The following is a 136772-nucleotide window of genomic DNA, read 5'->3' on the forward strand; positions in this document are numbered from 1 at the left end:
GGAATTTATGATGAAGTTTTAGGATTGCTAGATAAGATGAATATGGGAACCATTTGTACTAGGCAATATGATCTTTATCTAGATTTAGTGCGACATTTTATGGCGTCTGTTAGGATTACTTATTGCAATGAGCAGGCACCAGATGCATTTGGGGGAGAGCTGCATTTTTTCATTTCAGGAGTACCTTGTCGTATTACTTTTGTTGAGCTTTGTGATTGCTTTGGTTGGGTCCGTTGGTATCAGTCTGTTGCTTTGCCCAGACATTATGAGGATCTCTCTCCTTTATGGTCTTACATAGGACTTGGAGAGTATGATTCTAAGACCGCTCTTCAGTCCGAGGTCCGCCATCCGGTGCTCAGGTATATTCTTCGGGCTATTGGTACCACTTTTCAGTGTAAAATGGAGCCTAACAAGATGAGAGCAGCAGAGCTCTATTTCTTGAGTGTGGGATTTGGCGCCTTGATTCCTTCTCTTTATATTGAGCAGCGTCGTGACCCTATGTGCATGCACTATGGGGCTATTTTCGCACACTACTTGGTTGATCTGCAGACCAAACCATTTTTGGGTACTAGCACTAAGAAAGAGGTTGTGGGGAGCCTTATTACCGCTATTCTTCAGTTCATGCGTATCCCTCTTGATGGTTACAGTTGTGTCACTAGGAGACTTCTCATGGACAAGACATATTTGAAGAGTTCACATTGGCTGAAACTGGGTTTATTGTGGAGATTTATTGATGATGCAGGGGAGCACTTTGTTCGCCTTCCGCGACCTGATCTTACTACCATTGGTAGTGATCCGGAGCAGTTATGTTTTCTACCTTCTGCTGATGTTTATGTTGCTCATCCTCCTTCCCGTCGCCATCGGACTTTGCCGCTGCTGCACCTGCTGAGGATTTAGACGGTCCTGACCCTGCTGGGGGTTTTGAGATTGGGTCATCTTCTGGCACTACTGCTTCACTTGAGTTTCCAGAGCCACCGGAGGATCCCGCCACTATGTCTCGGGGAGCTCACAGGCCTATGTGGTTACTGCTTTGCGTTATATCTGGAATGGCATGGCCAGGATGTCTAGTTGCTGCATTCGTCCTACTAGGCCCAGATCACCTTCCGCATCTTCACCACCTACTGATTTCGTCTCTGATGACGACGATGTTTCTGCTAGCTTCTGATCATGGTTTTCTTTATCTTTTTCTTTTTTTAGGATTGAGTCATTTTTATTCTTGCATTGAGTCAGTTTGTGTTTGAAATTTGTTTGAACTTATGAATTATCTATCTATCATGTTGCTTTTAACCTGTGTTTGTGTTTGAGTGCTTCTTAACAGAATTAATATCAACGGAATGATCAAACAACACAACAACACAATTAACTGCAACTAACAAGGAGTTTCGACCAATATTCACTGTTCGCCGAGGGTGTCGATCGACACCACACTGGCATCGGTCGACACTGATGGGTAACCCGAGAATGTTCATCTTTTCTTTACAATTTTTCAACATATTTTTGTTTCTTTACCTTTCCCTTGCTTGAAAACACTGGGGACAATGTCGTTTAAGTCTGGGGGAGGTTAGTACTAACAACTAACTTGTAAACCGTATTTTGTTTTTATTGAGTCAAATTTTTCAAATTTTTGGAATTATGATCTCTAACTAATGGTTGCTGTTCTTTGGCTAACATTCTAATGATTCTTGACTAAGCTTGTCCTCAATACTGAAGTGTGGAAAAGACTATGAGCTGTATCAACAATCCCGAAAGCCCTTATTCAAAGGATATCTAGTTCAACCAATGTTGTCTCAACTTTTCTCAGGATTTTAACCGGACTTAATCTCTTGCTTTGGGGTTTGAGATTAGTGGACTAGACTTCTTCTTCAGGCCAAACAAGACAGTGCAATTTTTCAAAGTATGTCTCCCCTCTCTCTTCCCTTCAGTACTTACAAAAAAAAAGGAGAATAAAAGATGAGATGATTTTGATCAGTTTAGAGAGGTAGGTAAATTACATGTGACCTCATTATTCTACTCTTGAGTCAAATGATCACACAAAGCTTGGAAGCGAGGGGTAGGTAAATTACCGATGACCCTGGTATTCGCTTACACCTTTGATTTAAAAAAAAGAGAAAATTTCTAAAAAAAAAAAAAAAAATCAATCCATTGGAAGTGAGAAAAGGGAGAGGAAAGGAGATGTATGAAGAATGTCTTGGCCTGAAGAGAGTCCATATGCCACTGATCAATACACCAAGGTAAGAACTCACATGTATTTGCTTTAATTTATGTAATGAGATGACAATGGTGAGATTAGAGATTCCTAAGGATTGTGGGATTTGAGTAAGGAATGTTGATGCTTCTCAATTGACAAAGTATATGAAGTAAGTTCTGAAGATCAAGGCGATGAAGAGTGCGAAAAACAGTTACCTGTAGATGAGTGAATTCCATGTTTTCAACCCTCTTTCACAGGTCTAAGTTTATGTTTTGCTTGAGGGCAAGCAAAGGCTAAGTCTGTGGGGAGTTGATATATCATGGTTTTTACGGTTTTTAACCATGATATAAGTGTGCTTTTTGAGTCTTTTGATTTTTTTTCTAGGTTGTTTTTGTGTCATTACAGGTTTTTTAGGATTTTGGCACGGATGGAGTGAAATAGAGAAATTTGGATATTTTGGAGCATTTAACCCGGAGGAAACGAACTTGGAGTCGAAACAGAGCGATGGTGTCGATCGACACCACCTTGGTGTCGGTCGACACCCTGTTTTATCTGACGAGAGAGAGCAAGAATTGGAAGTTTTACAATTTTGCCCGAAGTTTTCGACAATTGCATCATATGGACGTGTTTTAGGATGTATATATTTTATTTTTGGGTTTTAGAAACCTACAAGTTATTTTCTAGCAGTTTTTGAGAGAGAGATTATTGAGAGCTTTTGGGAGAGACGGATCTGAATTCTTTGTAGAGAGAAGATTTCTAAACTCCCTCTTTTACTATTCAATAATCTATTGCATGTTATTCAGAATTTTGATTTGTTCTTCATTAAACATGTCTGAGTAATTTGCTTGTTAGGTTTAGGGTTTTTCATAGGGTTTTTATGATTTATTAGATCTGAGATTTTTAGGGTTCTTAATCTTTTATGATCTTCATCTTTGGTTGTTCTTCACAATAATTCTTGATTGATCACCTAGAATTGTTATCATAGGGAAATAAATTGATATGAGAATATAATTGTTTCCATGATTAAACCATTGATAAGTAAAATTATTTCTTACAAAGAGATTTGAATCAATAATTTTGTGAACTTATCTAACCTGTTCTTAAAGCTGATTTTTAACTTAGAACTTTACAAAGAGATTTGGATTTTCTGGTTTTAAATCTAGATAATAATTGCAGTGAGAACTTATTTATTTTACCAAAAGTTTAGAGTTCTAGATCTGATTTTTAATTTCTTGAACCTTAATTAATTTATTTGATTTAGTATTTCATAATTTCCTGACAAATTCTCTAGGCTTAACCTTTTGATTTTCTGATTTCACAACAGTTTAATTTAATATTTTGCATTGCCTTTTTAATTTAAATCATCTTGTTTAGCGTAATAACAAAACTCTATAATCCATTGTGTTTGATCTTGAGTCTCTAAGGAATTCGACCCCTAATTACTACAGTGATCTCTTGTTTGAGAGAGTAGCTCCAGGGATTAATTTGAGCTTATCAAAGCCCATGGTTGGCCCAACAAGCAAATTCCCACAAAAATGGTTTCCTACCTATGTGGACTATATAAGTGGCATGTCTTGTTGTATTTCTGAGATGTTGGGCTTGGGCTGTTTCCCGTTGGGCCGTTTCCCACTCATATCTTGAGGAGGCCTATTAGAATCTCACATCTATAGATGGGATAAATCCTTGGGTTGTATATATGTGATGTGGCAATCCTCCCTTGAACTAGCTTTTGGGAGTGAGTTAGGTTCATTACTACACCGCGGGTCATAATCTAGTAAAATGAGTATAATAACAAACAAAATATCTTTATAGGAGCCCACATCTGATTTTAAATGTTTTGTATATAGATAATAAATATTTTATTTATTTCTCATTTCATTTATTTTAAAAAAATTGTACTCAAAAAATAAAAAATTATATTTTATGTCTTTTATTTATCACCAACAAATCATATATTATGTATATTATATTATAAGAGTTTACATGACAGAAAACCATTCAAATACAACCATTGAAACAAATAAAGGAAATTGAACACAATTTCCATGAAGAAGTGGAAGTGACCCTGCTTTCTAAACGAAAGCCTTACAGGCAACAAAATAAATCTGTTAAGTCCCCTCTTCATACACTCGTAAAAGGTTAACATTTTATAGATGAAACTCCTAAATGCTTTTCGCATCATTCTAATTAGACAGTAAATCTGATGTGTTGTTTGAGATGGTTCTGAATCATATATTTTCAAATGCCATGCACATCGCCGGGTAGTGACTATAAATTTGTCCGTGTATGGCCGGTTGTCGATCATACTAATCACCTCCTTGTCCACCAATTCGTCACATCTTTTTAACCATAATATTCTTGGATCCCATATTCGTCGACGAAGGCACCAATTGCGAGGAAGTTTCACTATGGGCCTCAATTGATCTCCCGTTACAACCTCTTGAAATTTATCAATTGGAAGTGCACCAGAATCAATTAAAAACTGGCAGTGGAATGCCAAATTGACATCGTAATGGAATATTCCCATCACGGACCTGGATGATGCTTGAACGGAACCGTCAAGGAACTGTCCCAAACCGGCATCGATATCAAAATATACCGTTCCCGCGAAGAGAAGACAAGGATAATGGCTCCACCCTAATGGAATCCGTAGAGTGATCTTATGGATTCCATTACGGTGGAGCCATTATCCTTGCCTTCTCTTCACGGGAACTACTTAAGAGAGACATGGTAGTTACTATGAAATGATAAAACTGCACCAAGAGAGGAGAGATCCTCGCATTTCTCGTATGTTTGATGCAACATACGTTGGTGATGGTGTCCCTGTTGTTTGCGATAAGATCTGCTACTTCATGGCGATGATGGCAACAATTTATGATACTCTCGCTTGACGATGGATATCATGATTTGTTTGAAACTGTTTCGATGAATAAGAAAGTCGGATCTCGTGGGAAATACGTTGAGATCGCCGGCGAGAGACATGAACCGACACCAACGTAAGGAGAAGAGAGAGAAGGGTTAGACCTTCTCCATCAGTGGGTTCACAAGAGAGTTCTTAGTGTATTTGGGCAAAAAAATAAATCAGAACAAAAGAAAAAATCTAAGATCTCCTCTTATATAATATACTCGAATGTGGGTTAAGAGGCGCTACGTGTCAGTTGGGGGTGATTGATTTTATTCTTTTTCCTCTCTCTCTTACTCTCGCGATTGTATCTCCGAAACGAGAAAACAAATTGGAATCAGAAGATTCAAGGTTTGGAAATCGAAGGATCAATTGCTTCAGAAGAAGAGTTTGGATTCGATGGGAATGGAGAGAAGGCTATTAGTGGCGAAGGCGATTTGGAAGCCAATCGCGAAAGAAAGAAATCGAGTTTCAGTTGGAGATGGATGCGGTTCGTATTGTGGAGTCCAATAAATTGGAAGAGATTGAAGTAATTGGAATCACATGGTACGGTTCTTAGATTTTGGATCAAATTAGAGTTATTTGATGTTAGTTGGAAAATTAGGGATTTTGGTGTTCATGTTATCCGGTATGATCCATTTTTTTTATATTGGTTTTGCTAATGGTGGTTGTTTGTTTATTGCAGACAAGGATCAGAACAATTTGGAGAAGAAGGTGTGCTTTTATTTAGTTATGTTCATATCTGAATTCTGTGAACCTCTGGTAGAAAGAGTTAACTTACTGATGGATGTCTCATGCATTTTAAGGTACTCGGAGATATCACTTGAAGAAGTTGCGAAAGTTTGCCCTGCGTGTCGTGGTTTGTGTGATTGATTTGGGGTTTTCTTTGATTGGTTTTAGGTTATTTGCACAAATCTAGCTCACTTTTCTTTGTTTAATCGATGTAGTTATGATTGTTGAGGATCTGATTATGTGTGTGGGATTTTGTTGCAGCTTGGTTCTACTGCTATTGGAGTTAAGACTAAAGAAGGAGTTAGGAGTTGTGCTTGCTGTCGAGAAGTATCACTTCTACATTGCTGGTTTAGTTTCTAACACTGAATTCTCTGTTTTTCGATTTGTTGAATAACTTGCCAATGGAATTTGAAAAAGTGGTGAAGTATTAGCGTTGTGTGTTCATTATGGTGATATTAGCTTTCTCGGTCTTTGTTAAAATGCTTCTTCTTTTACTAGGAACCGAGCAGTGTGGAGAAGATTATGGAAATTGATGACCATATTGGTTCTCTTAATACTTTTTTTAAAGGTCCATTTTCTGCTGCTTTTAAACATCTCTGCAGTTTCCAGGTTGGTGGAAAATGGAAACCACAAACCGGTGTTATATGTCAATCAAGACTCTGATGTGTGTGTGTTATATGTACTGTCAGAAAATTTGGAACACGACGATGGTGAACAAACCTGGAAACTGCAGAGAGAGTATGATGGAGAGTAAGAAAGAAGAAGGTGAAGAAGAAGAAGAAGCAATCGGATTGAGAGTGAAGAGTATGATGGGTGCGTCTAATTGAACATGGTTAAAGCATGGTTAATCGGATTGAACAAACTATTATTAATTGGACATGGTTAAAGCATTACGGTGATGGAGAAAGTTGCACAACTCTCTTGCTCTGCTAATTGGACGGTGATCAAAGCTCAAAAAGAGGCTGAAAACAATTTTGTTGTCCAATGCAGAAGCTATCATTCCCATTGCTACCTTTCAATACAAAGCAAAGGTAACCAAAAGCAGTTGGTAGACACAAATGTTAACAAAATAAGAATTCAATTGATATATATTTCTTGGAGGTAAAAAACCCCTCATGACTTTACAAAATGAATAACAAATTACAAACATGTATTAATGTTTTTATTATGTTTTTGTATGTTTACAAAATAATTAAATGCAATATTTTCCTATTTTTATAAAATGTTAAATGTTTACACATTTATACTACTTCTATTCTATTTAAATTTTCAAATTTAAAAAAAAACAATTTTTTAAAAAATAAGAGTTCTGAAATTAGAACTTACAATGGAGAAAAAAATTTTAACTAAGAAATCATGGATTCTTATTTATAAAACAATACACAATTAATTCTTAAAAAATTCAAACAGTGTTTAACAATCACCCTTATAATCTTGCCCTTATAATCACCCAAAAGATCGCCCACGAGAGCGACATCAAGATCCTTCTTCTATATTTTATGTCTTTATAATACTAAAACCAAGAAGAGTTCGTAATTTCGTAATAGGAAAAAAAAAAAAAAAATCCTAAAAAGACCCGAAACAAACGAAAATTTAATATATTTGTTTGATAAAAAAAAAAAAAAACATTATCTCAATACCTAACGGACTCTTCTCATCCAACCACTGTAAAAAAGCACTCAAATCCAAACACTCCCATCACCAAAAACAATTTCCCCCGAGGGAAAAAAAAACTGAAAATCTCGCAGAAATGAAAACCCAAGCTTCTCTACTTGTAGATCTCCCAGAAATGGCGACGATTCCAATGGACATCGTCAACGACATATTCCTCCAATTACCAGCAAAAACCTTAGTCCGTTGCCGCGCTCTCTCAAAGCCATGTTATCACCTCATCGACGATCCCGATTTCATCTCATCTCATCTCCGTCGCGTCCTTCAAACCGGTGATCATCTCATGATTCTTCTCAGAGGCGCTCTTCGTCTCTACTCCGTGGATCTCGATTCGCTAGATTCCGTCCACGACGTTGAGCAACCGATGAAACGTGGTGGTCCGACTGAAGTTTTCGGATCCTGTAACGGTTTGATCGGGTTATCTAATTCTCCGACTGATTTAGCGGTTTTTAATCCGTCTACTAGACAGATCCGTAGGTTACCTCCGTCGTCTATCGATCTCCCCGAGGGTTCGAGTAATCGCGGTTACGTGTTTTACGGATTGGGATATGATTCCGTGAGTGATGATTATAAAGTTGTGAGGATGGTTCAGTTTAAGAGAGATTCTGATGATGAGCTTGGTTGTACTTTTCCTTATGAGGTTAAAGTCTTTAGTTTAAAGAAGGATTCGTGGAAGAGGATTGAATCGGCTTCGTCGCCGATTCAGCTCTTGTTTTACTTTTATTATCATCTCTTGTATCGTCGTGGTTACGGTGTTCTTGCTGGTAATAGTCTTCATTGGGTTTTGCCTCGAAGGCCTGGTTTGATTGCGTTTAATCTCATTGTGAGGTTTGATCTAGCCTTGGAAGAGTTTGGGATTGTTAGGCTTCCTGAAGTTGTTGCGTATGGTAACGTCGATATTCAGATGGATATAGGTGTTCTAGATGGTTGTCTTTGTCTGCTGTGTTACCACGACCTGGGTTATGTTGACGTTTGGATGATGAAAAAATACAATGTGAGAGGTTCTTGGACTAAGGCTTTTACGGTTTATAAGCCGAGTAGTGTGAAATCGTTTTCGTATATTAGACCTTTGGTTTATTCTAAGGACAGAGATAAGGTTCTTTTGGAGATTAACAATACAAAGCTAGTGTGGTTTGATATAGAGAGTAAGAAGATGAGTACTGTTAGGATTAAGGATTGCCCTAGCTCGTATAGTGCTGAACTTGTTGTGAGTAGCCTTGTTTTCGGATGTAAAGGAGATCTTAATAACATTAGGTTGCGGAAAGAACAACAAGTTAAAGAAGCGGAAGAAGCTAAAATGATGCAGAAAAGTAGAAAGAGGTGTGGCTTTATTCTTCTTTTATAGATATATTTTGAGAGCAAACAAATCTAATGATTATGTATTGATATGCCCAGCATCTTTCTTGTTGTTCATGTTAGGGATGACTTCCTGTCCAAGGGATTCAAGCTGGTCTTATAAGTAGAAAAAGCAAGAAACAGAGAAGGTAAGTGTAAAAGTGACCATTGTTAATGGTGTTTAGTTTGCTGTTATATCTTTATTTTCTTCTTTGCTTGCTTTCTGTCTCTGTTTTCTTTTGTCGCGGGCGAGCATTTTTCATATTCGGGTGGGCACAAGAGAGTCAAAGGCAGAAGTCTGTCATAGGTATTGATTGCTTAGAGCATTCTTCAGAAAGTGTGTTAAGCAGTCATCATTAGGACCAATACTTTAGCTTATAACCATTTCCAAGTGTGCTTTTTTCACACTAGTCTTTATGAGAATTGTCGATCTGCAAACCATCATTGGGATTTGATTTTTCAGGGCGGAGATATGGAGGAGTGGAGAATTAACTTCAACCAAAAAGCTTTGCATACCACAGGAGATGGTAATAAACAACTTAACCCAAGTATATGTATTTAGAGAAGAAGAGAGTATACTTCAGATAAACAAGTGTTGGTTTGTAAATAAGTGAAATCTAGAATCCCTACATAACTCTTTTGAAGCTTGTCATTACTTAATAATACTAACGCTTTGTACATGCTTTTAAGGTCTCTGCATATACATAGAGATTTAGTCAAAACAAAACTTCCATAGTTATCAAATGAATCACTTGCACACCTTTCTCTCTTTTTTTTTTTTTTTTTTTTTTTTTTTTTTTTTACAAAAACTAAATTTTTTATTCATCCCTTAATGGGCTGGGCCGGAAACAATACATTGAAGATCCAGTTACAAAACAGAGAGACCGGAAAACATGCCGGAAAAGTGAAAAAAGCTCGGAACCTGCTGAATTAAACTATGAAGCTCAAAATCTAAAGATGTGACCGAGAAGCAAAGAGCCAGAGCACTAGTTCCGGTGGAATCAAGGTTCACGGTTTTGCGGCGACTTCGAGAGATCAGAAACCAAAGACAGAAGATTCCGGTTTCTGTCAAAGGTCCCTCTCCGACGAGCCACCAACCCACTACAAACCTCCCGGAATGCTCAACTCTCCGACAGCCCGGCTCTGCGTTGACAGATCCTAACTTTAGCAATCTGAAAACATCGGATCTATCCCCTTTCTCTCAGATCTGGCGCCTCCGAACTCCCATGAGCAGGATCTGTTTAGACCGGTCCGACGGACACAAATCACGGCAGTTACAGAGGCCGATGGCTCACTTCAACCCTCTGCAACCGGAACCCGCAACAGCCATCTAAGATCCAAAAGAACCTACCGTTAACCGTCGAGACTAACAACACTACCACCACCTCTCCTTCACCGACTTCCGCCATAGCCACAGAGTCCTTCTTGACGAGTGAACCACGAGAAACTCTGATGCTACTCTCCGGCGTCTTCAAACCAGATCTCGACTACGGAACTTCTCCTTCGTCAGATCTGGATCCACGACTATGTCCAATGAGGGAGAACCCACCACCGCTGACGGCAAAACAAATCCTGCTCACTCTTGAAACTCCGATGAATCTATCTCGGCCGCTTGACATGAAGACCAAAGGAACTAAACTGCTTGGGGGGAGGGAGAAGAACAATCACGTCGCTATACGGCAAACGGAGAGTTCAACCCCCTCAAATCTACTCAGGCGGCTAGGGTTTTCTGTTTTAGGAGAGAGGTGAGAGCGTTTTTACTTACTATAGCTGTCTTACTCCTAAGAATGTTAATATCACTTGCACACCTTCAAAACAATACAATAGCTGTTTTTTGTTAGTTTTAAAATTTTCTGAAACTTTTGAGACGAAAGTTGAATTTTTCAACGTCAAATTTTTACTAGTCAATAAGAAACATTACAATGTCTGCTTATCAGCCTCGTCAAAATGATGTGTTTGGTGAGCAATCCTAGTCACGGTACACTATTTTGCCCAAACTCTTAATGTCAAAAAAATTGCTATAATCCGGGAAGACACATGAAAGATTGGATTGCATAAAGACACATTGATGTGGGCTACTCCGTGGGGTTTGATTTGTTACATCGTGAAAGATTGGATTGCAACAAATAGTCCACTTTCTAGAATTTTAATGTTGTTATATAAAGTTGAGCACCATTTCGACTAGCTAGCCAAATGATATGAGCAAATTTGCGATGACTGATTACGTCTTGTTCGAGCTCGTTTACCACCAACATCCACCAAAAGTTCCTTGAAAACCAACTCTTAAGAGCCGTCCCTTCACTCATTTTATGTGAGAGGAGTCGTCCAAGAGGATGGTACATATGATTACATGATAAATAATCACTATATATAACGATCAACGTTTAACGTTTGAATCTTTTTAAAGATGTTTTCATGAAATATGAATATGAAATAAACCAGGGGCGGATCTAGTAAGGTTGTATTAGGGTCAGCTGATTTCACTTAATTTTTTTTGTTAGTGTATTATTAGTTATAAATTCTAATATGAACCCTCTAAATTTTATAATTTGACCTCTACAAATTTTACATTTTGATTTTGACCTCTACAAATTTTACATATTTACCACATTTTAGACTTAATTTCTATTTTGAGCCTCTAAAAATTGCATTTTTATTCTTATTTTTCTTTAAAAAATCATTTTAACCCTCTAAAATTTTACATTTTTATTCCTTTAAGAAAAAAAAAATTATTTGGACTCCTCTAAATTTTTTTTCTGGCTCCGCCATTGAAATAAACTATTTTAAGAATAAGAGGTTGTGAGATTGTCATTGTTGTTTACTCTTCGAATGAGTTTTTTGAATCATTTTTCATATGATATATATCGAATTATTGATTTGTCAATGTTTTTATTGTTAAACTAGACAATATATGTTGTATATGAATTAATAAAATAAGTATGAACATTTATATAGATTTCTTTTTAAGCATATGTTATATTCAACAATTCACATTGATATAAGTTTCTAACTAACATTCTGCGCATCGCGTGTAAAAATTCTACATAGTGCGCGTGTAGAAATTTCTACAGGACGACGTGCCTATAGAAACTTTTGTGCGCGTTGCGCGAGTAGTGTCTTGTTTTCTTGTTCAAAGTTGCTTTTTGTATTTATTACTATATTATTACACAATTTTTTTGGTATTTTCAGAAAAACTTTTTTTTATATAGAGATTATAACATTTATATAGCAAAAAATAAAACTATAAAGTTAATATTTTTATTTTGGTAGGAACTATAAAGTGACTATTGACTTGGTAATTAAAGACCAAAGAAAGTAATTAAGCAAAAAAAAAAAAAGTCCTTACTTTGTTTCTGTATCTGAGTAAACGAGGAACCGTTTTAACCATAAATGGCATTATTACTTTAAATTCAGAGATTCTAATTGTAATAAAAATTTCACATAGCAAATACATTACTCTAATCACAATTAATTAAAATAAAATAAAATAATTACGTCTGTTTTAACAATGGCGTAGAGAGAGAGAGAGAGAGCCGTAATCTCTGTGTGTTAAACCCAGACGAAACCTCCGATCGTCTTCTCCTCTCTCTCTCCCTCACTCTAATCTCTTCATCTTCCTCACCTCCTTCACCTCACCGTTACGGTTATTTTTCCGGAGAAATCGATTTTGGGATAAGGTTTTGGTTAAACTTAAACCAGAACCAAGGGAGAGAGAGCTAAAAGAGGGGTTTCTCGTCTCTCGATGACTCTAAGCCGTTCATCAGCCGCCGATTCAACCAATAACTCTAACCGATCTTTCTCCGCCGTGGCTGGAACCGATCACAAACGGAAACTAGACGATTTCGACGCTTCGTCGTCGACGACTCCTGATAATCGCCATAGGATGAAGAAACACGAGGCTGAACCCGATCACATGGCGCAGCAGACTTCGGTTTCTTGGAGATCCGGTGAGAATTCCGGGTTTGATCGGTCTCTCTCTTCTTCCGCCGCCTGCTCTTCCTCGAATCGTCCCGAGTCGACTCGGTTACAAATCTTTGTGAGGATGATGTCTGGAGGCAAAACGATAGTGATCCACGCCGATAAAAACGATACTGTGGAGAAGCTCCATCACAGGATTGAGTGTAAAACGAAGATTCCGGCGGCTCAGCAGCGACTCATCTATAAAGGTAAGCAGTTACAGAACGAACACTCGCTTGCTTACTACTCGATCGAACAAGACGCTTCGCTTCACCTCGTTGCTAGGATGCAGAGTACAGAGCATCCCGTGGCTTGGCAAACGATTGATGATATTATGTACACAGTCTCGAGAATGTACAAAGGTGAAATTGTTCGTTCCAACATCAATGAGAAGCTCGTTGCCTTCTTTGCCATGATTCCACCGGAGAACGATCACAACATTGCCAACTATTTGGAGATTTTCTCGAATTCTTCGGTTCCAGCTGCTTTAGTGATGCTCTACGCTTCTTCCATAGAAAGGAACAAATCATGTGCTAAAAGTTCTGTTAAGCTCTTCTTGAGTAGTTGCACAGCCTTGCCCAAGATTCAGCAGAACCATTGTTTACCCATAGTGTTAGACTTCTGTAAATTGCTTAGGAAAGTTTGCCCTGATCAGAAGCTCTATATTACTTGCCGGAACACCTTGGGCACAATGCTGGAAACGTTTGATAACCCTGGTGTATTCAATAAGGGTAATGGATTAACGACTGTTGGGGTGGAGATTTTCCCCTTCTTTACTGAGTTAACTGGTCTTTTGGTGAATGAGTTACACCAGAATTCAGGGCCTAGTTTCAGTGACTTTCATAAATTATCTTCCTTTTGGCAACACTTGAGGAAGGCCATTGAATACCAAGTTGCCTACCCAGTTCCCATTGTCTTACCTCTGCGGAATAATGTATTAGAGGCGGAGATCGGACATCTCCATCGGTTATTCGGAACATTGCTGAGTGCAATGGACGTTTGTATGTGCAGGGTCGAATCTACGCTGGCTGACAAAGAAGTTGGAAACAGTGAAGCTACGTCTTCATCATGGTCTCAGTATCTTGCTATTCTCAAGATTATCAATTCGATGTCTAACCTCTATCGTGGTGGTAAGGGGCAGCTAGCTGCTATGTTAAATAAAAATAAGGCTTCATTCTGTACCCTCATTCTGAAATTGGCAAAGAGAGGAGATGACCACCAATGGATCTTTGAGTACAAGGAATCTACCAACTTTGAAGCTAGGAGGCATTTGGCAATGCTGCTGTTTCCTGATGTGAAAGAAGACTTTGATGAGATGCATGAAATGCTAATTGATCGCTCTAATTTGTTAGCAGAATCTTTTGAATACATAGCGGGCGCAAGCTCTGAAGGACTTCATGGTGGACTGTTCATGGAATTTAAGAATGAGGAAGCGACAGGTCCTGGTGTTCTACGAGAATGGTTCTATCTGGTATGTCAGGAGATATTCAATCCAAACAATACCCTCTTCCTTCGATCTGCTGATGATTTTAGAAGATTCTCTCCAAATCCGGGTAAGCTTTGTACCAGGTTATGTTGCTTTTCTCATGTAGTCTCTAGCCTAGATACAAGTGAATTGAACATGCCTCTAGTTTCTTATTGTCTGATATCCCCATTCTCCTTAGAATCCTGAGAACTTATTTTTAGTCTGTCAGTATTGCATAGTCTGTTGTTCCTACTGTGCTCGTAATTTGTTTGGTGGTTATGTGAAGTATACATGCACAAGTATACAGTTTATATATAAACCATTATTGTGCTGTCATCATTAGTGATGAACTCATCAGAATCCTAAATTCTTACATGATTGCTTGACTAATGGTACTTCATTTCCTGCTTAATTATCTGAATTGAAGTTTCATTGAGTTGAAAATATTTGGAAGCTGCCTTGGAAACAAGAAAGAAAGCTTTTGAGATGTCGATATTTGCTCTAATTAGATTTTTTTTATTGTCTATGTTGATCCAATAATATTAGATTAATTGTCTTATATTCAGCATCCAAGGTGGATCCATTGCATCCTGATTTCTTCGAGTTCACGGGTCGTGTGATTGCCTTGGCGTTGATGCACAAAGTTCAAGTGGGTGTGCTGTTCGATCGTGTATTCTTCTTACAATTGGCCGGAATGAAAATTTCTCTGGAAGATATTAAGGACACGGATCGAATCATCTACAATAGCTGCAAACAGGTGTTAGAAATGGATCCAGAGTATTTCGATGCAAACGCTGGTCTTGGTCTAACATTCGTGTTGGAAACCGAGGAGCTGGGAAAGAGGGATTTAATAGAGCTATGTGTAGGCGGGAAATCCCTGGCTGTTAACAGCAAGAACAGGAAACTATACGTCGATCTCCTCATCGAGCGTCGATTTGCAACACCAATCGTTGAGCAAGTAAAACAATTTTCCAGGGGTTTCAATCATATGCTTTCGGATTCTGCACCGCCCAGATCCTTTTTCAAGAGGTTATACCTAGAGGATCTCGATGGAATGCTTCGAGGAGGAGAAAACGCGATAAGCATAGATGATTGGAAAGCTCATACAGAGTACAACGGATTCAAAGAGACTGATCGCCAAATAGACTGGTTCTGGAAGGTAATAAGTAAAAAGCTCAAGTTATTTTGCTCAAATTTTAAACTTAGGATTTCTGATTTTTGAACCCCTCATTGGATTTTTGTATAGATTCTGAAGAAAATGACAGAGGAAGAACAGCGGAATATACTCTTCTTTTGGACATCGAATAAGTTTGTACCGGTGGAAGGTTTTAGAGGATTATCATCAAAGCTTTACATCTACAGATTATATGAAGCTAATGATCATCTTCCAATGTCTCATACTTGCTTTTACCGTCTTTGTATACCAAAATACCCGTCGATCAGTCTCATGGAACAACGCCTAAGACTCATCGCTCAAGATCATGTCAGCTCCAGTTTCGGTAAATGGTGACGAGTTATCAAAGTAATCTCGTTCTCTTTCTATCTATCTCTAATTAGGGGTTAGTAGATTCGTGCTTTTGGTGTATAGATTTAGGGGTTGTGGTCATATCTCTGTTTATGGCCGGGAGAGGAAGGTGAAACCTTTCTTAACTTCTGTTTCTTAACTTAATGGATGATTTAATTTTATGTCGAGGAGTAAAATATAAGTAAAAAAAAAAGTATCCTTTTGACATATTTGGCTTTTTGTTCTCTCTTTTGTTATTGGTGTTGTTGTGGTGTGTGTTTGGATATGTCGAATCATGTAAATAAGAATAAACATTAGGGTGATTAACTTCGATTTGCAAATATGTGTATGCGTTTGTAGTTTGGTTATCTGTGACATTTCTTTGTTTAAGTAAAAGAAATTAGATCTACAAGAACAGTATAAAGCTTTTTTGTATTATTATTGACCAAACAAACATCAAACTTTTTAAGACCACCTCAATGGTCTCATGATAGACAAATAAACTCATATTATATTACATGAATCGTACTAGCACCTTAGTAATCTTATTATAATCGAAGCTCATCAGTCATCACCTTATATTAGGATTTAAGAGGAAACAAAATATTCTCATAGGTAGAAAAGCTCTTTTTTAAACTGTCTTGCCGTCAACAGCCGGAGCTTCTGCAGCCGGTTTAACATCTTTCTCCTCCACAGCTGCTGGAACTTCAACTGGTTTCTCCTCTGTAACTGGAGCTGTCTCGGTTTCTTCCGTTTCTTTCTCTACCTTTGGTGCTTCTTCTCCTTTGATTTCAACTTCGACCGCGGTGGCTGAGTCATCTGTGTGAACGGTTTCTTTAGGCGTATGGGTGGTTGGCTCGGTTGTTGTTGTTGTCTTCTCTTCTGTGTTTGGTACTATTTTCTCAACCTGCAGTAAGTAATCAATCGAGCGTTACATCATGAATCAGCCTTTATAGAGAGGATTAACAGATCAACCAACAACTAATGGTGATGGACTATTAACATATAGATATTATTACACTAACACACATGTTTAGTTGTCTGAAAATACGGTTAAGTTTAGTTAGTTGTACATATGTGACATGAGTATGAAATTTACAAATGGATAAAAAAAGAAATTGATAAATACCTCAACACCAGCCATTTGGAGATTCTGAATATGAATACTATGAACAAAAAAAATATTGAAGTATGTGTGACTTTAGAAAAGAATTGATAGGTTTGTGAGTGAGTTTGGCGAAGAAGAGAAGGATGGTATTTATAGACTTGATCTTCAAAAAGTTCAAAAAAAACATATAAATAAATAAAAATTGTTGAAGCATATGGATGATGACAGATGTGTCATATTTACAGGTAAGAGCTCAAAGTGTCCAAAGTAAAGTACCTTGTGATGAAGTGTCGATGTTTTGGCTCGTGGAGAACGAATATCTGTTACCCGTCTTTATCTATCATGTACTAAATTTTATTATATTTCCCACAAAATTTTGATATCTTTTTATTAGTTAAATTTGTTTCTGATGTCTACTAATATCATCATTAGATCTTATCATAATACAAACGATGATTTTATCACTCATGAAGAAACGAATCTAATCTTTAAACATCACTTGAAAAGTACATCAAACAGAGTTAAATAGAAGAACACTTTGATGTGAGTATAACAACAATGTCCAAATAAAATAAAATTTTGATAATGAGTTGGTTCACACTATTTTGTGTGTGTGTGTGTGTGTGGTACATTTAGACATATGTATAGATGACTGATGACACCCATCTGTCGTTCTTATGCTTTCCTTTTCGTCCCTTTTTTCTACTTTAGAAGTTTAATTACCTCACGTCACTTCTGTTTATTATAAAATCTTTATTCCTTCAAGTTCTTTGGTCCATCCATTGCTTTCAAGTTCTCCCATGTTTTGATATTCAACCGAGCTTTATAATACTACAAAACGAATCATTCGATTCTTTTCTTGCTTTTGCTAGTTTTGCTATTTTATTCTGATACTTTTTCTTTCAACTTTCAAGAGAACCAAGACTGAGTGTTTAGCATCAAATCTGGTTTTTACCAATATAAAAAGTTTTGTTATTATTATGTGATTCGAGCCACTACTAGCAAACCATTTGTTTTATCCTTACCAAACTAAACCGAAGCATTCCGTTCTCGTAATACACAGTAAACCAAACCAAATCATACCGGCAATAAATAGTACTATTTGGAGAAAATTTTATAAAGAGAGTTTTTTGCAAGTTACAATAAAAAAGAAATAGAAAAAACTGAAGCAGAATCTATTAGCTGAAAGCTGAAACATAAGAAACAACTGGTTAAGATTCGGGTTCAAATGGATATTTCTACAGAGTTTGAACGTTTTCAACGTCTGAGTGAAGTAAACCAGATCTGATCGTCTGAAAACCATATGTCTCTACTTCACGAGTTTTCTTAATACGGATTCTGCGCGCAGCTCAAATCGAGGTAGAGCCCATTCGTGTTGAATTATGTCGAGACCATCCTTCTCTGCACCCAGGCTCTGATCAAAGTTACAATGCAATGATACAGATTCAGAAAGTGACTTGAGAATGATCATACATAAGGTTAAACTTAGATATTTTGATTACCTTTGATGCATCAAATCCAAACCCACCCATTTGCATCATACGCTGTGTGTCATCAATGGCTGCATAAGAAGCAAAAGGATACCATTATGGCAAAAATGTTACTGTAGAGATATGTGAGAAAATTAGTGTGAAAAAGTTAGGATACGAAAATTAACCATTTTCATCTCCGAGAATTAGACTGAACAAGCCTCTTAATCCAAACAAGTTCAAAAAGTACCTGAAAAGTGACAGAATAACTCATGAAACAAGAGAAAGGGCAATCAATATTCAGAAGCAACTATGATCGGCATATCGAAAAGTTGGAGAGGACCGAGATAACAGAAAATCCTTTATGTAAAGGAGGGAAAACTTACCAAGAGCGACTACTCACGTAGCTAACATCAACAGTGCTCAAGTCAATGCCATTCTGTAGCATTGATCTGAACCTTTGAGTCAATGGAAACGGTATTTTGGCTGCAAGATAAACGAAGAAGACTCAGATGCTATGGGATTGTTAAAACTTTCCGGAGACTAGTTAATCATAACAGTGAAACAGTTATGATTGCAGTTTATCAAGTGAGAGAAAAAAAACAAGGACAAAAACTTTGTTTAGGGTAGTGAACCTGCGACAAATCCAGAGAAGAAAAAGTTGACCCATGCAAAAGTGAGAGTCTGCAAAATTGAAAGTGATATCAGTTTCTAATATTACCAGTAATGCAAAAAGATAGAAGAAAATTTTCAGATTCAATCTACCTGAGGAATAATCATGGAAAGGTTCTTCTTCATCATATCCATGGCCATGTTAGGATCAGAAAACATAGCAGCTTGTGGATTTGGAGCTTCTCCCTTGGGAACATGTAGCAAACCATTCTCCTACAACAAGCAAAAAGACACATATTTCTCACATTCCATATCCATAGAAACACTCATTTGAAACAATTGAGCTGTTCACTTCCATTTCCCACAAGCAAAACAAAGAGACAGTATAAGAAAGACAAGAGGCAATAAAAAGCTTTCCTCGTGCAAAGCTACACTGCACAAAACTAATAACTAACTACACCGAGCTTAGCAGCACACAAGGGTACAAAGAAAGGTAACTAATTCTATACAAATGATCACAATTCAAATGGTTGAACACTGCCAGGTTAACACGACCCCATAACCCTTTTACACATTGGAATGTTTCTATCCATTTAAAAAGCTTTGACCTTTGATGAACAAAGCTAAGCAGAACCTAAAAACAAAGATCACAAAGATGCTATCTACATAGGTTATGAGCTACTCACGACTAACCCACAAAAAAAATAACCAAGCTTTCAAAGGAATCACACAATGAAAATCTCAAAATTAGAAACCAAAGACGAGACGAAAGGTCAAAACTTTCTTTGAAAACTCAAATACCTCGTTAGTAAAGTAGAATCTCCGAGTACGAAATGATCTCGGCGGGATGAAATTAGCACCAACTTTAAGATTACGAGCTCTGATTACAACTTGCCTAGAAAACCAAAATCAAAATCAAATCAGCTAACAACAACACATATATATATATATATAGATCACAGTTCTCCATAGAACGGGGAAGAAGAACAAACTCACCCTTCTTTAACCATCTTAGCATCTGGAGTTGGAGAAGAACGCATAAGCTTAGAGACAAAGTATCTCAAAATACCAATAAGAACCATCACAACTGAGAGAGGAATCAGAACCCAATCTCTGATCGCCGTATCAAGAACTAGATCCTCCGCCATTGAAGCTCCTTACCTAAACCCTAATTCTCTCGTCTCTGCTTCTTTTGAGATCTTCTTCTTCTTACTTCTCTCTGTTTCGATCCGATGAAAGCAAAAAACACGATCTGAGAGAATTGTCTGAGCAATCAGATAAATCAAGTGGAATTATTTTTATTTATTAAAAATAAAAAAATATGAAACCTTCTGACTCAGCCGGAGGTGTTGTAGAGGGGCAAAAATGACAATTCACAATACGAATTAAAACCCTAATTCGTTGTTGTTGGCAAACATAAAACCCTAAGCTTATTCTTCTTCTTCTTGTCGTCGCTTCCTTCTTCTCTCAACTCTAAAAACACTCAGAACCTAAGAGACGCAAGAAGAAGAAGATGACGGTAGAAGCAGTAAACCCTAAGGCTTACCCTTTAGCTGATGCTCAGCTAGCGATAACGATTCTTGATCTTGTTCAACAAGCTACGAATTACAAACAGCTTAAGAAGGGAGCTAATGAAGCTACAAAGACATTGAACCGTGGTATCTCTGAGTTCGTTGTTATGGCTGCTGATGCTGAGCCTCTTGAGATTCTTCTCCATCTTCCTCTTCTTGCTGAAGATAAGGTAAATTGATTCCCCCGTCTTATCCTTCTTATGAATCTCAATTAGTAGTTTCTTTGGCTCTGGAGATTTTTTGAATATGTTTACTTGTTGTATATCTTCTTCGTATGATGTACAAGTTGAGATTTTTTGGTCTATTAGACTCTAATTTATAGATTGTGTTCTGATTTAGCAATCACTTAAACTAATTGATAGCTGTGTAGATCTTAGTTTTTGAATGTTAGAGACTGAATCAATTCAAGATTCTTAGGTATTAAGAAACTCTTTTTGTTCTGTATTAACATAGCTGATGTGATTAGTTTAGTCTGTGGTTCTTGGTCTTGGGATTTGAAATTTCAGGACTTTAGTTTCTGGGTATCAAACCCTGTTGATTCATGAAACCAAGGATGTGATTGTTGCATCCTTAAATTTGGATGCATATGTGTTTTAACAAATCTGTTTAACAAGCTTGAGTCTCTGTGTAACTAACTTTGTTCACTGTCTTTGTCTTTGAATTGTTTGCAGAATGTGCCCTATGTGTTTGTGCCATCAAAGCAAGCCCTTGGAAGAGCATGTGGTGTAACAAGGCCTGTTATCGCCTGTTCGGTTACATCAAACGAGGCTAGTCAGTTGAAAACTCAAATTCAGCACCTCAAGGATGCTATTGAGAAGCTCCTCATCTAATACTTTTGGTGGGTATGATTGAATGAATGAATGATGGGTCTCTCTCCGTTTACGGTGTGTGGCTTTGACTGAAGTGGAGTTTTGTGCATCTTTTTAGCTTATGAGAAAAAAAAACAAAAACATGAACAATTCCTGTCCCATTTTGAAGATTTGTAGTGCTTTTATTTATTTGATATTTTGTGTTGGTGCTAATGCATCTTTGAACAAGAACAATGATTTTGAAATTGAGTTTCTTAGGTTTTGGTTGTTGGTTTGGCGATTTTAATTTTTTGTTCGTTCAAGGAGGGAGACATAATAAGTATTGAAGAATCAATGCGAATACAAATAATTTTCCGTAAGGAAAAGAAAGCATACTTTAAATCGATTTTTTTCCCCACTCATTTAGGTATATTGAGTTAATTAGTGAGCTAACATTGTTACAAGTTTTTTAAGAAAGTGATTAATAATTCGGTGTTTTTGTGTGAAATTTACAAATTCTATTTTATTCAATCATGGATTTTAAAAAGTCTATTAAAATCTACTATTATTGAACTGATGATTTAAAAATCTACTTTAAAATCCACTGTTATTCAAAACAGTTTTGTGGATTAGGATTTTAATAATTTTTAGGATTCCGGAGGATTTTAGAGGATTTGTTTAGATAAAAATACAGAAATCCAAATCTCATAGTTTTAGGTGCGATTTGAAAGAATTTTACAGAAAATCATATGAACTTCCCTAAAATCTATCAAAATTCTAAATTTACTAAATACCATCAAATTCTCCAAAATCATGGTTTGGATACACCCCCCCCCCCCCCCTTAATGATTTGTTTTTGGATTTCAAAATCCATAGTATGTTTTAAATAGATTTGAAAGTGTAAAATAGAAGGGGAGGGTTCAAATCCAAGGATAGAACATGTTATTTCAAAATCCATATGTTTTGATTTCTAGAATTTACAATTCCATATAGATTTAGAAATCACCTCTCCAATAACAGCCCCAGCCTTGCGATGGCAAAAAGATTAGGCGTCCACCCCTATGCTATGGTTCCCTGTGTCCAAATGGACCCATTATCATTAACTACTCTCCAAATGGACCCATTATCATTAGCCTTTTAGAGCATCATTACTGGGAGATGCTCTCACACATTACTAGGAGATGCTCTCACAGTTACTCTTATGAATGAAACCCAAAAAACAAAATAAAAAATCCATTATTTGGTTCAGTAAGAAGAGAATTGTTTCTTCTGTTGCTTGTGGAAGCAACGATTCTCAACAAATATCAACATGTGTCAACTTTTGAATGACTACAATTAATTGTCATAAAAATAATATATTTTTTTTAAAGGAACGTTGAGAGCGGTGCTGGGCTAATGATGGTTTTAGGTGTTCAAATTAAATTATAGCAATTGTTTTAGAATGTATTGAATCCGTATTTTTTTTTAAAGTATGGTAAATTAAAAATAAAATGTAAATTGAATATTTCCATAAAATATAATTGAATATATGATATTACTAATATTTTACATTTATCTCGTGACTTTATAGTATAAATTACTGAAATCTTATTATCTAAAGTTGGATTTTGAAAATTAGCCATTAACCGAATTTTGACACGTGTCAAGTTATTAATCTTAGATTTTGACATATGTAAAAGTTAATATTTAATAGGAGTGATTTGATTATGACAAAAAAAACAAAAAAAAAATTGTTTAAACAAAAATTAATAATGTAAAACTATAATTATAAAAAAATTATAAAAATTAAACAGTTTTTTTGATAACACAAGAAAATTAACAATATGACAACAACAACAAAAGACATAAAAAGACCAATGCAACAAGACTTAAACCAAATACGATGATGGATGATGATAATCAAACTCATGGAGGACAAACAAAGGAACAACGACACAAGAGAACATAAAACGAAACCAGCATCATCATCAACCACTGATGAAGAAATGTCCGTTACTGATGACTCAAGTCTCAATCCATTTTTCCAAGGTCATCAGGAGCTGCCACATGAGAAGACTCCGGAGATTCCAGAGGGGCATAGCACAACTGGCACTCTTTATCAACATATCGGTTTTGAAACTCGCACTTACGGCAGTTGATCCAGCGAATGATCGGTCCATCCCCATACACTTCTGGCATTCCTTCTTCAAGATTCTTGACGAATCCATCGAAGTGGTTACCAGTGTTTGTTGTACTGGTTTCCAACTTGTGCTTTAAGCAAGTGAAGTTTCCTTCGTCGAGGGCTTTCTGTATAACCCAACGTCGAGTCATTTCGTGATTCCAAACCATTATGCTCGCTAGATCTCGTCGGTGTCCCAGGTACTGCATCTTCGTGCTACCGTACTCCTCCGTCATGTAGTATTCGAACACACAACTCCACTTCAGTACCTGCCTGCACTGAACAATTAGCATCTCTGCTTCTTTTACTGTCCTTATGTCCAGCTCGCTCACTCCGCATCTCTCCACTAGTTTCGGAATGAAGTTGTCCTCTACGAATCTCTGATTGGATTTAGCATTCTCCATTTCCTTCTGGCGTGCCCCCCAGATATTCAGGCGGTAGATCTGAGTGAGCTCACGTGAAGAAGATTCCCCCACTGGTTCAGCCACTGGAACACAATTCCAGTTCCCATTATGCTCTTGCGCAGTGCGTAAGCAGACCCAACAGAAGCTATACCTGATTCATAACAGTTATAAGGAAAACAATAATGTGAGTTTAAAGATCTAATCTTTGTAAATGTTTTTGAACATACAAATGAAAAAAAAAACCAAACCTGCAGATACACTCCATTAGCTTGTAATCAGGATCCTCATTCTGCTGCACAGGACTTCTGCAGTTGGGACAGCGTTTGGTGTTTGCATGGATCCAAGAAACGGTCCTTGACTGATCCAACAGGTCCGTCGACCAAATTGATGCTTTCTTGCAGTCCACCGGACGGTGTGACTCAAGGCCACATGTCCAACAGAAGGTGTGGCCACACAAACAGACCACACCGAAATCGACTTCGGCATCTTCCTCAAGCAGTATGGCGTTTTCACAATCCGATGCAGGACACCATTGGATGGTTGCCTTATGGCACTCCATGAAGGATTCGAGAAGCCATCCCTCGTGCATCTCCTTTACTGTGTCAGTCAGTTTCTCGATGGTATCGGGTCCAACAGAGGCGACACAGCCTTGGTTAAGGCAAGAGATGATGAGTCCTGTCTCCTCTTTGTTCTTCACCAGAGCATCCTTGAGATATTCACTCCAGCAAGTTGTTGAAAACTTGTGTGAGCAAAAGGGCGTGGAGACTAAGTAATCTCCATCACCATTAGGAAGGGTAGTCGTCTCACGACCTGCAGAAGAAGAGTTGGAAATAGTAACTCGAGCCAGCCCTAGCTCCGCCAGAAACTTATCCTTGTTGTCAACAAGAAGATCTGAAGCCTTGAACGAGTTCCAACGGAGACGGACTAGGATCACGGTTGCATCAGACTTTGACACCGAGAAGACTTCCGAGATCAGATTGATTTCTTCCATCATCTTTTCACGAACTTCGGTTTTCACGAGAACAGAGTATTTCTGACCATCGGCTTCCATTGCTGCAGAGAAATAAAAAAATTAAAGATTTATAATTTAAAACTTAAAGAGTTACCGAAAGAAGATATTTTGTTAAATCGATAGAGGTGATTTTGTAGTTACTAACCAACCTAAGGATTGAACGGGAAGAATAAGGTTTATGGTAGTTTGGGGATTAAGGTAACAAAATCAACTCAAAAAGAAAGGGAGGATAAGGATTGGAACTGAAAGAAACACCGATGATGAGTATATGAGACTACAAGCTAGCAAGAAGTATTTATATACGAAACTGGAAAAGTTGTTGACTCACAATAATCTAAAGAAAAAATTACTGTATTTTTAGCAAATTTCAGTAATCAAATTTATCATTAATTTCTGTTTTTTTTGTTAATCAATTAACATTGTCTTTACTTTGAAATAAGAACTTATTAAAGTTTCATTTGAGAAAGAAATCTAAAGTAAATTTAATGCCGTCAAACTATTTTTCTTAAGTCGCCGCGTGTCGACGAAGAATCTTTTTCTCTTAAAAGATGAGATTTTTTTGGATTATACATTGTCAATTATCTTCTAGAGATAATAAAATTTAATATGTGGTCAAAACCGAGTGAAAGTTTACTGATAACGTTTAAAGTCACACTAAATCCCGTGGTTAAAGATTATTATGATATCTATGAGGAAGATGACGATGTGTTTATAACTATAATTGAGTTTATTTTGAAAATTTTAAATAACCAGATTTTTAAAAAAAGATTTATATACACAAAACCATATAATATAAAACAAATAAATGCAATTATAGTTATTAACAAATCCTCTTTTTTTCTTTTTATGGTTTTGTGTATATAATTTTTTTCCAAAAAAAGAGTCTTGGACCGTCGCACTCCTGCCCACCCCCCATGGGGACTAGACCTAGTTGAAACTCATTTTTGACAATTGTGTCAGACTACTTTTTGTAATAAACTTTCTGACTAATTATACTGACTGAATAATCGGATTATGAGAGCGATTTTGTTGCGAACCGAACACTATAACATAGTGTATTCATATGTACAATTGATGCTCATTTGGATGAAAAGAACATGCCCAAAGTTGGTTGCTATACATTATCATAATTTACTGTGGTACAAAAAAATACCGATACTGTTAAATATAACGGTAAAATGTATGTTCGAAGCTATCATAATGTTTACGCAAAAATTAGGATATGAATATGAATAATACTTGCATTTATTTAAGAAAGCATTAATGTATTAAGAGCAAACCAATGTTTTGAAACCCGGACCGGACCGGCCGGTTGAACCGGTTTAACCGCGAACCGGAAGATATCCCGGTCCGGATTATACCTAAAACTCGGCTATCAAAAAACTCGGTTAGAACCGGGAAAACTCGGCTAAAACCGGCTAACCGGGTGGTTAAACCGGCGGTCCGGGTCAAAGCCACCATTTAATTCTTAACAAATTAAGTCAATGTACATAGAGGTTATGTTATATAAAGGAGTAACGAACCTTTTCTTCTATACTATGTGGGACAATGTTTTTTTTTGGTTAAAGATTTTTTTTCTGTTCTGTCACAATGTAAAAAATTTTGTTCATCTGTAAATTTCTCTTTTTTAAAAAAATGATAAAGAATAAAAATTTATAACTATAGTTCAACAATATATATTAAAATAATAAGAAATAGAAATTATTGTTAGAACATTCATAAAACCAATGTATATAACATATATATATATATATATGTATGATATATATTAAAATTCAGTAAATTATTAATCCGCGGTTGGATCCGGTCGACCCGATGACCCAGTGACCCGAAAGGTGGTCCGGTTTGAGTTCCGGTTCGGATTTAAAAACATTGGAGCAAACCCATTACACATCCTCAAAGTAGTATCTTTAACTTTTAATAATACTAAAAATAATATTAATCTAAGTTTAGATTTTCATCTCATTGTTTTTAGTTTTTATCCCCCCATTAGTCATCTCTAAATATGGATGTCTTGATTCCAAACTCAACACAAAACTGAACATCCTTGCTTGTGGGTTAATCAAGAACTCTGGTTCAAGTTAGGAGGGTTCTTTTTACTTTTGTGAAATAATATTTTCAATTGTATGAATCTTTATATATTTATTCTCTGAATATCTTTATAAATTTATTGTGTCTCTCTAGTGGGCAGATATGTGTAAAACGTTTTTGAAAGAGGCAAAGTGGTACAAAAGTGATTACAAACCCAACTTTGAAGAATACATGCAAAATGGTTGTATCTCAAGCTCGGTCCCTACAATACTTCTACACTTGTTCTGTCTCTTCTCCGACCAAACCTTAGATATTCTTGTCTCCTATCATCACTCTGTTGTTCGAAGCTCTGCCACCATCCTCCGTCTCGCTAATGATCTCGCCACTTCTTCGGTCAGTCATGGTTCCATAACGTAACATACAATATATAAGTTTTTAACAGATCATGACAAGATCAATGTCATTACCATCAAGAACGATCTCATCCTTGACCTTCTCAGATCGAACAATGATGGAAGACCTCTCATATAATATAACCAATCAATGATTTTATGATTCCTTCCAAGCCAATACGTTCGATTATCACTTTCACGAAGACTCTGATCCTACATTTCCAACAACACACATAATCAATGATAGATTGATTAGCTGGTTATTAGATGCTGAACATAGATGGTAGAATTCAAAATTGCAAAAGCACGATAAAGAAAACAAAAGCTACTTCATCAAGTCTACTCATAGATTTAGCATACCAGTCCTACTCATAGACACAAAGAATGTATACTGAGACATGAAGATCACTAGTTCCAAAACTCATAAGTGGAGCAAATTCAAACTACAAGACATGTACTAGATACATTTCCACACTTGATGGGTATTCAACAACATACGGAGAGAAACATAAGAAAAATTGAAACTCAAGTTTGTTGATCTTTAGGCATTGTTATTCACTAGCAAAACCTCTGCACCTTAACTCAGGTTTTGATCCAAGAACCCTCTAACTTCATCTCCATCTTTAAACATCTGTGGCACAACGAGATCACTATCCAAATTATACCAAACACCATTGATTCTTCTAACCACAACCCAATGCCTACTTCTCCAAAGTCCACCGTACCGCTTAACCGGAACATTCAACACAATACCCATCAAAGTCTCTGTACCATCAAGATCAATCGAAGAAGCTACACTACGCTTATCATACCAAACAACACTCTTGCCTTTGCCTTCAAGAGCTGTAATCATAATGTTCACGTCATAGTTACCAGTTAGTGTGTTGTGATGAGGCTTGAGGAGTAAAGAGAGAGGTGTCGTCCATGTTTCTTTGTTTGGATCATCCTCCACGAGCTTCTCTGCGATTGAGTTCAAGCTTTCTCGCGTGAATGCGACTTTGTCCTGAACCAAAAAAAAACTCTTTAATCATCGGTGTGATTTTTGCAGGGTGAAATTTTGAAACTGAAATTGAGATTTTGAGCGAATCACCTGAAATAGATTGTTGAGGGAGTGCAAAAGCCAAAATTGCAATCGTTGTCGTTCGTGATAGATCTGAGATTCGGATTCCGCCATCTTCGGGAACCTCCCGGTGAAGAAAATTAGGTTTTAGATCACTTGTTTCTGGAAACCGATCACAACTCCGATCGTATTGATTTCCTTGTTTTTCATCGTTTTGATTGAAAAAAAAAAACAAAAAAAAAAAACGTAACCGATATAATACTGACACCGTATGGTGTCTCCAAGAACGTCGTTACTCCAATCCCCCTCCTAAGCTAAGTTGTTCAGAAATTAATTAATTATATAATTAATATTAAACTAATTAAAGCAACTCACTTATAACTTAAAATTATCTCTCCACTAGAGTATTCCAAATAAGGTTGCTTAACTATTTAAATAATATTTTTTAAAATTTTGTTTATTAATTATCTAAAATGATAAAAACAAATTTTATACTGAACAACAATCTTGAAAAAACAACAATTTCATACTGTCATGCTTCTATGATTATAACTTTCTTTAAATTCTGGTTTACATAATGGAGGAACTACATTGAGTCAGCTAGAAGGAAGAGTAGGAATGTGGGTCAATACTGCACTGGGAACTCTCTGTCTACTGGCTATGACAGCCTAAAATTTCTATTATGAATGTATCAACCAGAGCAGCTACATTTTCCCCCATGTATACCAACACATTGATTCAAAAATAATATATTATTTTGTATTCTTTGTGGAAAATAGCTTACTTCTAGTTCTTATATCATACCTAAACGAACATATCTGAGAGAATGAACAAAAAAAGAATCCAACATTCGACATAGCCGTAAACTTGCTCGGTACCCAAATCCTTGGAGGTTTCATGGAAGTCGTACTCAACAATGACACCAAGATTGTCAACCAGTTTAGGATACTGAAGACATCTTGCACACTGCAAAAGGAATAATAAAAGCAATTAACCAACCAAAATCATCTCTCTTGGACAATTAAGAAAACATGTGGTGTGCACAAATTGGGAAGCAGAATCAAAGACACACATGGACAAAGACAAGGCCACGTTCATGAGCATGTCGATTGATAAGCCGCTTAGTTCTTTCTCCACATGAATTGCAAGTAAACTCCACTTGCAAACTTCTTCTCGGTAGTTTAATATCCACAGAAGCAACCTGACCCTGCATAACAACAACAACCAAAGTTTCAGCGAGAAAGACACAGACAGAAACAACATTAAAAGACCCAATTTGATTGATACCTCTACTGAATCATTCGATTCCTCTACTGAATCATTCGATTCCTCATGCCTGATTTACGAGGTAATGCCACCAACACCCCTTTTTCTTCCTCTTACATATTCTAAAACAGAGGAGAAGTCGCAGCTTCAGCATTAGCAGGTGCTTAGAGAGAACAACAGTCGATGTAATGAAGCCAAATGCAAAACAAACATTAATAGACCAGACATTGAAGAATCGAGAGATGCAGAAAAATATAGATACATGCACCAAGAGTTGAATCTTCATTCAACTTTATTTTGGTCAAAGAGGAGTGACGAAAATATAGATACATGCACCAAGAGTCACTTTGGAGGAAGGGATAAATGCACCAAGAGTTGAATCTTCATTCAACTATCTATCTTTATTGTTTTTAGTTTCAATAATAGTTAATACTTGCCTTTGTTACCAAGTTTATTTTCCTATATAAACTCATGCAAGAGCAATAAAATAATCATCCAACTTTTTATCAAAACCTTTTCTTTTCTTTGAGAGTGATTCTCTTTTGTTCTTTGTGAACAAAACTGATTGCTTGGTGTGATTCCAACAATCAAAACCGACTACTTGGTGTGATTCCAATAGTCAAAACCTAGTCAAAACCCGATCTCCTTGGTGCAAGGCTAAGAGATCCGATCTTTTTGGTGCGAGGTTGAAAGATCAAACTGGTATATCAAGAGTCTTTCTGCAACTCTTGTGCAACCATTCGTTCCACCATCCTTATTCTTGAGGTATCATCGTCTGTAGAATCAAGGTATCTCTATCTACCAACTCGAAGGTGCCGATTCTTTGGGAGAATCATATCACACATGAGGAGGGCAGAGCCAAGGTTCTCTCCATGGTGGAGGTGTCAAAGAACTTCCACAAATACATTGAAAAATTTAACATTAGTTATTATCAAAAGATTTTGTGGTGTTGGAAAAGGGTTTTTCGTTTCATTGGTTGCCAGAGCATGCCACTTTGAGATAGCTAAAAGACGTGAACATGTTCTCTCCACACATGAAGAAGGCAGAATCAAGGTTCTCTCCATGGTGGAGGAGGTTGGACGTATGCAAGGTTATCTCTCCAAAGGAGGAAGGCGGAGCCAAGATTCTGTTTATGGTGGAAGAGGTTGGAAATTTATAAACCGTTTTTGATAGATCCATATGACTTTGGTGACATAGGCTACATCATGATGTGTCAAAGAAACTTTCACGAATAGATTGAAAAATTTAACATTAGTTACTATCAAAAAATTTTGTGATGTTGTAAAAGGGCTTTTAGTGTCATTGGTTATCGGAGCATGCCATTTTGAGATAGCTAAAAGACGTGAACATGTTCTCTCCACACGTGAGGAGGGCAAAGCCAAGGTTCTCTTCATGGTGGAGGAGGTTGGACGAATGCAAGGTTATCTTCCCAAGGGAGGAAGACAGAGTCAAGATTCTCTTTATGGTGTAGGAGGTTGGACGCAAGGTAGACCATAAGGGAGGAGGACAGAGCCAAGGTTCTCTCCGTTGTTGGTCATACACTATTGTGATGATACATCATTAATTAGTATACTATGTAAATATTTTTTATTTGAGAAGTTTCTTAAACCAATAATTTTAGTGATTACATAAACTATGCAAAAGTAAAATAAATAGACATATAATAGTTGACTTAATGTGTTTATATATTTATTTTTCTAGGTGGTGGTAAATAATATATTTATAACATACAATATACTTAGGTGTAGAAAAATACACTGTTAATGGTAACATACATGAAAAATTTGTGAATGGATATAAATCAATGTATTATAACTAAAAAGAAAAAATTATAAATAACATACCACAAATTTTAATATATTTTTGTTAAATTTAATTTTACTTACAAAATTTTAAAACCTAGACATCGGACGGATCAATTTGTTGGGACATTTGTTACACTTATATGTTTAAGTGTTAATGAATGTTATTAAGTTGGGAACTCATCAAGAGAAGAGTGATGGGGAAAAAAAAAGACGAGAGAGAAAAAAAAAAGAGAAGCGTTCGTGAGTTCTTCCTCTCCGGTTATCGGTGCGTCGTCACCGGTAACGTGAGAGTTCTGTAAGTTAGTTTGCTGTCCCTTCCTTCTGTTTTCCGATGAGCCCAGCGGTGGACGTCGTGGTCGTTTTTACGTCAAGGGTATCGATGTTGCTGAAGAATTTTCAGATCTGGTTTCGTTGGCTTCTCAATCGGGGGACCTTTACAGCTCCATAGCTCGTCGTTCCGTCCCAGCCTCTCCGGGTTTAAGCTGTTTCTTTAAATCGCCGCTCTATCCTCTTGGTTTCTCTTGTTGGTGGTGCGGTGAAGCCGGTTTTGGAGCTATCTCAGTAGGCTTGTCCCTGCTTGAGTGGCACCAGTGGGTAAAGAGTGGTTTGGTTATCGATGTGGTTTGTGGCCTGGTTCTGTTTTTTCTTCATGTAGTAGTGGTTCTCGATTCTTTTGGCTGCCTTTGATGATCTTCGGTGTGGCTGGGTTAGTTTGTTTCATGTTAGGGTTCTTTGTTTAGTTTAAGCAGAATCTTGGCCTTCGATTGGGGAATCTGTTGGTTTGTTTGGAGTTTCGATTGTGGTGTTTGTGGATGCGGTTGGAGCGGTAATTCTGTTGAGTTTGTGGTTGCAGAGAAGATGTTAGTAATTTCCGGATCTAGTAGATCCACGGTGCGACTCGAAGACTAATGTTTCTTCCTTGCTTGATCCTTCCCTTGTGTAGTTACCGTTCATGTTCATCTCATCGTCTTGAAGCCGTCAATTTTGTTTGGCTGTAATTGCGTTACCCGCCCAGCCTTTGCCTTTCCTCTCACCCTTGGTCTACTCTCCCAGCCTTTGTTTCCCAAATGGTTCGTTCCCTTTATAAGCATGGGCTTCGTTTTGATGGAAGATATGCTAGTCTTCTAAGTTTGCAGTAGGCTCTTCTCATGTTTTGTTGCTCATTGTGGATGATAGCTGTCTCGACAATTCTTTGTTCTCTTTAGAGTTCAGTTTATTTGAGAGGTTAGGCTTCGCTCCTTGTCTCTGCTTTGTAGATCTGGATAGATCTGATCGCGCTTTGAAGTCTTCTACCTAGACGTAAAAGGACGCAGTGGTCGTCGACGTCGCATCTGGAAGTGTGTTCGTGTCTTCGCTTGCCGGATTATGAAGATTTATGTTCTGGTTTCGAGAGATTGGCTCTCATAATGATAGGAGGAGGTTGTTGTTATCTTCAGGTTGGCCGTGGGCACCCTTGATAAATCTCTTTTGTTTGTGCTTCAGAGAAGAGGTTTTCTTGCATCTTAAGACTAGTATTTTGTAAGGTTTAAGCCTAGTAGCTTATGCTTTTAGTTTACGGGTTCGTCCTCTTTTGTTTTAAGTTTGAGTTTTTCGGCTTTATTTTAAGTATTTTCTTCTCTTGGATAAGATTTAGACTCCGGAGAATTCTCGTTTTCCATCGGCTTAGACTCCAGAGACATTTCTATCGTCCGCGGCTTAAGTTTCTCTCTTTTGGACTTTGTATTTCACTTTGATACCAAAGCTAGTTCATTAATAAAATTTCATATGACAAAAAAAAGTTGGGACCAAAAAAATAATAATCCTAATTATATAATCTTATGACGGTCATCTTTGTCAGAGGGCAAATCTGACTAATTACATACAAGTAAGCCTGCCTCTCTCTAATTCTCAATAGTATATATAACCTCCTCTTCAGAACAGACCTCATTAAACTCTTATTACAGATCTTTTAACACAAATTCTGAATTCAGCGATCTCAAAATCCGAAAGGTAAAATAAGGAACCCTAAAAGTTACGAACACGAAATCGTACGCTTAAGCTTTCGATTGCTCTGTTTTTTATTTTATTTTATCTTCGTGATCTTCGCAATCTGAATTCGGGGGAAACCCTAATTTTGTTTCCCTTTTACGCGATTTATTCAGAAAGAAGACGATTATGTCGTACTGTTTGCAATTGAAACCGGCTTGTATAGGATGTCAATCACAATCCGATTTGTATGGAAGCTCTTGCAGACACATGACCTTGTGTATGAAGTGTGGTAAAACCATGGCTGAGAATAAAGCGAAGTGTCTCGATTGTGGAACCGTCCTCACACGTTTGATTCGGGTTAGTTTAGTTTCTGATGATTCTGATGATTCCGCTAGGAAAAGTTTCGTTTTGTTGATTTTTTTTTTTGTTTTTTGGTTCAGGAATATAACGTTCGTGCGGCGGCACCGACGGATAAGAACTACTTCATTGGTAGATTTGTGACTGGTCTTCCTAATTTCAAGAAAAGCTCTGAGAATAAATGGTCTCTTCGTAAAGATATACCACAAGGTCGTCAGTATACTGATGCACAAAGGGTTAGTGTGTGTTGGTTCTTTAATCCCCAATCAATTTATGGTGGTTTTTGTTTACAATGCTTACGTGATTTTTTTTTTTTTTTTTTTTTTTTGTAGGAGAAGTTAAAGAACAAACCTTGGATCTTGGAAGATGAGACTGGTCAGTTTCAGTATCAAGGACAGCTTGAAGGCTCTCAGTCTGCAACTTACTATCTATTAGTGATGCAGAACAAAGAGTTTGTTGCGATCCCTGCTGGTTCTTGGTATGGAGAAACAAATTCAATAGTTTTCTTCTGTTGATATGTTTCTCTATTTGTGTTTTTGGAGTCTTTTAAAGGAAGATTATTGTGGTATAGTTCACACGAGATGTATTTCGATGGATCAAGTTTGTTAACCATTTGAGACTGTTTTTTTTTCATTTAATTTTCTACTATTGTGTTAGGTATAACTTCAACAAGGTGGCACAGTATAAACAACTTACATTGGAAGAAGCGGAAGAGAAGATGAAGAATCGTAGAAAGACGGCTGATGGGTATCAAAGGTGGATGATGAAAGCTGCTAATAATGGTCCTGCGTTATTTGGAGAAGTGGATAATGACAAAGAGGCCGGTGGAAGCAGTGGAAGTGGTGGCAGGGGTCGTAAAAAGTCTTCAGGGGGTGATGAAGAAGAAGGAAATGTCTCTGATAGAGGGGACGAAGATGAAGAGGAAGAGGCATCACGGAAAAGTAGACTTGGGCTTAATAAAAAGAGTAATGATGATGATGAAGAAAATCCAAGGGGTGGTGACCTTGATATGGATGATGATGACATTGAGAAGGGTGAGTAGTAATCTATAGATGTACAGGATTGTTCTTCATTATCTATTAGTAAAAATGATAAAATGTCTGTATATATTGATTCATTCAGGGGATGACTGGGAGCATGAGGAAATTTTCACCGATGATGATGAAGCAGTTGGTAATGATCCTGAGGAACGTGAAGACCTTCTGGCTCCTGAAATTCCTGCTCCTCCAGAAATAAAGCAGGTCTGTATATATCCTCTGAAACTGAGTACAGTAATCTCTTATGGCAATCCCAGTTTTATATGTTATCCAAGTTTCAATGTTTATTAAATACTGGAGTGTTGAGTCTTTAACTTTCTATGAGGTTGTAACTTTCTTTTGACTTCCCTTGCAGGATGAAGATGATGAAGAAAACGAAGAAGAGGAGGGAGGGTTGAGTAAATCTGGTAAAGAGTTAAAGAAACTGCTCGGTAAGTCTAATGGTTTGAATGAATCTGACGAAGACGATGATGATGATTCAGAAGAGGTAAGCCCTCTTCAATTTTTGACAGAATTTACTTACTTAAACAAATTGTTCAAATTTCAAAGCTGACTCATCTTAACTGGTTATGAATACACACGCAAATGTTAGGAGGAGGAGACAAACGTCAGTCCAGTTACGAATTTAAAACAGAAGGAGGTGGCGAAAGAAGAACCTGTTGAAACTGCACCTGCAAAACCTGCACCATCTGGACCTGCTCGTGGAACACCTCCTGCAAAACCATCTAAGGGAAAGAGAAAACTAGAAAGCGATTCTAAAAAGCCTAGCAGCTCTGTTCAAAAGAAAGTAAAGACTGAAAACGTAAGATACTTGGTCGTGTTTATGCTGTTTGAAATAATCAATCTATGGATGAGCTGAAAGCATATGAAGTAAGGAGGATTGATCGCTTCTGTTGTCATTTGATTTCTAACTAACATGTTTTTGTAATCACTGTAAAGCAGGATCCGAGATCTTCAGTGAAGGAAGAGAGAACAAACACAGTTTCAAAATCCAACACACCAACAAAATCAGTGAAAGCTGAACCAGCTTCAGCTCCTGCATCATCCTCAGCTGCGACCGGGCCTGTAACTGAAGACGAAATACGGGCAGTTCTGATGGAGAAGAAGCAAGTCACTACACAGGATCTTGTTTCCAGGTTTAAGGCAAGACTTAAGACCAAAGAGGTAAAAGATCTAATCTAATTTTCTCTAGGAGCCTCCTAGTCTAATGCCGTGTTGAATGAATTGACCATATTATGGTTATTGATATCTTGAGGGTATACTGATTCTTGTTGTGTTACTTATTACAGGACAAGACTGCTTTTGCCGATATTCTGAGGAAGATCTCCAAGATACAGAAGAACGCTAATTCTCAAAACTTCGTCGTCCTGAGAGAAAAATGAGAGACGTTGCTATATATTTATTACTTCACAGCTAACTCTTTCTTTCAATATTTTCAAGCTCTCCCATATATATATATTTTTTTGGTAGTTCAAGATCTCTCATATTATGACAGTGGTACAAGTAAGAATGTTTGTCATTTCTTGATTTTAAAATGTTTGATTCGGAACGATTTTTTATTTTCTCCAAAATTATTGCTTTCTATTCAGTATTAAAAAAAAAAAAATTTGGTGCTGTTTTCGTATTTTTTTTTGTAACTTTTATTAACTTCATAGTAACAATAAATATAAATAAGCATTGACCAATTAAATTTTTAAAGTAGGTCAGGGCAGCTTTGTTGCTTTGCTTATGATGCATCGATAAAGCTCCAGGACCGGATGAATGGAATGACAACTTTACTTTATCATAAGGCATAGAGTGTTGTAAAAATGTACTTCCTCTTTTTGGTTAATTCGTTTTCTGATCAGGGTTACTTTGACAAGCGTTTGAACACAACACATATTTGTTTAATTCCTAAGGTAGAGAGATGGCGGAGTTATGACTGATTAGTTTGTGTAATGTGGGATATAAGGTTATTTCAAAAAAATTATGTCAAAGGTTAAAACTGGTGCTACCAGGACTTATTTCGGAGACTCAATCGGTGTTTGTCGCAGGCTGTTTGATTTTTTATAATATTTTGATCGCTCTAAAAATGTTTCATGGACTACGAACTAATCAATATTACAAATAAAAGTTTATGGCCATAAAGACATATGTGTAAGGCGTATGATAGGGTTGAGTGAATTTTTATTGAGCAGGTGCTTTGGAAAATGGGTTTAAGAGATGTATTTCCTGGATTATTTTTTGTGTTACCTCGGTGGAGTATCGGGTTTTACTGAATGTGCAACCGAATGAACTTACTAAACGAGCATTGGGTTTAAGGCAGGGACCTGTTATCACCCTATTTGTTCATTCTATGTACAGAGGTTCTCATTGCTAATGTTTGGAAGGCGGAGACGGATAAGTTGATCACATGCATTAAGGTGGCTAATAAATGTCCCCTTATCACTCATCTGTTGTTTGTGGATGATAACTTGTTTTTTGGTACAACATCTAAAGAAGAATGCGGGGCTATTTTAGGTGTCTTGAAAAGCTATGAGGCGGCCTCGGCTCAACAGATAAATTTTTCCACATCCTCGCTTCAATTTTGTCACAAGGTACTCGACCAAACAAAAGGTTTTTCTTTACTCACAAAAGGCATTATGGTCGGAAAAGTCATGGGTTCTAAAACAAAAGGTTTTTCAGTGACCTCTACTCAATGTTTCGGTCTTCAAACTTGTAATCTAATTTTTTGTGGACTAGAGTTTTCATCAGTTGTGTTTGTTCGATATGCCAAAACAATATAATAGGACAAAAGCACTTCCGGATAACATTATCGTATAATAAGATTCCTAGAGATATTCTTGAGCCAAAAGCACTTCCCGATAACAAAGAAAGCCTCTGTTCTTGGCCACATTCATTTTTTAACAAATGCAGATTCAGCCAAGTCAATGGCTCGAGCAAGACCAGCAGCTTTGTTCTCGCACTCACAGTGTTCGTCCTGCGGGTCACAATCAGCTACTACACCGGCTCCAGCTTGTAGATAAGCCACCCACTCACTGCGTTTGTTGGCATTCTTGTATGAGTACATTGTACTGTATTGTATTGACATGCTGTCGGGAAAACGATTGTCCTAAGGGATAAAGCAATGTCCATGTCACGAGTGAAGGAGACTCCACCAAAATCGAACAAATACGATCTTAGATAAATATTTAGTTTTCTTTTTCAAATATTCACTTCCTATACTTAGTGAAATCTAAAAAAATTAGAGTATAGATTCTATATTTCTGTAATATATATATATACTAATTTTCTCAGAGATAGAGTAAAAGAAAGAAAACATCTTCTAACATTTTCAGAGCATAGATGAAATCCTAGAAGGTTTATATTAAAAAGTTTAGAACATAAAGTAAATCGTAGAATACATACTCTGAATATTGTAGAATTTTGAATTTCGGACTACTAAACTATTTACAACAAAAACCTTTTCTGAAATTAGTATAACATGTACAAAATGTTAGAATACAAAATCTTGTATTTTCAGAAAAGTAGAAAACATTTTCTGAATGTTTTATATCAAATTTTCTCTATAAAAAATAACTTATAAAATTATATTACCTCTATAATTGTATATCTACATATTTTCTTATATTTCACTTCTTAAAACTTGTTAAATTAAGATTTATTAATTTGTGTGGGTATTTTAGGTATAAATGACAATTTTGAAGAAAATGTGTATATGGACAAAACTTTTTTTAGTGATCTTTTATTTCCAACTATCCCTTAATTGTTTTGCCTTAAAACCCAATATCCCTTTTTGGGATCACAATGCCTTGTATTTATATTTAAACACACTAAATTTAGAAATTAAACACAATTATTCTCCATAAATATGTCTATTTTAATCCTTATCCAACACTAAATTTTGCTAGTCCAAAGTTGGGCCAGTGTAAAAAGTAACAAAATTTGATAAGATAATAAGTTAATAATTTTTTTTTGAAATCTCCATGTAAAATATGATCCCAATAATATCATAAATTAATAATCATGTATATATATATATATATATATATATATACACATATATGATGATATAATAATGTATGTTTCTCTTAAAGCTTATATCTATAAAACAATTGTTATGTTGTATTTTCAAATTATAATGATATAAATATTCTATAATATATCATAAAAATAGTTAAAAACTTTTAAAGTTTTTAATTTCTAGATATGCATCATATATATTTTGATAATTAGATAGAATATTAAAGTACTATAATTGATTTTATCATTCATAAATTTGGATTTATGTCATGTGTATAAGTGAATTTGTAATTTATTGTCAATAATGTTTTCTAAATATTAAAAATTCAGTTCAATACCAAAAAAGTTACAACATCTAAAACTTAAATCTTATTTTGCTAATATTATCTCAATTCATGAATCTAAAAAATTTAAACAATTAAAAGTATATCTATAAACTTTTTTTTTTACTTGAAAGTATATCTATAAACTAATAATTATTAATTTACACTGTAAAATAATAATAATTATTTATTTATAGATAAATTAATATCACTATGAATTAATAAATTGTCTTGGTCCCAACATTATTAATTTATAGAGGTTGTACTGTAATTTAATTAACTACAAAAAATATATATCTGTCATATACTAAATGGAAATTATATTAAATTAGTGTTATTTGGGTCTAGAGATAGAATGTTCAACTAAAAGAGAATATATCCTTTGATATTCAATTAAAGAAAATCATATCTTTCTATAGTCACAAGATCTAAAATTACAATTACCCACTCTATATATATCCTCAACATGTAAAATTTTGTTAATACAACTCTTACATAAATTTCTATAGTGTAAAGAACATTAAAAATCGATATATTCATATAATTTTGCGTTCGAACTCATGAAAAAGAATGATCTGCATCCATTTGAGCCGTTTGAGGACAACCGATGGAACATCCTGATAACGTTGACACCATCAGACATAGGTTTGAGTAATACAATAACGTTTCCTGCAGAGTTAGTAATAACCCAAGTATTATCTACCGTGACTATGGATTCTTTCACAGGATTGTTTGATTTTCTCGATGTTGATAATGATGTTGTATCATCTCTTATCTTAGAAAAACATAAAAATGGATATTATCTATTTCATGGGTGGAGTATGATTCTCCGGCGAAATAATTTTAAGACAGGAGATATTGTTGGATTTTGGTGGGATAAATCCAACCGTAGATTTAATTTCCAACTACTCTTTCTCGCTTAGTTGATGGAGCGGATTTTCGCAAAGTTCATTTCATCAATATTCTTATTTAATTATATTTCTTTTTTTTTCAGTAGTAATAAATATTAATAATAAATAAATATTATATTATGCAAGCATAGAGATCATGTATTTTCTTTTCAGTAATAAATAAATATTAATAATAAATAAATTTGACTGTTTCTATTAAATTTTATATGGAACCATTCATTATTTGGAGGATTTTTGGCCGATGGGTAAGGTCGTAGATTGGCGAATTATGGCTTTTACGTGATTGTTTCATGCAATCTTATTTAAACCAATGCTGCAATCTTATATATTGACCTCTTTTGTTTATTTATTTATATTTTTTACTGTTACAGAAAAAGTAGACAAACGATAATTATAAAAGTTTTGATACAACGAAGTTGTCATCACGGCAAGACGTAAGCGCAATTAGTATAGTAGAACATTAATAAAAATGACCGAACGAATTCCGTTAGAAATAATATCAAAATAAATGTTTAAAGTTGACAAAAAAAACAATTTCCCGGAAACAAGACTCCACAAATATAATGAAAAGTGAAATCTCGGATGACAAAGAGAAAAATTGAAACACAATATAATAACAAGAGATTTTTTATTCATCTTCCAATACTAAAACGTATACTACGTTGATGTGTGTCAGGTTTTAACATAGCATAACACAACTGAAAAGCTGCAAATGCACAGTAAATGGATTGTAATACTTAAAGTATTAATCCCACAGAAACTAGTAAGCTATGCAATCAGTTTTATGAAAAAGAAATATGGCTAAGACAAAATAAAAAGAGGTTTGTTGTGGATTTTCCTACGAACCAAATAGAAAGTAAATAAGAAATAAAGTAATGTAAATATCAATAGACGAAGTGTTGGGCAGCAGAAAATTCTTAGGGTATCATGGATCGAGTCATACTAATAAACTAAACAGGAAATTATCAATTATTAACGTTCAAGAACTCAAATTTGGACTAAGCAATTGCCCCATAGAACTATGTCTAGACAACCTAGGTTACTCTATATATTTCCGCAAGTAAATAGAAGCTAAACACACATAAATAATGTAAGTTTGATAAGTTCACAAACAAAACTCAATAACTCAACTTTTGGTTGGTAATGACACTTTGCTCATCTAAATTACTTCAGGCGATTTAAATCTATCTTAAAAGCAGTAGTAGCTAAGGCGTAATTCAAGCAGTAAGCAACAAAGATATATTTAGATGGAGAACAATAAATGAACAAACCCAAATCTAATCACCCTAGTCAACAATCCATGAATCCCCTTTTCAAAACTCTTAAATCCAACAAGAGAACTACTCAGACATACTCATGCAAATCAAAGCTATATGAATAAGATATTGCATAAAAGATGAAAGGTATGAGAAAAGAGTTAAGAGATCTTCTTTAGAATAGAATGGAAACGAAAGAAACTAGAAAGAATAGAAGAGATTTGGGTGACTTCAATTGATGGCTTCCAAGAAGAGTTAAAAGAGGACAAGCTTCGACGGCTATGAAGGAGTCTCTGGTCGTCTCTAGGACAGCTGGTGGAGGCACAAATGAATCACAAAGAAGGCACACATGAAACCTTAGGTCTTGAAGAGTATTTTTTTTTATCTTGGATTAGGGTTTGTAAGGGTAAAGTTGTATTTTCTTCTTGAGTGCAGGACAAGGGGCAGCGAATGAGGGTTCTGTACTGTCTTGAAAGCTTTGATTGGGCCGTCGTAATGGTTGCTGGTCAGGCTTTCAATAATAGTTCATCGACTAGATGCTTCTCTTTACGCCGGTTTATAACACGTCTCAGTAAATCTGGAATATATTCGGCTGGACGAATGGATTGATTTGATTCCATTTTGAAGAGAAAGATGACTCTTCCAGCTTTCCATAGAAACCAAGTTTGATATAATAAAAAATCTGGAAGTTTTTCAAACGTGGTCCTTATTGTAAAGCTCTAAATCTGTCTTCAAACATGTTTTCCTTGTATTTTGGTCCAATTTGATTTAAACCTGTAAAACCTTCTTGAAACCTGAAATACTTGATAATAGACCTTTTATACCTAAAATCTTATAAAAATCTTCCTAAATGCATATGAAAACTATAGTTAGTATTGATATACAAGGGAATAAGTATAATTCACTTCCCATATATGGATATATATTGCTTGTACAACAATCTCAATCGTGTGTATATAGTGTGATTATAATGTAATGAGAAAGGATCAAGGTTGATTAACCAACATGGTATCAGAGCCCTAACATAATAATAAAAACCTCGTCTTCTTCTTCTTCTTCCTATTCCTCTCATTCCCCTTCTCTCCTTACAATCTCTGTTTTTTTACTCTCTCTCTTCTTCTCTCCATTTTCACTCCACTTGCTCCAACCTCTTTTGGTGGCTCAAGCGGCTCACAAAGCATTCACTCTGACTCATATTAAGTCACACATCCCTCTTGTGCTCGACATGCAAAAGATGAAATACGACGCATGACGTGAACTCTTCAAAACTCACTGCTATAGCTTTGGTCATCTCAATGGTACAACCACTCCAGCGAACGATGAAGACACTCCTTAGAACGAATGCGCCGACACCGTCAAAATGTGGATCTACGGCAGCATCTCCCCTTCTCTTCTCGACACCATTCTTAAAACACGTAGCAGCGCTCGTCAGATCTGGACGTCCATCGAGAATCTCTTCAGAGACAATAAGGAGGCCCAAGCAATTTAACTTGAAAATGAACTCCATTCATTTACCATCGGCGACCTCTCCGGCCATGACTACTGTCAAAAGCTGAAGATACTCTCCGATCTCTTGGCCAACATTGACTCTCCCGTCATGGAACGAGTCATTGTTATGCACATGATCAATGGACTCACCAAGAAATACGACAACATCAACAACATCATCCAATATCACAAACCTTTTCCATCGTTTGCTACTTCTCTCTCCATGCTTATTGAGGTGGAACGTCGTCTTTCCAAACAAGTCAAAGCCGGAACATCTACCTTCATCGACTCTTCCTCTCCTAGTGCGTTGTACACTTTCTCCGGTGGTAATGACTGCAACAACAACAATCCCCGTCACAACAACTCCAACGGCGGTAAGAATGGAACTGGCCGCAGACGTGGTTACAACGGTAAAGGACGTGATCGACAACAATGGAACTGGGGCAACAACTGGCGCATGCCCCCTTAGTGGCCACAGCTGAATTGGCCATAACAACCTCCCATGGCATATATGACTACTTCTCTGTAAACACCACCACTAGCTGTCCAACCAACACAGATTCCGCCAGGTCTTGCTGCGGCTTTTTGGACTATGACAGTGCAAGATCCCATGGATGGCAATTAGTACATGGACACAGCTGCCACGTCCCACCTCACCTCATAGCCAGGTACCCTACATTCTCTTTTTAATTCGAGCTCCTCCCCATCGGTTATAGTCAGTAATGGATCCTCTATAACCACAACTTCTTTTGGTCATTCATCTTTTTGGTCTAAAAACCGACCTTTGCATCTTAGAAATGTGCTTGTTTGTCCCTATATTATCAAAATGTGATTTCAAGTTCACTTCAGTGTTTGAGAGGACATTTCAGGCAGAGATGAGCATGAAGGTGCATATGAGTACAGTCTATCATCCTCAGACAGATGGGCAGTCCGATAGGACGATCCAGACTTTGGAGGATTTGCTGAGGATGTGCTTTCTCGATTGGGGTAACCACTGGACTGATCACCTGAGCTTGGTAGAGTTTGTTTACAACAACAGCTACCAGACGAGCATCAGGATGGCTGTTATAAGGCATTGTAGGGGAAGATGCCATGTCGTACACTGTTATGTTGGACTCAGGTGGGGGAGAGGAGCATATATGGGGGCGAGTTTTGTTGAAGAGACCTCAGAGAAGATTCAGGTTCTGAAATTGAACATGAAGGATCCTTATACTGATAAAAGGAGGAAAAATCTTGAGTTTCAGGTTTGAAACATAGTGTACCTCAATATGGCCATGTTGTGGGGTCCAAACAGATCATTATAAAAGACTAAGGTAAATCTGAAGTACATGGTCCGTTTAGAGTGGTTGAGCGGATGGGACAAGTAGATATATACAATCAAATTAGATAATATACATGTAATGTTGGTGTGGTCTTGTGGTAATGCTCAAATTTTATATATGTACTAAAAACACTTGAATTGAAATTTAATACCGTTACACTATTCTATCACGTCTTTTAACAGATCTTAAATTGTGGGTATAAATTTATCAATATTATAAAGATAAGGTATTTTTGTTCTAACAATATTTAATAAAGTATTTTTATTCCAATTTAAAATTATGAAATATTAAACTTTCAAATAAAAAATTAGACGAGGTATTTTAAAAAACCCAAATATAGTGAGCTGCGCTAATATTAAAATATTTGGAATCTTGAACTAAATTTGATGTCGGGAATAGATTATATAGTAGCTTATTACAAACATTGGCAAGAACACAAACGCTTCACCATGGAATATTGTATGATTCAAACGAATTATTTTCTTCTTATTGTGTTCTTGTCCATTTCTTTTGTGTCTATAACATAACTCATCAAAAGGGTTAAGTAGATATAGTTTCATCAATGTATGAAGACGTTCGTATTGGACTGGTGGTGGACATGGGTTCCATGGAAGGAAAGTTTGTGAGAAGTTCAATTTCCATGGCGCTTTCTGATTTCTATCATCTCAACAATGGCTACAGAACCAGGGTCTCTCTCTTATCCAGAGACTCTCATGGTGACCCTCTCCAAGCTCTAGCGGCAGGTACTTCAATACACTTTTGTATTCGTTTCTACAGTTACCTTTGATGCTTGCGTCTTAGATTGTTTTCTTTGGAACAACAAGATCACAATACAGTAAGTATCGGTGTGGTGATAGATAAATCAACGCAGTATTAAATTTTTAAGACCATGATTTGAATCTTGCTAGTAAAATTTCACTTGTAGTTGAAACTAGGACGCCTTATGATAAACGTAACATGTCCTGACGCTTTGAAATTGGCTTGGTATGAAGAGTTATCGGAAATTCGGTTAAAGTTCACCCGGTTATATAAAAAATGTTAGAAATACCTAAGCTTAATTAATTAGGTTGAAACAAACGAGATGAATTCAGATGCTTTTAAAAAAACAAATTGACATAGTGATATGGTATATAAACTTTAGTTTCAGTATTTTTGTTTAGTACCACGAAAAAATAACAAATCAAGAAACTATGTGAAAGATTTTGAGCAAAACAAAACAAAAGATTTTGGTGATATTTTTGAAAAACACAAAACCTAATAGTGGTAAATTTCATTGGCAAAAGTAGTTTTTAATGTGATATTGTTTAATTGCATTAGTTTTGCATCACCTTTTGAAAGTGTTCACTTTTCATTTTGCGTAACTGTCTGGACATGTAATTGTTAAAACAGCCATGGATCTCTTACAAACTGGACAAGTGAAAACAGTTGTTGGTGGACAATCGTTGCTTGAAGCAAAAATTTTGGCAGAACTTGGAGAGAAAGCTAAAGTGCCAGTGATATCATTCCAAGTACCTAGCTCTTCGACCTTGACCAAATATAGTCACTTTATTCAAGCTAATTGGAGGAATCTTAGAATGTACTACTGACATCAAAATAATGGATAGAAAAATAATCTCAAAAAAATTTGAGATTATAAATATGATAGGACGAGGTGAAAGAAGTGTAGGATTTTGGAGTTCTGGTAGTTTCATAAGTACGAATTAAAGGATAGAAGAAAAAATTCGTCTTCTACCAATGTATGTACTTGAGACAATAATCTGGCCTGGAGGGTCTATTAGAACTCCGAAAGCTCGTTTGAAGAAAGAGGAGAGACATAGTAAAAAGAAGAAGCTGACAGTTTTGGTACCAGCGGGAAACTTCACACCACAATTATTGGAAGTGAAAACAGATTCAAAAACAGGAGTCACAGCTGCTAGAGGTTACTGCATGGAAGTTTTCGATCGAGACGTCAATTCGACCTTTCAATTATGAAGTGGAGTACATACCTTGGCCTGTTGCATTTAACTACCATCACTACAACGAGCTAGTGTATGCAATCTATGACCAGGTTAACAATTATATGTTTGTATTTCATATTTTCATTCCAGATATCATTGGAGTTATATACTTGTATACATACTAATCTTTCATTATTTTTTGTTTTGTTTTGCTACTTCTCTTCGACAGAAAGACAAGTATGATGTAGCTGTTGGAGATATCACAATTACTGATAACAGATCTACATATGTAGATTTTACATTACCATTCACTGATATTGGCCTCGCGGTTGTGGCTGCCAAAGACAAAAGCATGTGGATTATATTTAAACCTATGACACTTGGTCTATGGCTAACAATTGTAGCTTTCTTCATTTTGACCGGGGCTGTAGTTTGGATAATAGAGCGGCATGATAACACTGACTTCCAAGGCTCTTATGTCCCCCAAATCGGAACAATGTTAAGCTTTGGGTTCTCGACCCTTGTCTTTGCACATCGTAAGTAGGAAAACTCAAATCCACTTTCTTGATTTTGCTTATTACAAAACCTCTCTAACATTTTTTTTTTTTTTTGGTTAATATGTAGGGGAAAGGCTAGAACATAGTCTGTCAAGATTTGTGGTGATTGTTTGGATATTTGCGGTGCTTATACTGACCTCAAACTACACAGCGGCGTTGACATCAGTGATGACGGTTCAACAAATACAGTTGAAATCTCATGAAAACATTGGTTTCTTTTGGGACTCAATTGCAGCAAAACTGGTTTATGATAATCCTACATTCCAAGGGCCGACTTACAAAGGGTTAAAGGCAGCTGATGATTTTATAAATGCTCTAAAGAACGGAACAATCTTGTTCATCGTCGATGAAGTTCCATACGTAAAGCTACTTGTTGCTAGATACCCTTCACAATTCTACATTGTCAAAAACCGTAAGCCTCACAAAACGGCTTTGGATTTGTATAAAATAAGTTTACGTTTTCTTGGTCTTGTGATTGTGCGTGTGTAGTTTCGATTAAAATATAGCATGTTCAGTTAAGTAGTGAATCTAATGAAAATAGTAATCTTTCAATAACCAAAGACTCTTTAAATTTACAATCAGCCACAAAAACTATATAAATCGTTGTTACAGAGCAAATCATAGTTTAAACCCAAAATATTCACAAAGTTTTGTTGGGTAAATCATGTAGGCAACGTACTTAAGAGTAATAAGACACAATGACTCTCTCTCTGCTCATGAACTAGAGAACAGAGAGATTTTGTCTTTCGAAAGTGCCCAAATTGAGTTTAAGAGAAGGCTCTCTAAAAATGGCATTTTTCTCTTCCCATTTTCTTCTTCTCTCCCTTCTCCATATCTTCTAAATTTAACAAAATCAAAACTTTACGAGAATTTTAAGAAAAATAAACGAAAAATGCTAAAGAGTTCTATCGGATGAAGGTTAAGGAAAATGCAAGATCTAAAGGTTTTATTTTAAAACTTTCGAATCCTTGTTACATCTGGATCCCTCTAAATACAAAAGATCCCAAATACAAAAGTAAAGACGATACTTGCTCTCACAGGAAAATCTTAAACCCTAGCCGAATTGGGGAAGACGAAGTGATGGTTATAAAGTGGCTCGATAGGGGTATACATGTCTTTTCGTAATTGTATGCTTTGACTAGAATCCTCTTTCTGAGAAAGAGACTTCTTTGTCTACGCTCTGTTTTTTTGGAAAACTTGAGGCTTGACCTGATATTTTTTCCCTCTAAACTTAAAACTAAAGTCTAAAATAAAATATATCTTAAACTGATTTGGTTTTGTTAATTATATTCAGAACATTGTAATTTTGTAACTGAACCCAAATTAAAAGGTGAAAATTTGAGATTAAACTTTTTTTTTTTTAATATTTTGCTGGAAACAACAATTAAAACAAGTAACTGGAAGCTGTTACAATGGGGGTGAGTAACTTCAGATTCCCTTCTAGCCATCTTTGAATTGGGCTATGTGTGCACCAAAAAGAACAACAGTATGCATTTGACGTTCCAAGAATCTTCAGCATGATAGGGTGCTTGCAACGTGACTTACATTTCCTGCAAATTGGGCGAGATACACTATTATTGAGCACAACCTCATATGATCCCTGCGAATCTTTTACTGTGCTTCTTGGCATGAGCCCTGAAAACTCTCCCAGCACACACTCTTTATGCAAACTAGAACCATGTCTCTGGATTGGTTATTCCTTCACAAATGTCACACCAATAGTGACAGAGGATGATCGCCCACCCTATGCTTTATCACTTGTGGTAAAGTGGCACATCCAAAGAATACAAAATATTTACAACCATCTTCAATGCATTCGAGCATTCTATAGTCCATCCTGTTACAACCATTGCAGATTTTTTCTTCACCCGGTGAAGTGTAATATAAGGGATGATGGGGATGACTTGGATGGACAAATGGCTCAGAAATTGAAATGCACAGAACATCTAATTTCGTACCATCATGCTGGTACCTGATACCGTTGGACATTCTATAACAACCATCACAGAAAAAGGACTCAGCTTCGTTCGTAACTTAAGTAAGACGTTCATTGTGTAGCACATGCCATTTCATTCTAAGGAATCCAGCGCAGTTCTGATGGAGAATGAAGTCACAATCCATACAACTGTAGAAGGATTGTAGACAGATGGGATGGGTGCATGCCCTGCACCGCTTGTTGTCGTCACAAAGAACAGCATTAACGTGGAGTCTTAGGTAATGCTCTTTGTGGCTAAAATGCTGTATTGTGTTGTCATCTATTACCACATACGGCTCTATATCTTCTGTTTCTTCAGGTAATCCTTCGAGTTCTTTCCCGTTCACATTTCGAATGAACCATATAGTCAGGACACCGCTCACAAGAATAACCTCCCCATGTCCAATCAACCTTCTGGTGACAAACTCCACATACAGAATTCACAACACCAACAAGAGAAGTTCGAGAAATGCGGTGATCATAGGTTTGAGACGGGTGAGACGGGTGCTCGATAAATTTGGAGAACTCGCCACATTTCTTGTGGACGAAAAAATCGTAGGTTTTGCAGTAGTAACCATCACTGATTACTTCCAAGCGTCCACAGCAATCACCTCTCCTCAGATCAATCCGAAGGAGAACAAGAAGAGGTTGGATCTGAAATCTCAAAGCTATGCTCCTTCCAGTTCTATTTTAATATATCAAGACTTTTAAATTGGTAGTCTTTCATTAACAATAAAAACAACAATTATTATGGTTGAATGATAGTGATAGTACCAAAGAAACATTTTCAAAATCATAGCGCAAATGTGAAAAAAAATGATATACCACATACCACCATAGTTGGTCTCGTAAAAATGAATGTTTCCTTTAGAAAATAATACAACTTTGTATGTGTTTTCACAAACAAAAGGATACATGACATGTCCATAATCATATGAATCAAAAACTAGTCTTTAAATTTAAAGAAAGTTCAATAACTCAATAAACAGAAGAAGAAAAAAAACTCACAAGTAATTGGCCAACCATGGAAGATCCTTGTTTTCTTTCAATGCAAAGGCAACATCATCACTTGGAAAATTCAGCTGCAGCTTCTGCAACCTATGCTTCTCTCCAGGTTCACAGAGAATGATTCTGCATTCACCAAGATCACAACCGATTTTGAGAAGAATGTCCCAACCCGGAAAAGCTTCTCCATTGGTTAAGCAAATAGACGATACTGTGGTTGCCACTCTGTCGAAGGTTGTCTCTGCCATTCCTGTTTTGTAAAGCTCATGAACCATAGCCGTCAAGAAGATCTTACTCAGTTTCGATACACTCTTCATAACTTGAATATGAGGTGCCTGAAACATCTCTTGAATAGCTGCTTCAACATCTCCCATAATCACCAGCTGACTCTTTGCGGTTTTGTTAGTCTTTAGACGGTGATCCGCTACTTCTGCAGCACGCCTGCATATCTCAAGGGCACGTCTTGCATCTCCTGAAATCGCAGCTACTTTTCTCGAAGCGAATTCAATAGCTGTCTTCTCAAAAGCATCGATTCCGTTCAGCCTTGTAGAAATGATTTCTTGTAGCTGAGTGTGGTTATAAGGACCAAAACAAAGTCTCTGTATTCCCATTCTGCTTGAAATCCGAGGAAGCAACTTCTCTGGAAGATCCATAGTGTTTGCTATTCCCAACACAATCAATTTAGAGTTAGGCTTGGTAGGCCAATCCAGAATGTTGTATAAAACCGACTGATTTCTAGTGACTAGAAGGTCAAGTTCGTCGATGAGAAGTATGCAAGGCTTGTCATCCTCTTTACCAATCTTTTTTCCTTCTGCAAACCTCTCATTCAGAGAGTGTAAAGCTTTCTTCCAACCGACACGATGACCACTCAATGCTTCATAGATAACACTGTAAATGTTCTCAGGTGAAGCCAGCTTGAGGCCATTGATCTCCACAAAGCAATATGGATTTACATTTCCAGCTTCAACCTCAGCCTTCAGATTTTTCATCACTGATAGCACACTAATAGTCTTCCCAGTCCCGGGAACACCATGAATGTACATACATCTTCCTAAACACTGATCATCCGAGATTGAACCCTTTATAAACGCAGTAATCTCTTCCATTTCTCTGTTCCTACAAGGAAGAGACTTAGGACGTGTAGCCAACAACAAAGTAGCTTTCGCCTTTTCCAACTCAGTCTGCTTATGACATCTCACATGTTCAGGAATCTGCTTCGCTCCCACCTTCTCAAGCCCAAAGAAACGACCTTTACGAGAATTCGCACCTCCTTTCACACTCGTTAAACCTCTCTTACCCTTTGAATCTCCACGAACAACACTTTCTTCATCTTCCTCAACCTCCACCTCTTCATCACTATCATCAATCTCCTCCTCCTCTTTCCTACCATTCCACTCTTGGTCACTATCAGAATCTCCATCAACCAATTCAGCCAAACGCTTAAAACTATGCCAATGCACATCATACTCATACTCACACAAAAACACATCATCACCATCATTACTCGCCTTTGAAAACTCCTTAGGACACTTGACAAAACAATGCCTAAGAACACAGTCCATCTCAATATCAGCAAAATCATTAGTCAAATAAAGCTCACGTTTCAGATTATGCGGTTGCCTCCCCGAAACCGTCTCTTCAGGTATCATATACCAACGAACCCTAATCCAATACACACCGTCACCAACCTCTTTCCACAACTTCTCAATCCGAGCAGCCCATAAATCACTAGAGAGAAGCTTCTCCCTCATAGTCCTCGCCAGTTTCTTCCCTTCCGGTGGCTTAGGAACAACAAGTGTTTGACTTTGACCACCACCTGACTTGTTAACCTCACAAAACTGACAGATCCAATCACCTTCAGGAACATCCTTCAGTGGTGGTTTCAAGCATTTCAAATGAAACCCACCTAAACAATCATCACACTCAAGCATCACATCACTACCACCTGATTTGAAACAAATCTTACAATCTTCAATCTCTGGATCTTCTTCATCCGAATTCGCGTCTTCTCTTCTCTTCACATAAACATCATCGCCGATTTCGAATTCGGTCTCGTCGAATTCGACTCTATTGTAATAAACTCTCTTCTTCGTCTTCGTCTTCTTAACCTCTTCAGATTTATTTTTCCTCTTCTCCCTTCGATTTGGGGAAACAGGAGAGAACGAAACTTCGGAATCTACCTTCGTCTTCTTCGTCGGAGTTTTAAGACTCTCTGAAACGTCGTCAACCGATTGTTTCCTCGGCGGCGCTCGTTCTCGTTTCCGAATCAGATTCATTTCTTCCTTCGATTCGTTTTCGGGAACATCGATTGGGTCATTACCCAGATCGATTCTACGGGAGACATGACGAGCGGATCTACGAAGAGGAGTGATAGTTTGTGGGGTTTGAGGAGTGAGTGACGGGGATTGATACGATTTGCGATAGATGTTGTTAGTTGTTGGGGTTTTGGCTGGGGATTTGAAGGTTTTGGTTCTCGGAGTGGTGGTGGCCATTGATGAACCAAAGTTAGGGTTTCTAGGTGAAGCAGAGAGAGAGATGAAGATGAAGATGAAGAAGGAGGTAGAGAAGAGAAAGGGGAAGAGAAGCTTTTTTTAACTCTGAGAAAGTTTTGGCGGGAAATGTTCCCTCGAAGAAGAAACTAATTTTTTTTTTACTTTACAGAGAGTCATTAATTTGGTAAGAAATGTGTGTTTACTTAATTAGATTCAAATGATTCGTTGAATAAGTTTATTATTTAGAGATAATTGAGTAATTTAATCTTGGGGTTTTTCATTAAACTAAAGGTTAGTGTTTTTTTATGTCAAATTTAGTTAACCGGTGTAAAACCTGATATTACAATAAAACCCTCTATAAATTAATACTTTCTAAATTTAATAAATATTATAAAGTAACAAATTTTGTTTGTCCCAAATCAGAGCAATGTAAAAAATATCAAAATTTGATAAGATAATAACGTAATATTTTTTAAAAAAATTTCATGTAAAATACGGTCTCAATAATATGGTAAATTAATAATTATGTATATATATGTTGATATATGTATGCTTTAAAATTTTGAATTTTCTTCTAAAACTCATATCTATAAATAATTATTATGTTGTAATTTTAAACTATAATGATAGAAAATATTTTATAACATGTCATAAATATAGCTAAGTTTTTTAAAAGTTTTCAATTTCTACATATGCACAATTTTCATTTTGATAGTTTTATAGATTATATGTAATTTATTGTCAATAATGTTTTCTAAATATTACAAATTCAATTCTAAACTGGTAACATCATAAAGAATAATCTTATTTTGCTAAAATTATCTCAATTCATAATTTTAAAAAATTTAAACAATTAAAGTATATATCTATAAATTATTAATTATTAATTTACACTATAAAATAATTATTATTAATTTATATATAAATTAATATCACTATACATTAATAAAATATCATGGTCTCAATATTATTAATTTATAGAGTTTTTACTGTAATTTGATTATAATTACACGTTTTTTTTTCAAATTAATTTTGTTTTAAGCTATGAAAAAAAAAAACTTAATTTGAAAAAACGTGTAATTAAGAAGTAAATCTATATTTGCCTACCAAAGAAAAAAAAAAAAGAAGTAAATCTGTATTAACGGAATTATGATTCACTCAGTTCTATAACGGTCTTATTTAGTTTCGATTGGTTTGACTCGGTTCGGTTAAATGTAAACGTAAACATCAAATGAAATGATCATAACCAATTTTTCTAATAACACCAAAATGCTAAAAGATAAACACAAAATTCGCATGTTTGATATTTGTCTTTTGCCAAAAAAAAATAAATAAAATAAATAAAGTTCTAAGAAAAAAATGTCATATACATTTTTACTAGTTCTGGCATCCAGCTATGGTTTGAAGCAACTTTTTACTAGTTTGAATATGTTTTAGAAACAATTTCTATCCAAGCTTTGTAAACTGTTTATTTTTCTTTTGAATATAATTTAACATTAGATTAAAAAAAAAAATGTCATATACAAGTTCTGAAAGTGTGTGGTTTACTCTATTTTTCACAAAAGCAAAGGCAAACGCAAAAGTTAGCGTTTTGAAACTGAACGATCAACAAATAATCCTCAACAATAGTCCTGTCATATAGTTTACTTACATTTGAAACTAACCTCGGGATTTATTTATCAAGCATGTCACATGTGAGAATGTAACATTTGGCAATTGGCATATAATATAATCCAGTATGATGATACAAAAGAGATGTCCCAGTTACAAGATTTATGAAGAAACATTTTCAACAGCAGTAGTCTCCGCTTCGGATACAACATAATCATACCTATAAACAAAACCATTTGTCAAAGATATAAATCATTGAAACCCAAGTTTACTATAAAGTATAAACCGCTAGATTAACCTGTTGTACGTCTCATGTAAATTGGAAAACGCAAAAGCAAAAGTAATAGTTGTCTATGAACTCACTTTATTTTACGAGTAAGTTGATATAGCCCAGTGGCTGCCATGGCAACATTAACACTAAACAGGTTCCAGTTTTTCTGTAAAATAAAAGTCAATGAGTCAACCAAAATTTAAATTCAGATATACTAATTCATATTATAATCTAATCACAAAATGACAAAATCATTACAAAACTCAAAAAGGGACTCTACTAAAGAAGAAGAAAACGAAACTTACAGGAGTAATCACAGTGCTGCAACGACACCATATCATTCCCGTACATGTCACAGCTAATTATACAATTTTAGATTAAAATTAACAAAACAAAAAAAAAATGTAATAATTAAGAAGAAGAAGATTAACTCGAGAGATATTGTATCACCAAAGAGTTGTAGTAAGTAAATTACCAATTTGCTGAAGGTATGAAATGTTTTCTGGAGGTTTCTGGAAATCTGCGATGTTAGCAATGCTTATACCCCATTTAAACGTTGGAGCCCAGAAATGAACTGATTAACACCAAATAACGACAAGAAAAACAAACGAATCCATTAGAGAAGAAGTGATGAGTTACTATAACATCAGAAAATTCATACAAATATCCAATAGTAACGTTTCAGTAGTCTGAGTATATTTTATATATGTAGATTGCTCAAGAAAACCAAATAAAGGATAATAAGAGTAAATTCATTAATCATGAAACAATGTGTGAACAGAAACTGAGTTGAGTCTCACTTGTCTTAGGTCCTGCCGGGTGATTCCATAGAGCTTGAAGCTTCGATGTCGCCATCAACTTTTTTCTCGTCTTCTTCTTCTTGGAGTTTCTCTGTTCTATCTACAACTATTGGTTCATTTATGTCTTGTTTCAGTGAACATAGATATCAACGAAAAAAACATGCTACTCAAACGGTGTCGTTTAAGCGGTAATATTAAACCTTCTTGATTTTACAACAATGATCAAAGCCTCAAAGTTCGTATGGGCCTATTCTTAGTGGACCTTTAGCATATCATATCTTCTGTAACTAAAACTATAGGGTTTTTACTGTATACATAAGCTTTGCTCTTGTTGTTGTTCTTCATACATTCATAGCGAAAACCTACTAACGTGTGTTGCACTCTTTACAACTTAACCTTAAACGGAGGCAGATGGATTACTCGATATAGCACGAAGAACTTGAGATAAGTTAAATGGATAATGATGGCATGAGCTTGTCGGATTTGAAAAAATCGATAAGGACGTAATTAAGTTCTCTCTCTATTGATCTTTTCCAGTTTTTTACTTCTCAATCTTGTGTATCTATTCTTGAATTGTAATAATTGTATCAGTTTTTTTTTTCTTAACTAATTTCAGGGTGAAATCCATAATTAGGTTACTTGAAGAGGCACGTGGAGAGAAAGAAGTATGTGATAGCAGAGGGGAAGATAGGATAAGCTTATTACCTGAACCCTTGTTATCTCATATACTTAGCTTTCTTTACAACTGAGGAAGCTGTTTGGACAAGTGTTTTGTCCTCTAGGTGGAGAAATCCCTGGAAATGGGTTCCCGTTTTAGACATAGACAGCTTTGATTTCCCAAATCAGGAAGCATGTGTGGATTTCATCAACAAGTTTCTGAGTTTCCAGAACGAATTCTACTTGCGTGAATTCAAGCTAGTCACTGGAAATAAAGCCTCTATTTACGAGCCCTGTCTCGTTAGAGTGCTGAAGCGCAAGATCCAACACTTCCAAGTTAATAATGACTTCGGACTTCAACTTCAGAGCATCAAGATTCCATTAAACCAATCTGTTTGTGAGAATTTGGTATGCTGAAAGCTCTGTTTTACAAGTCTGACTGAGTTTAAGTCTCTTTCCTTACCCTTTCTCAAGATCATGTACTTGAAAGGTGTTAAATTGCCTAGGAATGTAGTTGTTGAGATTGATACTCCGAGGCTTGAGTATCTCACTCTCATAGATAACAACTTCAAAAGATTCTTCAAGATTATCAGTATGAGTGATTCTGTCAAGGTTGATATCGATGTCGACCGCCACGACCTAGCGGGTTATATATTATCGCAAATAAATGTTATCTACAATCTTCTTAGCAATTTTACAGCCGTTAAAGTTATGACCATCTCACGGAAGACTCTTCAGGTACGTATATCAAAGTTGATGATAATAAACTCTAAACTTTTCCATTACTTTCAACGTTTTTATATAACTTCCAATGTTGTATGACTTCTTCTCTTTGGTCGCAGTTGATCTATTTTTTCCGAGACGACATTAACCCACTACCCAAATTTCGTAGCTTGATCCGTCTGCGTGCTTCAATGTTCTTAGACACCTCTTTGGTATTATTGCCAATCGTTCTTGAGAGCTGCCCGAATCTGAAACACTTGAACTTGGTAATGACTTGCTTAAGTTTATACTTAACAAGTTCTTATTTCAGAAATGTGTTTTTTTTTTTTTTTTGGTCATCTGCTCATTTTTCCTGATTGGTGTTTGCAGGAATTAGTTAAAGATGGTTATAGAGTGGAAAACAAGCTTTCGACTGTGCTGTCTTTTTGTTTGGTATCGTCCCTTGAGTCTGTTGAAATGGAAAGCCCAATAACGGAGAAAGAAACAGAGAAGAAACTGGTTAGATACTTTCTAGACAATGCGACATCACTCAAGAAGCTCGTTCTACGTTTGAATCTGTCTCAGGGAGAGAAACACGAGTCTGATGATCACTTTAAATCACGGTTTGACTCTCCAAGACGCTCTAGTTTGTGTAAATTCGAAGTTATTACTACAGTGGCTCAGACTGCAAATGTATGAATAAAACTTTGCGCTCCGGTCCAACTATAAGTATACATTTTTCGAGATGGACCTAATTGGCAACTATGCTTCGGGTGCAAATGGTTGTAGAAAAGTGTGGAATAGTATTACAATCATAGTAGTCACACTAAACAATCTATATAACCCCAAACAGATTTGGTTATCTTGGAATGAATCTGCAAGATCACAAGAAAAGATGGGTATCTTCATCATTCTTTTGCAACAGTAGGATCTGCATCAGATGCATAATCATGCCTGCAAACAACACATATCAATGTCAAAACAGAGACATACATCAATAGTAAAGTTTGAAACAAAAGCACTTCAACGCGTATCTCATGCAAATGTAAAGAGTAATGTTCTGTAGATCTTACTTTATTTTACGAGTAAGTTGGTATATGCCTGTTGCCGCCATACCAAGACTAACACTAAAGAGATTCCAATTTTTCTGTAAACAAAAATTACAACAAAATCATAATAATAAACCAGTAATCCCAGTAGCCAATGACATGAACATGAGCTGCAGTAAACCTACCGGAGTGATTACAGTACTGTAACGTGACCAAATAAGTCCAGTTCCTGTGATCACTGATGACAATAGATAGCAAACAAAAAATACTGTAAGAAGACTGAGACATGAAGACACAATGAAAACGATATAAAGCATTTATATAAGGAGATTTGTCAAGAGTCTTGTGAATACCAAATTGTTGAGGGTATGAAAGTGTCTCTGGAGGTTTCTGAAAGTCTGCAATGTTGGCAATGCTTATACCCCATTTGAACGTCGGCGCCCAAAAATGAACTGAAGAAATACAAAATGACTTTACAATTCAGGTTCTGTAGGAAACTTGCTCAAGCTACCAAAAAATGCACTTAGCTTGATTAAATTTCGAATCAACCGGTCTAAACCGAAGTAACTAAACCAAAAATCGATCTGAACCGAATAAGAATCTATGCATAAACACATTCGGTTAAGCTTTTATTCAATCAAAATTCCTACAGAGTCAAAGTTGGTAGCAGCATATCGTTGTACCATCAATACATCCTCAGATTCAAAAGTTTGAATTTTATGCAAATAGATAATCATGGTGGCATAGACTGGTTACAAGACAAAATCAACTGAATCAAAACAGAAACTGAAATCGAATTGAGCAACAAAATTAAAGATGAAATTCTCTACAATTATATTATAGATTTGTTCAATAGTCAAAAATTTCGATGATCATAAAGTCTCAAAGAGCGAAAAAACTAATTAGAAGTTGACTCACTCGTTTTAGGTCCAGCTGGATGATTCCATAGAGCTTGAAGCTTCGAAGTTGCCATCGGATTTTTTCTCTGTAATAATAAGTTTGCTCAAGTTTCTCTGAAGAAATATTCTCTATGTAACATTGCGAGTCAAACAAATGAACATTAAAAAAAAAAAAAAAAGTGATTCGTTCTTATTTTAATCGTGTGGTTGGCTGCTATTGAGTACGACTTCGTGTTTAATACTATTTGAGTATTTGTTGATAATCGTTCCCAAAAAAATAAATGGAGACGTGTATTAGGAAACTTTCACTTCTCTAAAGTCTAAAAACCTTGATTTTATTCATCTATAATATTATAACAAATCACCCATAAATACAAAATATATATAAACCCTATGTATTACTTGATTATCACTTAAAAGAGAAGATAAGCAAACTGATTGTCATATTTAAAGTAAAGATTATATATCCAAGTGATCTCGTTTCCTAAACTGAAAATAGTAAAAGTAGACATAAAACTCATTTACGACATAAATCATATTTTCCAAAAATTTAGAACTAAAAATGCTGAACGAACCTATTTCTGACATAATAGTTTTCCGTTATACTAACAACTACATTTTAACTCGCGGTATACCGCGGAACAATTTTTTTAAGTTTTATATATATTAATTTTGTTTGTTTTGTTTAGTGTTTAAGATTGTATAATTGTATATTGATTGTTATTTTAAATTAAAATATTTTGTGTGCTTTAGTAATAGACATTCACAGAAACTATATAATCATATTTGTGTAAATTCTAACCCGCTCCATCACGTGTTTAGAATATTTGATTTGTTTGCTTTAAATATTATTATTATGGAATACTAATTAATTTTAGATTTCTTTTAAATATATTTTTGGAAGTAATTTAAGTTTGGTGTAAACTAATTTTGATACACAAAAACTTACTTTAGAAATGCCAATTTGGGATTTCAAGAAAGATATATTTTTATTGCAAAAAAAAAAAATATATATATATATTTTCTAATAGTTAAACAAATACTAAAAAGTGTAGACTCGTCAAATAAGTCTAAGTGATATGATCAATAAAACACTATACTCTATTGTTACATAGACCTTGATTAAAATTCATAGTCATCAGTACTTCATATCTTAAACCAAAATATGTTATCTATACTTTATGTATTTTGACTGTTTAATACACCCTAGTCTCTCATCACTATGATCATTTTTTTTCTTTTTGATAAATCTGAAATAAAGAAAATGATACATGCTTATAATTATAAATAACTATTTACTTAAAACTCATTTTTCATTTCTCAAGTCAAAATTGAGTTTATTAGTTGGTTTTTTGATAGTTGGCATCTCAATCTCCCCGATGTTAATGACTTTGCCAATGACATCTGCAAACAAAAAACAACAATATTTAGTGAATATTATCAGAATACTAATTAAAAATATATATTAATACACATCTATGTTACAAACTCATATAGTTATTTTATACCAACCAATCAACCTGTACTGATTTAGATCACAATAATTTCTCAAACTTAGCCTAAGTTTAAATATTTGAAATCAGATTTAGTCTCATTGCGTGTGACCACAGTTCCGTTAAAAATATCGGAATTGACCACATGCATGAGTAAGAGAAAATGTCTCAATGAATCTCCTTGAGATGATTCATGTAACTGGAAATCAAATCTCATTTGTCATATGCATGGATTTTTAATACCTTAAAGTAAATAAATAAAAATACAAATGATATTAGCGAAAAAGGTTGGATCACATATAATAAGTAATAGTAACAGATGACAGGATAAAAACAAAGAAATCTATAATAATACATGAAATAAGGAAAACATAAGAAGTAGCAAATAATCACCTTTTCGCCATTGGAGTGGTTAAACCTTTTGCGTGTGCTAAAAAAAAAAGAGAAACGAAAATGGTGATATTAGCTACTGTAAAAAGATAAGTATTTATATTGTTTAAAGAGATTGTAGGATTTTGTGTGAATGTGTAGAGATAATCTTGGTGATCAAGTATACAATATCTCGAACATATAACAATTTCGGAAAGTTTAAATAGGATATAGAATGTAGTTATGAAATATGATAGTAATATAATATTTCATTAATTATGAATGTGGGTATAGTATATCATATTTCCTTTTCTTATTAAATCTCCAATTGCAGCTTAACATATTAATAAATATGAAGATTTGATTAGGATATTATAATTATTATTAGCACATTAAATCATTTATTGTTTAATATCATGATTTCATCTATATTAATTAGTATATATATTTTAGGAATCCAAATGATTTCTCGATTTTTTTGATATATTATTAGAGTAATCAATTCTGTTTTGCCATAAATTGATTCTAGATTTTTTTTTGCAAATGTATAGGGATCAGTTTTGTAAATAAAAGTTTAAATAACTAAAACTGAAAAGGCATAACCTAAAAGTACTTCAAAAATGTATATATAGATATATACATATATAAACCGGAATCTATACTTGTCACGAAGTAAAAAAAAATCTAGCCCACGTGTTTAACTCCTATTATCTATACTTGCCGATGAAGTTAAATATTTGGTAAAATTTGATTTACTTAATTTAGCTTCTCGTGTTAATGAACGTTATCTATATCATAATAATCATTTAGGTTGTAATATTTTGTTTATTAAAATTGGCTGATTTACATTAAACTATTATAAAGATCAAATAAATTAAGTTTTGAATATTTAATCTCGATCTCTTAAATGATGGTGTCATATTGTGTATGGCAATAAGCGTAAATAAATGTTAACTTCTAATATAGTTCCATTAATTGAGTTACGTAGAACTGTTTATTTTAGGAAAATCTGTAGGAATTAATTAAGTAGAAATATTATTTTAGGAAATTCTGTAGAGGTTAATGTTGCAAATAAAAAAATTAAATAAAATAAACTTCAAGAACATAAACAAAAATGTACTTCAAAAATGTTAATATAGATATAGTAAAATTCACAATTTGCTTGGTTTTTATTTTTGTTCCGACCAATTAATATAAGATTGACAACAAAATCAAACTATTAAGCGTCGAATACTTAAATCACTTGTGACGAGAACCAGAATACACTTGTGGTAGATCGTATGATTAGTAATTTCGCATCTAAGATTCTAAAGGTATAGAGCCTGTTCTTTTATCAATAGCTGAAATAGCGACAGCGACTGAAAAATAAAGAGAGAAAGCTGAAAAGACGATACAGATTTTTAAAAAATCAGGTGTTACGGCAATTATTTTACGAGAGTTGCTAGTATCACTATGGTTGCTAAAAATAATTAACAGCGACTGTTGAAAATTTTTAAAAATGTCGTTGTAACTGCTTTTACGGTATTGTTGGTGTTCTTTCCACAAACTTAACTTTCAAGTTACATGTATTTTTTATTCGCCCATCACTGGATCAGCAATCATGAAAAGAACAGAGCCATGAACGGATTTAGAAAACAGAGGACTTTGGTGAATAATTTTGTATCTTTCTTAATATTCACTTTAGGGTTTTACAGCCTTTATATACAAGAGATAAGATGACTCTAGAATTCTCACAAAAGCAAAACTTATCACTATAGACAGCTGTATCAGGATAAGTCATCAGAAGAGGATTCCAGAAGCTCAAATCTGTTTGGATGAGAGAAGACGACACCCTCCTCCGTACCGGCTCTGCAGCTCTGTTTTGATCGTTGAGACTTTGTCTTATTGTCGATCAAATTTTGATGTTGTTGGACTGGGTTTTGTTCTTGTTGGACTTGGACTTGGGCTTGGGCCTCTTTATCTTCTACACTCTCCCTCAAACTTGGCGTGGAAGGGGCTGAAGGAGCAGACACACCAAGTTTGCTTCGAAGATCAATGAAGGGCGGTCGTGGGAGAGGTTTCGTGAAAATATCTGCAAGTTGTAATGTTGCAGGAATATGATGTGTTTCTATTAACCCCAGACCAACGCGTTCTCTTATGTAGTGGAAGTCTTTATCAAAGTGTTTTGTCCGGTTGTGCAGAGCAGGATTAACGGTTAGATAGACAGCCGACAGGTTATCGCAGTAGACACGAGTTGGATGCTACTGTGTAATTCCGAGGTCTCGCAGCAGAGAAGAGATCCAAGTGAGTTCTCGAGCAACGATCGATAGAGCTCTATATTCTGACTCTGTAGAGGAGTTGGAGACCGTTGTTTGCCGTTTTGCGGACCAAGATACTAAGGTGGAGCCGAGCAGAATGCAGAACCCTGTTGTAGACCGTCTGGTGTCTTTGCAACCAGCATAATCACTATCACAAAATGCAGAGAGGGACTGGTTGTTGTGCTTCCTGATTGGCATGCCGAGATCTAGAGTTCCTTTGACATACCTGAGGATTCTCTTTAGTAATGTAAAATCTGAGTTGGTTGGAGCATGCATCCTCTGGCAGATAAAGTTGACAGCGTACTGGAGATCTGGTCTTGTTATTGTTAAGTATTGAAGCTTCCCTGCGAGACTTCGAAAATATGTAGGTTCAGAGAATGGTGTAGTATCCGTTTTATCCAGGTGTTGTGGCAGAGGCGTAGGCATAGGGTTGCAGTTTGTCATTCCAGCTTGGTGAAGAATGTCAGCAGCATAACCCTTTTGATGCAGGAACAGACCGTCTTTGCATGTCTCAATCTCTATCCCAAGGAAGTATTTCGGTGTACCAAGATCCTTCATGGAGAACCTGTTGTTTAGAGCATTGAGCAGTTGTTCAAGCAGAGTTGTATCGTTGCCAGTAAGAAGTATGTCATCGACATACAGCAGTAAGACTAGTATCTTGTTGCCTTATTTGCAGACGAATAGAGACGGATCAAACATACTGCACTCGAAGCCAGAGTCGATTAAAAAGGTACTAAAGGTATCAAACCAGGCCCTGGGAGCCTGTTTCAGGCCATAGAGAGCTTTGTTGAGCCGACAGACGTGATCTGGCTTTTCAGGATCAACGAAACCCGTAGGTTGAAACATGAATACCGGCTCTTGCAGTTCTCCGTGCAGAAAAGCGTTGGATACGTCCAGTTGCTTGATTGGCCATCCTTGATTTGTGGCAGTATCAAGTACTAACCGAATAGTTGTTGTTCGAACAACTGGACTGAAGGTCTCTAGGTAGTCAAGTCCCTCTTCTTGATCAAACCCTTTAGCTACGAGCCTTGCTTTGAGCTTATCTACTGTTCCATCAGGGTTATGCTTGGTTTTGAAGACCCATTTGCTGGATAGAATGTTCATGTCTTCCGTGGGAGATACCAAATCCCATGTATGCAGCATGTGTATCCTACCAATCTCATCCATGACTGCATTATTCCACCCTGGATGTTTCATTGCCGAGACTATGCTTTTAGGTTCATCTGTAGTATATTTTGAGGCAAGTAAAACATACCGTGGGTTTGGCTTTTGAATTCCGTCCTTTGCCCTTGTTGTCATAGAGTGTTGATTATTTGGTAAGGAATGATCAGGTATTGGAACCTCCTCTACTTCATTATCACCAAGTTCTGTATCGGAATCTGATAAGTGATTCAGATTTGCATCATCAGTGACAGGTACTTCGACTTCCTCAGTTGGGGCTGTTGCAGGGTCGATGGTCGGTTTAGACAACAGTTGTATTGTAGCCATGTCTTCTTGTGTGTGACATGATTCTGAGGCTCCCCAAGCTTGAAGAAGTGGTGTTTGATACGTAGGAGATAGATGTTTAAACTTGTCATTAAATGGAAAGATACCTTCATCAAAGATGACGTGACGAGATATATAGATTTTTCCAGTTGGAGGATATAGACAACGATATCCTTTGTATTGATTGCTATAAACCAGAAACACACATTGTAATGATCTGGGATCAAACTTCGTCTCTGCCAAGGGTCTCAAGCAGGGATAACAAGCAGACCCGAACACTCTAAGAAAGAAGTAGTCAATGTTCTGTTAGAGAAGCGTTTCATGTGGGCTCTTATTGTGAAGAACTGAGGATGGTAGGAGATTTATAAGATAGTTGGCTGTGAAGAAAGCTTCTACCCAGTATTTGAGAGGGGTGTGGCTTTGAAACAGCATAGACAAGCCAAGCTCCACCAGATGTCTATGTTTTCTTTCTGCAACTCCATTTTGTTGAGGTGTGTAGGGACAAGATATCTGGTGTTTAATCCCATGGTCTGCTAAGTGAGTTTTCAATGCATTGCTAGTGAACTCTCCCCCACCATCACTTTGAAAAGTCTTTATCTTCGTGTTAAACTGATTCTCAACTAGCTTTTTGAAAGCAATGAAGACAGACAGAAAATCGGATTTCAAGCGTAGAGGGTAGAACCAAGAGAAGCGAGAATGATCATCAACAAAAACTGCATAATATTTGAATCCTTGGTTCGATACAATAGGTGAGGGACCCCATAGATCACAATGTATGCGATCCAGAGGTTTCAAAACTCGAGAATCAGAAGAAAAAAACTGTAACTTGGTACTCTTCCCCATCTGGCAAGACTCAGAAACAGGGGACGTTCTGCTCTTATTGACTTCTATCTCCTTGCTACTCTGAAGGTGTTGCAAAATCTTGGAGTTGGAGTGTCCTAGCCGACGATGCCAAGTGTCCACATCAGCTCCACATTGTCGGTTTGAGAAGAACGCTGCAGTCTCCTTGTTCTGCAACACATAAAGGGCTTCCTTACGAAGACCCTTTGCCACCACTTTCTGAGTACTCAAATCGATTACATATACCTTGTTAGAATCAAAGAACACGCCACAAGGGTAATTATCACACAATTTCGAGACAGACAGGAGGGATTTTTTCATATCAGGACATACTAACACCTCATTTAATGGAATTGTACCTTTTGAGCAAGAAATGGTGGTAGAACCGATGTGTGTGATGGGAATGTAAGCACCATCACCAACCATCACTGCATCATTGTCCTCATATGGTGTTGATTCGTGGAGAGCTGAGGTTGATGTAGTGACATGAGCAGTGGCTCCTGAATCCGGATGCCATTCTCGTCCACTTTCATCTGAGACACGCAGAGAGGAGAAGGCCTGAGGCATCGTTTCACTTTGATAGTTGTTATCAAAACGGTTGTAGCACTTCAGAGCCGGATGACCAACACATCCACAGATTTGACACACGGGTCTCTCTCCATGCGTTGCAGACCCACTCTGATGTTGTGGAAATCCACGACCTCTTGTTGTGTAGCCTCCCCTGCCTCGATTCCCACCAAAACGACCACGACCTCTCTGATTTGAAGAGAACTGAGGAGCACACGGGTTTGTTTTCTCAGTCATAAAGGCGATGTGAGGTGTGACAGCATTGGAATCTTCATAAGACTGCAATTTGCTATCGAACCCTTGAACTTCAGTGAGGACATCATTGAAGGTTGGAGCTGGAAGCTTACTCAAGGAGCTTTGTATCACTGTTGCAATAGGGTCATACTCACGGCCTAAACCATTCAAGAAACCAAAGATCTTCATTGACTCATCTACCGGTTTGCCTATGGAACTCAGCGAATCGCAAACTGACTTAAACTCACGACAGTAGGTGGAGAGAGGCTTATCTTTCTTGGAGAGAAGCTGGAGGTTGCGACGGAGAGAGAACTCCCGAGCGACACTACTCTTGTTAAAATTTTCAGCGAGTGATAGCCAGATCTCGCGGGACGTAGCGAGACTGTGAACGTGACCAAGGACTTCCTCTGACAACGTACCAAACAACCACGACCGGACAAGTTGGTCGGTGCAGAACCACGACTCGTACTGGGGATTGGGAACTTCGTTGGTGACTTCGCCATTGACGACGAGGCGAGTCTGAGCTGGTGCAGTGACGACACCATTGACAAAGCCGATAAGCTTTTGACTGGAGAGAAGAGACTCAAATTGTATTTTCCACAAGAGATAGTTGTTGTCAGTTAGCTTCAGAGTGACTGAGCTAGTGACATGAACATTATCAAGAAAGGGATAAGCAGCGGCCATTGTTTCACCTGTGAAGGTTAACAGCGGCTCTGATACCATGAACGGATTTAGAAAACAGAGGAATTTGGTGAATAATTTTGTATCTTTCTTAATAATCACTTTAGGGTTTTACAGTCTTTATATACAAGAGGTAAGATGACTCTAGAATCTTCACAAAAGCAAAACTTATCACTATAGACAGCTGTATCAGGATGAGTCATCAGAAGAGGATTCCAGAAGCTCAAATTTGTTTGGATGAGAGAAGACGACACCTTCCTCCGTACCGGCTCTGCAGCTCTATTTTGACCGTTGAGACTTTGTCTTATTGTCGATCAAATTTTGATGCTGTTGGACTGGGTTTTGTTCTTGTTGGACTTGGACTTGGGCTTGGGCCTCTTTATCTTCTACAAGCCATAGTCAAAGAAAGAGAGGGATGAGAGGAATGGCGTTACTAATGTCATATCAGTTTCTTTTGCCTCTTATACAATGGGGTTATACTGTATATATGTTTTGTGTACATTCAAAGCTGCAAATGTAAATTTGTATTTCTACTTAAATTCTTTTGCTCCATTTTACTACAAAAATATGTTTTTATGTAGTATTTTAAAATATGTTTTTTACAAAATAAGGTATAAACCCCTGTTTTAGAAATCACTAGGCGCTAGTCGAGCGGTTGGAGTGGGCCTAGCGCCTAGCGAGAAAATCAGAGATTAAACGGGGATTAATCAGAAACTAGTTTTAGGGTTATTTTATTAAATTAGTAATAAAATTAAAATATATTGTATTAAATATATGCATAATTCTGTTTATGTTAAAAGAAAAATATGAAAGTATAGTATTGTCTTTAAAATTATGATTTTTATCAAACGTTTATACATTAGTCATTGTAAAACATTATAAACTCTTAATTTAAATGTCGAAATAACAAAAATATATATGTCTTATATAAATTTAATTCCAAAAATAATCGGTATACACAAAATTAAGCAGAAAATAATCAGATTAGATAAACATAATCAGCCAATTGATGCTAGACAGAAATTAGTCATTAATCAAGAACAGAAAATAGGTAAGCTTAGTGATTTTATAGGACATAATCGATAGTAGACGGGAATTTTTAAAACAGGATATAAACTACTTACTGATGTGACTATTGTCAGATAGTCAGGACGATTATGACGAGTTGACGACTAATAAGAGCAGGCAACTGTTGTCCTGTCCACCGTAAATCCTTCGTTCTTAAGTTTTTGACCTTTCCTCTTCATTTAAGTGAAGTAATTTCTCGGGTAAACCAAAAATGTACAAAATAATTTTCCAAATTTTAAAATAATGATTAGTGTAATTGCCTAAACTTTTAGTTATGCATGCGAAGTGCTGTTTTCGCTCAATATGTATGTATATATGATTATTTTTATATACTATATTAAAAAAAGGTATTAACAATGTTTTCTTGGAAATTGATAAAAACTTGAAATTACATATTCCTTTCCAATATAGTGTGGACCTTTCGCCTTCTTCTTCCTCCTCCTCCTATTAACTAGACCAAACTGATCTAAATCCCCCAGATAAAATCTGTTGTCTTCGTTTAGCGTTGTTCATTTTCCTGCATCAGTGCTCGTATAGAACTGCTTCCCACTTATCATCATATATACAACTATATTTATTAGTTTGCCTTAAGCATTCGTTTCTATGTAGCTACGACCTGCTATGAATTAGGTACTTAACTCTTTGTTTATTATGTTTCAGAAAGATTCTGTGACATGGAGAGGAACGAGAAGAAAAGTCTGGTTACTCAAATCTTCTCTTGGTCCGTTAATTATATTCTCAACAAAGATATCCACAAGGAAGAGCTTAGGTCAATACCAGACATGTTTGGGTCCGTTGATGAATACCGTAACTGCTTTGTTCCTCTTCTCCTACAGGAAACACGTACAGAGTTGTTCTCCAGCTTGAACTCTTTGTACAAAGCTCCTGTCTTTTACACACGTTCCGTGGAAGCTACGGGGATTAAACCGCCGAGTAGAACATCAAACAAGCTCAACATATCAGTACAGATGAGTATGGCGGCGCAAGGAAACAGTACTAATTACGAGCCAAAACATGGAGACCTCATTGCTCTCACAAAAGCAAAAAGGCCAAGAGGCGTCGATGACTTAAACCCACTGATTCTTGCATATGTATTCTCTGTCGAAGATGAGCTACACTTCACTGTTCATTCCTCCAAAACCATATCCATTGATGAGAGATTCTCGTTTCGTTCCGGTGTTTTTCTTATGAATTTAACCACAAACACACGTATCTGGAAGGCTTTGCATAACGGAGATGCAAACTTGAGTCTCATCAAGAGTGTCCTTCAGGCTAACACCGCGGTAAGTAACATGTAATGATCTTGCTTTAACGTATGCTGTGGAGTAATTGTGGTTTTGTTCTTGTATATGTTTCAGGATACAGAACAACCTGTTTCTTCTAGGAATTTTGGAAATGATATAATGGATATTATACATTCAGCCAACTTGAACTCTTCCCAAGAATCTGCAATATTGGCTTGCCTAGAGACGGGAAAAATCCGTGACAAGACTAGTGTGAAACTGATTTGGGGGCCACCTGGTACTGGCAAGACAAAGACGGTGGCTACGCTTCTTTTTGCTCTTCTCAACTTAGGTAGCAGAACAGTAGTGTGTGCTCCTACAAACACGGCTGTTGTAGGAGTTGCATCGAGGCTTTTGGCGTTATTTAAGGAAAATTCTTCATCAGAACATTCTACTTTCGGGCTTGGGAATATTGTTTTAGTCGGAAACCGAGTTAGAATGGGGATAGATGACAGGGGGAATGATGACCTCCTCAATGTGTTTCTTGATCATCGCATCACTAAACTGCGTAAACTGTTTTCGCCATCGACCAGATGGGAACGGAGGTTGGAGTCAGTCATTGATACTCTTGAAAATACGGAGTCTAACTATAAGAAATATCGGTTGCTAAGTGACGTAAGGGAGAAGCAAGAAGGTAAAAGTCTTCTTACAACATTTGGTGAGTTTGTAAAGAAACTGTTTCTTGGCTCAAATGAAGAATTGGAGAAGGAAGAAGCTAAAAAGAAAGAAAAGATTCTTACATTTGGGGATTTTGTAAAGCCAAAGTTTGATGAGTTAAGTGAAACAATGGAGAAAGTCCACAGGGATATGGTGGATATGTACACACATCTGCCTAAGTCTTTTATATCATCCAACGATGTGAAGAAAATGCATGCAGCTCGTCAAGCTATTCGCCGAGCCAGATCTTTCTTGCAGGAGAATCAAGAAAGCTTAACATTCGATAGTTTTAACAAACTCATCGGTGTTGATTGCCTTCAGACTCTACGTTTTCTATCAAAACGTTTTGAGATTCCAGGCTTGTTGGTAAACGAGGATGTAAGGAGATTCTGCCTACAAAATGCACACGTAATCTTCTGCACTGCCTCGGGTGCTGCAGAGATGACCGCGGAACGGACAGGATCTGTAGAACTGCTTGTAGTTGACGAGGCGGCTCAACTTAAAGAATGTGAATCTGTTGCTGCGTTGCAACTTGAGGGCTTGCGCCATGCTGTTCTCATAGGAGATGAGCTCCAGCTACCAGCAATGGTGCAAAGCGAGGTACTACTCTTTTGTCTTATTGATCTATTTTTGTTTTTGGCATTTTAAACGTAGGAATGGAGTTTTGAAACATAGTTCTTGTATAAGTAGGTATGTCAGAAGGCCAAGTTTGGAAGAAGCTTGTTTGAGAGATTGGTTTTGATTGGCCACAAGAAACATTTGCTTAATATTCAATACCGTATGCATCCATCTATAAGTCGTTTCCCCAACATGGAGTTTTATGATGGTAAGATCGCTGATGCTGACATTGTTAAAGAGAAAAGCTACCAAAAGCGGTTTCTTCAAGGAAACATGTTTGGTTCTTTCTCGTTTATTAACGTGGGACTTGGGAAAGAAGAGTTTGGTGATGGACATAGTCCTAAAAACATGGTTGAGGTTGCTGTCATTGCTGAGATCTTATCCAATCTTCTAAAAGGTGATCTTTATTGATCTATATCGATTTATATAACATGTTTTTCATGTATTCTTTTTTAAATTTGCCTAGTTTTTGAAACAGTGTCAAGTGAGACAAAGATGAAGATGAGCGTTGGGGTTATCTCACCTTATAAAGGTCAAATTAGAGCAATCCAAGAGAGGATCGGTAAGAAGTACAATTCCGTACCAGGTGAGCTCTTCACTTTAAGTGTTCGGTCGGTTGATGGGTTTCAAGGAGGAGAAGAAGACATCATTATCATATCCACCGTGAGAAGCAACGGCAACGGAAGCATAGGGTTTCTCTCTAACCGTCAAAGAGCCAACGTGGCACTGACTCGTGCAAGGCATTGTTTATGGGTGATTGGGAACGAGAGAACTCTATTGCTGAGTGGTTCGATATGGACAAAGCTCGTAAGGCACTCGAAGATACGTGGATGTTTCTATAATGCTGTTGAAGAGAAGAATTTAAGAGATGCCATGAACAATGCTCTTCCAAAGGTCGACATGTCTGATGTGTATTCGAGTTTTCAGTCTCTTTCGATCAGGAAAGAAAGAATAAATGCCCGGTAGATCCTTTACCAGGGTATCTCGATGGTTTTTCCTCTTTTTGTGGCTTCGGTATTAATGGATAGTTTGGCTTTAATATCTATGGATAGTATAGAACTAGCAGCCTGTTATGCTGAATCTCTTTCTTGCCAAACAAGTAATTGATGTACCGCTTTCTGTAGAAAGATCAATGTTCACGTACTAGATGCAGTTCAACTACCGTTGTATCACTTTTGTCGAAAGCACACGGTAGTCAGTGGCTTACGTTAGGTTCCTACGACTCTGGTTCGATCATACTACCTAAAATTTAAGACCTAGCCTCCATATACGAGTCAAATAATTTACGATCAGACTACCTAAAATTTAAGACCTAGCCTCCATATACGAGTCAAATAATTTACCTACGCATCATTATTGCTTCCGGTGATGAGTCAGAGGGTATGGACTCATAAGTGAATCTTGGCATTACAAATTATTTGGGAGAGCAAAGTAGTAAACAAAATCAACATAAACACAAATGTATACCTAAACACACAATAAAAACCTAGTGTTACGTACATACATATAAAACCCAAACTTTATTGTTCGAGCTCTGAAATAAACCCAAACAAGTCTTTCTAATGAAGAAATTATCGTTTTACAAGCCCAACAAAGGTATCCAACGGATTCATGATATTATTGGAACTTCTTCTTTTCGTAAAATCTTATTTGGTTGAAAACTAATAAAACGATCTCTACTTTTTATGATTGTTTCCCTGATTGCATTTTTCTGATGCTAATATTGGCTCGGAATTGGTTTAGAGTCTTGAGGGCATTCCTCCAGCAACGACCAAAGTCTCACCAGTAATATAAGAAGAATCATCTGATGCTAAGAAAGCCGCCGCAGCAGCCATATCTCCAGTTGTTCCCAACCTGTTAAGCAGAGTCTTCTCTTCGATACTTTCCCTCTGAGCAAAATCCACAAGTGTAGTACTATTATTGTTATCCCATCATTTGAGATCCAATCATAACCTCAGTTTATAAGATTTAATTTTAAAACATTACCACTTCGGAGTTTCCAGTAATGAACGAAGCAAAGTGTGTGGGAACAAAACCGGGTGCAACTGCGTTCACGCGTGTGTCTGGTCCCATCTCAGCAGCAAGTGCCTGAGACATGATGTTCAAATCAATGCAATAAATCATCATAATCATCATCCAGTCAGGAGATGGGAGACGCTAATACATACCTTCACTAGGCCGAGAAGAGCTGTCTTAGTGACTCCGTACATAGCCATCGATCCTTGTGGTTGAAATCCAGCAATGGAAGTTATGAAGATAACCGAAGAACCCTTCTCTAGGTGAGGAGCCATGTCCTGGTAAAACGAACACAAACAAGGTCAAATCGAATCTAAAATTTTATCTAATTAGCTATGGAAAGACAAAGCTAATACTTTACTGTGACTGTTGTAAACTAATGAAAACCATAAAAAGGAAAAGCTTTACCTGAAGGAGAAGTATAGAGGATTTGACATTGATTTCCCATAGCTTGTCGAGAACACCTTCTTTGGTAGACAAGATCGGGTCTGTAGATGGGTTGGCAGCAGCGTTACAGACAACGATATCTATCTTGCCATATTTCTGAACCAAAACACCAATCAAAACGTAACTTCAAACACAGAAGACATCATAATCTCTCTTAAGTAAATCAAAGACACGCAAACAAAGGATTCACAAGTGTGGTTAAGTGAGAGAGCTTTGAAGCAACAAGACCAATCAACAATGTAAAGCTTGTTCACGATCAATTTGCTCATAGATTAAGTTTACCTGAACAGTCTTTTCGACAAGATTACGGCGATGTTGAGCATTGGAAACATGACAAACGATTCCATACGCATCAATCCCTTTGGATTTGAGTTTCTCTACCGCCTCGTCAACGTTTGCCTGCACACATATATATAATCAAAATCAACAAAAAAAATTGGCTAAAACAAAGCTACCAGCTTCCAAAAACACACACACACAATCTACTTCTCTGATCAGAACTGTCACAATTCAGATGATTCACTTCACAGTAACATAGAGAAACTTAGATTCTGTAACAAATCAAACCAAAAATTTCAACAATTCTGGGCTTACAGTGAAATTGCAAAAATCAAAATCCCCAATACAACAAAAGCAAACTAATTGAAGCACCGAGTACGAAGATCCATCACTAAGAAGATCGATTAAAGTCTTCAAATCAAAGAGAGAGAGAGATTGTGGAAACCTGTTTGCGGGAAGAGACGACGACGGAAGCGCCTTCGAGACCAAAACGCTCAATGATTCCGAAACCAATCCCTTGCGTCGAAGCCGTCACAATCGCTACTTTACCTTCCAATCTTCTCGGTATCTTCGTCTTCTCCATTTTCAATCTTTTCTTGCTTCTTCCAATGATTGTGTTCTCTCTCTCTCTAAAGTAAGCGATGAGTGATGAAGTTTGCGGCGTTTGAAGCGTTTAAATTTCGTTTTTTTAAAAGCGTTTAAATGATTGTTCGTGAGATTGCGTTTGAAACGTTTAAATGATTTATGGTAAGAAAATCCATAGGATTTCTATTTCTATATCCTAAACAACAGTGTGACACACAATCAAAATTAAAATAATTTGTTGGAATATATTGTAATTTAAAGAACAACAAAGAGAGGAAAATTTAAATAGGATGTAAAAAGAAAAAACGAAAAGGAAAATTCAAGAAAAGGGAAAAAAAAACTCAAGAAAATGGAAAAGAAAGAAAAAGGAAATCACAAGAAAAATATGGAAAACTTATCAATTTACTATTTTTTATTTCACATTCATAACTCTATAAATATGCTCTTGCGTTAGGGTTGAAATCATAATAACAATTAACAAGAGAAACAAAATAATCTTACAGAGAAGTTATTGAACAACAAACCATCTTGTTCTGCTAATGCTAATGGGGATTAAAACGTCTCCCTCTGCAAAATCAGGGGTCGAACAGTACCGTAGAGATGATGAACGAGAACTCGCACAAGAGAAGGCTGTGCTAGAGAGAACTAGTGTTGTTGGTAGTTAAGCTACAACATCGAGTTTTCAAGCTGAAGAAATTGGTTTGATGTTGGTGAAGCAGAGATTGAATAAGCTGCAAGAGTTAGAAGCAATGAACCAAGAGCTAAAATCACGTTTGAATGAGGACTTTCGCAGTTTCGAAAAGAGTATTGAAAGGGCGATAAAGCAAATAACTGCGGTGAAGGATAATGTAAATACAAAGATCAATGAGATTGTCAAAATATTCAAAGACCCTCCTTGTCCCTTATCCATCAGTATTGCAGCTTTTGCAAAGAGAATGGTCTACAAAAGGACCCCTTTTGCATCCAGCTACGTCATCGTTCACGTCGCCTCGATGTTTCCACAAGCTATGGATATACTACTTGCTGAGTTCCACAAAGCTTGCATCTACACTGCTCCAAATCATATCGCAAACTCAGATCAGTCAGTGTGGGATTCTTCTGACGCTTATGAACTCCTAGATTCTATTATGAAGCTCTACGGTGCGCTCGTCCAGGAAGATATACACGGTGGCAATGCTACTAACATGCATGGGATAGAACATGGATAGACTTGGTTAACCCAGTTCGTTAACAACACCTCAACCAACAACAACAACATAGCTAACGCAATAGCCTTAAATGCCTTTCTACAGACAGCAGGCTTTGGTCTTATCAGCGGTACAAATCTCAGTTTGTGAATGTTGTGAACGATGTGGGAGAGCAAATCTTGAAGAACTTGAGGACAGAAAAGGGAGAGCAAATCTTGAAGAAAGTGAGGACAGAATTGACCATAGCCAATATCACAGCCTACTTAGATGACCAGATGTATCTAAAGGAGCCTAAAGGAAGAACTATGAAGACGAGTCTCTTGTCAGTGAACTATACTGCAGAGTTAGAACAACAATACCAGAGATTGATTACTAATTCAGAAGAGCACAAAACATAATCTCCAAATATTTAACTTGTTCTACTGATTGTGATAAACTCTGAAGCTTGATCATAAAAAGTTTTTTTTTTCTTCTAAGTACAAGCATTATTGTTTTAATCATAAGGATTTCTGAATTTCTTCAATAGATCTGGAATATCGTATCCCAGCATATCATCCACTGCTTGAATCATCTTAGGCTTCAACTTCTCGAATTTGTCAATGTTATAGCCTCCCAATACTTCTCTAAAATGCTCCACACTTGGGAAATCTCCAGCCGGAAGATGAAACTCCCTCTGTACCTGTTTTTTTTAAGAATTACAATAATTTTTTGTTAAATAATCTGAAATCAATCAATACAAAACATGAAAACATGAGATAAAAACCAATTCCTTTATTTATTTCTTGATCAATAGAGAGGTGCGTGTAAACAAAAATTCTAGTTTGGCTTAAAGTCAACTACTTTGGTTTAGGACATTTTAAAAATCTCTAGTAGGCTACTCATAATGCGATTAGTCTAAGTTTTGTAGCTCAAATGAGATATTTACTAACCTTTCCAAATTCTTCTTGGAGATTGTCCATAAGACGTTGCTGAGCTTTGGATTTGCCCATCATTGCTGGCATTTCCTTCCTAAGATGGCTCATAATGTATGCATTGATCTTCGCAGCTCGAGCTCGCTTCACAAACTCGTTAATCTGCAACAAATAGTTGTTTTCAGCCTCAAAATTTTGAATTTATGGACATTACTGTTTGAACTGAGACTCATCAGAATCATACCTTTCTGTCACATGCTTTCTTAGGTATGTCCATTAAGTCTGCTAGAAGATCATTTTGCTCTTTCTCAAAGAGTTCTTTTCCAATCGGTCCAACTGCAGCTTCGTTTATGGGTTTGTCATTGAAGGACCTGCACAAGTAAAGCAATAACAAAATTAATCTATTGTGTAACCAAATGAAACTAATGGCTTAAATTCCTTTTAACAACTCATGAAATCAAAATCACAGTTCATGTCGTATTCAAAGGCATACCCAATATAGACACGTACGACCTCTGGTGTATTCAAGACTTTACCAAGCGACCACATCAATGCTCCATACACTCTCATTAGCTAAGAATCAAGGATTTAGATCAGCTCAAACACAAGTAAAAATGAAGCTTATGAATGGGGGAGGAAATGGATAATTACTTGTTGAGTATCAACTTGGTCAGCTTTGTTTAAAACAACACGGATCTTGTCTTCGTTACCACGCAGAGATGTTATCACCCGTTTGAATTCATCACTGATGTCAAGCTTATGGGGATCAAAGAGAAGGAGAATCATATCACATTTAGATGCAAACCATGAGATCACACCAGTGAAGTCATAGCTCCTTTGCATCCTTTGTTTCTCTCCAGAAAGAACTCCAGGAGTGTCTACAAGAGTAATTTGGTCCAAGACCTACAACACAAACAGGAAGACAAGGCTCACATAAACCAACAGAGAGAATAATCAAAAAGAGACAATGGAATAATGGTTAATTACTCACGGGATGCGGCATTTGTGAACACTCAAACTTTGAGAGGAAAGCACCTCCAAAACTTGTTAGCCCGTTAAATGGCATGTCAGCTTGAACAGCCATGGTATTTCCAGGTATGGTTCGTTCATCTGGTCCACTCTATAAGAAAATCAAATCATAAGAGTTAAATGAATACATCAAGTAACTCACTAGTAATGATTCAACTACGATCAAATCAAGACACACTGACATACCATTGCAACCACAAACCGATCTGTTGTTGGCTCTGGACCAATGTGAGCTCCTGGTAACAAGATGACAGTGGTGAAAATCAGATACATAACTGAAGATTCATTGCATTAGTACGAGTTTAAGGGAACGGAGCAAGTTACCGGGGTAGTCACATCCGAGCAAGTGTTTAATAAATGTTGTTTTTCCGGTGGAATATTGACCCAAAAGCATTACCATTGGTTTGGCATCAAAATCGCTATTAGTCTGCAAATCAACAACAAAAAAAGTATCAAGAGAACAAACTGAGAATCAATCTACAAGGTGACATTGGATATAATTTCTGTAACGGACAAACAAAACCACACAACACAACTGCTTCTGAAATGATAAGGATAGCATAAAGTTCACTCACCAGTACAGGGGATGCAAAATCATTGAAACGATATGTGACTTCCAAAGGCTTCAGCTTTTCAGTGTACAATCTTTTCAAGCCATCGACAATTGTCACCACATTTACTTGTGGCTGGTCATGCAAAATGGCAGATTACATGTTAGAATCATCAGATCACACGCTCAAATACCAAGAAGATGGACATTGCAGCGACAAAGCAAAGTATTATCCCACCTTGATAATAGATTTTGATTTGTACCAGGGAGCTTTTGCCGTGACATGTGGCTGACGAACTACTGCAAGTTTAGCCAGCAAATCAACATTTTTTAACAAAATAAAAAAAAATCATAATGTATGAAACAAAACATAGAATGCTAATTAACCATTGTCTTCAACGTCCACATTTGTTTTTGACGCTTTCTGCTTCTGTAAGCAAAACAATTAAGACAAATTCTTAGATTAGGAAAAGCAAATCCTGAAAAGATCTTAGAAACAAAATCAGGTAAGAAGGAGTCTCACAGATACAACGTTTTCCAGTCCTTCCAACACTGGAAACTCCACACTCTTCATGTCAACTAGAACCAAAAAAAAAAAAGAATCAGATTAGCCAATTTCTGATTAAAAATCCAACCTAATTGCTATATCTAATAAGACTACACTGTCTTCGACCATCAGAACCTCTTTAGTCATAAAATTTCAAGATGTACTGGCCACTTACTTGAGCCTTTGAGAAGATCTGAAGTAATTTCATGTCCTTCTTGTGCCAATGAGACGAGCTGAGAGCAACAAAATAGTCAAATAAGTAAGAACTTTAGACTTCAAATTGACTCAGTAAGATAAATGAATCTCACACAATCATCATACCTTCATCGCAATGATGAACTCCGCCAAACCCAGAAATCCCTGTCGCTTCGAATCCGCAACAGCCCAAACCTTAAAATACAAAAACGCAACTAATTATCTCAATCAACCCTAGAATTACACACTTCAAAATCCAATTCATAGTCTCACAAGTCCTATGGATTCATGAAATCTTAAGAAAACTAATCGTATGAGTAATAATAAACCTGTTTGAGTTCCTGGCGAGAAAGCTTTGACATCGCGAAGAACTTAGTAGCATCGTTACCGGAAACACGACCATCTCCATCTGAAATTTTCAGAAGCAAAACGAAATCAGAACGGAATAATTACGGCGGAGTAGTTAATGGAATCTGAAAAAGGGGTAAAAAGGTAAAGAACACTGAAACCTGAATCGGCTATATTGAACCATTCCTTGTAGATCTTCTGATGCTCTTTCAAACAAGAACCGATCGAGATCGCCGAAGACGTCTCCATGACTGGGATTAAGAAGAGAGAGAGATAGAGAGAGAATGGTTTATGAAATTTGAAATTAATTTGAAATTGAAACTGAAAAGTTAAGAGAGAGAGAGAGAGAGAAGAGAGAGCGTAGAAGAAGATATTTTTCCAAATAGGGTATTTTAACGGGTTTGGCGCTTGTCGAGGGTTGGTAATATACGACGCCGTTTTGTATAATCTTTTGAACTGTCGGCAAGCTGTGTGTTATTCAAATCGAAAACGACGTGAAGTTGGATTTAATAGCTTTGTCGAAGTCTCAAAGAGCAGACTATTACGACGTCGGTTTTGTTCAATCTTTTGAATGGCCCAACACGCTGTGTGTGTCTCATGAAATCTAAAACGACGTGAAGTTGGTTTAACGGCTACTTTAGCGAGATGGTGACAGTTTAATGAAGATCAGATTTTGTTGTACGCAATTACTGGTTGGATCTCTACTAACTCAACATGGTAAAAACATGGCTAACAAAGATGTTATATTCTCCTAGCATCTTAAAATGAAGTGATCAACCATGCTTGTCAATATTGACTTAAATTTTAATCATGTAAATCTTTCTCATAGATTCTTTACTATATAAACCATTAATATATATACTCTTTCTATCATAAAGGTGATGTTCTAGAATTTTTTCTTGTATCACAAAAGATGATTTCTTTAGTGTATTTAATGCATTTTTATTGTTGAAATCAAATAACTAATTAATGTTTTTACTTTTATAATAAATTCAACAAGTATAAGAAAAGTATGATTAAATAAGTATTAAAAGAAATATAAAACAAAAGTAATTAATAATAAATACAATATTTATTATTTTTCTTAATCTTGGTGAAATCCTAAAAAATCATCTATTATGATACAGAGGGAGTATATCAAAAAAGAATTGAGAGAGGGTGGGAGACTATTAACAAAAAAGAAAAAATGTCCAATTATATTTTGTTTCTTACTTTTCTTTTATGGATTTTTTTTCTTAAATTTTTAAGATAAATTTTAGTTTCCTAATTCTTTTTTTATAAAATGTAAATGTAATTTTATTAGACATTGTAAAAAGATAAATACTCTGAAATACCACTAAACTAAGATTTTATTCCAAAAATACCATCACTAGGTTTTTCTTACAAAAATAACTATCATAAAACTTTTAATCCAAAAATACCACAAACATTAAAAATTGTGTTTTGTTCTAACCATGTGTTAGGACTCAGTTATGCGCATAACTCAAAAATGGCACCAACCATGATTTCTTTTTAAAAACAATTGACTTAGAGTTTTGTTGAGTCATCTCCTTTGTAAAATTGTTAAATCAAAGCTTAAATCAAAACAATCCATACAACTAAGTATGAAATAAAACGAAAGTAGGATGTTTGAAATGTTTTCTTGGTTAACATAATTTGTTTAATTTGTTAACATAATTTTCCTAATTATTCTAAGCGTAAATGTGATAGTAAACTTTTTTTTGTGTGATAGTGTTAACACATTAAAAATTGTGTTTTGTTCTTCTTCCAGTTGTGTTTTGTTCTAACCATGTGATAGTAAACATTGTTAGAATAAATAATATTAGTTTATGAATTAAATATAGATTGTTTATGGAATAATAAATGTATTGATTTCATATGATCCTAGCATGGTTGGATATTACTACAGTACCTAGTTATTATCAGGCATGCATAAGCATAATATAGTAGACATTATTTTGAAATTAAGTGGAAGATAATACACACATAATACAAACAAATATAATATTTCAATGTTGTATTCTCAATTAAAATATAATATATATCGCAAATTTAGTAAAATATCAATAATGCATGAATAAAACTCATACACATTCCTATAAATACTTTCACAACATGCACCAAATAAAATAAACTCTGTTTTCTCCCAACCACTATTAATCAAACACATAATGAGTAAATCAATTTTCAATATATGTGTTGTTTCAGTAACTATTGATTCTCAATGCCACGACGGTGATCACATGTCCTGATGTGATGGATACTTTGATGTCATTTATGACATATATTACCGGTTCAAAAGACTCTCTTATCCAACACCAGATTGTTGCAGCAGCTTGCGTACAATTTATCTTGCAATTCCAACAACACAAGATCGTCTAGTTTTCTGTGAGTGTTTGGAAAATGATGTAAAGTCGATGAAAGTCGATATCGAGAAACTTATCAGTGTACCTAAACTTTGTGGCGTTACTTTGCCTGTAACGTTTGACCCAATGATTGATTGTCGCAGGTAAATCTTAATATTGAAAAGTAATATTTGATGTTGTACCAAGAAAACCTCAATTTTAAAAAAACATTTGATAAAAGATTTCGTTAAAACTGTCAAGTGACCTTAGTGCAGTGTGCAATGGTAAAGTGTGCAATGGTAAGTCTTTAATGCACACATTCTATAGGGATTTGACTAATGGACAAACCAGTTGTGGCTCAATGGTTGAAAAAAAAAAAAAAAAAATTCCTTAAAACAAACTGTTTAATTGTTAGAAGATTTCCGTTTAAATTTTATAAAAACTATATGTGCAGTGTTAAGAAGAAGAAGAAATTGGATTAAGCATAGAGATTGAGGTTTAAGAAGAAGACGACATTTTCACTTAAATGTATTTTCAAAATTTAGAATAATAAACCATCACATTTACCTTAGGATCGTCAATTTGACCAAACATATTATTAAACCTGTTTTTCACAATCAATAAACATGAGTTGAATACACATACATATACATATAACTGCAAAAATAAAATTATCAAACATTTCTATGCAGACATACATGGTACAAAAAAAACCTGTTATATGGCAGCCTTAGTGACAAAAAGAACATCTCGGTTTCAAATATGGTGGTGGTGCGTTATGAGAGAAAGCAAGAACACTCGTTTCGTTTTCATGTTATGTTCACTGCCAAATACCAACACATGAAGAAAACGTTTTTGGTTAACTAAACAAGAGAAAAATAGTTGAAATGAGAACATGGATTCAGAGATTACCGATTGTCTTTTTGAGAAGCCATAGAAGAAGAGCAAGCTCGATGCTGAAGATCATACGCAACCATGTTTTATCCACCAAGAATCCGTAAACTGTGATCCCAGCTCTGTTGTTCTCTAGATAGGTCACTAAATACAATAGAGAAATCAAATCTTAGTTTAACGGTAGAAAAGGTTTGTTCCAATCATGCGTCTAATTCAAGATTTTCTTTACCTAGAGCTTGACGTTTCTGAGCACAAACGGCGCTGGCATAGATTGGATGTATCTCAATATCATCGTGATCTCCTTCTCCTTCTTCATCATCATCAGATGATTGAATAACATTACGACGACGCGATAAAATCTGAGAATGTTGTATGTTCGTTGGACATTTAGGAGTCTCTCCGTCATCAAGAACATCAAATGAATCTAAAGAGGCGCAAACATTCCACTTTGTGGCGATGCTCGTTACAGATTGAGCTTTGTGAGTCATCTGTGTTGCACTTTTTAAGCATATGAATAGCCCTGACACCAAGCTTATGGAGCATAACTGTAAAAAGCAGAGACATTGATCAAGATAAGTTTTAGAAAGACAAGAACAAGACGATCAAAGAGAAGATAATACGCATAAAATCTTACCGCAAGCTCGCCAACTTCGTAGATATTGAACGGAACACTAGCTCTAATGGTGGTAAGCAAAGCCATGAACTGAGTGGCAGTGACAAAGAACAATGACAAAACAATGAAACGCCTGAAACGGTGACTAACAACCTTCAGTTCACGCCGGATTTTGAGATGCTCGGCGAGTATGGAACTAAAATCAGTGATCTCAGAGGCGAAGCAGCGGGCGAACTCATCGAGACGGAGGACTTGGAGGTGGCAGATGTTTTGGTAGAGGATACAAGCGATGATGAAGAGCGATGTACGGTAGAGCCAAGATGAGAGCTGAAGCGTACAGGCTAAGACATGGCTCAGCATCGGGTTAATGATGTAAGGGATTTGGTTGAAGCCTGAAGCATACCACCAGATACGATAAATAGCTTGTAGCGTTACCGATGGAAGGACGAAGATAGCAAGTAGCTTCATTGATCTCTGCAACAAGAAACAGAGCAGACACTTGTAAGATGGTATCCGGATTTCCAAACCGGTAACCGAAAGTAACCGAACCTAACCGCTATCTAAAGCCCGAACACATAACCGAATTTCGTTTGTTAGTCTCTCGGATCTCGTTTGTATGGATGCGAAACACATAACAGAATTAAATTAACCGATAACCAGACCTATCCGAACCAAATTTTTGGTCGGTTATATTCGGTAGCCTTGCTCATTAACCGAATTACTCGAAAAACCGACTACCCGAACCAAACCGAACCTTTCAGTCCAACGTCCCAGGCCTAAATCTATAATCAAACCAACTAATCAATGTTTGATTCGTAATTAACAGCAATGTGGCCCAAAACCTCAACTTCACTTGATTTCATAATTAGAGGTTCGAGTATGGTGAAGACTCAAGAGCCAAAAGGGCTTACCAATCTAATCCCAAAATTAACGATTCTAATCATGAAATTAAATACTAATTACTATAATTAGCAGATAAGATTTAATTTACCTGGATCTCAGCTTCGTATCCGATCCTAACTTTATCGTTCACATCTTTAAGCTTATCGAAGAAGAGGAACCTTCGGATTCCATACTTCTTGGACCAATCCGAGAGACTAACGAACGAGATTACTGCGAAGATCGATAACGAGAGCTGAACCAAACCGTCGTAAGGACGGCGGTGTTTGAAATCGCAGTCGGCGCAACGTAGCACGAAGTGTGAGATCATTGGGACGATGACGGCGAGGAGGAAGAAGATGGACCATGAGAGAAGAGTTTTAACGCGATTTGATTGATCGAACCAGAGGAGGAGTCTCGGGAATGAGAATTTCGTAGCTGGTGATGATTCCGGTGGTTTTTGGAGGATCGGGTCGGGTCGGGTTGAGGAGTTGTGGGATTGATCAGATCGTTGTTGCTTTGATGATGATTCTTCCATCATCGGGGTTTGAGGGTAGTTTCGGGATTTTGAAATAGTTTTGCAGAGTTTTGGGACTTTGGAGGGGAAAGCTAAAACAAATAAGGCACTTTGGATTTTGTAAGCTTACGTGTGTACAAGACCACATATTTAATTTAGAAAAAAAAAAAACGACCATAGACTTGATTTTTTAAATATATTTAAATTTATTGTTATAGAAAGTGTGTGAAAATGATTCAGTTCTTTTTAAAAAATAACTATAGTGAAACTGAGTTTATATTTTAAATTATGGTGATGATGGATATTATTTATGGAACGGAAATGCATATGTGGAAGAGAGATTCAATTAATTTTATTTTTATTTTACAATAAAGGATTAGCTCATATGAGCGAGAGATTATTTTGGTATTATAATTATAAACAATTATCTGTGGTTTGGTTGATTTGGGACTAAACACATCTGTGTGTACAACAAATGTGTTATATTGATCGGATGTAAACTCTGATAGATCAACCACAAGATATCTAGATTAATTAATGATTTAATATGGCAGCTATGTTTATATTTTAAAATCGCATATGATGATATTAGAATATTTGGATTTAATTTTGTTAATGTCTCTCACGTTTGACCCTCTCCGCCATGTGTCCTTCACTTAGACATCAAATAGTTACAAGACAAAAAAAATGCCACATATCGTCGAAACTGGTTTATATAATGATTAATTGGGTTACATGATATATTTTTAAGGTTGGTTCACTCGAGATCTGAGATTAGACAAGGCCTTGGGGGTTGTTCATACCAATCAATACTCTTATTGCAAAAATAATAAAAAGAAAAGAGAAGAAAAAGAAAAAAATAAACTATTCTTTTTTTGAGAAACATGAGAAAAAATTCTCGCAAAAAATAAAACAAACATCACTTATTTAGTGGAATAAAGATTTAAAAAAAAATTCTAGTAAAACTTTTTATTTTTTATTTTTTTGAGAACGTTCACTGTTGTTTTTAATAAAGGAGTTTAACTTTTTGTGCTAAGCTAATTTTTGGGTTAAAGGAGTTTAACTTTTGGTGATTTGTATAGTTAATAGTCTGGGATTAATTCCTCTGATGCTTTGTTTTTTGTGTAGGAGTTTGTAATCTTGTATATGTGTTGCTGTAAGCCTAGGCAGTTTTAAATCTAAATATAACAAATCAGTTGACCAAAAAAAACTTACTGTGTTGACATTTGAGTTTTTTTTTGTCAACCATTGGGCCACAACAGACCGGTCTATTAGCCTAATCCTTACATTCGTAAGGAGCGAGACTCGATCTCTAGTGTGATGGTGCCTTGTGCATTAAGTACTTACGTTTGGCCACTGCACTAATGTCACTTCATGTTGACATTTGAGTTTTATTATAGACAGAAAATAACTTTGACCAAATAATATTATTTAGATAAAACAATTTAAAAAAGATATTCATTAAAACACAAAATCAATGATTTATCAATTTACCACATAATAATTTCAAAAAATATATATTAACTAAAACATGTAGTCAATGGTTTTGTTAATAATTTTCAATATGTTTGATATCATCTATCAACTAATTAAGAAATGTTTTTTTGAGTTTTTTAAAAATCATTGATGTAATAACTAATAATAGCTGTAATTAAAAAATATTACTTTAAAATTAATTATGCAACAGGTTGAAAAATCATCGATTGGTTTTTAATTTATTTTTGAAAATTTTGTGCAAATAACATTATTTGGTTAAGAAAATAATATTAATTTTGTTAAAGACAATTTTTGTAATTATAACTTTTACGTCCTCATGAGCATCCACATCATGCATATCAAAGTCCTAATCATGTCATGTCAGCGTCCACATCATGCCTTGTCGGCATTTTTGACAGTTGACTAATGTTTAAATTAGTCAATATGTGCTTTGAAACAGTTAATAAAAGTTTATGTAGTTTATTTGATTTTCAGTTAATAAAAATACATTGTTATATTGTATGGATAGAAAAATACACTTTCAAAAATGTTTAGGCTGAAATATACCATTTTCCCTAGTTTTGTCACAAAACACATCTCCACTTTTAAATAATACTTCCACCAGCACATGGAATTGTTCTACAAGAGCTCTAATGACACATGGTGAAATTAAAAAAGAAAACAGATCATCATAAAGTAATCTTCAAGAAAACTAGAGTAACCACGATCCCTTTATTATTAATTTTTAAATACATTTGGTAAAGTAATCATTTTTTATGTATGATTTACATAAATAAACTCTTATCATTTGAATAAATATTAAAATTTATCATTTACCATACAATCATCTCAAAATCGATAATCATAAAGATTTAAATGTTTTTTCTAAAAACCATAATTTAAATTAGTATCAAAAACATATTTCAATAATTCTAAAAGAAATTAGGATGCATAATTTAAATATTCTAGATATTTATAACTTCGTGAAAAAAAATATTGCAAATCATTTTAGGGAAAGGGTTAGACTTGAATAAATATGTTCTATAGTTTTTTACGGATTGATTATCAAACGAGTTAACAAGAGGTGTTAAGCCAATTCTAAACAGTACCAAAGACAAAAAAAAATACAATCCATTTAAAATTATATAATCTAATTATTAATCAGACATATTAAAAACATAAACATATAACATAGATTTTTTCTTAATAATTGCTGAAAAATAAATCTTTAGTATACTACGGATCAAAATCTATTAAATTAATAGGAAGACCAAAAACAAAAGTGTCATTTGAAAAAATGTGCTTATGAATGCTTATGATATAGACGTCTTTCCATACAAATGGATTATATACTTTCTAGGTTTATAATAGCCAATGTTCAACAAAGCGTTAGGCGGTATATGAGCAGTGACCCAGCGCTTAGCGCCTAGAACGCTAGACAGTTTTAGGCGGTTTACATGTTTACAACATAAAATATTATATATATATATAAAATTATATAAAAATATTTGTTAGAAAAAATAATAAAATTATAAATTATAAACAAAAGTAAGAAAAATACATTTATTTAAGTTATATTAACAACATATAAATGTTTATAATTACGTATACAGATATAAAACTTAATAATTTAAATATATGTAGTTAAAAATCATAAATAAATATTAAAATAAAATTTATGTAATTTTGAGGACTTTTTTGAGAATTCAATTTGATTGTTATAGTCTAATCATCATGAACAAAAGTATGATCCTACTTCTTTCTCACTAAATGTCATTAGGACAAAGGCACAAATTGTTTCACTGTGTCCTGATACAAAAAATTTGTGGCTTTTTTATTATATCTGCGAATAGGCAGGAACAAATTTAGCTACGAGCCTATAATAGTCATAAAATATTTTGTAGCAGTGGACAATTTTTCTTTTGGTGTGGTGGAAAAAGTGATGGATTTGACTTTTTTCGTTACCAATCTAGTGTGATTTTTTTACTAAGCTACATGGAATCGGAAATGGGTACGCGGAACCGGAAGCGTTTGGAAGCGGAAAAGCGTGTTTTTAAAAAAATAGAGGAAACGGAGTACGCATTAGAAGCGTTACATATTATCTATATATATATATATTATTTATAAAAAGTTTCCTAAATATGTCAAATTTAAGTATTAAATAAAAAAAATATATAGTGATGTACACTATATCCAAACATTTAAGCCAAACTGAAATTAAATTATTATTATTATATATCTATATATAAATTATGGCACATTTCAATTTTCATTTTCAGTTGGGCTCGTTATAGGTTTTTTTTGTTATTGTTGGGCTCGTTAAGAGCTGATATTTTGTCGAAAAAAGGAAAAAAAGCTGTTATTTTGTTATTTTATGTTTATTAAATTGTTAATAAAATGAGATGATCAAAGAAAGAAAACAAATAAGCCACGTGTATATCAACCCTAATTGCTTCTTCTTTCTTCTTGCAACCAGCCACACTTGACCGTTCTTCCTGTAAATCTTGTTTTTTTTATATTCAAACTACAACTTTCATAAATTCATGGAATATTCTTTGGATTAAACTAATAATATTTTCGGACGCTTCCAAATCCGAGTCGCTGCTTCTTCTGCGTTTCTAAAATCAACTTTTCAGGAAACGCGATTCCATCGCGATTCCGGACGTTTCCGGTTCCGCTCCCGATTCTGAAGCGAGAATCGATGCTTGAGCCACGCTTCCGTGCAACGTAGCTTTTTTTAGACTACTTGTTTTAGGGGCCATAGAACTATGCAAAGTTTTTCTGATCAATACTTTTCTGATACTTGGTTCATTTGAATTTTGTTTTTACAGTTGGCATGGTGTGTTGTCTCTTTATCTTTGTGATGTCACCAGTGGTAAACCAAAATTATTTTTTACTGGAGTAAAAATATTAAATTAAATTAAATATACTAATCTTATCAATAAACACAAGTAAAGTACGTACTAGATTAGTACAAGTGTTTATATGAATATTTTGAGATTTTAAATTGTGAGATGAGTTTCTCTAATCCATTTACATGTGTATGTCATCACCCTCTCACGATAAAGAACAAACTCCAACTAAATAATAACTCTAATATGAGTTCTGTTTTTCTAGCATCTCTTACTTCACTTTTAAACCAATCTTCACCTCGAAGTTTCAAGTTTTCAATTCCTCACAAATTCATCTTTTTTTTTCTCCTACTAGTCACCTCAACTGAATCAATAGTTTAAATGTTTGTGACAAATTATTGATTTTGTTTTTTTGGTTGAATTTTGGGAACTGTTTTTGTTTTGTGGCATGTGCATTTATAGGCAATGGTTGCCATCATCGGATTATGGTAGTCAAATGGTTTCATTCCATCGTCGTAATTATGAGCTTTTAGCTAATAAATTTCTACATCAATAATCTTATATTCTCATGTAATCTTAAATTAGTCGTAATTATGAGTGTAAAAAAGCAGGGCATGTTCTTGCTCAAGGTAATTTAGTTTGCTTGAGTCCATCTTCAAAATTTAATTCTTGCGTTATTGTTGAAGTATATGTTCACTACTTTCTTAAACAGCTTGTTTTGTGCTTCCTTAATTCTTCAGTTTAGTGCATCATTTGTTTTTTTGTTCAACTTGTTTGTTTGCTTATGTGATTCTCATGCTTAGTGCATTGCTTGCTTTTGTGCTTTCTTGATTCTTCAGTCTAGTGCATTATTTGATTTTTTTTTTTTTTGCTCAACTTGTTTGTTTGCTTATTTAATTATTCTGTTTAGTGCATTGATTTTTCTGTGCTTCTTTGATTGCTCAAATGAGCGCATTGCTTGCTTTTGTGCCTTCTTGAGTCTTCTGTTTAGTGCATTATTTGTTTATATTTGCTTAGTTGATTCTTTTGTGCCTTCTTGAGTCTTCTCTAACATGATTATTCAATAGTATATACTATAGTTTTAGTAATTTATTGTGACATAACATTCTTCTCTTGGTTCAGATTCCGACATTTACTTACTTACTCCGTCGCACTAACATAATTAATTTCAATAAGATTTGCATATATATATTTCACATTTAATTTTTAATACTTTATTGGATTTATATATTTACCTTTGTTTTGTTCATTTCGACTACGAAAATAATTTAAGCAGCTGAGAGTGAAAAGAATTTGTGGGATAAATTTGTAATATGTTGATGTATGTAAAAACTAGTACTATCGTATTATTCAACTTATGAGTAGGTTTTTGGATTTAAAGAATATTCCTCATGGATACCTTTTAATATTCTCCCTAAAAGACTTGTGAATCTTCTCGACTTTTCCCCATCGTAAAGCTCCGCTCTCTTCGTTTCCGTTTTTGGCACTCTACAATATACCCCATCATCATGACGTTGGAGAGCTACGCCGGAGATGTTCACACCGTACCACAGTCGGAGAACTCGACGGAGGATAGAGGCGGCGGCGGCGGCGAGCTTTTCGTGCCACCTCTCAACTTCGCTATGGTCGATAATGGAATTTTCCGTTCTGGCTTCCCTGAACCCGTCAGTTTCAGCTTTCTCCAGTCTCTTCGCCTCCGATCCATCATGTAATTTTCTCTGATTTCGATGCCTGTCAACTTCGTTTTTGTCTCTAATCTCTCTTGATTTTGTTGTGTGTTTCTAGATATTTGTGCCCTGAGGCATACCCAGAGGTGAACATAGAATTCGCAAAATCAAATGGGATCCAAGTCTTTCAATTTGGAATTGAAAGATGCAAGGTGAGGAACTGAGGATGATTTTGATGATACTGATCCTATTGGTTTATCCTTTAATATGGTTGCATAGTCTGTTCTTCAGAATCTTAAGATTTCATCCTTTAATATGGTTAATTCTATCTACGGTTGTTCCTTCTATTGGACTTATGGTGTTTAATCTTCTTGTTTAGCATGTTATGGACTTATGGTGAGATAGAGCTATCAAAGATGATGGATGAATAACATATTCTGTGTGTGCTTGAAACTGATGATTTGATGGTTCTCTCTCTCTGTGTTTCTTTCAGGAACCCTTTGTTAATATCCCTGACGAGGTAATCCGAGAAGCATTACAAGTACTTCTAGGTAGGTACCCCTTCTATGGTATAGTCTCTGGACTCTGTTGAAAACATTTTTAATTGAGCTTAATGTGTTGATCATCTAATGATGAGTTTGTCTTTGCCTTTTTTTTTAACTAGATACCGAGAATCATCCTGTGTTAATTCATTGCAAAAGTGGGAAGGTAAACTGAGACATCTCTCCTCTGGTTTAACACTAGTCATGACATGTATGATCGAAAGGATCCTTATATATCTTGTTTCTCTCTGTTGCAGCATCGGACAGGGTGTCTAGTAGGTTGTGTGAGGAAGATTCAGAGATGGTGTTTGTCTTCCATCTTCGATGAGTACCAGAGATTCGCAGCTGCCAAAGCTAGGATATCAGACCAGAGGTTCATGGAACTCTTTGACATCTCCAATCTAAAGCATTCACCACTCTCCTTCTCTTGTTCCAAGAGGCATACTCACATTGATTACTGACAACTTTACTTGTTGAAATGCCATTAAGAAAAATTTAAGTAGTTCTTTGAGTAGTTAGATGAAAAGTAAAGACTTTCCATCATTCAATAAATACATAATAAAATCCCTTTTATTCCAAATTATATAAATAAAAATGATACGGGTTTTCTCCTTTTCAATGCTATCATGTGGAACAAGTTTTTCATAAATTTTTGTATTCAGCGTAAAAATTCGAACCTTTTTAATTATTGAATTGGCAAATTCCAAGTTAACAAATTGGCATGCCAAATTAACGTGGTTAGTGGAAGATTTAAAATTTATGAGGAAACGTTTTACCAAAAAATTTGTGTTATTGGTCAAATTTGTGTTAATTTCAAATTTAAAGATACTAATAATATACTAGTAATGAATGCAATCGTAATTCGGAAGTATAACTGAAAAAAGCTTTAAAAAACCCTGCGAGACACGACTTCCGAAACAGTCGCAACACTCTCTCCTTCTCTCTCTCTTTTACTCCTCTATTGGTGTGTTCTTCAATGGCGGAGGTGTTCTTCAGAATCCATTCTTATTTATTTTTCTCTTAGTTCTCTTCTATTCTTTTAAATCTCTGTATCTTAGACTAAGATTCTTAGTCGATAATGAGTCAACAACTAGGTGTAGAAACAAGTCAGTCCCAGTCCGAGACGCAACAGTCAACGACATTTCTTGATTTGCTACGAGTCCAGATGGACGGTCTCGATCGAACCAGAAGAAGGAAACGAACACTAAAGGAACGGCTAGGATTCAAACAAATCGGATGTTGTGGTCCAACCTGGGGTCTTCGGTTAACAACCAGTACTACTACTACTAACACTCGCGAAGACGACGAACCGTTCGATAACCGGGTCGGTTCCGGTTCAAATCATGGACCGGTTCAGTTAACCCAAGGTATGAATCTCGCAGCTGCTTTAGCGGCGGAGAGAAATTACCGAACGGAGGAAACGGTAGCGTCGTCATCAGGGAGTTTGACGCCGTTAAGAGTTTCGTTAATGAGATTGTTAGAGGAAACGGCGGAGAGAGTCGTCGAAGGGAATGAAACGGCGTCGTCTTCATCGACGGTTAGAGGAGGTGGTGGTAATGATTCGATGTGCTGCGTGTGCATGGGAAGGAAGAAAGGAGCAGCGTTAATCCCATGTGGACACACTTTTTGCAGAGTGTGTTCTCGAGAGGTGTGGCTTAATCGAGGTTCGTGTCCCCTTTGTAACCGTCCGATCATCGAGATCCTCGACATTTATTGATTTTATTTGTATCCTACGGCTCAATAATACCACACTCCCGTTGCACGTGACTCACCTCACTGATGTTTGTGTTGCCTAGAGATTCACGTGTGTGCTACATATGAAATTTAATTACGCTTATTGGAAACTGGAGTATTATTATTTTTAGTTATTGATTATGGGCCTGTTCTTAACCAAAACCCCCAATTCAAATTTACAATGAAGGCCCATTTAGCTTTGGTTCAATCGCTCATTAATTTTAGAACCGTAAACGCGGTAAGGCCATCATTAACGGCAAAACACTCTCCCTATTCTAAGCCCAATTATATAATAAAAAAATGGAACAGTGGGCTTAGATCAAAAATATTGGTTTTGGTAGAACTGATCCACAGCCCGTTCTAACATTCTTCCTCTCTTCTGATTGGTCAGAAAAAAAATGAGAAGGAAATATTTTCATTTCTCTCATTCCATCGAAATCGTGTCTAGGGTTTGTTTTTCTTTCGAAAACGGCGACAGCTTCGTTCTCGCCATAGTCGCCGCCGAAGCTTTGTTTTCCGGCAATTGAAACACCAAAATCGAAAGGAGAGAAGCTAGTTCCGTCCTATTCTGTCCTTGTCTTCGTCGTTGTCTCCGTCGTTTCCTTTGTCGAGCTTTTGGCATATCGTAACCAAAATCTCAATCGAAACCAAAATCAAAATTGAAACGCTTTTGTCTCATCCTCTCCTTTGTCGGGCAAATCTCCGATCACTATATCTTTATTCTAAGAACACCATAATTAGTTCTCCCATTTTTTTTATCTATGATCTTAACAACTGATCTAACATTATTTTCACTATATATTTAATCTAAGAACATAAAAAAAAGTTCTCCCATTAATGATGCCCTAAGGACAGCGACTGAAAAAGGTGTTCTTAGATATTTGTATTTGCATTGGAGCTCCATCTCGACCGTCCACAAAACTGGCGATCTCGAAGATCACATAAAAACGGCCAAACAAGTATAGTACACGTCCGAAGGTTCTAGACACATCATGCCATTTGCATGGCGTTTCTATACCTAGAAATAACCCAAACCAAATTCTCCCCCACACGAATAGTGGGACAAATTATCCAAATTTGTTTTAAAAATTATTTGAGAAAAATATAATCTTCCACAAATTTTAATGCATTTTTTTCATAAAGTTGGCAAATTTCGAAATCAGTAACTGTTCGATTCGCAATTGATGATCTTAAACCATTCACGTGTCAATGCCTTTGTTTTATTAAAGACAATATCTATTATATCCTTAGTGTCTTGACTTTTGTATGTATCATATAGTAAGATATTAGAGAAATACCCTAAAATAGCAATAAAACAAGTTTTACGGACAATTATAGCATATATTCCATAAATTTCCAAAAATAGTACTATTTAACACATTAAAATATTTAAAATTAATTTTTAGATTTTTTTTTTTAGGTTTGGGTTCTCAATTTCATATTTAGAATATAGTTTTGAGGGGTAGAGTTTAGTATTTAGAATTTAAAATTTAATTTTGAAAGATAAATTTTGAAATATAATGTTATTTTTGTAATTTTAGAGATGTTGTGCTATATTTAAAAAAATAAATTATTTTGGTGCTATTTTTTAGAATGTCCCAAGGTATTATGATAGAAGGGTATATACGTCATTTACAATCCACCTCAACGGTTATAAAACGCGTTTTGTAGTTTCCTAATTTTGTGAGGTTTGAGTTTCCTCTTGTGAAGAAAAAAAAAAAAAAATGGCGACTGTACCATCGTTGTTCACTCAATTCCCCTGCAAAACCCTAGTTCCAAACTCACCAAACGCTAAACCACATTCCAAATCTCCGGTTCAAGTCTCGGTACACTCATTCAATCGGAGGTCGGAGCTTGGGATCTCTGTTCACCGGCGAGGTTTCAAAGTCCGAGCAACGGATTTTGATGACGAATGGGGTCAAGAAGGGGTGGAGAGAGTAATGGCTTCATCATCGGTGGCGGAGAAAGAAGCAGACGAAGCGATCGAATCCGTGGAGGAGACGGAGAAGCTTAAGAGATCGCTGGCTGATTCATTGTACGGTACAGATCGTGGGTTAAGCGCGTCGAGCGATACGAGAGCTGAGATCAGCGAGCTTATTACCCAGCTCGAGTCTAAGAACCCTACTCCAGCTCCTACCGATGCTCTGTTTCTCCTCAATGGCAAATGGATTCTCGCGTAAGTACACACAATTTCTTATTATTTGGTACTTAAAGATTGGAACTTTTTAATGGGAAAATTAGAGCCTTTGCTTATTGTTGTAGTTCAAGAACTTGTCTTTTAATTGTGTTCTGTTCTCTCTCTCTCTCTCTCGTGAAGCTACACATCGTTCGTGGGTATGTTCCCATTGCTCTCACGCAGAATCGAGCCATTGGTTAAAGTGGATGAGATCTCACAAACCATTGATTCCGATACCTTCACCGTTCAAAACTCTGTTCTCTTTGCTGGTCCCTTTTCCACAACATCCGTTAGCACCAACGCTAAGTTCGAAATCCGAAGCCCTAAACGTGTTCAGGTAAATATATCAATCATCACCTAAACCCGCACATGTTAACAGTTTTACATAAACCTAACTTGGGATTTTGTTTTGTTTGTTGTAGATTAAGTTCGAGCAAGGAGTTATTGGAACTCCTCAGCTAACGGATTCTATTGAAATCCCCGAATTCGTCGAGGTTCTTGGCCAAAAAATCGATCTCAGCCCTATTAAAGGGTTACTTACATCAGTCCAAGACACGGCTTCCTCTGTGGCTAGAACCATCTCAAGCCAACCACCATTGAAATTCTCTTTGTCTAGTGACAAGACCCAGTCGTGGCTGCTCACAACTTACCTTGACAAAGACCTTCGGATCTCGAGAGGTGATGGCGGAAGCCTCTTTGTGCTCATCAAAGAAGGAAGCTCTCTCTTAAACCCTTAAAATCATCATCATTACTCTCACATCACATCCACAGTAACATTTATAATACTAGTATAGAACCATTTGCCTGTGTTTAATAGTGTTGTAAAACTGTTATGTTACCTTGTTGGAGAGTTAAACAATGGATGTTACTCTTAAGAAATACAATATATATTTACATTGATACATACTTGAACTGTACGGTTAACGCTTTGCTAAACAAACACTTTAGCATCAGTTCAGTTTTGGTATACTGAAATTGAAAGCAAAATTGTATCACAGTTCTGTTTTCTTCTGTAATCTCAAGTTTCTAGTTCAGTTATTTTTTTGGTTTATTAATGTTATACAAATCGGTCTATTTATTACTTAGAAAACCGGTTTGTTACAAACCAAGTATCTTTTACACAGACATTTGAAAGAAACAAGTGGTCTTTGTTCTCTTTTAGCTACGAAACAAATCAGCACAAACCTCGTAAAAGATCTCGAGAATGGCAGACCGGTACTCGCGAGGATTCATCGATAGATAGTACTCCAAGAGGCTTCTAAGTTCATCTGCTTCTTTTATTTTGTTTGCTACAATCATCTCCACCATGGAGTCTCTAAAGTCCTCTCTTGGATCATAAGAAAATTTCTCCATCGCCATCATGACAATGAACTTAGTGCTACCGATGCTCCCCTCGCTTCTTCTTCTTGTTCTTCTCGCCTTTTCTTGCCTAATCTTTGCTTGATGTTGTGTGGCTTCTTGTGTCTCTCTGATCATCTGCTCTAGCTTCTCCTGAACCATGTAGTGTGCTAGGCTAGAGAGCGAACCGTACTGGTCTGAATATCTAGAACTTCTGTCTGATTCCACCGAGGAAGAAGAAGCAGAAGAAGTGCTGAGTCTTGCTTTGTTGCTGCAACACAAAGCTCTGCTGCAGATTCTTGCTTCTCTTGTTTGGTGTTGTGATTGTTTGTTCTGTTTCTTGTTATCTTTCTCTGTTTCTTCTTGTGTTCTGTTTGTGATTTTCATGTTGACGATTAAGTTACACATTATAGTCGGGGGTTTTGAGGATGGGGGATGTTTGTTAAATGCAAATAAAAAAATAGAGTTCTTATTTAATCATTTTATGTAAAAATTGAAAAATGTGGGTCATGTTCATCATGATTATGTCTTGATCTTAATTCATTTTAAAACTCAAAAAGAGGTTCTTTTAAAATTTAGACTAACAAGTCTTTCAACATTATTCATTTTTGTAAGACTAAGTTTTCTTTATTTATATCCCAAAATCAATATTTACAATTTGTTCTCAAAATGCAATGAAAAGTTGTACACTTTTTTTGGTAAAAATGTAAAGTATTTATACCAATTTTAAATTTTCAACAGCAGTTACAGAGAAAACAAATAAGTCAGAAAGACCAATCTACAACCAAAAAGATCTACATATACAAGAGAAAACACTACAAAAAAAGCATCAATTAATATTTAGTTTTCCTTTCGAAGACCATGTTCTTATGTGTAGAATTTATAAAGGTTATCAAAAATTAAAGAAAAGATTGTGTTTAGTGAAATTGATTCATTATTTCAAATCAATATAATATGATATATTACTTCCAACAATAAAATAATGATTGATGAAAATATCATGTAGTTTATATATATATCAAAAGCAGATATAATAAATACATATCAAATAAAAAGATGAGAATAATAGAGGAGATTAGATTAGGTATGATTGAGGATAATTGTAAAAGAAAAAAATTAAGAAAGGAGAGCTAAATGCATGTATTTGTGTCGTGTTTTAGGAATATAGGGGTGATTAATTTGATTATGAGGGTGATGTAGACCATCTTCATGTCCACTTTAGTTTTGTTGTTGTTGTTGAAGATGAAATATCTACACTTTGTTTTCTAAAGTTTTTGGTAATGTGTAAAAGGTGATCGATATGTAATACTTACCGTGATCTGACACAATTAATATAGATAGCTAATAATTATTAAAAATATTTTTTAAAAAACTTGAAGAAAAACGAGATAAAGAAAAACTAGAAGATCAAGACCAGCAATTTGTGGTTTTCACATGGCGGCTACTGATGAACACGAACTTCACTTTGTTTTATAACATATTCTTAAAGGGCATATTAGATTTTAAATAGTTCAGAGTTGTAATTTTGCTAGAGATATAAAGTTAAGATTAGCTAAAAGTGTTATTTTCAAAATATACATGAGAAATGAAGAGATAAACGTATGGTTGTTTGCCTTGGAGACAAGACATGCTTTATCTATGCTGGCTTGTACATAATACCTCATTTTCTGCTTTGTTGAATTAGGAATTTTATAATCATGCATTCTTTTATTGGTAAATTTTATAATCTACGTATTTTCATACACACACACACACACAACAAAATTCAACATTTTATATAGATATTGAGAACAGTTGGTCTGGAAGCTATCGAAAAAGAAAAGAAAATTGGACTCAACCCATGATAAGAGAGAGTGTTGTACAAAAAAATTTCTATTGTACCACCATTTTGCGTTTAATTATGGAAATCGTTGTGGAATGGCTCTTGGAGAGTCAATAAACTTTCACCACGAGAAAATGGTATATCACTTATGGTATCCCCCGACACACAAGTAAGAATGTACCTCATTAGAACTTGAGGTGACAAGATATAGGTTTAGTTTTACCTAGTTTGTATATTGATATGGGAGCCTTTAAATGTCTTTAACAATAAGTTATCTCGTGTTATTCAACAAAAGAGTGTGCAATAATTGGAGATTAATCCCAAAAGATGATGTTACACAGCTGGATAGAATCACTTTGTGGTGATTAATTACGTCTTTGTAGGTTTTAGAATCGGGTCTTTTAGGGATTTTGTCATGTGACAATATCCATATGACTTTTTATTTTGATTAAGTTGTTAAACTCAAAAAGAGAACTTTTAAAACGTGAGAAGTAATTAAGAATTGATCACTTGATCTAAATACAGTCAGTAAGTACCTTACCAACTTGTTAAGCTGACAGTTAAACCACATGTTGCCATTATGGTCCATGCTTTTTAGGGTTTATGATTATCTATTACATCTCTTCCTTACCATTTTTATCATTAGGTCTAAACTCGTTTCTTTCGATTAACTAATTAGAAAATTATAATCATGTTTGGTCTCAAGCTCACAATTCCGTTTCTTCAACACAAAAGACACTAGAAAACAAAAAATGCTTCATTTTGGATTCGTTAACAACAATAACAAAGACCAATGCTCCTGCCGACTCTAAAAACGAATATAATCAAAGTGATCATTCCTCTCTAATTTTAGAAATCAGTATTAGCAAAATACTGTTACGTACTGATTTTAACTGGAAGCATTTTAATTTGATGAAGGAAGCCAAAAATGCGATTTTATGTTTTTTCTCAATCTACAATTTTATTCATTTTGTTTTTGACGGCATACAATTTTATTCATTTATTCTAATTATTACACAACTTTTTTGATAAAAATTAAATTATTAGACAATTTTATGCAAATTCCAATATAATTCGAATTTGATGCTTAAAACCCCTAAAATACAACACATATTGAACCAATGATACAACAAAACTTTTGTCGAAAATGAATCAAATGCAGTTCTTGATATTGTTATAAAAATTCGAGAATTTTTTTGTTTTAAACCCCAAAATTTGGCATATTGGAATATTCGGAAAGATTGTACATTAAATTTCATCACCCACTTTTAGAAACTTATCCAAACAGTTTCCGACACACACACCTCTGACTTCTGACATTCAGAGAATTTTTAGGAACAAGAGTCCAAAAAAAAACTCACAAATGGCATCACAGCTCGATTTCATCGGTAAAGATTACATCGCTGGAATCTCGAATAATCCTCGGGCGGCTAGCCGTGTGTCTTCTGTGTACAGCGAAGTCCAAGCCAGTCGTATCGACCACGCGCTTCCTCTTCCTTCCGTCTTTAAAAACCCTTTCAAGATCATTGATGGTCCTCCCAGCTCCTCCGCCGGACATCCAGGTTCGATTACTAAACCGGAATCACTAGAGTAAACCGGTTCTTAATTTGTTGGTTTGAGTCAATTTTGATTATTTTTTTTTGATGTGGTTGCAGAGGAGATTGAGAAATTATTCCCAAATCTATTTGGACAACCATCAGCTTTATTGGTTCTTAACCAATCTGATGCAGTTAAATCGGACCAAAAGCTTAAGATTGGTGTTGTGTTGTCGGGTGGACAAGCACCTGGAGGACACAATGTTATCTGTGGAATCTTTGGTTAGACATTGTTACTTTGTCCAATTTTTAATTTAATTCAGGTTTTTAAAGATTTTGAATTTGAGTTTTGTAATTTAGTTGTTGTTGTTGTTTGGTTGGATAAGATTACTTGCAGGAATATGTGAAAGGAAGTAGTCTGTTTGGGTTTCGTGGCGGTCCAGCTGGAATCATGAAGGGAAAATATATTGAGCTTACTTCTGAGTTTGTCTATCCTTATAGAAACCAGGTATCAAAATGATGTGCCTTTTGAGTTTTTTGTCGGTTTATTATATTCGGTTTAGTTTGGTTTCGGTTTTTTGTCGGTTCATTTTAACATGAAAAACTGAATTAGTGACCATCATTTTGTTTAATTTAGTTGGTTTATCATCTTTTTGATTTGGTTTTAGTTTGGTTCGGATTGATTTTTACCGGTTTAGATACTCTCAGTTAATTGAGTTTGATTTAACAGAGTACTGTAGGTTTACCGAAAGAAGTTTGTTAAGATTTTTAAAGAATGGTACGTTGGAGTTATCAAATTTTGATCATAAAGAGTTGGAACTAGAAGCTCTTAGTATCTAAAGATTTGCATTTTGTATTTATTCTTGATAGTTTCTGTTGTGCTTTTTTTCTGTTGCAGGGTGGATTTGATATGATATGTAGTGGTAGAGACAAGATTGAAACTCCAGAACAGGTGAATAGGCTTTTTTTTTCTCAATGTTGTGGCTTTCATTGATCGAATAGACTAAGTTAGCATCAGAGTTTGGTACATATTGCAGTTTCAGCAAGCTGAAGAGACTGTAACAAAGATGGACTTAGATGGCCTTGTGGTTATTGGTGGAGATGACTCCAATACTAATGCTTGTCTCCTTGCTGAACACTTCCGGTACTTTTGAATTTGTTAAAGATGAATGAGATTCATTTTTCTCTTGTTTTGCATGGTGATTGATATTCGTATTTGGTTTGCAGAGGTAAAAACATGAAAACTCGGGTTATTGGGTGCCCCAAGACAATCGATGGTGATTTGAAAAGTAAAGAAGTCCCTACTAGTTTCGGGTTTGATACTGCTTGCAAGGTAAGTAACTTCAAAATTGCACCACTTACTTATGTCTTCTACTAGAAGACCTTATCAATGGTTTTGTTGGTTTGTATATTCATGCAGATATACTCAGAAATGATTGGAAATGTTATGATCGATGCACGTTCCACAGGAAAATACTATCACTGTAAGTTTATACTTTCTCTGAGCAATAATGAATTATCTTGATACAAATTTACAATATCATTTTTCATCTGTATAGTTGTACGTCTTATGGGTCGTGCTGCGTCTCATATTACACTTGAATGCGCTTTGCAAACCCATCCAAACATTACCATTATCGGAGAAGAGGTACGTTTTCGTGTTACTCAAGCTTCATTCGTAGCCTTCGGTTTGAGAACCGGAAATATCCAAACATTTATGCAGGTTTTCGAGAAGAAGCTAACGTTGAAGAATGTTACGGATAACATTGTTGATGTAATCTGTAAACGAGCAGAAAATGGTTACAATTACGGTGTCGTTCTTGTTCCCGAAGGTCTCATTGATTTTATCCCTGAGGTAAATAATGGTCAATCCAGTTCTTTTCCCTATGTTTGTGTAGTGAGCTTTCTCACTCCATCTATGCTCCATTATTTGCAGGTCCAAGAGCTTATTTCCGAACTAAACGAAGTCTTAGCAGAAGGAAACGTTGATGAAGAAGGCCAATGGAAAAAGAATCTTAGAGGGAGGTATTCAACTTGATATTTTGAAAGATTCTAAAGTATTCTTAAAATCATTTGTTATTCAATTCATGATTTTAAAAAATCTTTTAAAATCCTATGTTATTCAACTTGAAATTTATGTAAAATCATTTAAAATAATCTAAAATCTCTTGTTATTCAATCACTGATTTATAAAACTTACTTAAAATCTAATGTTATTCAAAATATCACAATTTTTTTAAAAATAGTATTTTGAATGATTCTGCAAGACTTTTTTTGGTTTTTTAGTTGACAAATATGAGTAACAAAATACTACCTTTTGAGGTAGGATTTTAAAGGATTTAAAAAAAAAAAAAGTCGATGAAATATCAATTCCGACGACAGCTCTAATCTCCACCGATCAGCAGTCACCTCCTGAAGCTTCGTATCTTCCTGTGAATTAAACCACCATCTCTGTTCAGTAAGCTCTCTCTCTTGTCCCTCTTAATTTGAATCTCAAGGTTCAGTTTTAACTAGAATACCTCAGCTCGTTTTGTTTTTTGGACTGCAATTTGCCTCTGTGTCTGCGCAAAATGTACCTCATCGTCGTAAAAGTATATCGGATCATGGTAAATTAATGGGCTGTTCTTTTTAGAATCCATATATGTTACAACAGGAACATAATTAGCTTTTGATCATTAGATATCAAACAAAACGAATCATGATAATGAAAAGAACAAAAAAAGAAGTGGAATGCAATATGTTCGTGGCTTACAAATTTCTACAGAAAGTCACACCACAATGGAAAACTCAGATCTTTTTGGTTTAGGTTTTTCTTCCTCTCTTCTTCATCTCACTTAAAGCTTTTTTTCTTTGTTGCAGGTTTTAATTAGAAACTCACATCTCAACAATCAAATATGTTATTATGGGATCATCTTGACCAGATTTTAATTGCAGGTTTTAATTAGACTCTCTGAGCATAATTTTTTTTTTGGCATATAATTTTCTTTCTTTATATTGTAAAATATTTAAAAATCACCCAAAGTTTACTCATAGAATATCATAGAATCTCATAGAATCATATTTCATTTCTTTTTTTAGAAAATAGAAAAACTCTAAAACACAATCAAATCTCCTAAAAATCTTCTAAATCTTTCAAAATTCTAAAATATTAAAATCCTACAAAATCTTTAAAATATCAAATTGAATACCTCCCTCTTAAAGAAGAGACTTTAAAGATTTTTGAGTTTCTTCCTCAAACTATTCAAGAACAACTAATGCTTGAAAGAGATCCACATGGAAATGTCCAGGTCTGTTTTCTTATTACCATCACCCGGTTTAACCAATAACTGATTCAAACCAATAACTGAAAACCGGTTTATCTTTGCATCTCTTAAGGTGGCTAAAATAGAGACAGAGAAAATGATGATACAAATGGTTGAAACCGAGCTAGACAAAAAGAAGAAGGCGGGTACATACAAACGCGAGTTCATGGGGAAATCGCACTTCTTTGGGTAACAAATATATATCTATTAGTTACTAATCAGCTAGTCTCAACATAATCTTATTTCTGATTGTGTTTTTTTAGGTATGAAGGAAGATGTGGGTTGCCTACGAATTTTGATGCAACTTACTGTTACGCATTAGGTTACGGTGCTGGATCACTTCTCCAGAGCGGAAAGACCGGACTAATCTCATCGGTTTAGAATTTTTCTTCCTTTTTCTTGAAAATATATCACAAACTGTTTCGTTATTTCAAGATTTATTTATATTCCATTTTGTGATTTTTTTTTGGCAGGTTGGAAATTTGGCTGCACCTGTTGAAGAATGGACAGTTGGTGGTACTGCACTAACTTCGTTGATGGATGTTGAGAGAAGACACGGTAATATAATTAAAACCGTGAAGAGTAGACGATGTTACGATACTATTGTGAAATCTTTGATAAGTTCCAACATTATCTTTTTATGTTGCAGGCAAATTCAAGCCTGTTATCAAGAAAGCTATGGTTGAACTTGAAGGTAAAAGTCTTTAGCTCTAAACTTATCTTTTTTTTTTCTCTACGGCCGCTTGTTCTCTCTATTACTCATTGCTTCTTATAAATTTCAGGCGCACCGTTTAAGAAATTTGCGTCGCAGCGGGAAGAATGGGCTTTGAAGAATCGATACATTAGTCCTGGTTTGTTCACATACACACATGTCTCTACATATAGTAGTAATTAATTTCAACTTTTTATTTGGGTCCTCCAGGTTAACTAACTATCATTCTTTGTCTTGTTGTCAGGTCCGATTCAGTTTAAGGGACCGGGATCTGATGCGAGAAATCATACCTTAATGCTGGAACTTGGGGCTCAAGCCTAAAGAATTTTTGTACTGTGAGATTCACTCACTGGCTCACTTACTTTGTTGTTGTTTGCCTTTGCTGTAAAATCTTTTTGTAGTAAAGAAAGTTACTGTGAGTCAAGTAAACCAACAAGTAGTCAACGTGTAAGTCGTGAATTGTGATGACTGATGATGACACTTGAATAATAAAATTTCCTTGGTCTATTGCCATTATTACTTTTTACTACATGCATTAAATCGGTTTGAGATTGAGATGGTAATTTTTTTAACCACATTAAACCAGGTAAGGTTGGTAATATACAACGGCAAGATAAAGATCTAAGATATTAGAAGAGATTGTAAGGGTAAGTTACTTTTATTTTTGAGTACAATGCTTTTATTCTTTGATGTTACTAGGTTTTCAACCCACCCTATGCGTGGGTTTATTTGATATATTTTGATAAAAATTATATATGATTGATTGCGGTAATAAAATATTATCTCATAAAAAAAATTAAAATTAGTACTAAGGAAAAAAAATTAAATTTCAGATACACAATTTTTAAAAATATAAAAATCAGTTGTGTTATAAAATCAATTCTGATAAAAAAAAATCATAAATTTAACTTGATGTCCAGGCGAGGCAAATCAAACTGATGACCTCACATATCCTAAACCATTTTCTTTGACCAACAGAAAAACGAAACAATTTTATAATTATGAATTTAACTCGTATTCATATTTAATTGATCGCTACCACCTATGTTTTCGTGTTTTTTATTCAATGTTTTCTTATTCTTCATATTTTTTCTTGTCATTTTCATTGTCAAATTTTATTTTAATTGTCATTGTAACTTTTACCATTTGGTTCTTCGTTATACTCTTTTTCTTCTTCTTCCTCGTCAACTTCTTCACATTCTTCTCATAACTTGTTAACCAATCAAACTCTAAGAACAAAATCATTTCTTTTCTCATAAAATTTGTGAAATTCATGATTACCAGTCAACACATGCACCCAATTATTGACAATTTTATCCATATACTTATTTGGTTTTAGATCCACGCGTTTAGAAACTTCTCAAACCAAAATCCTTACTTGGTTTATAATATTTTAAAAACATAATAAAATATACTAATAATTATTTATTTAATATGAATCATATGATATATAGAAATATGAGTACACTATAAGAACATATTAATTATAAATAAATAATATCAATTATATTATATCATCAAATAATATCAACCATATCATATTATCAAATAACCGTAACCGTATATAACAGTAACCGTTTGAACCGTAACCGTATTTAAACGTAACCGTTTAACTATTTGTTAAACGGTTCTGGTTAATGTTACAAAAATTTCTAACCATAACCGATGATTAATAAACCTTAACCGTGACAACCGTAACCGTGACAACCGTAACCCTGGTCATGCCTATGTATAGCTAATAAAACATGTGTGTTTGTCGTCCATCTTTCTTCTTTAAACCTCAAAATTTGACTCAAACATCAAATTAAGGTCTTGCGATGTCAATCCTTCTTCCTTAGACCCAAAAATAAAAAATTAATGAAAGAATATCAACTCATCTATAAAATCATACACAAAAATATGTTTTACAGGTCATAAAAAATAAAAAGCACAAATGTAGAAAAATAAGATAATTTATGTTTTGCATCAATATTTATAATATTTTAAACTTTTAAAAGGTATTTCGTTTTCGAAATATAAAATTTGAACCTTTTATAAATTTTCAATATTTATAATATTTTAAACTTTTAAAATTTAAAACTTATAATATTTAAAAACTTTTTAAAAGCTAAAACTTTTAGAAGTTTCAATATTTATAATATTTAAACTTTTAAATTTTTTAAATATTATAATATTTTTTTGAAACTGTTTAAAGTTTTAATTTGATCAAATAAAAAACCAGATCAAACCAAACAAAACTTTTAAACTTGGACGCCTGATAAATCAAGCTTTCCTGCTCATTCGTTGTTGGAAGCATATTAATCTTATTTATACTGGTTGTGAACCATTGCCTAAAACATTTCTAGCCGATGTGGGATATTGTGCTTAGTTTTTTGATTTCCATAAATTTAAAATTTGTCTTTTTCTAAAAAATTCTGTAAATTTAAAAAATGTTAATGAATGACATGTCAAATCATGATAGGTTGTTTAAAATAATTTTTAATATATAAAATTCTGGAAATTGTATAAAATGTTAATAAGTGATATGTCAAATTTCTATTGTGTGTTTAAAACCCTATGTGGACGGCCTTAGAAGCTTATAGCTCCTACTTTTTATTAGTATAGATTTTCGTTAACACAAAATGAAATTTTTGAATAGGCGGCAAGATCAGAGCCTCTAAAATGATGCTGGAATCACTGAATCAGACGAGATGAATGCTTCGGCTAACATAGAGATAATTTACTTTCTTTGAGATGAAAGATGATAATTAGTCCAACTCCACTTAATTTCTAAGTGGTGTGTTTTGTGTAATAAAATTACCAATAAATCTGTTTGAGCAAAAGTAACCGGTTCATGAGAGTCTACGGAAAACAAGAAATCTAGGTCAAAAAGCATCTCTTTATTGATCAAGATATTGATAACAAATACAAGAAACAAGCCACAACTAATCAACTAGAACCCTAATCTTGCTCTTAAGTCGGTTGTTGTGGTTTTGCTAAGCTTCTTGTACTTGCTCCTTATTTTCGTCTCCTTCTCCCTTTGAGAGATCTTTTATTTATAAGGTTCCTGAACTCTAATTCCTTGTAGGAACCGCCTTCTTCATTTCTTTTTTCCTTTGATAACTTTCTATTTTATTTATGGTTAGTTTTCAATTGCTTGTCCGTTGTTTGTCCTCCAAGGTAAAGGATTGGGCTTCTTTTATATGTCGTTACGCCTTTTTTGAAGGTTGTTTATGATCCTTAGGAGGTTGTCTAGAACATGAAGAAACTGGAAGCAATGCACTAAGTGATTATGGGCAAGAAGAAGTCGAGAATGACTTGGGTGAGAAGAACAATGCACAAGTCCAACAAGAAGAGGTCGGCTATCCTCAACTTCGACGATCGGTTAGTCAATTAGGCCAACCAAGTTATCTTGATGATTATCTTGTCCTTGCTAATACAGAGTGTGAGAAGCTTCTTCTCTCACTCAATGACGAGCCTATAAATTTTCAAGAAGCAAAGGAGCTGACCATGTGGACAAAATCTTTTGAAGAGGAGATAAGTTAATAACAAGAACAAGACTTGGTTGTTTGTTGAAAAACCACAACGTGTCAAGATCATTGGTCTTAAATAGGTCTCTATGATTAAAAGGAACGTGGATGGCTCCATCAACAAATACAAGGAGAGATTAGTTGCGAAAGGTTATGTGTAACAATCAGGAATTGACTTTAATGAAGTATTTGCACCGGTAGCTTGAGTCGAGACAATAAGACTACTCGTGGGAATATTTGCTTCTCACGGATTGGAAATCCACCACCTCGATGTCAAGTAGAGGTTTTTTTCACGGTGAGCTAAACAAAGACGTCTATGTGTCTCAACAAGAAGGCTTTGGAAAGAAGGGAGAAGAACATAAGGTTTTTAAAATTTCCAAAGCTTTATATGGGTTAAGACAGGCTCCACGAGCGTGGAACACAAAGCTTGATCAAATCTTGAAAGGTTTGAACTTCAAGAAGTGCTACAAGGAGAGTGTCGTGTATCGCAAGGTAGACAGGTAGAAGTTCGTTCTTGTAGTTGTATACGTTGACGATCTTTTTTCACATGGAACTCTCTGGGAGTGATATAGGAGTTCAAGGCTAGTATGTCATCTAAGTTCGAGATGTCAGACATAGGACTACTCACCTATTACCTTGGCATTGAAGTCTATCAAGGAAAGGATGGCATCAAGTTGAAACAAGAAGCATATGAGGGAGGATTCTCAAGGAAGCATGATTAGATCAGTGTAATCTGACTTACATTTCGATGGAGTTTGGATTAAAATTGTCTAAAACAAAAGGAGAACTGGTAGAAGACGTTACCATGTATCGCCGGAGGATCAACTGTTTCGCTTTCTCAGTTGGAGTAGTGAGCAGATACATGGAAGATCCAAGAGAGTCACATGGTGCAGCATTAAAGAAAACTGTGAGATATTTTCAAGGAACACTATCATATGGCCTAGTATTTAAGCGTGGAGGCTCACAAACAATAGTTGGCTACATTGACAGCAGCCATAACACAGATCCTAATGACGGTAAGAGCACGGTGGGTCATGTGTTCTATCTTGGAGAAACACAAATTACATGGTGTTCACAGAAACTGAGAACAGTCGCATTGTCTAGTTCCGAAGCCAAGTTCATGGCTGCAACGGCATCAGCCAAGCAAGGGATATGGTTACAAGATTTGGTGAGTGAAGTTATGGGACAGAATTGTGAGAAGACAACCATATACATCGACAACAAGTCAGCAATAGAGCTCACAGAGAACCTTGTTTTCCACACAGGCCCGGCCCACCCCTAAAGCAGCTAAAGCATCTGCTTTAGGCCACATAATATATACAAATAATTTGGACTAATTAATGAAATAAATTCTTAGCTAAGTTGGTTAGGCTGTACGAGAAATATATACTTTGTCGCGGGTTCAATGCTCCAGATCAGCAGTTTTAATATTTTTTAATTGTTTGTATCATATGCTTACAATTAATATATATTTATAAAATACCATGTATAAAAAATGCTTTAGGCCTCAGTAATTCTAGGACCGGCCCTGTTTCCATAGAAGAAGCAAACACATCAACTAGCGTTACCACTTTTCCGAGAGTGTGTTAAAAATGAGCAAATTGAAGTGGAGTTCGTACCAAGGGAAGATTAGTGTGCAGACATACTAATAAAATCCCTAACAAGAATTCAGTTCAAGACGATGAGGAGTTTGATCGGCGTTCAAGACCTCTCGAAGAAGGACTCGAAGCTTAAGGGGGGGGTGATTGTTGGGTAAAATTCTAGAATGTTTTAACCTAAGATACCCTTAACCAAGGTGGTTTACTAGGATTTAAGAGTTAGCTACTTTGATATGCTCAAATTTATCATAAAGGTACTCTCTCAAATTAAGAGATCATTGTAGTATTTAGGGACCGAATCCAAAAGGACTCTAGACTCACACAATATATTTAATAATCTTTTAATTATGCTAAACAAGACAATATATTGAAACTGCGATGCGAAAATAAAAGTTTTGTAAAATCAAGATAATAAAACGCTAGGCTTAAGGAGTTTCTCAGGAAATCATGGAAAATCAGTTCAATCAATTAAGAAAGCATGATTCAGCAATTAAGCATCGTTCTTGAACTCTAAACACAATTGTAAAATAAATCAGTTCTCACTACAAATATTATCTAAGTTTAAAGGACGAAATCTAATCTCTATGCATAATTCAGGTTAAAAACCAGCTTTGAAAACAAGTTTAGTTTGTTCACAAAATTACTAAATCAAATCTCTTTGTAAGAAGTAATTTTGCTCACCAAATGTTTTTATCAGAAAAATCAATTATATTCTAATATCAATCAGTAATCCTAAGATCTAAATCCAGATGACTAATCAAATATCTAGATTTAAGAACAACCTATGGTGAAGAACAAGAAAGATAATAAATCCAAGTAATAAATCAATCTAACAATTCATGAAATCCTTAATGAGAAACCGTAAACCTAACAAGCAGGTTTACTCAAACATAATTCATGAAACACAAATCATATTATGAATAAATTGCATTAAGTAATTAAAAAAGGAAGTAAAGGAGTTCTGAATCTTCTCTGAAGGGGTTGTGATTCTTCTCTCCAAAAGCTCTCTAAAAATCTCTCTCTCAAATGTTGCAGGGAAAATAAAACATCAGAGTTCTAAGATCCTAAAATCATATATATATATATATATATATATATATATATATATATATATATATATATCTAAAACACGTTAGAGACTTAATTTTGCAAATAGGGAAAACTATGGGGCAGCTTTGCAAAACTTCATAACTTGAGAAACTCGGACTCATCTTGCATTGCATACTGTGTCGATCAATGCAGTCTTCTATACTCGTATCCATGCTTCACAGCTTCAGCCTCAATGCTCGAGTGTGCTCCAAATCCTGTTTTGTTTCATTACGCTCCCATCCGTGCCAATAGGTACCTAGTCCTACAAAGACTCAAAAAGACTCTAAAACACCAAAAAGACTTTAAATAAAACTTATATCATGGCTAAAAACAACTAAAAACCATGATATATCAATTCCCCCAGACTTAGCTCTTGCTTGCCCTCATGCAAATCAAGAACTTAATCTGTGGAAAAAGTTTGAAAACGCAGAAACTCTTTTTCTTTTTAAAATAATGTCATGATCATCCAAACCACAATCCATATGCTTAGCTAACAAATCTGAATCGAACCACCATGTACTTCTCCGTAGACATTCGTAGTATCCCAAATCCAAATCAAATTCCACAACTTCCTCCATTAAGCCTTCATCGCTGGGTTTCATTAATTTCGACCAATGCCAAGAACCTTATAGACTCATTCCCGTACAATACCATTACAATAAAGACAATTTCTTTTACAACATGTGGTACTTTTTCTCTCCCCAAGACTTATTCTATTCTTATCTTCCAACTTCCATTGAGCTTTGCTTTGTTTTTTTCGTATTTTTTTTCTTTTATCAAAAATGTAGGCGAATAGTGGGATCATCGGTAATTTACCTACCCTTCACTTCCAAGCTTTGTGTGATCATTTGACTCAAGAGTAGAATAATGGAGTCACATGTAATAAGGGAGAGGAGTACCCTTTTTTTTTTTTTTGAAATCTTACTTGTCAGGTATGAACGAGGAGTCAAGCCCTATGAACATCAGTCTCCTTGATGAGGTAAAAAGAAAAGCGCAGAAATTAGCTCAGGCTTTGGTGGATTCTGTTGGAAATTTAGATGTCTCTGCTTCACTGGTCTGTCTTTGAAATTTTCATTAGTCGGATTCTGGATTCAACCTACAGCATTAATCAACCAAGATAGTACAATAAAAAGAAAAATCATAGTTCCCAATAAAATTTTTGACTCAATAAAACAATGAGGAGAAGACTTTATTATTGGGTGCCCCTCCAAGTGTTTTCGTCGGAGCCCGTCCCCCCTTCATTCAGAGTTAGAAGCATTGACGTGGGCTATGGAATGTATTCTTTTTGGAGGTTTTTAAAACCGGACCGGTAACTGAACCGGGAAAGCTTCTGGGTCATGAGTCAATATGGTTCCACCGGGGACAACTGGGTTTAATTGATTTTGATGATATTTTTATAAACAATAGGTAAGGATATGTTTTCTATTTTTTTTTCAATGATTAAAACTATGATATAATTGGTTACACCAAATAAAATATTTCAATAATCATAATGTTCTTTTTTAAAGTAATAAACTCAAAGTGTAACAAACTAACCATTACCAATAAAATATTTTTTTCCATTACGTACACTAGGAAAAAAATGAACACCAAATTGATTACCAAAAGATGGACTGATCAAACATCTTTTATTATAAAAACAATTGGTTTCAATAAAGTTACCTTGATTTTAAAGATTTATGGTGTGAGTTGCAGAGAATTCAAATTAAAAGAAAAAAAAAACTAGTATGAAAAGTAAAAAGTTCAATTACGGGAATTTTTATTTTAAGAAATCCTACTACTGCTAAGAATAAAATTAGAAAGGTAATTAATTGCACTCGTTTTTACAAAAAAAGTTAAAACCCGGTTTTATCCGGTTCAATGGTTCACCGGTTTTTGGGTTCAATTTTCTTTGGGTTTTGATATTAACCCAACCCGAATATGTTGCCGGTTCACGGGTTAACGTAGTTAACATGGTTAACGTGGTTCGACCGCCAGTCCGGTCCGGTTTTGAAAACACTGGCTCTCTATATATCTATATATTAACATTTTGTGTTCTTCCCCTATAGTTTTAGTTATTTAAAAATTTATTTACAACCTTAATCTATAGAAAATTTCACAAACCCAATTAATAAGACCAAAATCGTTAAAGTTTATTGCCATAAAATCTCCACAATATCTATAATTTGTTATAATCGATTTTTCCAAAAACAATTCTATCATTTTTCTCCAAATTTACAAAATCAGTAAGATTCTTAAAATATCTCTAATATATCTCTACAAAATAACTGATTGTAAATTAAAGAGTCTTTGGTTATTGAAAGATATTATTTTCATTAGATTCACTACTAACTGAACTACACACACAATCACAAGACCAAGAGAACGTAAACTTCGACAAATACATAAGAAGAAGCTCTGCAAGATATTATATTGCCTTGCTAGGCCGTTGTGGTGGGTGAAGGACGAATCGCTCTTCCAAATCGATGATTTACGTAACGTTGGAAATGTTTGATTACGGCTTGCCTTTGTTCTCGGTTCCATGGGATTAGATAGACGATGAGAGCAAACGCAAAAGAAACTCCTGTGATCATAAACAAACCGCGGAATGTGTAAACCGAGAGAGGATCACACGTATTATCCCCTGTGGATGACATTGATTCTCTACGAAACCACCAGTTCTCCATGGATTTTAGCTTCTCTGTTCTCCTTAACATTGCGATTTCTCTTGACACGTTTTGAACCAATGGAGAACCTTTTTGAAAAACCTGAGAAAGAGAGAGATGGATGAGATGATTGCTATATACAAAATAATGTAATGTAAAGAGGTTAAATTATTTTATACAAATCCAAAGCCGTTGGTGAGGCTTTCGGTTTTGACAATGTAGAATTGTGAAGGGTATCTAGCAACAAGTAGCTTTACGTATGGAACTTCATCGACGATGAACAAGATTGTTCCATTCTTTAGAGCATTTATAAAATCATCAGCTGCCTTTAACCCTTTGTAAGTCGGTCCTTGGAATGTAGGGTTATCATAAACCAGTTTTGCGGCAATTGAGTCAGAAAAGAAACCAATGTTTTCATGAGATTTCAACTGTATTTGTTGAACCGTCATCACTGATGTCAACGTCGCAGTGTAGTTTGAGGTCAGTATAAGCACCGCAAATATCCAAACAATGACCACAAATCTTGACAGACTATGTTCTAGCCTCTCCCCTACATATTAACCAAAAAAATGAAAATGTTAGAGAGAGTTTTTGTAACAAGCAAAATCAAGAAAGTGGATTTGAGTTTTCCTACTTACGATGTGCAAAGACAAGGGTCGAGAACCCAAAGCTTAGCATTGTTCCGATTTGGTGGACATAAGAGCCTTGGAAGTCAGTGTTATCATGCCGCTCTATTAACCAAACTACAGCCCCGGTCAAGATAAAGAACGCTACAATTGTTAGCCATAGACTAAGTGTCATAGGCTTAAAAATAATCCACATGCTTTTGTCTTTGGCAGCCACAACCGCGAGGCCAATATCAGTGAATGGTAATGTAAAATCTACATATGTAGATCTGTTATCAGTAATAGTGATATCTCCAACAGCTACATCATACTTGTCTTTCTGTGGATGAGAAGTAGCAAAACAAAAATAAAATAATGATAACTCTAATGATATATGGAATGAAATACAAACATATAAATGTTAATTAACCTGGTCATAGATTGCATACGCTAGCTCGTTATAGTGATGGTAGTTAAAAGCAACAGGCCAAGGTATGTACTCCAGTTCATAATTGAAAGGTCGAATTGACGTTTCGAAAACTTCTATGCAGTAACCTCTAGCAGCTGTGACTCCTGTTTTTGAATCTGTTTTCACTTCCAATAATTGTGGTCTGAAGTTTCCCGCTGGTACCAAAACTCTCAGCTTCTTCTTTTTACTATGTCTCTCCTTCTTCAAACGGGCTTTCGGAATTCTAGTAGACCCTCCAGGCCATATTATTGTCTCAAGTACATTGGTAGAAGACGATTTTTTTCTTCTATTCTTACTTATGAAACTACCGGAACTCCATAATCCTACACTTCTTTCACCTTGTCCTATCATATTTATAATCTCAAATTTGTATGATATTATTTTTCTATCCATTATTTTGATGTCACCACTCAAACCTTTATGTTTAGTAGTACTTTCTAAGATTCCCTCAAGCAGATGTACCCTTGCTACTTCTGCTGCTCTTGCTAGACTCCAAGCTATATCGTGAGCCCATACGCTACAAACGCTCATCCTCATCACTTCTTCGGGTAGCAAAGATCTCTTCCATCTCAAAGTAAAATTGTTAAGCTCCTTAGTTAATGGAATATAAGACTTGAAACCAATCACACCTTCCATTGCTTCCTTTGATAAATAGTTTGTGTCTTTGAAACTATTCATGCTTCTCGCTGTAAGAATCCATGCATGCCCTTCCTCCATCATTCCTAAGGTCCGAGCACATGGGAAAATAATATTTGCAGTGCTTTCAGAGACATGCGCAACGCAAATCCTTATCCCCAATGTCTTTATCTTTCTTAGGTGCTTCATGATACATTCTTCATTACATGAGACAGAAATTTCAGCCTTGTACTCGATGTGAATACCGTTTTGTTGGAAATGTCCGACCAAAGGTTGTATACTCTCTCTCCAGTCATCATCATCCTCATAGATAAGAACAACAGTTGCCCAATCAAAATTGCGGAATAATGTTGTAATGCCCTTTGCCTCAGAGTCGGTATCATGCTTTGCTTGAATAAAGTAACTATATTTGGTCAAAGTTGAAGAGCTAGGCACTTGGAAAGATATCACTGGAACTTTAGCTTTTTCTCCAAGTTCTGCCAAAATTTTTGCTTCAAGCAACGATTGTCCACCAACAAGTGTTTCCACTTGTTCAGTTTGTAGGAGATCCATGGCTGTTTTAACAATTACATGTCCAAACAGTGATGCAAAATGAAAAGTGAAAACTTTCATCAGGTGATGCAAATCTCATGCCATTAAGCAACATCACATTAAAAATTACTCTTGGCAATGAAACACTATTAGGTTTTGTTTTTTTCTAAAATGTCCAAAATCCTTTTTTGTTTTTGTTAAAATACCACAAGGTTTAAGAAAAAAAAATGATTTTAGTAAGTTTTACTTAACTTGTAAAACGCTTAATTTTGTGGTATATTCGAAAATCTTAACTGACGTATATATGAAACATTTTTTAAAGGCATATGAAACTTAATTAGGGTTTATATGGTATGTCCAAGATTTCATGGTCATTTCATGTTTTGTGTTGGGAATTATAAGATTTCATGGTCATTACATGTTCTGTGTTGGGAATTATAATTTTAAATTAAGATCTTTTAAGATCTTTTGATATTCTTATTTTGTAAGTAACATGAGTAAATTGATTGAGATGAAAATCCCATAAAACTAATATTTTCTATTGGAAAAATAATATTCTCAGTACTTTTTCTTTTAAGTTCCCATATACTTTGATGCATATTAGTTTAGAAAATAAAACAAAACTAAGGTGTATATACCATATAACAAAACTAAGGTTTATTATTATATATTATTATGCCAATTTAGAAGCGTCTTTCACATAGTTTCTTGATTTTTGGTCGTACTAAAACAAAAATACTGAAACGAAGGTTTATATACCATATTATGCCAACATTTTTTTTGTTATGAAAAGCATCTGAATTTATCTTGTTTGTTTCAATTTTTTTAATTTTTTTACAGCATTTTTTTTGAACCTAATTAATTAACCTTTAATATTTTTTATATAACCGGGTGAACTTGAACAGAAAATCAGATAAATCTTCGAACAAAGCTAAGTTCAAAGCGTCTGAAGGACATGTTACATTACCATAAGGCGTTCCAGTGTCAACTACAACTGATTTTTTACTAGCAAGATTTAAATCATGGTCTTGACATTTTAATACCGCATTGACTTATCTATCTCCACAACGATACTTACTTATCTTGTTGTTCCAAAGAAAATAATCTAAGACGCATGCATCAAAGGTAAATGCAGAAAAGAACACAAAGGTGTATTGGACTTACCTGCCGCTAGAGCTTGGAGAGGGTCACCATGAGAGTCTCTGGATAAGACAGAGACTCTTGTTCTATAGCCATTATTGACATGATAGAAATCAGAAAGTGCCATGGAAATTGAATTTCTCACAACCTTTCCTTCCATTGAACCCATGTCCACCACCAGTCCTATATGAACGTCTTCATACATTGATGAAACTCTATCTACATCACCCTTTTGATGAGTTTTGCCGCATGTTATAGACACAAACGCAATGGACAGGATGAAGAACATAATAAGATGAAAATAATTGGTATGCATCATACAATTTTCCATCTTGGTGAAGCGTTTGTGTTCTTGCCAATGCTTGTAATTAGCTACTATATAATCTATTCCCGACATCAAATTTAGTTCAAGATTCCAAATATTTTAATATTAGTTCACTATAATTGGTCTAATTAAGTATATCATCATGTAGTAATTAAGTATATCATCATGTATTAATTAAGTACTCGGGAGACATAATTGGTCTAAGGTCGTAATGACAAAGTTTTCATTAAAGTTGACTTTCATGGATCGGAGTCCTAGGTTTGATCAGATCCCATATACACCTGTAAACTGTAGAAGTCAATCCATCACGAAACTGTATGGAATACTTCAGGTGCAAAAAGATTTTTTCTTTCCCGTTCATGGCTTATATATGTTGACATAGCCAAAACCCGCGGACTGGTCTGGCTCGTCCCTGAAAAATACTGGACTCGAACTTAAATATATATGTCCAGAAAAAAATTGGGCCTTTTGGGTTCAGCACGTTTGGGCTATAAGGTTTTTCGGGCTTAATCTGACCAGGTTCGGGCCAGCCCGAAAAACTCTTTAACAAATATATTTGTACTTTTTTGTTAACATTTTTATTTGATTGCAATATTTGATTAATAATTTATTGTAAATAAAGTTTAAAAATCTAATCCTAGTTTACATATTTAATTAATAACCTTGCTTAATACTTTTAAAATTTTTATTTATGATATTTTATATAAATTATATATTGTTTTATTTGGTTAAAGTAAAAAAATTTATTTAGTTTTAAACTTTTTCTTTTAAATTAAGTTGGTTGTAGTAAATATAGATGATTTATTAAAATTTTGATTGATTTGTTTTACAGTGCATCTTTAAATACTGCTTTTTAAAACTTATAAGTTTGAATTATTGATCTGTAACATAAGCTCGAAAAAGCCTGAAAAGTCTTGTAGCCCTGTTAGAGCTGAATTCGGACTTTGAAATATAGGCTCGAAAATATTTTGGGCCGGGCCGGGCCGGACTCAAACATATGTGGGCTTTTTAAGTTTCGGGTCGGACCAGCCCGATTGACATCCCTAATTGACCCCTCCTTTTTCAATTTATATTAGGTGTTTTTGGATTTAAGAATATTAGTATAGCATATATATGGGAATGATACATTAGTAAATAATATCTTTTGTAAACACAATATATATATTGTAACCCTACTATCTAATAATACTATTAACCTTCTATTCACAAATGGTATCAGAGTTTCACTGTACCCAAAACGAGAAAAAAAAAAAAAAAATTAGCCGTTGTCTCTTTGCTTCACCATGTCGTCCACTTCGAGTGAAACCATCGCTGTCTCTGACACACAGAATATCACTTCTATCAATATGACGAATGTCAACAAACTCAAGAACACCAACTTCCTAATGTGGAGCCGACAGGTTCGTGCACTTCTTGATGGCTATGACCTCACAGGCTACGTTGACGACACTATTGTTGTCCTGCCTCCGACCGTCACCAATGCTGTTGTCACTAATGCTAATCCAGACTACAAGATCTGGACTCGTTCGGATCGCCTTATTTATAGCACTCTTCTCGGTGCTATCTCTGACTCCGTCCAGCCGCTTCTCTCCACCACCAACATGTCGGCTGAGATCTGGTCCACTCTCCAGGCGATCTTGGTAACCCCTAGCCGCTCTCATGTCCAACAGGTGAAGCAACATATCAATGTGTGGACCAAGGGTGATAGGTCTATTGAAGAATATATTCAAGGTGTCATCTGGGTCATCCCATGGTGTCCGAGGATCAGCTTGAGAAGATCTTTGCGGGTCTTCCTGAAGATTACAATCGCGTGGTTGATCAACTTGAAGGACGTGAGAGGTGTCCCTATCTTTCTAAGGTGCTCAAAAAACTGATACATCAAGAGAACAAGCTGAAGGCACTCATACCAGCGTCTTCATTGCTTCCGGTGTTCGCTCATGAAGTTAAGTATCATGGCAAGAGCCACAATAGCGAACAGTCATGGCCATCACCCCGAGGTAACCAAACATGGCAACAACGACAATTTCCGCCGCGTTCATCAAACATTCAATCTCGTGGTGGATATCAAGGACGGTGTCAGCTTTGCGGTGTACATGGGCATAGCGCTAAACATTGCTCCCAATTGCAACTCCGACTGCACCATACATGTCTCATTCCTCCTCACCAATGGCACCGGTTTCATGGCAAACTCGTGCTCATTTGGACGCTGCTTCTCCCGCCAACAACAACAATTGGCTTCTTGATAGGTGCTACACATCATCTCACGACCGATTTAAACAACCTCTCACTCCATCAACTCTATAATGGCGATGAAGAGGTCACTATTGCTGATGCATGACTCCGTTCTTCCCATCTCGCATACGGGTTCCACTTCCCTTTCCATTCCTTCTAAAAACCTTCTCTTACATGATGTTCTTTATGTTCCTAACGTTGCTAAAAACATTATCTCTGTTTACCGTTTTTGCAATTCTAATCAACTGTTTGTGGAATCTTTCCTGCTCTTTTTCAGGTGAAGGATCTTAGAACGGGGAACTAGTTGCACCAAGGGAGAACCAAGAATGATCCGTACGAGTGGTCAGTCCCCAAACACACACCCATCTCTTTCTTTGCTTCACCTTCACCAAGAGCTTCACTTCCTTCATGGCATTCCCGATTTGGCCACCCATATCACCTCCTATTTTACAATCTATTATTTTGAAATTTGCTTTAGCTTGTTCTAGTTCAACAAATAAACAATTTCCCTGTTCTCATTGCCTTATCAACAAAAGTCATAAACTTCCTTTCTACACAAACACTATCACTTCTACCAAACCACTTTAATATCTTTATTTTGATGTCTGGATGTCTCCCATAATTTTACACGACAATTTCAAATATTACTTGGTGATTGTCGATCATTTTACTCGGTACACATGGTTATATCCCTTGACGCAAAAATCACAAGTGAAGGACATGTTTATTTCATTCAAATCCTTGGTCGAAAACCGGTTTCAAAGCAAAATTGGCACATTGTATTTGGATAATGGCGGGGAGTTTGTGGCGTTGCGGTCGTTCTTGTTAGCTCACGGGATCTCTCATTTCACCACGCCGCCACACACACCTGAACATAACGGAGTTTCTAAACGAAAACACTGCCACGTCGTCGAGATGGGACTTACACTTCTCCATCAAGCGTTGGTTCCCAAATTTTACTGGCCATATGCTTTTGGTACGGCTGTGTATTTAATCAACCGCATGCCTACTCCGGTGATCGGAGACATCTCTCCCTATGCAAAGTTGTTTCAGCAATCACCAAACAACTTGAAGCTGCGGGTGTTTGGTAGCTTATGCTTCCCTTGGCTCCGTTCCTATAATACTCACAAGCTTCAGTATCGGTCTCTTCCTTGTATCTTCATGGTGTATTCAACCACACAAAGTGCTTATTTGTGTCTCGACCTCACTACTAGTTGTTGTGACACCCCGGCTTGCGGAGAGGTTTAAAAGAATTGATTTGGCCACCTATATCACCAAAGTGCACTTATCTTTTCGGTAAAAGGTCCTGAGAAAACTCCAGAGTTAAGCGTGCTTGAGCTGGAGTAGTCTCAATGGATGACCTTCTAGGAAGTGATTGTCGGAACTGTGCGAGTGAGGACAAAACATAGGAAAAGATCATGTGGTGATTTGTGGGGACGGTAACAAGTCTTTAAAACCTCCTGGACGTAGCAACCTGACCGTCAGATATGAATGGGCTCACGGGCCTAGTGAGAAGACGTGAGGCCCATTAAGAAAGGTGGGCCTATAGAGTGGGATTGGATATGGGGCCCACTGAAAGGTGGCGGTCGAGGCGTTACAAAATCATACTTCGTATGGGTTTTCAAAATTCACTTGCAAATACTTGAGTATTTATCTAAAGACGAGGTTTAGACGTTGTCTATGTCCTTTTTACGTTGATATCATTGTCATTGGCAGCCACATCGACCTCATTCACAGTTTCATTGATGCTTTTTCCCGTCGGTTCTCCTTGAAATCACCAACAGACTTGCGTTATTTTCTTGGCATTGAAGCAACCCGAACGTCTAAAGGTCTTCATCTTATGCTGAAGAAATACATCATCAATCTTCTCTCCAAAACACACATGCTACATGCCAAAGACAAACTCGTTACTACGCCTATGTCTCTATCGCCATCTGTAATGCCTACGTCCAATGATCTCTATGATAAACCTGCAGAGTATTGAATGGTTGTTGGGAGTCTTCAGTATTTTTCCTTCACGAGGTCGGACATTGCTTTTGCTGTCAACAGGTTGTCTCAGTTCATGCATTCTCCCACTGTTCTCCATTGGCAGGCGGCAAAACAGGGGGTTCTTTATCTCGTCGGCACCGTCTCCCACGGCCTGCTACTTCGTCCATGAACACCATTGACATTACATGCATATTCGGATGCAACATGGGGTGGTGATAACACATATATGGTCTCCACAAATGCATATGACGTCTACCTTGGTACCACTCCGATTGTATGGTCTTCCAAGAAATTGAAGGGTGTGACTCGCTCCTCCACGGAATCCGAGTATTGCGCGGTTGCCAGTGCTACCTCCAAAATCATGTGGATCTGTTCCTTACTCACCAAGCTTGGGGTCACATTACCATCCTCTCCCGTCGTGTACTGTGATAATATAGGACCACATACCTTTGTGCCAATCATGTGTTCCATTTGCGAATGAAGCACATCGCCATCGATTTTCATTTGTTCGGGAACAAGTCCAAGCTGGTGCTCTACGTGTTGTTCATGTCTCCACTGATGACCAGCTCGTGGATGTTTAACGAAACCGTTTCCACGACCACGCTTCATTGAACTATTCAACAAGATTGGAGTGACTCAAGCCCCTCTATCTTGAGGGGATGTCTATGATATATATGGAAATGATACATTCATAAATAATATCTCTTGTAAACACAGTATATATATTGTAACCCTACTGTCTAATAATACTATTCACCCTCCATTCATAAAATTACAGTAAAGTAGAAAACATTTTACCTTTTCTATATTCAAAACATAACTCAATTATAAATTTTGAATAATTCAACCAAGTAAAAGATACTGCAAAATATTAATGTTCACAAAATCTAAATAAATTTAATTTGTTGTAAGAAAAACTTGTAAAAAATAACAATTGAGTCAAACAGAAAAATCTCTAAAACAGCTAACATATTGAAACAGAACGAATAGTAAAGATGGTTATACATCTTTTTTTGGCTCCTACTGGTAACCATTAGAAGACTAAAAAGAAAATAAACAAAAAGAACAATGCAGAATGGAATAAACTGTTTTTTGAGGAATGAAAAGAAAATCTGCAGAGAATGAACTAAATAGTAAATGGTAACCAAACAATAAAAATATCTTTTTAAATATATTAAATAATAAATAAATCAAATTCAATGATAATACTAATACTACTTCTAATGTATATACAATGAATTTTACATTTGTTTTTAAAAAAAATATGTAAATTAAATTTTAGATATGTCATATTAAATATTAATATCTAATATTAACCTACAATACAATTTTAAAGGTAATTTATTTTTTTTTTTAGTTTTTATTTACGATATAAACATAAGTCTCTTAAATTTATTTTACTATTCATATATGGTTTTCAAATAGCCTTAAAATTAGTTTAACATAAAATTCATATCAAAATTATTTTTTTTGTCAATTCATTATGAAAATAGAAAAATTATTATATTAGAAAATTAAATATTATTAATAAAATTATTTTTTATTTATTTTAAAATATAAAAACGGATTTTAATATTTGTTCTTTTTTTCTGTTCCATTTGTTCCTCATCAATTTTGGGGAGGAACACTTTTGTTCTATTGTTCCTCCTCATTCTTTTTCTAAAATTTGGTCACCAATTGAATCCATAATATACTAATCAATTAAGCCAACTATTATATGTCTATTTATTTTCACTATTGCATACTTTATTTAATCACTAAAATTGTTGGTTCAAGAAACTTCTCAAATAAAAAATATATTATATAGTATACTAATCAATGATATATCATCGCAATAGTGTATGACCAACCATGGAGAGAACCTCGACTCCGCCCTCCTCCCTTATGGAGAGAACCTTGCATCCAACCTCCTCCACCATAAAGAGAACCTTGACTCCGCCTTCCTCCCTTGGAGAGATAACCTTGTATGCGTCCAACCTCCTCTACCATGGAGAGAACCTTGGCTCTGCCCTCTTCATGTGTTGAGAGAACATGTTCACGTCTTTTAGCTATCTCAAAGTGGCATGCTCCGCAACCAATGAAACTAAAAGCCTTTTTCCAACGTCATAAAATATTTTGATAGTAACTAATGTTAAATTTCCCAATGTATTCGGGAGGTGTCTTTGACACATCATGATGTAGCCTCAGTCTCCGAGCTCCTATAGATCTATCAAGAACGGTTTATGGTTTTCCAATCTATCTATCTATGTTTGTTGTAAGCTTGTGTTTGATTAGCGTATTTTATCCAACCATTTAGGTTGATAAGGTTCTACTTATTTTATAAAATATATAATCTCCTTATAATTATTTTTTAAAAAACCATTTAATTTTTGTAATTTTTTTATAATTATCTTTTTACATTATTAATTTGTTTAATTTTTTTTTTGTTTTTTGTCATAATCTCAAATCCTTCCTATTAAATATTAGTTTTTACACATGTCAAAATCTCAGATTAATAACTTAACACATGTCAAAATCCCAGATTAATAACTTGACACATGTCAAAATCCTGTTAATGACTAACTTTCAAAACCCAACTTTATATAATAAGATTTAGTTTGTTATAGACTAAGATGCATAGATTGTGTTTAATATAAGTTTGTAACTATTTAAGACAAAGTGTTTAAAAATTAAAATATGGTTTATTATAATGATACAAATAGTTAAATTGTATTAAAAATAGATATAATGAATTTCAAATTCGTTTTAAAAAAATTATTAAAATATATAAATAATTACTCATATTTAAATTACTATCAATTTATTTATTATTTTTACCTGCGTATTCACGCGGACCTTATCTAGTATATATATATATATTCCCGACATCAAATTTAGTTCAAGATTCCAAATATTTTAGAATTAGTTTTCTATATCCTCATGTATTAATTAAGTCCACGGGAGACATAATTGGTCTAAGGTCACAATGACAAGGTTTGTCATTAAAGTTGACTTTTTATAGCTAGGTCGGAGTCCTAGGTTTGATCAGATCCCATATACACCTGTAAAATGTATACATTATACATCATATAATGAAGTCAATTCATTACCCAGTTGTGGGGGATATACTTTAGTTGCAATTTTTTCCTCATCTTTGGCTCTCACTATATGCTCATGTCAAAATAGTTATACGCATATCCTTGATGACTCTATAGGTCACACTTAAAGTCGATGCAAAGATTTCTCGTGACCATATGTATATGGTTTCATATATTTATAGTTAAATTAGTTAATTAGCTTTGGTTATAGTCATTTTTTTTGCAAAAAGTGTCTTGAAGACATATTAGTAGAGATAGTTTAAAATTTTTGATGTTAATTTGTGATATTTTACTTGATTTAAATTTTCGATTATAAGGCAAAAAGGTACGAGTAGAATAGATTGAAATATAGATTTGTCGTCGTTATACTTGCATGTACATCTGCTACATCATTGACTATATAAAGAAACAAAGTAGACCACTGTGTCAACACTTGTGGTGGACGAATCTTTTTGCCACTAATTGGGTGGTTGTTATTTCTAAAAGAATTTAGTATTTTTATTAATATTTATGTAAGCTTTATAACAAACAAAAAAATTGTCAATTTTGGTCGCAAGTTGCAACCCCTCCCAAGTCCCAACGCGATTCAGCGAGGCTGTCCTGCACCAGACAAGCCTACCAATTTAGGAAATTATATGTTAAGCTGACCTTTTTTTTTTTTTTTGAAAAAGAGTTAATTGTTAAGCTGACTTTGATTGATATATTATTTCTAACGGGATACGTTACATCATTTTTATTAATTTTGTACTTTACTAATTGCGCTTACGTTTTGCGGTGATTACAACTTCATTTGTATCGAAGCTTTAATAATTAATAATTAATTATTTTCTACTTTTCCTGTAACAGTTAAAAAAAAAAACCTCATATGCATTGGTTTATATAAGATTGCATGAAAAAATCACGTGAAAGCCATAATTCACCAATCTAACAACACCACGCACTCGACTCTTAGGACTCATACCATCTGGTTCATTGCACGTTGCCCTATAACGCAATAGGAAATCCCTACGACCCTACGACCCTACCCATCAGTCAAAATCCTCGAGATAATGAATGGCTCCATATACCCTCTTTTTTGACTGATGCGTAGGTCAAACTTATAATATTTCTTTCGACCTCAAACATAGTTGTTACCATTCGTTCAACCTCAAAAAGAGATAAAGAGGAGAAGGTTATCAATCTAATGGTTGGATAAAATAGGCTAATCAAACACAAGCCTACAACAAACAAAGATAGATTAGAAAAACATAAATCATTGTTGATAGATCCATAGGAGCTTGAAGACAGAGACTACATCATGGTGTATCAAAGAAACTTCCATGAAATGCATTGAGAAATTTAACATTAGTTACTATCAAAAGATTTTGTGATGTTGGAAAAGAGTCTTTAGTTTCATTGGGTGCTGGAGCAAGTCACTTTGAGATATCTAAAAGACGTGAACATGTTCTCTCCACACAGGGGGAAGGCAGAGCCGAGATTCTCTCTATGGTGGAAGAGGTTGGACGCAAGGTTATCTCCCCAAGCGAGGAAAGTGTGGGAGGTTGGACACAAGGTTCTCTCCATGGTTAGTCATACACTATTGTGAAGTAACTTATTTTTTATTCAAAATTTTTTTTGAGCCAACAATTTTAGTGATTAAAGAAACTATGCAAAAGTGAAAGTAAAGAGACATACAATAGTTGGCTTAATTTATTCATAGATATTTTATAGGTGGTGATAAATAATATATTTGTAACATACAGTATACCTAGGTGTAAAAAATACACTTTTAATGGTAACATACATAAAAGATTTGTATATGGATATAAATCAGTGTATTATAGCAAAAAAAAAAAGAATAATAAGATGTACAATAAATTTTAATATATTTTTATTAAATTAATTTTATTTACAAAACTTTAAACCCGCACATCGGGCGGGTCCTTATCTAATATATATATCTATATATATATGTGTTATAGTATACTAAATTTGACATATTTAACATTAAATTTAATATATTAAACTTCTTCTACTGCAAAAAAAATATTTTTTAATATAATCACACTAATCAACTAGAAAGGGAATTTGTTAACTAAAAACAAAAAATTTAAAATTGCCGTACCTTTACGAAAAAAGAAATGTATAACCTATGTAAGAAAAAGAAAAAAAAAATAATGTTTAAAGAAGGTAGAAGTTTTGTAAAGGTAAAAAGGGTAGAGGTAGTAAGATATTATATAAAATATTTACAAAATTATTCATATGATTATATGGAAGATTTACATATCTTTTAGATATCCTCTTATAGAAACCGAGTTGTTGTTTTGTTTGCAAGTGTTGAAATTGGACTAAATTGCCTACTAAAGGATAGGGTTTGTTAGTGTTTTAGTACGTTTTTGAAACTTAATTAGAATTATAGTCATTTTACTATTTACAATTGGAAAAACACTCTATTTTGCACTGATACACTAATAGAATGAGTTGTGTAATAGAGTTTTGAGTGTGTTGTGTAAATTACCAAAGAGGGTTTTTGTTTTTCTCTCTCCCATCTATCTCTCGTTTCTTTTTCCATTGGATCTCTGCATTTTCCTTCTCTCTCACCCTCTATCTCTTTTTTTCTCTTAATTGATCTCTCTCCTCTTATTTGATATCTCTCTGCGCTTTTGCAGCTCTCTGATTCTCTCTCTCTCTCTCTCTCTCTCTCTCTCTCTCTCTCTCGCCATATCTCTCTCGACAGTAGTCCCAAACAGATTCGGAGCTCCACCGTCTCACCCATTTAGGCGCCGAGGAAGCGCTAGATGAAGGTGGTGGTCTAATGGTATGTGATATGCTAAAATTAAACCCTAGACCTACTCTCTCAAATTAAGAGATCACTGTAATACTTAGGGGTCGAATTCCACAAGGACTCAAGTCTACACAATAAATTATAGAGTTTTATAATTAAGCTAAAAAAATTAATTTGAATTAAAATAAACAATGCAAATATTAAATAGAGGCTGTGAAAATTCAAGGAATCAAAAATTTATGTCTAGAGAATTTCTCAGGAAATTACAAAATATTAAATCAATAATTAAATAGGATTCAAGCAATTAAAATCAGATCTAAAACTCTAAACTTTTTTGTAAAATAAATCAGTTCTCACTGCAAATATTATCTAAATTTAAAACCAGAAAATCCAAATCTCTTTATAAAATTCTAGGTTAAAAATCAGCTTTAAAAACAGGTTTAGATTGTACACAAAATCACTAAATACAATCTCTTTGCAAGAAGTAATTTTGCTCATCAAAAGGTTTTATTAGGAAAATCAATTATATGCTCATATTAATTTATTTTCTTAAAGTATTAATTCTAGGTGATCAATCAAAAATTAATATGAAGAACAACCTATGATGAAGATATAGAAAGATAATGAATCCGAAATAAACAGATCTAATTAATCATAAAATCCCTGTGAAAAACCCTGAACCTAACAAGCAAACTTTTTTTTTTTTTTTTAACAAAAGAATCAGCTCAAATGAGCCAATTTGAAGGAAATTTGTTTACAAACAAAACATGATGCGGAGATAAGCGCGCTTGGCGTGCCAAAGAATCCGCTTTTACATTTGCATTAAGAGAAATATGAGATAAAGAGAAAGAAGAAAACTCCTCTCCATCAGTCTTGATTCCATCTAACTATGCTGCAAAGGCCGGCCAGTCGTGAGGGGAAAACACCATCTTCACCAAATCCGAACTGTCTGTATAGAAAGCCACATCACGGAAATCGTGGCCAATCATGCACCGCATCGACAAGATGAAAGCTTCCACTTCTGTGTGTAACGAAGAAAAACTGCGCTGGTAATTAGTAGCTCCAAGAAAAGGTGACGATTCTTGTGAAGAAGTACAAAACCATCCTGCACCTGCAAAAGCATCAGACTCTTTCCAAGAGCCATCGACAAAGCACCAATAAACCGGAATAAACCAGAGGGAGCGGAGGGATACGCCCTCGCAACCGAAGAGAAGGAACCACAGGGGAGGAGGACACCTCCTCACCCTCATCTTCCACCTGGGCTTGAAGCCAGGAGGATGCTTCCCCTTGCGCCACCCACACAATGTCATCTGGTCGTTCCATCTGATTCTCAAACACCCGAGCATTCCGCGCTTTTCAGAGATGCCACATAAGCCAAGGAAAGATCTCTACCTGGGATCCCGGATTCATAGAACCCAGAAAGTGATCTACATTAGCATAAATGGAGTCCGTCAGAAAATGAAGAGGCCCCACAGGTACATGGCCCAAAGCCCAAGCTTGACGGGCCAGCGGACACACCAAAATAGCATGATTAATAGTCTCCACATCCGCCCCACACCTCATACATCGAACATCACAGTCAATACCCCGCCTACTCAAGTTAGCAGAAACCAAAATACAACCCGTTAAAACTTGCCACATGAAATGCTTAATTTTTGGAGGACAGTGAACCTGCCAAACCCTAGCAAGGAGAGGGGTAATCTCTGGGCCCCACCCAAAATCCTGAAAGGTATTAGGAATACCCATACGTGCCGTTTCATACCCTGACTTAACCAAATTTTTACCAGATTTTGTAAAGTGCCACCCTAGAGATTCTGGCAGCGGTAGGCTACTGAAGGGAATAGCCTCTATCAAGGCGACATCCCCAGGATTGAAATGCTCAACGAGTCGATCTCTACGCCAAGTATTCGACTGAAAATCCATGAACTGAGTCAATCGGAGAGTTGGATCCTTAAAAGGACCGTTACTTAAATCTGGTCTTGGAAGTTGAGCTGGAACCCAGGGATCAGTCTATATAGAAATGGTGTCGCCTGAGCCAACCCGTTTAATAAGCCCTTTGTTTACCAAAGATCGAACAGATACGATACTTCTCCACCCATAGGAAGGAGAGTAAGACCGTATTGGTTCCATGGGACTGGAATTCCGGTAGTACTTACTTTTGAAAACCCTGGCAAACAGTGAGTCCGAAACCTCAATCAGTCGCCATAATTGTTTAGCCAACAGAGCCGTGTTAAAATCATCCACATCCCTGAAACCCAAACCCCCCATCTGTTTGCTACAGCAAAGCTTCTCCCAAGCAATCCAATACATACCCCTAGATTGACCATTAGAACTCCACCAAAACTTCGCTACCGCACTAGTAAGTTTAGATGTGATCGTTTTTGGCAAACGATAGCAAGACATCACAAATATTGGGACAGCCGTCGCAACAGTCTTGATCATCACCTCCTTACCCCCTTTAGACAACAATTTGGCCGACCAATCCGTTGTCCGGCTCTGTAGCCGGTCTCTAACATAAGGAAAAACTTTCGTTTTTGACCCTCCCAAGCTCTCTGGAATCCCTAAATACAATCCCATACCACCCAAGTTTGTTATCCCAAGGACCCCCTGCGTCTCCGACTGGACTTGGTCCCCAACCATATGACCAAACTGAACCGATACATGAAATTATATGTTGCCCAGAAACGGCCTCATATTGCTTAAGAATATCCAGAACCACACCATATTGCTCCTTATTCGCCTTACAAAAGAATAGACAATCATCCGCAAACAACAAATGTGTTATTGGCGGGCACATATTTGCTACCTTAATGCATTTAATCCCTGTGAAAAACCCTGAACCTAACAAGCAAACTACTCAGACATATTCAATGAAACAAACATCATCTTTCTGAATAATAAGCAATTGAAATTAAAAAAGTAAAGAGGAAGTTTATGAATTCTTCTCTACAAAGCAGTTCAGATCTCTCTCTCCCAAAAGCTCTCAAAATCTCACAGGATTGCAGAAAATAAAACTTGCTAGAAAAAAATTTAGGGTTTCTAAAACCCAAAAACAATATATATGTCCTAAAACACGTCGAGGGGCTTGTGTTGCAATTGTGGAAAACTTCGGGCAAATTTGTAAAACTTCCAAATTTGAAGATTTGTCTCGACTTGCGTGGGTGTCACGCTTCTCGTATGATCAGACTTCAAATTGATTTCCTCTGGTTAAATGCTCCAAAACGAACCAAATTGCTCCATTTTGCTCCATCTGTGCCAAAATCCTATAAAACCTGTTAAGACTCTAAAACATCCTAAAAAACAAAACAAAAGACTCAAAAAGCACACTTATATCATGGTTAAAAACCGTAAAAACCATGATATATCAACTCTCCCAGACTTAGCCTTTGCTTGCCCTCAAGCAAAACAGAAACTTAGACCTGTGAAAGTGGTTTGAACCATAGAGCTACTCTCTCAAATTAAGAGATCACTGTTATACTTAGGGGTCGAATTCCACAAGGACTCAAGTCTACACAATAAATTATAGAGTTTTATAATTAAGCTAAACAAATTAATTTGAATTAAAATAAAGAATGCAAATATTAAATAGAGGCTGTGAAAATTCCCAGGAATCAAAAAGCTAGGTGTAGAGAATTTCTCAGGAAATTACAAAATATTAAATCAATAATTAAATAGGATTCAAGCAATTAAAATCAAATCTAGAATTTTAAACTCTTTTGTAAAATAAATCAGTTATCAGTGCAACTATTATCTAAATTTAAAACCATAAAATCCAAATCTCTTTGTAAAATTTTAGGTTAAAAATCAGATTTAAAAATAGGTTTAAATTGTTCACAAAATCACTAAATCAAATCTCTTTGCAAGAAGTAATTTTGCTCATCAAAAGGTTTTATCTGGAAAATCAATTATATTCTCATATCAATTTATTTTCCTAAGATATTAATTCCAGGTGATCAATCAAGAATTAATATGAAAAACAACCCATGATGAAGATCTAGAAAGATAATGAATCCTAAATAAACAGATCAAATTAATCATAAATCTATGTGAAAACCCCAGCACCTAACAATCAAACTACTCAGTCATATTCAATGAAACACAAATCATCTTTCTTAGTAATAAGCAATTGAAATTAAAAAAAGTAAAGAGTGAGTTTATGAATTCTTCTCTACAAAGCAATTCAGATCTCTCTCTCTCAGAAACTCTCAAAATCTCACAGGGTTGCAGAAAATAAAACTTGCTAGAATAAAACTTCAGGGTTTCTAAAACCCAAAAACAATATATATATGTCCTAAAACACGTCCAGGGGCTTATGTTGCAATTGTGGAAAACTTCGGGCAAATTTGTAAAACTTCCAAATTTGAAGACTTGTCTCGACTTACATGGGTGTCGACCGATGCTAGTATGGTGTCGGTCGACGCTTCTCGTATGATCAGACTTCAAATTGATTTCCTCTGGTTAAATGCTCCAAAACAATCCAAATTGCTCCATTTCGCTCCATCAGTGCCAAAATCCTATAAAACCTGTTAAGACTCTAAAACATCCTAGAAAACAAATCAAAAGACTCAAAAAGCCCACTTATATCATGGTTAAAAACCGTAAAAACTATGATATATCAGTATGTCACGATTTGGCTATAAACGGCAAAGAAAATTGAGAAATTGAAACCACTAGAACCTTGTTTTGGTAATTGTTATGAATCCATTGGTTAATGGTAGATTTATGTTATATTTGTTAAATTACACAAGAAAATGATAGAAAAGTGGAAGCAAAAGGGAAAATCTGAATTTAGAAAACGCAGATCGTGGTGGTTGTTAGGTTTGGGGAATTACTTAAGGAGTCTTGAGAATCGCAGACCCCGATTCACCTCTGTAGTGAACCGCATACCGCGACTCTGCCCCTATTCCTCTTATATTCACAGATCAATATGCATAACATAAACATAACACAGAGATTTAACGAGTTCCCCTCTTGCAGAGGGTACATCTCGTGTGGGAACCTTCTCCCACAAATATCCACTATCAATCAACCAAGGTTTACACACAGTGTTTCATATACAAGCTTAGAGGACTACTAACTACAAAGAAACCTGAAGAAGAAAACACATAATAGATCTAGTTTTTCTTCTTCCCCTTTCTTTGTCTCTGGTTCAGCTCTCCCCTCCATGTATAACACTGAAACACCTCCAGAACCCCAAAGAAGCAGCTCAACTTTCGTCTCTCATCAGAGTGTCCTGAAGACACCTTAAACCTAGACAAGGTTATGTCCGGCTCTAAGGCCTTCGACCCCAGCTGAGCTTCTGCTCCTTTATCACGGTTCTGCGCACAACTTCAAGCTCCATGTACAACGCTCTGCGCATGCTCTCTGCACTGCGCCCTGCATCTGCCCTGCAGAGCGCTGTGCCCTATAGCCGCCACCAAGGTACCACCAGCTTCTTCTGTGCGTGCTCTTCGCCTATCTTGTTTCTTCAACCCTAGCTTCTTTTATATTGTGAAACCCTAGAGCTTATGTCAGTTTACCCTTATAAACTACACAACCCGGCTCCTGTATGGGCTACACACCAATATAGGCCCACTTCATAGTTAAGACCAAATAAGCCCATATGAAGCAAACATTTACGACATAGTCAATTACTATTTTGCCCCTCCGTTTAGTTAATTAAAGAATACAGGTGGAAATGGTTGCATAGGGATGAATGAGTTGAAAAAATATGAGTTGAATAAAATTGGTTGAATAGCATTCAACTCATTCATCCACTAAATAGGAGATGAAAGAGTTGAACAAATTTCCTTTATAATTTGTTTATACTCCAGCTTTTTTGGTTGAATGGGTTGAATAAATTTTCCAGCTTATTCATCTCAAATGGTAAAAAATTGGTTGAATGATCATTCAACCTATTCAATTTATTAATTTAAGTCATCTATTTGCACCCTACATTGGCAGAATCGAACCCTGGGCAATTTAAAGTTGAACAAGTCTGTCTGACCACTAGGGTAAAGTAACTTTACATCATAATTCGTTAACAATAGTATATAACGTAATTAATAGAAAAAAGGAGGTAATGTTGTTTGAACCCAAGTGGATGGAGAGTAAACCAAACTGCATTTACCACTGTGCTATAATACGTTTCATGTATCCTTAACGATTATGACTTTATATAACTTATTTACTGATAGAAAATCATGAATTTATCCTTTAACACTTAGTTCCCGATTTAATGTAATGAGACATAAGATGCATAATCATAATTAAGATAATTTGCAACAAAATTTAGTTAACTATTTTATCTTCTATCTAGTAATTTTTTTGTACGATTTAAATCATCTAGTATGTTAGACAAAATCAAACCGTCCAACAATATTTATGTACGGTTGAAACTATCCAGCATATTAGATAGATTCAACCGTCCAACAATATTTTTGTACGGTTTAAATATTCAGCATGTTGGATAGATTCACACCTTCCAGCAATATTTGTGTACGGTTGAAACCATCCAACATGTTGTATAGATTCAAACCGTCCAGCAATATTTGTGTACGGTTTAAACCTTCCAGCATATTGGATATATTCAAGTCTTCCAATAATATTGGTGTACGGTTTAAACTATCCAACAATTTGGATAGATTCAAATCATCCAACAATATTTGTATACGGTTTAAACAATCCAGCATATTGGAAAGACTCAAACCGTCCAGCAATATTTGTGTACGATTTAAGATCATCAAGTTACATATTAGTAAATAATAAATTTTTGTAATGGCGGATTTTAATCATACACATTTTTGGTTGGACGAATATGTTTATAATGAATTTTTTCTTTCAAGTTCAATAAATTCATGATTTTTTTTATCCCTTACTAGGTTATATAAGATCATAATCGTTATAAATAGATAAAATCTATAGTAGTACAGTGGTTAATGAGTTTAGTTTTAATCCATGCACCTGGGTTCGAACCATAGATCTATCACTAACAAAGAGATTTATGAATATATATCGAAGTTTTAAGTGATTTATCTGTCAGACCAATTTTCCCACCGCCGACGGTCATATCGCGGCGGCTCACCTTCCTTCACCGCCTGTTCGGCACCTAGCCAGGCGGACACTCTGATTTTTACAAAATTGAATTTATAGAGCATCAAATTTAGGAGAATAAGATAGATTGAATTCCTATATGGTGCAGTATTCGCCGCGTTCAATGCATTCTTCCGGTTTGGTATTGGTTTCAAGGTTCACTACGTGATCCTTTGCCTTCTCTGCATTCCCCGGATGTACAAGTATTACCTTTACACAAAAGAAAATTCAGCCAAACGGATCGCGAAGTGTTATACTGCTACTCTTCTTGTCGGAAGCATGTGTTGGTTCTGCGACCGTGTTTTCTGCAAGAGGATATCTCAGTGGATTGTAAACACGCAAGGACATGCTCTGTGGCATGTATTTATGGGTTTTAACTCATATTAGGCAAAAACTTTCTTATGGTTACCGAAATCAGCAACGGGTTGAGATTCAGATACCAAAAACCATAATGAAGGAGAACAAAGTGGTGAAGATTTTATAAATACAGTTTTATTTTGTTCATTAGTTTGTTAATAGTATTGAAATCAAGAAACGAGAAAAAAAGATTCTTATTATTAACACCAATTCAAATGAGAATATGAGATCATGAGATAGATAAACGAGTGAGTTGTGAAGAAAGCAAAGTATTCTCGTCATCTCTCAAAACAACAAAGTATTTTTGAGAAGCTGCGTCCTTGTGTAGCTTTGCGATTTTGTTAAGAATGCAGGCAAAGGCATCCTTGTGCTCTATGGTTGCAAGTCTTTCCTCAAACCTCATAACGAGTTCCAGCACAGTTAGTTCCTTATTCTCCTTCACCACATTGCGGATTTCGTCTTCAGTCACAGGTTCCATCGTGGATGTGGCTGGTTTAGGTCTCTCTCTTTCTCTCTCTATTGGTTTCGGCTGACTCCTTTTAGTGTTGCTTGACAACCAAGGCTATTTCTTCTGTTGTCTTAAGCGTAGAGACTCATCTCTCTTGTGTGATTTTTGTTAAAATTTTGTTTTGGAGAAAGAGTCGTAGAGAATTTACGTATTAGGAGGGTTTATTTTTTTTGGTATCAAACGTTGAAGAAAGATACAAAGCTATTTATACAATAGACGCAACGACCTTATCTCAACATGAGGTGGGTTTATGATGAACCCTAATTGGAAATTGTTTTTGTATATATTCCAAATAACAATAACAAATCGTTATATTCCCTTTTTGATTATATTTACTTTTTTTGATTTATCTGATATTTCCTTCCTTTCTTTTAATTGAGGGTTTCAATTTCCTATTTCCTCTGTTTTCTTGCTAGTTTCTCTATGTATATTTGGATACGGTTTGGTTTTGTTTGGTTATTTCGATTTTTAAAACTAGTTCTCCCAGGCCAGACACACTCCCAGAAAGGGTCTGAAATGTTAGATTACTACTGTAAAAGGAAAGAAAGGTAAGCAATCTCAGACCCAATATTACATATGTGCATCTTATACGATTTATTTTAAAATTTTACTTGAACAATGCTTATTTATATTTATTGTTACTTTGAAGTTAATAAAAATTACAAATAAAAACGAAAAAAAGCAACCAAATTTGTATTTTAAAAGAAAATGATTATGTTAATTGAAATTGAAAGTAATGATAATGATTTTAGATCCATCCAACCCCTCATTTACGATTGATGTCACGAGAACCAAAATCTTTCCGAACCAAACATTTTAAAAATCAAGAAATGACAAAAACATTCTTATTTGTACCACCAAGTGAAGTAATATGAGAGAGATCTTGAAAATATTAAGAAAGAGTTAGTTGTGAAGAAGATATAGATAGCAAAGTCTCATTTTTCTCTCAGGACGACAAAGTTTTGAGAACCAGCGTTCTTCTGTATCTTTGAAATCTTCCTCAGAACATCGGCAAAAGCAGTCTTGTCCTGTAAAAAAGACAAATATCAGAGTAAGCTCAAGATCTAAACTTGTTTGTCCTACTGGAAAATTAGATTAGATCTTTTAACTCTTTGGTCTTAAGTCTTGCCTTAAACCTGGAAACAAGATCCTGTGTAGTGACTTGCTTCATCTCCGTCAGAACTGCCCGGATTTCGTCTTCAGTTACAGGCCCGGTCGCAGCTGAGGATGATGGAGGAGCTGAAGCTGGTTCAGCTTTCACTGATTTTTTTGGTGTGTTGGATTTTAAAACTGTGTTTGTTCTCTCTTTTTTCACTGAAGATCTCGGATCCTGCTTTACAATGATTACAAAAACATGTTAGTTAGAAATCAAATGATAACACAAGCGATCAATCCTCCTTACTTCATATGCTTTCACCTCATCCGTAGATATACTATGAATTATATTTATGTTTATTTCATACAAGAGTTCCAGAATTTATGTTATTGTTTGATCCCCTCCCGATTTTCAATCGTAACTACAAATTTGTCTCATATCCGGAATGTCCCATATTAGAAATGTTTTATGTTATGCAACAAAATTTTAAGAACGGGCGTAGGACATAATAGAACATGACAAAACGGAAAGAAAGTTACGTCCACCCCTAAATATTTGTAATTATCTCAAATGGATTTTCATATCGTTGTTAGCGGTTATATCCAAGTCATATGCTAAATTAATTACTAAAGATCTTTTTGTAGATGGATGTTTAAAGGTTTTGAAAGAACAGCAAGTCGATGTAGGGCTGCAGGGAAGGATGTGGTATGTTAAGGCCCTTTGAATGGACGCAAAAGGCATCAAAAACGGAATACAAGGCAATTGAGAGTGTGCTTCAAACCATTAAGGGCGCCTAACCATTTATTATGCAGATGTTCATCAACTTATTTTTTAGGAATATGATGCATTTTTATTTTAAATTATGTTTTTAATTTTATTTTGTATTACAGTTTTTTAAAATCATGGTTTCATAATAATCTATATATTTTTATTTTTATTTTTAGTATCAATTTATTCCAAAAAAAATTATTCATAATTTAAATATATTTAAGAAAATTTTGCCGATTATGCCATGAATAGTGGCAAATATTCTAAGGAATGCCATTTTTGATATCTTCTTTTCCTGTCTCCGACAAAGCATCTGCAGAAAGACGAAAATACCCTTCATTCATCTTAATAGTTTTTCTTTGTTAAAAAAAAATTATTGAAAAAAAGAAACCAACTAATGGTTTCGTAAACCGCAAACTCTCTCTCCTCTCTCTCTGCAGAATTCTTTGCTTCTTCTACTCTATCGTCTTTTCATCTTCTTCTTTATCGCTTCTTCTTCTCTAATCTCTATCGTCGTCGATCCGATTGAAGAGACGCCTTCTTCTCTATCGCTGTCCACCATAAACATGTTTGTCATGTTGCAGGTTAGACGACGACGCAGTCACTGCAACTGTCCCACCTCTGTTTGACAACTTACAACAGTCAATGTATGTCCACCCATACTTTATCTTTCGTTCTTGTTTGTCCACTCTATGTGGTCATATCAGCAGATGGACCACATACCAAAACCCACGTACTTGTCCACCTAAACTACGTTTTACGTTCTTGCTTTATAACCATTTCTATCAAATCAAGTGGTTGCCCGATGGACAAGATCCTAAAACCCATAATCTTGTCCGCCGTGTTTACATCTCTTATCACTTTTCTGTCTTGTTGTCGGATTCTAAGAATGCAAAGTTGTCCACCCTGCAGGTCTTCTCACACGATGGACCACAACCCAAATTCAAGGTTCTTGTCCACCTCCAATTCCTGCAGGTATGCATTTGGTTGATCAAATTCATTATTATGTGACTTGTCTAGTCCATTTGTAACCGAAGACATTCTCATACACTGTAGGTCTGCTGACGACGCCCGCACTAGGGATGGTCTACAACCGGTGGACATTTTTCAACAACCACGGTATGTCCACCCTGATTCTGTCACTGGAAAGTAGACACAATTTAACAAGCATAGTAGTTGTCCATCATAAACATGTCTGTCCTGTTGCAGGTCTGACGACGATGTAGTCACTGCAACTGTCCCACCTTTGTTGGACCACTTACAACAGTCATTGTATGCCCACCCATATTTTATCTTTCGTTCTTGTTTGTCCACTCTATGTGGTCATCTGAGCAGATGGACCAAATATCAAAACACATGTACTTGTCCACCTAAACTACGTTTTATGTTCTTGCTTTATAACCATTTCTATCAAATCAAATGGTTGCCCGATGGACCAGATCCTAAAACCCAGAATTTGTCCGTCTTGTTTACATCTCTTATCACTTTTCTGTCTTGTTGTCGGGTTCTAAGAATGCTAAGTTGTCCACCCTGCAGGTCTTCTCACACAATGGACCACAACCCAAATTCAAGGTTCTTGTCCACCTCCAACTCATGCAGGTATGCATTTGGTTGATCAAATTCATTATTATGTGACTTGTTTGGTCCATTTGTAACCGAAGACATTCTCATACATTGCAGGTCTGCTGATGACGCCCGCACTAGCGATGGTCTACAATCGGTGGACATCTCCATGGGATCTCCAATGTTTCTAGGTAAGGTTTCCACCAAGTGATGACTCATTGTGTTGGCTTTAAACCTATTCCCCTCGAAGTGAATATGACTTGCTCTTTCGGTAGGCCTTTAGTCAAAGGATCAGCCAATTTTTCCTTTGACTAATATAATCCAATGCTATCACCCCATTGGAAAGCAATTTTCGTATTGTAGCATGTCTCCGACGAATGTGCCTTGACTTGCCATTGTAAATTTTAATTTTTCCTCTATTTAAGGCAGCCATACTATCACAATGGATACATAGTGCAGTTACGGGCTTTGGCCAGAAGGGAATATCTTCAATAAAATTTCTAAGCCATTCAGCTTCTTCCGCAGCTTTATCTAATGCGATAAACTCGGACTCCATTGTTGAGCGTGCAATACATGTTTGTTTAGATGATTTCCAAGACACAGCACCACCACCAAGTGTAAACACATAACCACTTGTGGATTTACTATCTGTACTTCCAGA

At 35.5% G+C, this 136772-nt stretch overlaps 21 protein-coding genes, 2 non-coding genes and 4 pseudogenes across 42 annotated transcripts; 14 read left to right on the top strand and 13 right to left on the bottom strand.

Annotated features, from left to right (window-relative positions):
• Positions 1–1538: 1538 nt before the first annotated feature.
• LOC147940333 (uncharacterized) lies at positions 1539–5198 on the top strand. The gene is made up of 2 exons (XM_087461264.1): positions 1539–1560; positions 4910–5198. Exons 1-2 carry the CDS (start codon positions 1539–1541, stop codon positions 5077–5079), a joined length of 192 nt encoding a protein of 63 aa, XP_087317390.1. The 3' UTR covers positions 5080–5198.
• A 136-nt stretch (positions 5199–5334) lies between these two features.
• On the top strand, positions 5335–7045 carry LOC104707554 (uncharacterized). 3 transcript variants are annotated; one of them, XR_015563103.1, is made up of 6 exons: positions 5335–5636; positions 5776–5804; positions 5897–5990; positions 6084–6169; positions 6321–6431; positions 6512–7045. It is a non-coding gene; the product is annotated as an uncharacterized LOC104707554 (transcript). The 3 variants fall into 3 exon arrangements; XR_015563105.1 differs by having other exon boundaries at positions 5897–5949; XR_015563104.1 differs by having other exon boundaries at positions 5897–5949; positions 6321–6390.
• A 311-nt stretch (positions 7046–7356) lies between these two features.
• Positions 7357–10761, top strand: LOC104707555 (F-box protein CPR1). 4 transcript variants are annotated; one of them, XR_015563106.1, is made up of 4 exons: positions 7357–8813; positions 8913–9135; positions 9292–9355; positions 9691–10761. XR_015563106.1 is itself a non-coding variant. In XM_010423928.3 (3 exons), the coding sequence occupies exons 1-2, from the start codon at positions 7573–7575 to the stop codon at positions 8950–8952; spliced, it is 1281 nt and encodes a 426-aa protein (XP_010422230.1). In that variant the 5' UTR covers positions 7360–7572; the 3' UTR covers positions 8953–8977; positions 9292–9555. The 4 variants fall into 4 exon arrangements, 1 of the variants encoding a protein (XP_010422230.1); XR_015563107.1 differs by having other exon boundaries at positions 7360–8813; positions 8913–8977; XR_754678.3 differs by lacking the exon at positions 9691–10761 and having other exon boundaries at positions 7360–8813; positions 9292–9555.
• Positions 10762–12132: 1371 nt separating this feature from the next.
• Positions 12133–15984, top strand: LOC104707556 (E3 ubiquitin-protein ligase UPL5). Its single transcript, XM_010423929.3, has 3 exons — positions 12133–14338; positions 14817–15409; positions 15497–15984. Exons 1-3 carry the CDS (start codon positions 12571–12573, stop codon positions 15758–15760), a joined length of 2625 nt encoding a protein of 874 aa, XP_010422231.2. The 5' UTR covers positions 12133–12570; the 3' UTR covers positions 15761–15984.
• Positions 15985–16167: 183 nt separating this feature from the next.
• LOC104707557 (uncharacterized) lies at positions 16168–17131 on the bottom strand. The gene is made up of 2 exons (XM_010423930.3): positions 16884–17131; positions 16168–16661 (listed from the first exon to the last, which is right to left on the bottom strand). Exons 1-2 carry the CDS (start codon positions 16896–16898, stop codon positions 16386–16388), a joined length of 291 nt encoding a protein of 96 aa, XP_010422232.2. The 5' UTR covers positions 16899–17131; the 3' UTR covers positions 16168–16385.
• Positions 17132–17942: 811 nt separating this feature from the next.
• On the bottom strand, positions 17943–20261 carry LOC104707558 (uncharacterized). The gene is made up of 8 exons (XM_010423931.3): positions 19940–20261; positions 19745–19838; positions 19097–19216; positions 18967–19015; positions 18718–18817; positions 18520–18581; positions 18365–18423; positions 17943–18276 (listed from the first exon to the last, which is right to left on the bottom strand). The coding sequence occupies exons 1-8, from the start codon at positions 20089–20091 to the stop codon at positions 18172–18174; spliced, it is 741 nt and encodes a 246-aa protein (XP_010422233.2). The 5' UTR covers positions 20092–20261; the 3' UTR covers positions 17943–18171.
• Positions 20262–20347: 86 nt separating this feature from the next.
• Positions 20348–21590, top strand: LOC104707559 (uncharacterized). The gene is made up of 2 exons (XM_010423932.3): positions 20348–20684; positions 21186–21590. The coding sequence occupies exons 1-2, from the start codon at positions 20457–20459 to the stop codon at positions 21342–21344; spliced, it is 387 nt and encodes a 128-aa protein (XP_010422234.1). The 5' UTR covers positions 20348–20456; the 3' UTR covers positions 21345–21590.
• Positions 21591–23050: 1460 nt separating this feature from the next.
• Positions 23051–25151, bottom strand: LOC104709704 (putative E3 ubiquitin-protein ligase ARI16). 2 transcript variants are annotated; one of them, XM_010426274.3, is made up of 3 exons: positions 25026–25151; positions 24113–24917; positions 23051–24015 (listed from the first exon to the last, which is right to left on the bottom strand). In XM_010426274.3, exons 2-3 carry the CDS (start codon positions 24913–24915, stop codon positions 23313–23315), a joined length of 1506 nt encoding a protein of 501 aa, XP_010424576.2. In that variant the 5' UTR covers positions 24916–24917; positions 25026–25151; the 3' UTR covers positions 23051–23312. The 2 variants fall into 2 exon arrangements, with proteins under 2 accessions (XP_010424576.2, XP_087316522.1); XM_087460396.1 differs by having other exon boundaries at positions 25022–25146.
• Positions 25152–26998: 1847 nt separating this feature from the next.
• LOC104707560 (josephin-like protein) lies at positions 26999–28765 on the bottom strand. Of its 2 annotated transcripts, none has more exons than XM_087460490.1 (3): positions 28390–28765; positions 28173–28302; positions 26999–27512 (listed from the first exon to the last, which is right to left on the bottom strand). In XM_087460490.1, exons 1-3 carry the CDS (start codon positions 28471–28473, stop codon positions 27496–27498), a joined length of 231 nt encoding a protein of 76 aa, XP_087316616.1. In that variant the 5' UTR covers positions 28474–28765; the 3' UTR covers positions 26999–27495. The 2 variants fall into 2 exon arrangements, with proteins under 2 accessions (XP_087316616.1, XP_010422235.2); XM_010423933.3 differs by having other exon boundaries at positions 27876–28302; positions 28390–28710.
• A 4503-nt stretch (positions 28766–33268) lies between these two features.
• Positions 33269–36261, top strand: LOC104707561 (transcription initiation factor IIF subunit alpha). Of its 2 annotated transcripts, none has more exons than XM_087460397.1 (10): positions 33269–33419; positions 33572–33755; positions 33839–33991; positions 34088–34233; positions 34413–34789; positions 34878–34996; positions 35148–35279; positions 35385–35594; positions 35732–35956; positions 36082–36261. In XM_087460397.1, the coding sequence occupies exons 2-10, from the start codon at positions 33585–33587 to the stop codon at positions 36172–36174; spliced, it is 1626 nt and encodes a 541-aa protein (XP_087316523.1). In that variant the 5' UTR covers positions 33269–33419; positions 33572–33584; the 3' UTR covers positions 36175–36261. The 2 variants fall into 2 exon arrangements, with proteins under 2 accessions (XP_087316523.1, XP_087316524.1); XM_087460398.1 differs by having other exon boundaries at positions 35735–35956.
• Positions 36262–44543: 8282 nt separating this feature from the next.
• On the top strand, positions 44544–49274 carry LOC104709705 (glutamate receptor 1.4-like; annotated as a pseudogene).
• A 129-nt stretch (positions 49275–49403) lies between these two features.
• Positions 49404–52181, bottom strand: LOC104707562 (origin of replication complex subunit 1B-like). Its single transcript, XM_010423936.3, has one exon. It carries the CDS (start codon positions 52058–52060, stop codon positions 49568–49570), a length of 2493 nt encoding a protein of 830 aa, XP_010422238.2. The 5' UTR covers positions 52061–52181; the 3' UTR covers positions 49404–49567.
• LOC147940334 (small nucleolar RNA snoR28) lies at positions 50994–51070 on the bottom strand. The gene has a single exon (XR_015564919.1). It is a non-coding gene; the product is annotated as a small nucleolar RNA snoR28 (small nucleolar RNA).
• A 1531-nt stretch (positions 52182–53712) lies between the features above and the next one.
• On the bottom strand, positions 53713–54904 carry LOC104707563 (mitochondrial pyruvate carrier 2-like). The gene is made up of 5 exons (XM_010423937.3): positions 54743–54904; positions 54418–54516; positions 54248–54300; positions 54035–54108; positions 53713–53891 (listed from the first exon to the last, which is right to left on the bottom strand). The coding sequence occupies exons 1-5, from the start codon at positions 54795–54797 to the stop codon at positions 53834–53836; spliced, it is 339 nt and encodes a 112-aa protein (XP_010422239.1). The 5' UTR covers positions 54798–54904; the 3' UTR covers positions 53713–53833.
• A 291-nt stretch (positions 54905–55195) lies between these two features.
• LOC104709707 (F-box/FBD/LRR-repeat protein At5g18770-like) lies at positions 55196–56800 on the top strand (annotated as a pseudogene).
• LOC104707564 (mitochondrial pyruvate carrier 3) lies at positions 56749–58404 on the bottom strand. Its single transcript, XM_010423938.3, has 5 exons — positions 58069–58404; positions 57504–57602; positions 57336–57388; positions 57175–57248; positions 56749–57055 (listed from the first exon to the last, which is right to left on the bottom strand). Exons 1-5 carry the CDS (start codon positions 58121–58123, stop codon positions 57010–57012), a joined length of 327 nt encoding a protein of 108 aa, XP_010422240.2. The 5' UTR covers positions 58124–58404; the 3' UTR covers positions 56749–57009.
• A 9353-nt stretch (positions 58405–67757) lies between these two features.
• Positions 67758–70607, top strand: LOC104709710 (helicase sen1-like). Its single transcript, XM_087461265.1, has 4 exons — positions 67758–68366; positions 68442–69623; positions 69714–70038; positions 70120–70607. The coding sequence occupies exons 1-4, from the start codon at positions 67758–67760 to the stop codon at positions 70605–70607; spliced, it is 2604 nt and encodes an 867-aa protein (XP_087317391.1).
• Positions 70608–71073: 466 nt separating this feature from the next.
• LOC104707566 (short-chain dehydrogenase/reductase SDRA) lies at positions 71074–73189 on the bottom strand. The gene is made up of 6 exons (XM_010423939.3): positions 72829–73189; positions 72387–72503; positions 72066–72200; positions 71810–71935; positions 71628–71729; positions 71074–71530 (listed from the first exon to the last, which is right to left on the bottom strand). Exons 1-6 carry the CDS (start codon positions 72964–72966, stop codon positions 71381–71383), a joined length of 768 nt encoding a protein of 255 aa, XP_010422241.2. The 5' UTR covers positions 72967–73189; the 3' UTR covers positions 71074–71380.
• Positions 73190–73513: 324 nt separating this feature from the next.
• On the top strand, positions 73514–74553 carry LOC109125963 (mRNA export factor GLE1 pseudogene; annotated as a pseudogene).
• Positions 74500–78638, bottom strand: LOC104707567 (EH domain-containing protein 2). 2 transcript variants are annotated; one of them, XM_087463335.1, is made up of 16 exons: positions 77897–78638; positions 77717–77796; positions 77514–77582; positions 77368–77425; positions 77169–77224; positions 77033–77075; positions 76884–76942; positions 76671–76781; positions 76420–76522; positions 76282–76331; positions 76058–76186; positions 75718–75969; positions 75560–75639; positions 75311–75437; positions 75085–75228; positions 74500–74834 (listed from the first exon to the last, which is right to left on the bottom strand). In XM_087463335.1, the coding sequence occupies exons 1-16, from the start codon at positions 77982–77984 to the stop codon at positions 74649–74651; spliced, it is 1635 nt and encodes a 544-aa protein (XP_087319461.1). In that variant the 5' UTR covers positions 77985–78638; the 3' UTR covers positions 74500–74648. The 2 variants fall into 2 exon arrangements, with proteins under 2 accessions (XP_087319461.1, XP_087319460.1); XM_087463334.1 differs by having other exon boundaries at positions 76884–76945.
• Positions 78639–80642: 2004 nt separating this feature from the next.
• Positions 80643–83148, bottom strand: LOC147940335 (uncharacterized). Of its 3 annotated transcripts, none has more exons than XR_015563170.1 (6): positions 82579–83148; positions 81609–82061; positions 81204–81519; positions 80993–81118; positions 80795–80903; positions 80643–80684 (listed from the first exon to the last, which is right to left on the bottom strand). XR_015563170.1 is itself a non-coding variant. In XM_087460426.1 (5 exons), the coding sequence occupies exons 1-5, from the start codon at positions 83005–83007 to the stop codon at positions 80890–80892; spliced, it is 1338 nt and encodes a 445-aa protein (XP_087316552.1). In that variant the 5' UTR covers positions 83008–83148; the 3' UTR covers positions 80643–80889. The 3 variants fall into 3 exon arrangements, 1 of the variants encoding a protein (XP_087316552.1); XR_015563169.1 differs by having other exon boundaries at positions 80779–80903; XM_087460426.1 differs by having other exon boundaries at positions 80643–80903.
• A 3710-nt stretch (positions 83149–86858) lies between these two features.
• Positions 86859–90100, top strand: LOC104707568 (inositol diphosphatase DSP4). Of its 4 annotated transcripts, none has more exons than XM_010423941.2 (6): positions 86859–87186; positions 87291–89019; positions 89097–89190; positions 89472–89529; positions 89643–89686; positions 89778–90100. In XM_010423941.2, exons 2-6 carry the CDS (start codon positions 88820–88822, stop codon positions 89979–89981), a joined length of 600 nt encoding a protein of 199 aa, XP_010422243.1. In that variant the 5' UTR covers positions 86859–87186; positions 87291–88819; the 3' UTR covers positions 89982–90100. The 4 variants fall into 4 exon arrangements, with proteins under 4 accessions (XP_010422243.1, XP_087316525.1, XP_010422244.1 ...); XM_087460399.1 differs by having other exon boundaries at positions 86885–87186; positions 89472–89547; XM_010423942.3 differs by having other exon boundaries at positions 86885–87186; positions 88769–89019.
• A 339-nt stretch (positions 90101–90439) lies between these two features.
• Positions 90440–91364, top strand: LOC104707569 (uncharacterized). Its single transcript, XM_010423943.3, has one exon. The coding sequence runs from the start codon at positions 90599–90601 to the stop codon at positions 91235–91237; it is 639 nt and encodes a 212-aa protein (XP_010422245.2). The 5' UTR covers positions 90440–90598; the 3' UTR covers positions 91238–91364.
• A 1443-nt stretch (positions 91365–92807) lies between these two features.
• LOC104707570 (putative plastid-lipid-associated protein 1, chloroplastic) lies at positions 92808–94334 on the top strand. Its single transcript, XM_010423944.2, has 3 exons — positions 92808–93430; positions 93572–93767; positions 93853–94334. Exons 1-3 carry the CDS (start codon positions 92979–92981, stop codon positions 94165–94167), a joined length of 963 nt encoding a protein of 320 aa, XP_010422246.2. The 5' UTR covers positions 92808–92978; the 3' UTR covers positions 94168–94334.
• A 119-nt stretch (positions 94335–94453) lies between these two features.
• On the bottom strand, positions 94454–95223 carry LOC109125869 (putative transcription repressor OFP9 pseudogene; annotated as a pseudogene). Its single transcript, XR_015564003.1, has one exon. The product of XR_015564003.1 is annotated as a putative transcription repressor OFP9 pseudogene (transcript).
• A 2452-nt stretch (positions 95224–97675) lies between these two features.
• On the top strand, positions 97676–102646 carry LOC104707571 (pyrophosphate--fructose 6-phosphate 1-phosphotransferase subunit beta 2). Of its 5 annotated transcripts, none has more exons than XR_015563854.1 (18): positions 97706–98152; positions 98246–98407; positions 98512–98633; positions 99024–99077; positions 99163–99269; positions 99353–99458; positions 99546–99609; positions 99685–99773; positions 99849–99980; positions 100062–100150; positions 100452–100583; positions 100985–101412; positions 101501–101616; positions 101691–101802; positions 101901–101985; positions 102077–102121; positions 102210–102278; positions 102384–102646. XR_015563854.1 is itself a non-coding variant. In XM_010423946.3 (17 exons), the coding sequence occupies exons 1-17, from the start codon at positions 97954–97956 to the stop codon at positions 102458–102460; spliced, it is 1710 nt and encodes a 569-aa protein (XP_010422248.2). In that variant the 5' UTR covers positions 97706–97953; the 3' UTR covers positions 102461–102646. The 5 variants fall into 5 exon arrangements, 2 of the variants coding, with proteins under 2 accessions (XP_010422248.2, XP_087317813.1); XR_015563856.1 differs by having other exon boundaries at positions 100462–100583; XR_015563855.1 differs by lacking the exon at positions 100452–100583 and having other exon boundaries at positions 97676–98152; positions 101327–101412.
• Positions 102647–110586: 7940 nt separating this feature from the next.
• Positions 110587–114692, bottom strand: LOC104709711 (glutamate receptor 1.4-like). The gene is made up of 5 exons (XM_010426278.2): positions 114386–114692; positions 112016–113244; positions 111619–111925; positions 111160–111530; positions 110587–111082 (listed from the first exon to the last, which is right to left on the bottom strand). Exons 1-5 carry the CDS (start codon positions 114690–114692, stop codon positions 110756–110758), a joined length of 2541 nt encoding a protein of 846 aa, XP_010424580.2. The 3' UTR covers positions 110587–110755.
• Between the last annotated feature and the right edge of the window lie 22080 nt (positions 114693–136772).

Source organism: Camelina sativa, chromosome 8 (assembly GCF_030686135.1).
Source record: "Camelina sativa cultivar CO46 ecotype springtype chromosome 8, ASM3068613v1".
Lineage (NCBI taxonomy): Eukaryota > Viridiplantae > Streptophyta > Magnoliopsida > Brassicales > Brassicaceae > Camelina > Camelina sativa.

Coding starts and splice junctions, on each gene's coding strand:
- LOC104707561 (XM_087460397.1), top strand. CDS start 33,585: ATGTCGTACTGTTTGCAATTGAAACCGGCTTGTATAGGATGTCAATCA. Junction 33,992..34,087: donor AGTATACTGATGCACAAAGG/GTTAGTGTGTGT, acceptor TTTTTTTTGTAG/GAGAAGTTAAAGAACAAACC. Junction 35,957..36,081: donor CAAGACTTAAGACCAAAGAG/GTAAAAGATCTA, acceptor TACTTATTACAG/GACAAGACTGCTTTTGCCGA.
- LOC104707569 (XM_010423943.3), top strand. CDS start 90,599: ATGAGTCAACAACTAGGTGTAGAAACAAGTCAGTCCCAGTCCGAGACG.
- LOC104709711 (XM_010426278.2), bottom strand. CDS start 114,692: ATGGAAAATTGTATGATGCATACCAATTATTTTCATCTTATTATGTTC. Junction 113,245..114,385: donor TCTCCAAGCTCTAGCGGCAG/GTAAGTCCAATA, acceptor TTGTTAAAACAG/CCATGGATCTCCTACAAACT. Junction 111,926..112,015: donor CGTATGCAATCTATGACCAG/GTTAATTAACAT, acceptor TCTCATCCACAG/AAAGACAAGTATGATGTAGC.
- LOC104707559 (XM_010423932.3), top strand. CDS start 20,457: ATGACGGTAGAAGCAGTAAACCCTAAGGCTTACCCTTTAGCTGATGCT. Junction 20,685..21,185: donor CTCTTCTTGCTGAAGATAAG/GTAAATTGATTC, acceptor AATTGTTTGCAG/AATGTGCCCTATGTGTTTGT.
- LOC104707562 (XM_010423936.3), bottom strand. CDS start 52,060: ATGGCCACCACCACTCCGAGAACCAAAACCTTCAAATCCCCAGCCAAA.
- LOC104709710 (XM_087461265.1), top strand. CDS start 67,758: ATGGAGAGGAACGAGAAGAAAAGTCTGGTTACTCAAATCTTCTCTTGG. Junction 68,367..68,441: donor TCCTTCAGGCTAACACCGCG/GTAAGTAACATG, acceptor TATATGTTTCAG/GATACAGAACAACCTGTTTC. Junction 69,624..69,713: donor CAGCAATGGTGCAAAGCGAG/GTACTACTCTTT, acceptor TTGTATAAGTAG/GTATGTCAGAAGGCCAAGTT.
- LOC104707571 (XM_010423946.3), top strand. CDS start 97,954: ATGGCATCACAGCTCGATTTCATCGGTAAAGATTACATCGCTGGAATC. Junction 99,610..99,684: donor CACAGGAAAATACTATCACT/GTAAGTTTATAC, acceptor TCATCTGTATAG/TTGTACGTCTTATGGGTCGT. Junction 102,122..102,209: donor AGCTATGGTTGAACTTGAAG/GTAAAAGTCTTT, acceptor TATAAATTTCAG/GCGCACCGTTTAAGAAATTT.
- LOC104707566 (XM_010423939.3), bottom strand. CDS start 72,966: ATGGAGAAGACGAAGATACCGAGAAGATTGGAAGGTAAAGTAGCGATT. Junction 71,730..71,809: donor CTCTTCTCGGCCTAGTGAAG/GTATGTATTAGC, acceptor ATCATGTCTCAG/GCACTTGCTGCTGAGATGGG. Junction 71,531..71,627: donor TTACTGGAAACTCCGAAGTG/GTAATGTTTTAA, acceptor GATTTTGCTCAG/AGGGAAAGTATCGAAGAGAA.
- LOC147940335 (XM_087460426.1), bottom strand. CDS start 83,007: ATGATGGAAGAATCATCATCAAAGCAACAACGATCTGATCAATCCCAC. Junction 81,520..81,608: donor ACGAAGTTGGCGAGCTTGCG/GTAAGATTTTAT, acceptor TGCTTTTTACAG/TTATGCTCCATAAGCTTGGT. Junction 81,119..81,203: donor TCAGAAACGTCAAGCTCTAG/GTAAAGAAAATC, acceptor TATTGTATTTAG/TGACCTATCTAGAGAACAAC.
- LOC104707564 (XM_010423938.3), bottom strand. CDS start 58,123: ATGGCAACTTCGAAGCTTCAAGCTCTATGGAATCATCCAGCTGGACCT. Junction 57,249..57,335: donor ACAGTACTGTAATCACTCCG/GTAGGTTTACTG, acceptor TTTTGTTTACAG/AAAAATTGGAATCTCTTTAG. Junction 57,056..57,174: donor CAACTTACTCGTAAAATAAA/GTAAGATCTACA, acceptor TGTTGTTTGCAG/GCATGATTATGCATCTGATG.
- LOC104707558 (XM_010423931.3), bottom strand. CDS start 20,091: ATGGCGGAGGATCTAGTTCTTGATACGGCGATCAGAGATTGGGTTCTG. Junction 19,839..19,939: donor GCTAAGATGGTTAAAGAAGG/GTGAGTTTGTTC, acceptor TTGGTTTTCTAG/GCAAGTTGTAATCAGAGCTC. Junction 18,277..18,364: donor TTGGATTTGATGCATCAAAG/GTAATCAAAATA, acceptor AACTTTGATCAG/AGCCTGGGTGCAGAGAAGGA.
- LOC104709704 (XM_010426274.3), bottom strand. CDS start 24,915: ATGGAAGCCGATGGTCAGAAATACTCTGTTCTCGTGAAAACCGAAGTT. Junction 24,016..24,112: donor CTAATGGAGTGTATCTGCAG/GTTTGGTTTTTT, acceptor GTTATGAATCAG/GTATAGCTTCTGTTGGGTCT.
- LOC104707563 (XM_010423937.3), bottom strand. CDS start 54,797: ATGGCGACATCGAAGCTTCAAGCTCTATGGAATCACCCGGCAGGACCT. Junction 54,517..54,742: donor CCCGGCAGGACCTAAGACAA/GTGAGACTCAAC, acceptor GGTGTTAATCAG/TTCATTTCTGGGCTCCAACG. Junction 53,892..54,034: donor CAACTTACTCGTAAAATAAA/GTGAGTTCATAG, acceptor TTTTGTTTATAG/GTATGATTATGTTGTATCCG.
- LOC104707568 (XM_087460399.1), top strand. CDS start 88,820: ATGACGTTGGAGAGCTACGCCGGAGATGTTCACACCGTACCACAGTCG. Junction 89,020..89,096: donor CTTCGCCTCCGATCCATCAT/GTAATTTTCTCT, acceptor GTGTGTTTCTAG/ATATTTGTGCCCTGAGGCAT. Junction 89,548..89,642: donor AGGTAGGTACCCCTTCTATG/GTATAGTCTCTG, acceptor TTTTTTAACTAG/ATACCGAGAATCATCCTGTG.
- LOC104707567 (XM_087463334.1), bottom strand. CDS start 77,984: ATGGAGACGTCTTCGGCGATCTCGATCGGTTCTTGTTTGAAAGAGCAT. Junction 77,076..77,168: donor GACTGGAAAACGTTGTATCT/GTGAGACTCCTT, acceptor TTTTGCTTACAG/AAGCAGAAAGCGTCAAAAAC. Junction 75,640..75,717: donor ACCAAGTTGATACTCAACAA/GTAATTATCCAT, acceptor CTTGATTCTTAG/CTAATGAGAGTGTATGGAGC.
- LOC104707570 (XM_010423944.2), top strand. CDS start 92,979: ATGGCGACTGTACCATCGTTGTTCACTCAATTCCCCTGCAAAACCCTA. Junction 93,431..93,571: donor AATGGCAAATGGATTCTCGC/GTAAGTACACAC, acceptor TCTCTCGTGAAG/CTACACATCGTTCGTGGGTA. Junction 93,768..93,852: donor GAAGCCCTAAACGTGTTCAG/GTAAATATATCA, acceptor TGTTTGTTGTAG/ATTAAGTTCGAGCAAGGAGT.
- LOC104707556 (XM_010423929.3), top strand. CDS start 12,571: ATGACTCTAAGCCGTTCATCAGCCGCCGATTCAACCAATAACTCTAAC. Junction 14,339..14,816: donor AAGATTCTCTCCAAATCCGG/GTAAGCTTTGTA, acceptor TCTTATATTCAG/CATCCAAGGTGGATCCATTG. Junction 15,410..15,496: donor AAATAGACTGGTTCTGGAAG/GTAATAAGTAAA, acceptor ATTTTTGTATAG/ATTCTGAAGAAAATGACAGA.
- LOC104707560 (XM_010423933.3), bottom strand. CDS start 28,473: ATGGCGGAATCCGAATCTCAGATCTATCACGAACGACAACGATTGCAA. Junction 28,303..28,389: donor CCCTCAACAATCTATTTCAG/GTGATTCGCTCA, acceptor TTTTTGGTTCAG/GACAAAGTCGCATTCACGCG.
- LOC104707555 (XM_010423928.3), top strand. CDS start 7,573: ATGAAAACCCAAGCTTCTCTACTTGTAGATCTCCCAGAAATGGCGACG. Junction 8,814..8,912: donor ATGCAGAAAAGTAGAAAGAG/GTGTGGCTTTAT, acceptor TGTTCATGTTAG/GGATGACTTCCTGTCCAAGG.
- LOC147940333 (XM_087461264.1), top strand. CDS start 1,539: ATGTCGTTTAAGTCTGGGGGAG. Junction 1,561..4,909: donor GTCGTTTAAGTCTGGGGGAG/GTTAGTACTAAC, acceptor GAACTACTTAAG/AGAGACATGGTAGTTACTAT.